Source organism: Mustela nivalis (assembly GCF_964662115.1).
Source record: "Mustela nivalis genome assembly, chromosome: 5".
NCBI classification, from domain to species: domain Eukaryota; kingdom Metazoa; phylum Chordata; class Mammalia; order Carnivora; family Mustelidae; genus Mustela; species Mustela nivalis.
In genome coordinates this window covers 145,033,811-145,177,989 of record NC_139024.1, presented here as the reverse complement: position 1 = coordinate 145,177,989, position 144,179 = coordinate 145,033,811, and the positions used below count along the sequence as shown (strand labels likewise).

Sequence of the window (144,179 nt, the reverse complement as noted above, 5' to 3'; positions counted from 1 at the left end):
TTTCGTATAAATTAAATCTTGAAAAAAAAACAAAAAACAAAAAACAAAATGAGAAAACATGGCCGCTCTCCACAATTTCTCGTACAAAGTTCCACAGCCCAAAGCATCTGTCTTGATGTTCTTCAACCGATCCTGAGTGAATGGCTTCAACAGGCAAGAGAACCGAGTCCAGTAGGTCATGGGACTCGTAGGATGAGCTGGAGCTCTTATCCTTGGGTTTCAACTAACAAAAGAAAGATACAGAACAACACAAGCTACCTGAAGAACGTCTGGAAAATAATGGCAGGTGTAAATAAAAGAAATTAAATCTGCATTACTCTATGATCTGGCAATAACTACTGTGAACATCTTGCCTTAATTCACTGGTGCTCTTTCTCTTTTTCTTTTTTTTAAATTTTTTTCCAATTTTTTTTAATTGACATATAATGTATGATTTGTTTCAGGGGTACAGGTCCGTGAATCATCAGTCTTACGCAATTTCCTGCTCTTTTTCGGACTCCCCCTTGCTGCCCCCCAGTTGAAATTGGACTGAATACATAAATTTATTTCTTGTTTATTTTCCTTTAACATTATAAGAAGATTAGTCTCTCTATTACCAGAGAAACCCCGTGGGCACGCCATTTTCCTCATTAGTCGTTTTGCCTTCGTCCTCCTGTGACAGATTCATTCATCACGGGTTAAATGCTTTTTGTTTCAAAGTTTCATTAGGTTCTGATTAAGTAAAGTGAGGCTCTGAGGTTGCTCAGTTTCACGCGAGTTTGTTTTTAAAATCTTGAGAATAAGATGGCTGGGAGAGGGCCATCTACAGACACACACACACACAGAGAAGGTTCAGAGGGTGGGAAGCTGACGTTGATAGGGAAGAAGCCTCCCCCCAGACTGGAGAAAGTTCCAGAATGCCGGTCTGGTAAATGCAGAGCCGAAGAGACAGCGGAGGGATTATTGAGAAAATCAAATGTTCTGCTGATCGAAAGGCCAGATGATACTTCTGTTCAGTACAACCAAGTCCAAGAATCTCTAGTTAGAGGCAAGCACGGTGGGTAGGCGGGTAGTCCTCTGCGGAGCTAAAGAAACCCAGGGAAGTTCAAGGATTTCTGAAATTCAGGGTTAACACAAACACGGGTTCCCTGCAAGCCGGGGCATGGGGAGTAGCCGAGTTAGATGAGCTTTTGCTAATGGTGTACATGGCTATGAAGTTTCACTAGACTTTCCTATTTCTTGAAATCTGATTGAATCACAGGCAGAAGTTGTTGTGGGTTGAATTGCGTTAGCCCTAAACTCAGATTGACGTCCTAGCTCCCGGAACTCAGAACGGGACTGTATTTGGAAACAGGGTTGTTGCCGATGTAAATAGTTAAGATGAGTTTACACTGGCCTAGGGTGGGTCCTGACCACTACAACCGGGGTCTTTCTGCAAAGCAGAGATTTGGACACAGAGACAGAGGCACAGGGGAGCAACACGTGCAGAGAACATGCTAGAAGCTGGGAGGGAGCCAGGAATGCATGCCTCCCTGGCACCCAGAGGAGCATGGCCCTGCTGACTCCTTGACGGCAGATCCCCGGCCTCCAGAACTGTTGTGGGAGCCCGTCCGTTTGTGGCGGTCAGGGCAGCCCTGGGAATACAGAAGACAGAAGGATCCTCCAAGTGACGTCACCCCCCTTCCTAGCTAATGAGGCTCTTCCTGCCGGTACGGATAGACGCTCACTGCCGCCAGCCTCCCCAGGACACTCGGAGGGACGCGGAGGCCACTGTTCTTTCGTGGTGCAGCACATCCACTGACTGAATAGTTGCAGTTACGTCCTTGTTGGGGGTGGGGGGACATGCTTCCGCAAGACTCGCTGACTCTAAGTTTTGCCATTTCCATTTTTGAAGTTCTCTTTAACACTCGCTGCAAGGGTGATGCGTAGAAAAATACGTCCAAATCTCCAGCCTAGCCTCTAACCCAGGCCCCTCATTCGCCCAGAGGCCCCAAAGTATCAAGTGCTTCGATGAAGGCCCTGGCCTCCCGGATGCAAACCAAAAAGGCAAGAGCATCCTTCGAGTTCTCCGCTGTGCTCTCCACTGTGGCTCACAGAGCCTGCTGCCCCACGCGGAGCCCACAGAAAGCAAATCCGCGGTACTGGGCTGGCCGACTGAGTCAGGAGAAGCACAATGCATGAGCCAGAGCTCAGCGTGTCCCTTTCTGGCTAGAGATCAGGGAAGGAAACAGAGCTGTGAGTCACAGAGGACGGCGGGCAATGCGAAAACCCGACTGGTGTAGGCAAGGGGACATGCGAACCATCCTTGATGCGTTCCCTGACATTCTCTGTTTCCACCCAGCCACACTTCCGGAAGGACTGAGAGCTAGCCTCCTGCCATCTCCCCTTCAGGCTGTTCAACAGAAGCATTTGTGGAGTACACAGCAGCCACCCTAGGAGAAGCACCTGGAACCGTAGGGCTGATGAACTCTCCAGAGCTAAGAGTCGGTTCCTGGGAGGCTGCCTGACTCACGATCCCAGATCAAGGCATTAGGAAGGAGTGGCAAGCAGATTGCACGTCCAGAACGCCTGGCTCGGGAAGCCAGTGAGAAACCCTGACCCTACTCTGTGATATGGCCTCTGGCCCACACCTGGTAAGGAGATCAGGCCATCTCCTAGTGGGAAGCAGAGGCTGTATTTTCACCCGTCGGACATATCGAGGATGTTCCAAGCCCCTCCCCCCCCGGGTGCGCCAAGACCCCTTGTCTCACACACTCACATTCAGCAAACGTTCACCAGCTGGTGCTCACTCTGGGCAAGCCCCATGCTAGAGCTGCAGAAGCTACAAAAAGAAGGACCAGGTCCCCGAAGGACCTTGGGGAGGAAGCAAGACAATCACTCCGTCTTCCCTTGCTGACGTCAGTTCGCCAGGCTTTTCTATTTCTTTTCCGTCTGGGACTCCGAGAGACCCATGGCCGTACTCCCGCACGAGTGTTTGTCTGCTGCGGGACACAGGGCAAAATCCTAGCACGGGATTCGCCCAACTTGACACGCTGATTTGGAAAGTCATACGAAAAGCAAAGGACCAGCACTGGCTGAGACACCTGGAAAGGTGACGGCCAAGGTTACGGGTCTTTCACTGCAAGATGTCAGGTTAATACGAGGTGGTCACTGGTCAAGCAGAAGCACACGGCGGTGTGAGAGCGCGGGAGCTCGGGACAGTCGTGGCATTACCAACCATTCGGAAATCACAGGCTCTTTGAAAAACGGGGTTGAGAAAATTGATTGGTCCAAGGAAAAAAACTAATTTTATCCTCCAAGTACTGCGGTTGTCTTCTCCTTCTGGGCCCAGGAAAAGGGTGCACTTTGCTGCCTCCTCTGAAGTTAGACGTGGACACATTCACCCCCCGGCTGCGGGGATCCCAGAGGCCCTGTCTAGATAAGCCCCCATCAGCCTGGGTCCCTGAGAAGCTGTGATGAGCAGAGACTAAGCCCGTGGACAACAGTGTAAATGAGACATAAATTTGGGATTAAACTTCTGGAATTTGAGGTGGTTTCTTTAGCATCACCTAGCTTCTCCTAAGACAAAAATAAACCCAAAATTAAACTCCCAGTGATTAGGGGCACGTGGGTGGCTCAGTAGGTTAAGCATCTGACTCTTGATGTCAGCTCAGGTCATGACCTCAGCCCCGAGTTGCGGTCCACGCCCAGCGGGAACTCTGCTGGAGATTCTCTCTCTCTCTCTCTCTCCTTCTGTCCCCCCACCTCTCACATAAATAGACAAATCTCTGGGGAAACACACACACACACACACACAACTTCCTAGTGATTAAAAACCTGGATGTGGAAATTTAAAAATTTTTAGAAGATACAGGCAAAGCTCTATATGACCACAGAGTACAGGAGGACTCTGTTAAAAGTTTTTAAAATTATAAACTATAAAGGAAAAGATCAATGTATTTGACTGCATCCAATTTAAAATCTTCTGCTCACCAACAAACACCACGCACTGAACAGATGAGACGTAGACTGGAGAGGATCCTTGCCATGTGTATACTGCTGAAAGACGAGTGTGGAATATCCACAAAAACACCCTGAAGATCAATAAAGAAAAGACAAACAAGCCAACAGAAAAAAAATGGGCAAAAACATGAAAAGACAAGAAACACGGGAAAACTGCTGCCATCATTTCGTCACTGACGAAATGCACTGTGATATACTTTAAACCATCTCACACAGTCGGTTTACCAAAAAATTAAAATCTTGCTAATGCCTGGGACTGTCAAGGATGTCAGGAAAAGCTGCGCTGATAGCAGTTTGGACAAATCTAGTGAAGCCGGGGACGTGCACAGGTTTCAACCCAAGAATAATCGTTCTGCTCAGTGCATTTCCTAGGCACCCCTGCACTCTGGCACAAGGAGACGTGTAGTCAGGAAAATGCTTTGCAAGCTTGTTTTGAATGGCAAGCCGTTAGAAACGATTCGAACACCCACCACCAGCCGAGTAGATGCGTCATGCGGGATACGGGTTGGTGGGGGAATAGACACAGCCATTTGCAGCCTCGTGGGTAAATCTCAAAAACACAACTTTTTTTTTTTTTTTAAAGATTTTATTTATTTATTTGGCAGACAGAGATCTCAAGTAGGCAGAGAGGGAGGCAGAGGGAGTAGGGGAAGCAGGTTCCCTGCTGAGCAGAGAGCCCGATGCGGGGCTCCATCCCAGGACCCTGAGATCATGACCTGAGCTGAAGGCAGAGGCTTAACCCACTGAGCCACCCCGGCGCCCCCAAAACACAATTTTAAACAACAAAAGCAGTGAGGCTGCAGTGTGTGTGCCGTTGATATGAAGTGTGAAAATATGTACACTTTAGTAGGTATATAGGCAACCAGCACCCGGCAAGGCTAGGGAAGCCTGCATAGGAATGAGAAACGTCATCAGAGCGGGTAATAGGGTTGGGAACATAGGTTTTTGATGCCTATATATTCATTTAACTATTAAGAAAAATTTAAAGTAATACAGTGCAAATTTGGATTGGGTTGAGATCAGATCGAGGTAGAAGGGGTCCCAGATGATCATCAGGCTATTCTCTAGTTTTCCCCTGACGGAACCCTCCTTTTTTTTTTCATTACTTCCAAAGACCTCCTATGAGCAAAGGACAAAGTGAACCTCAGAGCACTGGTTTACTCTCCACCCCATATTCATGTTAATAAACTTAAAATCAGTAAACCCTAATTCTAACATTTCTTTTTTTTTTTTTAATTTTTTTTCCTCCTTAATTTATTTAATTGACAGAGAAAGACACAGTGAGAGAGGGAACACAAGCAGGGGGAGTGGGAGAGGGAGAAGCAGGCCTCCCGACAAGCAGGTAGCCCAATGTGGGACTCTATCCCAGGACCTTGGGATCATGGCCTGAGCCCAAGGCAGATGCTTAACAACTGAGCCACCCAGGCGCCCCTCTAACATTTCTGTACCCCTCTTGAATAACCCAGTCTCTTAAGAGAGACGTTCTCAAATGTGGTTACACATGGGAAGTTCTTCTGGGGTGCCTGGGTCCCAAACCCAGAGGTTCTAATCACGGGCCTACCTTGGGGATATTGCTGATTTGGGTCCAGACCACACCCAATAAAACGAATTTCACAATAAAGTGAATTAAATGTATTTTTTGGTTTCCCAGTGCATATGAAAGCTGTTTACCCTCTATCGTCAGCTACTAAGTATGCAACAGCATTGTGCTAGAAAATGCTGACCATCACCTCAGCTTCCAGCGAGTTGCCGTCTTCCTGCTGGTGGAGGGTCTTGCGTCCGTGCTGCTGGCCACCGACTGGCCAGGGTGATGCCGAAGGTGGGGTGGCTGTGGAAGTTCTTAAAATAACACAGTGATGAAGTTGGCTTCATCGATTGACTCTGACTTTCATGATTTCCCTGTAGCTTGTGATGCTGTTTGGTAGCATTTTACCCACAGTAGAACGTCTTTCCGAATTGAGGCCAGTCTTCTCCAACCCTGCTGCTGCCCGATCCACTAAATTTATGTCATATTCTAAATCACTCACTGTCATTCAACAATCTTCACGGCATCATCACCCAGAGAAGCTTCCATCTCAAGAAACCACTTTCTTTCCTCATCCATAACGAGCCTCTCCTCATGAGGTTTGATCACGAGACGCAGCAGCTCAGTCCCATCTTCAGGCTCCACGTCTAACGCTGGTTCTCTAGCTCTTTCCACCACTTCTGTGGTGACGTCCACCACTGACATCCTGAACCCCTCCAAGTCATCCTTCCGGGTGGGAATCAGCTTCTTCCAAACTCCTGTTCATGTTGATATTTTGACCTCTTCTCATAAGTCACAAATGCTTTTACTGGCATCCAGAATGGTGAAAGCTTTCCAGAAGGTTTTCAGTTGACTTTTCCCAGATCCATCAGAGGAATCACTGTCTATGCAGCGATAGCCTTAAGAAATGAATTTTTTGAATAATAAGACTTGAAAGTTGAAATGACTCTTGATCCACGGGCAGCAGAATAGATGTTGTGTGAGGAGGCATGAAAACAGCATTCATCTCCGTGTTCATCTCCATCAATGCTCTTGGGTGACCAGGTGCATTGCCAATGAGCCATCGCATCTTAGAAGGAATCTTTTTCCCCAAGCAGAAGGTCTCTACAATGGGCTTAAAGTAGTCAACCATGTCGCAAACAAATGTGCTGTCATCCAGGCTTTGCTGTTCCATTTATAGAGCACAAGCAGAGTAGATCTAGCATCATTCTTCAGGGCCCTAGGATTTCCAGAATGGTGAATGAGCACTGGCTTCAACATCAAGTCAACTGCTGCATTGGCCCCTAACAAGACAGTCAGCCTGTGCTTTGAAGGCAGGCATTGGCTTCTCCTCTCCAGCTACAAAAGTCCTGGGGGGCATCTTCTTCCACAACAAAGCTGCTTCATCTGCATGAAAACCTGTGCTTGGTGCAGCCACCTGCATTAGTTCTCAGCTCAATCTTCTGGAGAACTTGCTGCAGCTTCTCCCTCCGCACCTGCTGCTTCACCTGGCACTTGGTGTTACAGAGATGGTTTCTTCCTTGAACCAACCTCTGCAGGCTTCAGACTTTTCTTCGGCAGCCTCCTCACCTCTCTCAGCCTCCACAGACCTAAAGAGAGTCAGGGCCTGGCTCCGGATTAGACTTTGGCTTAAGGAATCCTGCGGCTGGTTATCTTCTGAGCAGATCGCTCCCATTTTCCCCGTATGAACAGCAGGGCTGTTGTGCCTTCTTACCATGGGTGTGTTCACGAGAGTAGCACTTCTAATTTCCTTCAAGAACCTCTCCTCTGCATTCACAACTTGGCTCCCTGCTTGACACAAGAGGCCCAACTTTCTGCCCGTCCTGGCTTTTGACATGACTTCCTCAATGCCTGAGCTTACTCATTTCTAGCTTTTGACTTAAAGTAAGAAACATGGAACATTTCCTTTCACTTGATCACTTAGATGTCATTGTATGGTTATTAATTGGCCTCATTTCACTATTGTTGTAGAGGCCTGAGGAGGGGGAGAGAGACAGGAAACAGTCAAGAGGAGCGGTCAGAACACGCACAACATTTATTAAGCTCGCCATCTTACATGGATACACTTCGTGGTGTCCCAAAACACTTAAAATAGTAACATCAAAGCTTACTCATCACCGATCATCATAACAGATATAATCATTTGAAATCCTGCAAGAATTACTTCATTGTGACACGGAGACATGAAGTGAGCAAGTGTTGTTGGGAAAATGGTGCCAATAAACTTGCTGGATGCAGGGCGGCCACAAAGGTTGAATTTGTAAAAGACACCATATCTGAAAACCATGATAAAGTGAAGCAAAAGAGAGGGGCTTCTGGGTGGCTCAGTGGGTTAAGCCTCTATCTTCGGCTGGGGTCATGATCTCAGGGTCCTGGATCGAGCCCCTCGTCGGGCTCTGCTCAGCGGGGAGCTTGCTTCCCCCTCTCTGCCTACTTGTGATCTCTGTCTGTCAAATAAATAAATAAGAATCTAAAGTGAAACAAAAGAGAATGAGGTATGTTTGTGAACTGACCTGGGATGTGGCCTGGCTGTTAAGAGCATTTAAGGCTTCTAGGTGATTCTAAGACAACAACTGCTGTAGGAGAAATGGTGAGAAGAACTCAGGTGCTAGAGCCTGTAGGGTTGTCCAGAACAACATGGATAATAATGCTTCTTTGAGGGGTGGGGGTGTTAGAAGAATCAAAAAAGAACAATGTGTATAAATTACCCAGCACCCAATGTATAGCAGTAACAAGTAGTTTTTCTCCTTAAGGCCGACAAAATTCAGATGCATTTGTGGAAGTGAAAATGAGTTCCTGTCCTGGATGATCTTACAAGAAATGAACAGCAAGCAGATTGCTCAGATCCTGGGAGTGGGCTGAGCGTCTTAACACCATCCTCCGCCCCGTGCCCCAGTCTTCCCTCTCTCCTCCTCCTCCATCCCACTGACTACACTATGAAAACGCCTATAATCCTGCTGCTCTCCCGGCCTATCTTACCCAAGCGTGCTCAGAATTTTGAAAAGCCACAACTGCATGTTTATACCCAAAATACAGCCCTTCAGCCAACAACTTGGTCCGCTGGACTCTCCACATTTCTTCTTAACTGGTATCATTATCTCAAGGTGTCAAGTAACCCGATGGAAGAGATGAGTGGAAAACGCTTTTTTCTTTCTTCTTCTTCTTTTTTTTTTTTTTTAAGTCTTTTACAATAGAGGGGAAAGATGCCATATTACAAAGCTTCAATCTTTTTTAAACTACCTTGCGCATGGATGAGACTGCTCTTGACTTCAAAAGATGGGACTCTATTTTCAAGATCTCTTGTTACTCGTTCTGCATATCATGTATTACAAAAACAATATTATATATTCACCATGTTCAAAACAACTTATTTTCTGAAATCCCTTCTTTTATGTATGTGAGGAGAGAGAAATGAGGAGTCTAGATATCCAAGTGATAAGGAACTATACGCATGCAGGCTCCCAGGTGGTTTTGCTGACCAGACCACATTCTGTGCTTAAGCAAATGTTTAGTGTGTCTACCAGATACTAGATGTGTTGGAGATAAAGCAGGGCATAAGACATAACCTCCATTCACAAGACACTTGTAAGACATTTTTGAAGAATAAAAAAAGGTCTAAAAAGATCATTCATGGGGCATTCCATGGTGTAGTCCATTGAGCACCCAACTCTTGGTTTCCACTCAAATCATGATCTCAGTATCCTCAGATTGAGCCCTGCATCAGGCTCTGCACTCAGCCTGGAGTCTGCTTAAAATTCTCTCTCCCTTGCTCTCTTCCCCTCCTGACTGTGCTCTCTCTCTCTCTCTCTCTCTTTCCCTCTCTCAAATAAATACCTAAGTCTTCAAAAGAGAGAGAGAGAGAGAACTCATATTACAAGATGTTTAACAATTTAAAGTTAACCACATGGAGAGATGATACTGGTGAGAACTCTGTGGAAAGAGAGATCAAGCTGCGTGGTGTAGTGAGGAGATCATTGGGGCAGCAGGGAACAGTGCTTGAGCAGGACATTAAAGGATGGATGGTTTGGCAGCCTGGAGGTTTGGCTGCAACCTCGTTCATCTCTTCCTCATTGCTTCTAGATCCCTGATTATGTTTGGACAGCAATATGCCCATTCTGGAAAATGATGAGTTTGTCAAAGATGAGTTGAAGATGAGTTGTCGAAAATCAGTGGGTTAAGCATCTGTCTTCGGCTGGGGTCATGGTAATCCTGGGTTATGGTAATCCTGCTGTCTTTGCTGTTGATGGATCGAGGGATGAGTTTAGGGTTCAGTTTTGCTCCAATTCTGGGAAATATTATCTTGCTGTCTGACCCACTCCCTTTTCTTGCTTCCTTGCATGCCTGTCCTATGAAGATATGATTCTGAAAAAGCTGAATCAGCCCTTTAGTGAACATTATGGGCTGGAGGGAGGTTGCATCACCAAAACAATGAAGGTAGTAGAATACAACATGAACAAGTCTGGATCACCGGTGATGTCGTAAAGCCCTCCAGTCAACCATGGACTGCCCACCTCCAGATTTTCTGTTATGTGAAATAACTATGCCTTTATTATTTAAAATACTTTAGTTGGCTGTTCCATTACCATTATAGGTGGCTCAGGAATTCCAAGGAGAACAGAAAGAGCTATTAGCATAGTTGGGAGATGATGAACAGACAGATTTGACCAGGTAAACTGGAGACTTTGATAAAAGCAATAAACACTGAAATCTTGTGAGACAAAAAATGAGAACCAGACAGACCTGAGGTCCAATCCCGGCTTCATCATTCATGATCTCTATATGTGACCATATAGCAATTTCTCCCACTTCTCTGCCTCTAGAGTTCACATGGGTAAAATGGACATACTTGTTTATACCTTGCAGTGAGTGTTATTGTGCTAACCCTATAAATAGCAGGTATCTATAAATTATAACATTATTATTATTAGAAGAAAAAATTGAAAAGTCAGGTAGAAGCCAAAATATGGAAGGCTTTGATGGCCAGGCTAAAGAAAGCCCTTCACTGATAATGGGAAATCCTTGAAGGTTTGCATTTTACAGCTTTTATACATAAATATATACTAGCCATATTCATTAATTAATTATTGATCCACAGTTCCTAACATACAATACAAAATGGCCAGCTTTCAACAAAACTGCCGAAATTCACATCCAGAGGAGTAGATATTCGAATGACTCTGTATCTATTAAAGAAACTGAACCAATAATGATTAACCTTCAAAAAAACAGAAGGTACCAGGCTTATCTGGTTTTCTGGTTATTCTACCAAAATATCCACAATTCTGTCCAGAAAATAGAAGCAGAAGGCATACTTCTTCACTCATTCTACGAGAACAGCACTGCTCTAATGCCAAAACCAGATAAAAGGCATTATGAGAAATAAAAACTACAGACCAATATCTCTCATGAACATAGATGCAAAAATCCTCAACAAAACATTAATAAATCAAATCCAATGAGGTACAAAAATTATATACTACAACCAAGTGGGATTTATTGCAAGTATATAAGTTTGGGTCAACAACCTTGAAAAATCAATCAACATAATCCACCACATCAATAAGCTAAAGAAGAAAAAACACATCATATCAACCGATTCTGAAAATGCATTTGACAAGATCCAATACCCACTCATGATAAAACATCAGCAAAGTAGGAAAGGGCAGAATTACCTCAAGGTGATGGAGAGCATCTACAAAACTCTACAGAGCATCATACCTAATGATGAAAGACTGCATGCCTTCTCCCAGAAATGGAAAACCATAAATATGGTCAACTCATCTTCGACAAAGGAGCAAAGGCAATTCAATATAGAAAGACTTTAGCTAATGGGTCTGGAATAAATAGATGTTCATCCACAAAAAAAGGAAAAAAAAAAACTACCCAGAGACCTTAAACCTTTCACAAAAATTAACTTAAATTGGACCATAGGTTTCAAAGTAGACCACTCAACCATAACATTTCTTGAAGAAAACACAGAAGAAAAATCTAGGTGATCTTGGATTTGGTGATGAACTTTTTAGATACAACAACAAAACCACAATCCATGAAAGAAACCATTGATAAGTTGAGCTTTATTAAAATTAAAAACTTATGCTCTGAAAAAGACACTGTTAAGAAAATAAAGAGACAAACCGCAATCTGGGAGAAAATATTTGCAAAACACATGTCTGATGAAGGGCGTGTATCCAAAATATACAGAGTAGTTCAAAGCCTGTTGTTCAAGAGTCAACTGTGATATATTGTATTAGGAGTATCTGAAACGGCCTCTCAGAAGGTGGCGGCAGCGGGAAAGATGGTGACATAAGACACTTAGGAAACACGATAAGAATAAAGCAAAAGGGGGCGCCTGGGTGGCTCAGTGAGTTAAGCCTCTGCCTTCGGCTCAGTTCATAATCGCAGGGTCCTGGGATCGAGTTCCGCATCGGGCTCTCTGCTCAGCAGGGAGCCTGCTTCCTCCTCTCTCTCTCTGCCTGCCTCTCTGCCTGCTTGTGCTCTCTGTCTGTCAAATAAATAAATAAAATCTTAAAAAAGAAAGAAAGAAAGAAAGAAAGAATAAAGCAAAAGGAACTGCAAAATCAAGGCATGTGGTTAATTGATAAAGTTGCATCCCACGGGGAAATGGACGAACAGTTCTGATCCTGATCGACATGTGCACTAGAACTGAACAGTGAAGCTCATGGACAGTGAGTGGATGGTGGGGCCGGTTTTCTAACCCCTGGAATGCGATTTTGTTGTTAAGCGAAGGGAGGAGGCTAGAATGACCTGTGTGGTGATGGACTGGGGTTGGAGACAATAGTACGAATTCACGTTTAAATTAATGTACTGAGGGGCGCCTGCATGGCTCAGTGGGTTGAGCCGCTGCCTTTGGCTCAGGTCATGATCTCAGGGTCCTGGGATCGAGTCCTGCATCGGGCTCCCTGCTCGGCAGGGAACCTGCTTCCTCCTCTCTCTCTCTCTGCCTGCCTCTGCCTACTTGTAATCTCTCTCTGTCAAATAAATAAATAAATAAATCTTTAAAATTAATTAATTAATTAATGTGCTGAAATATTTATAGATTTGTGTACATACAAAAGGAGCCTAGAAGGGGGCCTACATGCTAACAACACCCCAGTCACGATGGCATGGTTAGTGCCTATAGCTTGGTTTCTAGTATCAGTCTCCAGCTCAAAGGAACCAAGTTCTCTGGAGAATGGTTGATGTTAGGACTGCGAGAGAAAATATACAAGGGGAGCCTGGACCACCCTGTAGTGTCAGGAAGTAAAGAAGTGCTCACAAGCCAAACCAACCAAATCCACAACGAAGGCGGTATATCACAGGGAATAGGAGACAACTAAAGGAATTCCAAAGACCCAAAATGGAGCGATCTGAGACACTAAATAAAGCAGCCTTGGATTAGAACCTGAGTTATAAAATACATATCCAAGAGTCTATACTGAAAAAAATAAATGAAGAAGAGATAATTCTCCCACAGAGAAAAACCTCAAATAGTTGATGCCAATACTCCACCCTCAAGGCGGGAGAGCAGAACTCCTGCTCCCTGTGGGTGCGCGCCCCAGACTAGCTTCCTTCCAAACGGGACAGTATGGAAAGAAGGGAAACGAGCAACTCTCCAGCTGAGAAATCCGACACAGAAATCTCGGCCATGCAATGAAGGTCAGTTTCAGCCATGAGAAGTCACATTGACAGTACGTACCACAACACGATACAGTGAAAATGGCACTTTCTCTCCGTGGTCTTCTACCCAAATGCCCATACCCCCAAGTCTAATCCTGAGGAAAACGTCAGAGAAATCCCAGGTGGAGGACATTGTACGAAATAGCTAAAACTCTTAAAACTCTCAAGGTCTCCTGAACACTAGAAATGGTCCTCAAACAATGCGGGGGTTAAGAACACCAATCCCCTGCACCAACAAAAACCTGCATATAGCTTTTGACTCCCCCAAAATGTAACAACTAATACTAGAAGGCCTACCAATAATATAAACAGCCAGTTAACACATATGTTGAAGATTTTACTTATTTATTTGAGAGACAGAGAGAGAGCATGAGCTGGGGGAGGGGCAGAGGCAGAGGGAGAGAGAGTCTCTCGAGCCGACTCCCCACTGTGCGCAGAGTGTGATGGGAGACCCAATCTCACAGCCCTGAGATCATGAACTCAGCCAAAATCAAGAGTCAGATGCTTAACTGACTGAGCCACCCGGCATCCCAACACATAATTTGTATGTTATATGTGCTATATACTGTATTCTTTTTTTTTTTTTTAAGATTTTACTTATTTATTTGATTGACAGAGATCACAAGTAGGCTGAGAGTCAGGCAGAGAGAGAGGAGGAAGCTGGCTCCCTGCTGAGCAGAGAGCCCGATGCGGGGCTCGATCCCAGGACCCTGGGATCATGACCTAAGCTGAAGGCAGAGGCTTTAACCCACTGAGCCACCCAGCCGCCTCTCTCTATATATACTGTATTCTTACAATAGAGGAAGGTGAATAGAAAATGTTGCTAAGAAAACCATAAGGAGAAGGGATGCTTGGCTGGCTCAGGCAGTAGAGCATGTGACTCTTGATCTCAGGGTCAGGAACCCAAGCTCCCCGTGGGGCACGGAGCCTACCTAAAAAAAAAAAAAAAGAAGAAGAAAAGAAAAGAAAGAAAACCACATGTAAGGGAAAATACATTTAGAGTACTGTACCATATTTATTAAAAAAAAAAACCCGCACATAAGCAGACCCGCACAATTCAAGCCTGAATGATTTGTTCAAGGATCAACTGTACTCATCAGTCTCCCTCCAGTTGTCAAGGTCATCAAAAACAAAGAAATTCCGAGAAACTGCCACAGCCAGCACGCACCTATGGAGACAGGACGATTGAGTGCACTAACTTAGATGGGCTCCCAGAAGAGGAAAATGACCTTAGAGTAAAACTAAAGAATATTACCAAACTAAAGAATTAGGGCAAAAGTAAATACAGCATGAATTGTAGTTAATAATAATATCACAATACTGGCTCATTAACTGTAACAAGTATGCCAAACTGACATTAGATATTAAGAGGGGAAACTGAGCACAGGGGATATGGGAATTCTCTCAAGTATCACGTACATCTTTCTATAAATTTAAAGCTCTCCTAAAATTTAAAAAAAAAAAAAAGTTGATTTAAGAAATATCTCCTTGGGGGATGCCAGTGGTTAAACGTCTGCCTTCTGCTCAGGTCATGATCTCAGGGTCCTGGGATGGAGCCCCGCATCGGGCTCCCTGCTCCGCCGGGACTCTGTCTCTCCCCCCACTCTGCCCCTCACCTCCTACCCATGCTCGCTGTCTCACACTCTCCTCTCTCTCAAATAAAATCTTAAAAAAGAAAGGAAGGGAGGGAGGGAGGGAGGGAGGGAGGCAGGCAGGAAGGAAGGAATATTTACTTAATGCACTTTGGAAACATGGCAACACACATCGCTCAGAGTCTCCACCCCAAATCAACAAAAAGCTATAATCTAAGAACCGCAGGTCAGCCGGTCATAGAAAAATAAGGTTAGGAGTTGTAGAGAGTACAGCTGAGTTTGGGCAGAGAAAAATTTCATTTTTCACATTAGCAGTGCGTAGTCGTTAGCTGCTAGCAGGGGATAATCGGGTTTCTGCAACGGCTGGCTGAGAAAACACATTGAAGACGTAGGTCCCGAGCGTGGCACCAGGTCGGGCCTCCATAAATCCCACACAGGCTTGTCATCATGGGTCTTCCAGAAAGGCATGCTACAGGAGGCAGCACCAGCACTCAGAGTCTGTAGAGACCTTAATTCACAAGCACAGGGTAACTTAAGGAGTGCAGGAAGCTGGGCACCTGGGTGGCTCAGTGGGTTAAAGCCACTGCCTTCGGCTCAGGTCATGATCTCAGGGTCCTGGGATCGAGTCCCACATTGGGCTCTCTGCTTAGCAGGGAGCCTGCTTCTCTCTCTCTCTCTCTCTCTCTCTCTGCCTGCCTCTCCATCTACTTGTGATCTCTCTCTGTTAAATAAATAAAATCTTTAAAAAAAAAAAAAAAGGAGTGCAGGAAGCAACTTTATGGCTCAACAGTGTACATCACTTCGCTTTTACTACTGGGTAACATAGAGTGTGTTGTAATTCCACAACCCGATGGGAAGCGACACCCGGCTGGTGTCAGAGTCAATATCAGATACTTTTAGAGACAACAGACTCCAGCCTCCCATTTACCTGCATAATTGAAAACAAATGATGCCTGACAAATGCTTAATTAATTTCTGAATTTTATATGAGAACAATGTCAGCATCGTGCAAAGTAGGTGTTTGATGAATAACTTGGCCCCGGTGAACCTTGGAAAAGAAAAATACTGGCTTTGACGATCCGAGATTTTCAGATTATGAGGTCATTTATCATGGCAAGTGTTATGTCTCATTTCTGCTAGAGAGTTATTTTATACCCTTAGGGCCACAGCATGTTTATTAGACTGAAGTTAAAAAAGAAAATGATTTCTGCTCATAGCGATTCAAATTTTATTAAAAATAATTTCTAGACCAGCAATCATTTTTCCTTCTCTCCATTAAATGTAAGAAAGAGGAAGCTTTCAAAAAAAGCCCAGCCAAGCTGTCCCACACATTTTCCATGTTCTAATGCAGTGATAATAACACCCACTGATAAAGAATCTTTCCCTTTGTAAAATGGCTAGTGAGGACGTGCGTGTCTCTTGTGATGGTGAACCCCAAGTGAACCCACCCAGGCACCAGGTGGAATCAGTCGGCATGTGTGTTTGAAATGTTTTAACCCTCCTTGTGTTGTGTATACACCTCGACCACATTCTAAGAGAAAGTTCTAAAATTTCTTTTTTTTTTTTAAAGATTTTATTTATTTATTTGATAGACAGAGATCACAAGTAGGCAGAGAGGCAGGCAGAGAGAGAGGAGGAAGCAGGCTCCCCGCTGAGCAGAGAGCCCGATGTGGGGCTTGATCCCAGGACCCTGGGATCATGACCCGAGCTGAAGGCAGAGGCTTTAACCCACTGAGCCACCCAGGCACCCCAGTTCTAAAATTTCTAGAACCCATAAGAGCTCCTTTGGAATCACCTCAGCTAACAAATAGAGGCAGCAAACATTTACCAAAACCTTCTGCTTAAGCCTGCAGCAGGACCAAGTGGCAGAAGAAGCAAGGAGAAGAAAACATGTCAGAAGAAGCAAGTTTGGGACGCCTGGGTGGCCCAGTCGATTAAGCGTCTGCCTTTGGCTCAGGTCATGATCTCAGGGTCCTGGGGCCGGGCCCCGCATCGGGCTTCCCGCTCCATGGGAGCCTGCTTCTCCCTGTGCTCGCCTCCCTGTCCGTGCACTCTATCTCTCTCTGTCAAAGAAATAAATAAAATCTTCAAAAGAAGAAGAAGAAGACGCAAGTTCATTCATTTAACAGAAGCTTGGAAAGGCTTGAGAATTAGAGGCACCAGCTACCTCTGGCGGTGGGGGTACAGACTAGTTGAACATTGGCACAGAAGAAATTAGCCTCCTGGATCCTCTTGTCTCTTCCTCTAGCCCACGGAAGGCCAGAGGCTCGCTTTCTCGAGGGGTCTCAACCTGAGAGCAGAGGTAGGGAGTCCTACTGAACACAGAGGGATGAACTAAGTGACAAAGTCTATATGAAAAAGGCATCTGACATCCTCCTCGCCTAGCTTAGCTTCCAAATCACTGGCAGCCAGGATCGGCCTCTGTGGAGAAACTCATTAACGTAAAAGACCCACGGTGAGTTAGAACTGAACATTGGCCACAAAACAGAAGGACCTTCCCCAGAGGCCTGTCAGTGACAAGCCGCAGCCATGCATACTATTTCCAACCTGCTCATGGAGCTCCTCACTAAACTGAAAAGACAGACAAGGGTCAGATAGTTGAAGGGTGGCTCTCCAGGAAAGAGAGAGTCTAGAATAAACTGACGAAATTAACATGAAAGAAACAAAACAATGCAGGGGAGCAAAGGAACGCATAAAAACTCTAGAATTAAGATTCTCACTAAAGATCCTGTGTCCTTGAAGTCCATAAAGAGAAGAGAATGTTATTAAATATTTTATATATTAAATAGATATATTTTTAAAATTCAGAGAACAAGAAAGCACTCTAAGAAATTTAAAACGATGGCAGATATTATAAAATTAAAGAGAAAAGTTAATAGGTAAAATTGAGGATGATTCTCAGGAAGCAGATAAAAAATGAAAGAGATAAGAAATGGAGAGAAAGAATGAGCAAATCAGAAGATCTGCCAAGAAGATTCTACAGGAATTCTAGAAACCAGAAGAGAAAAATGAAGGGGAGGGTATTTCATTAAAAATAATCCAAGGGGCGCCTGGGTGGCTCAGTGGGTTAAGCCGCTGCCTTCGGCTCAGGTCATGATCTCAGGGTCCTGGGCTCGAGTCCCACATCGGGCTCTCTGCTCAGCAGGGAGCCTGCTTCCTCCTCTCTCTCTCCTGCCTCTCTGCCTACTTGTGATCTCTCTCTGTCAAATAAATAAATAAAATCTTTAAAAAAAAAATAATCCAAGAGCAGGAAGCTTAGGTGGCTCAGTCGGTAAAGCATCTGCCTTCAGCTCAGGTCATAATCCCAGGGTCCTGGGATCGAGTCCTGCATTGGGCTCCCTGTTCAGTGGGAAGTCTGCTTCTCCTTCTGCCTGCCACTCCCCCTGCTTGTTCTCTCTGTCTCTGGCAAGTTAAAAAAAAAAAAAAAAAAAAAAAAAACCTTTAAAATTATAAATAAAAAAATAAATAATTCAAGAGCATTTCTAGAACCAAAGAAATGAATTTCCATGTGGAAAGGGCCTACAGAACACCCAGCACAATGATCAGTTAACATATAGTGCAGTATTGGTTTCAGGAGTAGAATTCAGTGATTCATTTACATACAACACCAGGGCTCTCTGGACAAGAGCCTGCCTTAATGCCCATTCTCTTAACTATACAGTCTCTTGTGATTTGCTCCCCTCTCTGTTTTTATCTTGTTTTATTTTGAAGGAGAATGATTCCTAAACAAGTTGTGAATCAAGCCTACGGCTAGAATACAGATATTTTCAAACGCACAAGTTCTTAAGAGTTTTACCTCTTCTGCCTCTTTTTTTCCCCTCCTTCGAGCTGCTGGAAAATGTGCTCTCCCCACCTCAAAATAAATAAAGCAAGAAAAAGATGGGATGGCATGCGATTCAGAAACACAATTCCCAGGATAAAAGGAAGTCCCTGTAGGCCTGCTGGGCAGAAAACAACTAATCCAGATTTCAAGGGGACAATGAAAGGCTCCAGGAGGCCAACTGGCAGATTAGCTACCATGTTTGGTGGTAAGGTCTTTGCTGAGTCAGACACTCTGGGGATGATTCCGTTGTAAGGACAGAAACATGGAAGCAAATTCTTAAATGAGGCAATTAACTCTAGGGAAAATTAAAATAAGAACGAACATGGCTTGAAAGACCCGCGGATCCCCTTACCCAAGAATCCAACACTGCCACTGGATGCAAACAGCAAGAGGTTTATTGTCACGCAGGTACTGGCGGGTGGTCGGTAGCTCCGGCTAACCGAACACACCAACCGGAGTGAAGCGGGGTCTTTTATAGGAAGGTACAAACAAGTTTTGGGTCGGGCGTAACTGATTGGTGGACAGTTTGAACTTTTGAAAAAGGCATACTTGGGTTTTGCTGATTGGCTCTGAGGACCCGCCCGCGCGAAGAGAGAGGCGGGAAGGGGGAACAGGCTGATTGGTTCTGAGGGCCCACGTATGGGAGGAGAGAGGCGGGAAGGGGGAACAAGAAGGGGGAAGGTAGGAATGCCATCATGGCGTCTCTATTATTTCTATAAGCCAAGCAGTTACAGAAGGGCAAGAGAGCAATTAATCACACAATTAATAACCTAATCTACGCCTAAAAGCCAGCGGTTCACAGAAAAGCAAACAAGCGGTTAGTTATCCTATCTATCTTCTAGGGGAGGGGGCTTTCTGGGGGGGGGGTCTTTCAGGCTGTGGTTGACAGGGGCGGGGGTGGGGGCGGGGACAAAGAGTTGGTGATCAATGGGCATAAAGTTCCATTTCCCCAATCTTGGGAGTTGAGGTCCAGAGCTTGCAGCTAACAATTAGGAGTAGATCTCATGGCGGAGAAGGTAGTGACAGATATGTTCACTACGTGGAGTGCGGAGATGGTTTCACATGTATACATAATCTCCAAACTCATCCAATTGCATTTATTAAATATGTCCAGGGTTGCTTTTTTTGTTTTGTTTTTTACATATCAGTTATAGTTCAAAAAAAGCTGTTAAAAAAAGAAAATGTATTCACAATACACTAGAACCTCAGCTAAGAACAATACTACAAGGGCATTCACAATCTAACCACGGAATACTTATTTTACCAAAACTTGCGATCGAACTACATTGAGAAGTAAAGAGTGGGAGCATGTCTGCCTCTGTGTGTGTGTGTGTGTGTGTGTGTGTGGTGGAGGGCAGATAATAAACGAAATCCTCACTTTCCAGAAGAGAAAACAATGAGTAAAATTGAAAAAAAAAAAAAAAAAAAACAACAAGGACTTAAAAAGTACAGTTTTCAGGAATATGGAAGTAAAGAGTTAAAAAGATCCTCGAGCAGAAACTGTTTGCCCTTGGAGGATCAGGAAGGGATGGGTCAGGGGCATCTGGTTGTCATTATATGACCTTAAAACATTTAGTTTTTGATGACATGAACATGTTTAACTGCTAAAAATAGAAGTTACTTTTTAAAAAAGAGTTATCGGTCCCTTTGAGAAAAGAGTTTCATTACAGTCACAGTGGTAAAAGCCAAATGTGGGCAATTTGATGTGAGCAAGAGGATAGTGGGCATCGGGGCCATGGGGGATGGGGAGGGGGAAGAGAACCGGGATGGGGAGAAGGAAGAGAATGGGGCAGGGAGGGGCGGGGAAGAGAACCAGGATGGAAAGGAGGAGAGGACCAGGGTGGGGAGGGGGAAGAGAACCGATCGTGGGAGTTGAGGTCCAGGTGCTGAAGGACCAGGGCATCAGAGGAGCGTGTCCCTGGATGTGAGAATGATTCCAGATCCTGAGGACATCAGACTACGGAGTATCCCTGTGTACCAGGTCTTCAAGACTATTGCAACTACCCAGGGAAGGGTGTAGATGCATATTTACAAAGACTCTTCAGTCAGAGTCCTCTGCTCAGCTCAGCCCCACCTGGGATTTCCTCTTGGTCTTTGTGATGGGGTTTTGGAATAGAGGCCACGGAGGTTGAGTGGGGTGGAGTCTAGAGCCCACAGCCAAGAAGGAATTCCTAAGCTGTCTTTGGGGGCAAAATGGTGGTTTATTAAAACACGGGGACAGGACCTGAGGGCAGAAAGAGCTGCCCCTGGGTTGTGAGGGGTGGTTGATTATGTACTATGGGGTTGGGGGAGGTAAAAAAAAAAAAAAGGGAACAGAAGGATTTTTATATGTTAAAGAAGATCCACAGGGTACCAGAGACCTTGTTATTATCAAGTGAAGGTTGCTTTTCCCCCCAGCAAGGCAATAACAACAGTAAGATAGTTGGGAACTTCCCGGGGAACATTACACTCTGCTCGCTTCAAGTATCTGTCAATGGGCTGCAGGATATAAGGACATGTAATTGTATCTACACTTCCTTCTGGAAGCTAGGTTATTGATAGACGAGGGAGACACATGTCTTGCAGGATTGTGATCTCTGTAATTTAACTATTTATTTTTCATTTCCTCCGTTCTGGAGCAGCCAGGAGTGCCTGAGGAATGTCCCATAGATCCCATCTGGGGGAGAGGGGTCGTGCGGTGTCACCTTCTGCTTTGTCCTCAGCTTGCCTTCTGTTCCCTCATCATTGGTAGAATCCGATTTGAACAAGAAAAATCACCTACCCTTGGTGTCTGAACAGCCTTAATATCTTATCCCTCTGGCCAACTTTCAGCAAGAATTATTTTGAGTGGGTCTAACAAGAATCCCTCTATCCCTCATGTCTCCTCTTCGTAACTTTCTATCCACTGACCCCCATCTTGCTTCTTGGATGGAAATCCCCACTTGTCCCTGCGGAACCACAGCTGAGTCCAGTGTCTCTCCCCCGACTGCAAGACCCCATCCCATGGGTCCTTCAGCCACCCCAGTGCCCCACCCCAACTTTGTCATCCTTGAACAACTGTCACTGAATAAATTTTTCCTTAACAGAAAAAGTATTTTTTCTTTAAGAATGTGGAAAGAAAATATCAGTGTCAGAGTCTGCAGATCCTGATGATTTATTATACATGTACTGACCTCTTACCTTCATACCCTCTTCCTTTTCCTAATGACCACGGCTGTCTGCTGGTGTGGGACAAGCTCTCAGTTTCTGTTGCGTGGGTAAGCCAGCAGTACTCACACCACTGCTTCGATCTTTCTTCTCCAGAGCAAAGAAGGATGTTGAATAATTCCAGTGATCGCCTCCTATCTTCATTACCAATTTTTGCAGCTAGACGTAACTTCTAAGAATAAAATGATCTCCATTCCACGCGTATTTTGCTGCCCATAACTTGATAATGCATATGGAAAAAATAAGTTGACCGACACTGACTATTGGGAAGTGTAGGGTAAAAAGCAAGCTCGGACTTCAAACACCTTGCTGGGAACATGGCCCCCGACATTTGTCATGTGACTCCTCCAATCACTTCTCAGGGTGTAGGTCTTACAGTCTATAAAATAATGTGGTTGGGCTGTGATCTCTAAACTCTTTCCCATCCTAACATTCAATTGATGAGGGAGAAGAAGGCAAGTTGAGGACAAAGCAGAAGCTGACACCCTGAGACCTTCCACAGCCCCTACTCCTAGGTGGGACAGGTGGGACAATCTTCCAGGATAATACCTTGCTAGAGGGGGGAAAGCAACCTTAACCTGACAATGCAAGGCCTCAAGACCTCCCGTATCTTGTAGGTCCTCTTTAGCCTATGAAAGTTCTTTTGAAACCTTCATTTTCCTTACCTTCCCTAATGCCATAGTCAGCCACCCCTCACAACCTCTGGGGCAGCAGCTCTTTCTGCCCCCAGGTCCTGTCTCCATGCTTTAATAAACCACCATTTTGCACCAAAGATGTCTCAAGAATTCTTTCTTCGTTGTCAGCTCCAGGCTCCACCCCACTGAACCTCACTTATATCCTAAAACTTCATCACAATCATCAAAAATTGAAATCTGGGGGCACCCAGATTTTTAACCCACTTTTTTTTAACCCACTTTTTTTTTTTTTAAAGATTTTATTTATTTATTTGACAGACAGAGATCACAAGTAGGCAGAGAAGCAGGCAGAGAGAGAGGAGGAAGCAGGCTCCCTGCTGAGCAGAGAGCCCGATGTGGGACTCGAGCCCAGGACCCTGAGATCATGACCTGAGCCGAAGGCAGCGGCTTAACCCACTGAGCCACCCAGGCGCCCTAACCCACTTTTTTTTTAACCCATTTTTTTAACTCATTCAGTGGGTTAAAGCCTCTGCCTTCAGCTCAGGTCATGATGCCAGGGTCCTGGGATCGAGCCCCACATCAGGCTCTCTGATCAGTGGGAAGCCTGCTTCCCCTTCTCTCCCTGCCTGCATCTGCCTACTTGTGATCTCTCTCTCTGTCAAATAAATAAATGAATCTAAAATAAAAAATTGAAATCTGGTACATGTTTTACAAATTTTGGAACATAGGGTTCCATTCTTTGAGCATTAACTGTGGAAGTCGCATAAGCTCAAAAAATAGCCCGTAGTTCATTATTCTGCTGGGGCCCTCTTTCTGCATATATTTTGATATTTCTCCAGGTGCAATGTAAAGACTGATGCCTACCTAGGGCATACAGCCAGAGTTTCAACCTGTCATTCCATACAACTCTGATAAGCATATAAATTGCTGAATTCAGAAGCAAGCCGTATTATCAACATTTTACTGTCCCTGCTCCTAGAAGCCTGTTCCTCTCCTCCTTTGCATTTTGGCATCCTACTTGGACCCGCTGCCAAATTATGACTTTCTTCTTGACTGTCTTTTTAATTCACACACTGCTTCCGTGATTGACATCTGCGGTCAGATTCCACATGGCTGTTTTATCAATTCTCTAGAGAAAATTTCCTACGATGTGCCCCCACAGAACACTAATTCCATGAAATATTAATCGATGTTTGAGAAAAAGTTTGATGGTTTCTTAAGTTTGAGAAAACACTGGATTAAACCACTAAGCAGGCTTCTTTAACCGACTGTCTTTCCAGCGCTTTCCTGGGCTGATGCCAAGTGAGCATCTTTAAGAGGAAGATCGGGTACACACAGCTAATGAAACACAACACAGCCATGAAGCCCTCTCTTCTCCAGCCATCTACTCGGACGTGTTCCATGTCGTGTATTTTGCAATTAGCTGCTTTCATAGGATTCTCTTTCCGAACACCGTGATTGTCTTTATGTTTTTTCACTGAAGCATGACATGCCTTGGCTCTATCAAAGAGTCAGGGAAAATTTGTATTCTATGCATAACAAGTAGTGAAGGATATGGGCTCAATAATGAATCTAAGTGTTTGATCCAATTATCTGACAAAGCTCCCCCTTGGAATACAAAGCTATTAGGTAAGGAAGAGGACTAAGTAATTGGCAGTGTAGCCTTCCTCCTTGGCTCCAAGAACAGAAGTTAGTATTCTTGGCCTTCTGGTGCCATTTCACTCTACCCTCCACTCCAACAGCAAGAAAGTCCACAGAATTATGGTACATTTTGCTCCCTTTCCACTGGTGGTTAGAGTTTGCCACATTATAGCCTGGAAATAGTTCTCTAATTTTAAAAACTCTAACCAAAGATAAAACTTATAATAACAACAAATTTAACAACAGAAATACGTCGTGCTAGCTGGAACATCTTGAAAAAAATCACACCAAATGGAAGCAGTGTCAACATTCAGTCCATCATATATCTCAGGATAATCTCTGATGCTTAGTAATGGTGAACACTGTAAAGGAGGAAACAATTACCTCCAAGACAAGCAGCTGAATCCATTATTCTACGAGAAGTCAGAAATGTAGTTGGGTAGAGGTCACAAAAATATTTTGAAATAGTTCTTAAATGGATAATTACTGACAGGCAAAAGACTAAGACGCTTCTCCTTCACAAATCTGTTTCATACAATGTGAAGACTTGAGAGGGGTGTGTGTGTGTGTGTCTACATGCAGGAGGTGTGAAGGAGGATGACAGTGAGAAACACTAGGCTCTTTCAGAGGTGGCATTAAAGAAATTAAAGAAAATAGAGAAGGAAGAGTGCCGGAGGTTTTGGCTCAGGACATAACAAAAACAGATATTCACTGGTTGACTAGAGATATTATTTAGCATTAAGAATAACACTTCATAGCTTAAGTGTCATTTTAATCTAATTAAAATTCCATGTTAGGAGGGAAGTTTTCTTGTCTATGGATGTGGAACAATAAAAATCTTCATTTACTCTAAACTATCGAGAAGGAATTCGAGATGAAGCCAGCTCTCGGAATCACCTTACTGTAGTCCAGTATACATTTATTAATGTGTAATTCATGATGGGCTCAACCAAATTGGAATTGTATTGGCAAGAATTAAGGGGAGATGTTAAGTTTAGAATCATGCAGCACACATTTTACTTAAGAATAGCACTTATTAGAAGCTTTACAAATATATCTAAAGACTACAGATTTTATTATGTGAGCTGACATAATAAAAGACAGAAGCTCTGTGTGTATTCCACTGGCCACTCAAGGGACAGAAACATCTGAATATGGGAGGATGCCTGTAGAAAAGTTCCAAAATACTATCAGGGCTAGGAAAATATACTGAACTTTATGGAAGTAATTCTTTGCCTGGAAAGGATTTTATAAGGGAGAAAATGGTCAGACAATAAACAAGAGGTATTCTGGCCAAACAGAATGACTTCGAAGATAAACTGAGGAGCACTCTCATTCTTAGAAAAACAAGAAGATTGAGCTATCTGAAGTTGAGCTGTCAAGACGATCTGACGAAGACTGAGGCAAGACTTTCCTTAAGACTATGGAGTCTTAAGGAAAATGGTAAGTAGTCCCAACATGATTGAAAGATAACCAGAGAGTTGGTTAAGTAACTTAAGCCAGAGAGCCACAATGTGTTCCAGATGAGTAGTTAAATAACCAGGTGGTATTTTGAAGGTTTGAGGCTAGTCGAGCACATTATTTACAAGTTTTACAAGATGTTATTTCACAGAAGTTTCAGGTTTCTTCCTTCTCTGAGATTACAGAAAGTATCTCAGGAGATAAAAGATTGTTAGCCACTTCAGCTTATTCCTTCAATAAATGAATGACTCTAATGATGCATTCCAACCTTAAGATTCACTGAGGCTTTAGACAGGTATAGGCTCCTACGAGTCTACCTACTCCCCAACATGCCTGCCAACAGGCAACTGGATCACCCCCTCTTGGAATCCTCCAGTGACAGAGAAGTTAGCTCTCATGGATAACACATTCCAAATCTTTGGGAAATGAAATAACCAATCCAAGCAAGGATCATCACTGGATGCTAAGACCATCAGATTGAAATTGTCAAGGAAGATGATATTTGCATGATGCCAAAGTATCCCCCCACAGATGACTAGGGAAATGAGAGTCCTTGATGTTACCCCCCCTTAAACTGACTGATCAGACAGCACTTCGGATGGATGCCTCCTGATGTGATGCAACACCAAGTACACAGCACCCTCTAAGAAAAGTTCTTGCCCCAAATCTGAATGCAATCAAAATTTTCTACCTAACTTCCAGTTTACAGGAAATACAAGTGATAGAAGAAGAATCTCTGACCATCTCCTCACCACCACGAGGAAACAGACATCCAGAATGTGGGCTATTGTACAAGATAATGGACCTCCTTTCTTCAAGCTGTCAATGTCATGGGGAAAACAAAGTGGGGTGACTGACTGTGCCCCGTCACAGGGAACACAAAGTGGAGTGACTGTTCCGACATAAAAGAGAATAAAATACATAATAACCAAGTGCAACATGTGAATCTTGATTAGCGCCTGGCTTGTGTTTTTTGCTTGGAGCTATAAAAGATATTTTGGGACTAGAAAAATTTAATGAGACTGCATATTAAGCAATTAGAGAAGTATTTTTGTCTTAGATGCAATAATGATATTTTAGTCAAATTAGAGAAAGTTTCTTATTTTTTGGGGGGGAAAGAAAAAACAAATATGGCAAAAGGTTAAGTGACTGACTCTCAGAGGTGAGTGTACCAGTGATAATCACATGATTCTCCGAACTTTTTCTTCATGAGAAAAGCTTAACAAGCCTTTTTTCAATAAAATAATCTTCATCTGCTTCCATCTGTGTTCGTCTAGTCATGCTAATTCCACCTCCTAGCTCTTGGCCCCTGTGAGCACACAGTCCTCCAGTGGCTGCTGCTCTCTTTCTCAGGGCTCGGGCTGCACCAATGCAGTCCCTTTGTCGGCTCCTCTACCGCGAAATTAGAACTTCACAGAGCTCAACCTTGACCCTCCACTCTGTCCCGCTCGTCATTTCTCTACTTCCTTCACTTCCGGTTTGATATTGACACACCAAAGATGCTCAGACACAGGTGTCTTGGTCAGACCACTGATCTGAGGTAAATGGGTCTGAACACTTGCAAAAACAAAAAACAAAAACTTTCTTACCTAAAGCACTGAACTTCATGGGAAAACCAAGATCTGAAATGACCTAAGTCTCAGCATGTTCTTCTCTCTTATCAAATTCTCACCATCTCGGTTTAAAAGGAAAATGTTAATATGGTGCAAATCCAATAAGCTGCTGGCTGATTAAAAACGCTTGTCGTGTGATTGTTCCAGGTAAGTGAATGTTTTCATTAAATCAAGCTTTGACCACTCTTAAGAATACATTACCTTATAGCCCCACTTGGCATACAAAATGGGCAGGGCATAATTTAACTTCTATTTTTTTTTTTAATTCCTAAATTTAAAGCCCCTTCTTGTCAGAAACCATAAATATCTGTTACTGAGCATTCCTGAGATTTGGATTATACCACAAATTTACATGACATAAGCAACTGAGTTGCACCTGTATTGCCTCTAGGACTCACTTGGAATTTATACAAACTTCGACATCCAGCTATCCACATACATTTTTTTTTTTCAAAAATCTTTTACACAAAAGTAAACCTGTAAGGGTAGACACAATACTAAGCCTCTAGCTCCCCACAGAAGAGTAAAAATTCATAAATCATTAAGAGGCCTAGAAGTAAACATCTAATGGGCAGAATGTGGAAAATACACAAGACTCAAGAGCCAGTGGTGAAACTTCTTCAGAGAGCTTACCTATAACCAAGCCTCCCATTGGTTTTAAAGAAAGTTCTGGAATAATATGTGGTGTTTCTGTGGTGTTTCTAAAGAATTAAGGCAGGTATTTGCTTTTTGCTAACAAGAGTTTAAAAAGAAAAACCATAAAAGATACAGAAACACAGAAAACTGTAGTTCTCCCTCATTCCACGCAGGCTAACTCTTTTTCACACCTTCTATGCTCCAGGAGTCACAGAGATGGTCCTTACACTGTGCTACCAGTCTCTCTAGCAGTATAGGATTCCCTTGGCATCTGCATCTACCTGGATGACATATGAGAACATTTCTTGGAAGTCAGGGTGTCTGTTTACAACCTAACACAGGCTCATCATTTGTGGGTCTCTCAGCAGGTAGGCAGGACTCATCCAAGTTACGACTGACTAGTGCAGGTAATGCCTTTCCTTAACCACATTCCTTGCTCATTTATGCAAAGGTTTCAGAAGTGAATGAAAACCATTTCTCTTGGTTAACATGTGGTACCAATTCACTAATTATCATAAACATGTAACCATTACATACTGTCAACAATGTCTACTTTGCCTAACAATGGTTATATTTAAAGATCAGGTAATCACAAAAATTTGCCCAGTTCACAGAAGGCTAGTGATTGCCCAACTAAAAGGGACACTGTTTTGCTGAGTGGCTAGTCAGATTCTGGAACATAAATCAAACAAATTAAAACCAAAAAATTTACTTATAATGATAAAGACAATGGTTTAGTTTTGTCTTCTCAAATTCCCTCCCCTGTTTTGTTTTTGGTTGCTTGGTTTTTGTTTTGCTTTGTTTTTCAAAAACAAACTGGTGGGACCAGTTAGATCAACTTTGTCGGAAAGTTCTGGAATCTTCATGTGTATGACAGAGGCACTAGCTTCATCAGTGTTTCTGAAAGCTCCAGGTCACAATTACCCAATGTTAACAGAAATCCGTAGTAATAACTGAATCTCAATCACGAGTCAGGGAAGTCAAACTTCTAGTGTCGAAATAATAATTTAATGGACAAACAAAATATTATCACAGTGAATAAAATATTGAAGCATTGTCCTGTTTTCATTCAACAGCATAAAGAATTTTCTGTTGGCTTACATTTAAAATTCTTTAAAACCAAATTAATTTACTGACAACTAAAAAAAAAAGGCTAGCACAATATACAAAGAGAGACAAATTTAGCACTGCAGACATTATACGAAGAAGCAAAATACACAGTACCCACATCCAGAGCTTTCTAGAAATCTCATCATAACTCATTTATTTGATGTACATGTCAGACAAAATGAACATTTTTTTTAAAAAACCTTATAAATATATAAATCCAAACCATGAAACACCTCCTAAACATTGTATTTACTCTAAGTACAAATGGATTTTTGGAAACTGCATTCACAATGCTTTCTAATCTAGATTTTATTAAATTATAAATGTATTCAGCTATAACTCGAGGATTAAATTCATTGGGCCACACTTCAGGTATTTTCCATCATACTCACCCTTAGGGGTACGTATTCTCATAGACAGGAGTTATCTGATTAAAATCAAACTACTATTCTAAAAGTAAGGGTCAATTCTTCCTGAAAAGAGAGATCAGACTGGTCCACTACAACAGTGTCACACAACAAATGTTTCCCAAAAACAGGGGGAAGTCGTCTTAGGAAAGCCCTTTTCTAAGAGTTATAAATATTTTAATGTTAATCCTCAGTAATGGGTTTTAGGAACTGAACCCCCTCCCTTTTTTTTTTGGCCCAGTTTCTGTGGACATTCTATTCCCTCAAACCTAAAATCTGCTCAAGAGTTTCTTCTCATAAATATATACATTCAACTTCCCCGACATCACAAAAAGGAGTTCATTAACTCAAGTCACACAGCTTGTGTTTTTATTTGAAATGAATTATGTAAGAACGTGAATCCATGCTAAAATGGGCTTTAAGAGGAAGAGCAACAGGTCAAGGGACGCCCTGCCGCCTCCGTCTGACTGCCCCGAGGGTCCTCTCAAGCAGCAAGTCGGCTCTGTGTGTTCTTTCCCTGTCACTTTGGCCAAATGCAACCCCATGGTGCACAGAAGCCCAAACCGTTATGTTCTGGTACAATTCAGCCCAGTACAGCAAGAAGACTGGCATTCTCAGCACTTCAACCCGGGAGCTCAGGAATTGTTTCTGGGTTTCCACTGCCACAACTTACCCCCAGACTGTTATAGGATTAAGTTAAACAAGTCCCTAGCAGAATCTGAAATACAACGGGGGGAAAATCCTCATGCTTCGAACAACTAACTGAAGTAGAACATCACCCAGGGTAAGGGGTGGGGTTGCCGAACAAGGCGGTGAACAAAACTCAGCGACACCGTTCGAGGGCAGGACCCACATGAAGACGCCCGTGAACTGTAACTGCTCTGTGAGAATTTCAGAGAGGAGGGAGGAAAGAAGACAACAAATATGGACGAAAGGTCTTAAAGACAGGCGGCCATATTCAGTCATGAGTCTGCTTTAAAGACAAATTCTGCAATATGTTTAATTCTCTTTAGAAATCTGGCAAAATGGGTATTTTGCCAAGGGCATGAGGCCGAGTTTCCTTTTGGCGAAGAACCATGTACAGAAGGAAGGAGCGCGTCACTGGGACACGGACAGCGCGCTGACTGGCAAGAGAGCTCCTGGAGAGGATTCTGGGGGGAGCCAACAACAGGGTGCGGGAGGGGGGTGTGGGAGGGGTGTGGGAGGGGGTGCGTGGAGGAGGGTGCAGGAGGGGATACGAGGGGGTATGGGAGAGGGGTGCGGGAGGAGTGTGGGAGGGGCAGGTCACACTTCTCAAGTAGATGTGTCTTGGAAAGCTCTCCTCTTGTGTCCACCCACCATCACAGATTATTAAGGATTAGAGGAACGGGTTCATCCCTAACCTTTTGCAAAGACCCCTCCTACAGCCTAACCCCTCCCTGCTAGTGCCTTCTAGCAGGGGTGAGTGAACTCCTGCCCTTTCTGTGGGCAGGCTCACAAGAAGTGCTCTGTGAAGGCTTAGCTTATACATGCTTGCATCTTTGCTAACACCTAAGAAGAAATGAGCACTTTCTATGTCCAGCATATAGGAAAACCAACGGAGTCAGCTTTTTGATGGAAAAGAGACCACAAACATTGGGCCAATGGCTTTGTTAATGTCATGGACACTAATCACTGAGAATATAAAATAAATAAATGATAAATTACCTAGCTTCAAAGATGGCAATGTGTGTCAAATTTCTTAGTCTGCATATTAATTAAGAAGAAGGTGCCATACAGTCTAGAAATTCGTGACAAACACACTGGCAAAAACCATACACCATGAGAATGACAAGGCTTGAAGGGACGAGGCTGACAAAGACAACCCCAAGAGTGACTTTCTTAGACACCAGTAGGTAGATCCCTAAGGGCAAGGAGCTGAAGTAGAGCAAGCCCAGCAGCCACACCAACACCCGGACAGATGTCTGAAAGAGCAGGGACGTACAGTTCCACACCGTCCAGTTGTGCGACACGGTGGTGACAGAGTCGAAACTCGCAGGCCTATAAAATTCTACCACGGGAGTGGAGCTCAGAGACGGGGAGCTCTCTCTCTGCACCTCCATGATGGTTATGACCAGGCAGTTGGAGGAAGTGTGAGAGGGACTGACCAGGGACGCCAGCCTCTTGGGGGTCAGCAGCAGCTCGGTGGGGTTTTCGGGCAGGCACTTCTTGCCTTTGCCTCCACAAGTCAAGTTTACCAGGATGTTGTTGTCATCGGGCAGGCTACTGACTTCATCATCTGGCAGGCAGGTCTCAAACCTGCAGAAAGGACAGACGATGACGCCTTGCGGCGAGTCCCCAAAGTCGATGATCTTGTAGAGGCATTTGGCACAAACCCTGTGACAACACCCCAGCACTTTGGGTTTCCTCTGCTTCAGATTGTACCGATTATAACAGATCTTACACTCGAGCTCGTCAGAGACCTGAGCCTCTGCCGCCTCGTCTGGCGGCTGACTGGCCATCTTGAATGGTGTCTACCACCTCCCGCCAGAGGCAACTCGCGGAAGAACGACGTCGATGAAGGCGTCCTTCGGAATATCACATCATCCAAATCAGGCACCGATGCCAAAAGGCTGGACAGGTAGTAACAGAAACCAGCAATCTTCCAGGCATTTTCAGCTTCTACATTCACTCTGTCTCAAATACATATTTAAAAAGGTCACATGAAGGGTCTGCAAAGGAAAAAAGAGATTCTAATATAGTCAACAGTTCACTGAAATGTGCTTCATGGTATTTTCTGAGCTCCAAGTGGTTAGAAGCAATAGGTTTAAAGGTGAGAGCCCCAGGACAGGAAAGTGCTGTCTACATGCTTAGCTTTCTCAATCCACAAATAGGACAGTAAAGAAGGAATTAAGACTCCTACTGGTGTAAACGCATTTAGAGCACCACCAGCATGACTAGATACAGAGTCTATCTGAGACTGGTAACAAATTCTGACCTCTTCGACAATAAAACGAGTCATCATCTATCAGAAACAGATACACCTGCAGTCAGATTCCATTCAATACAGACTGGTTAATTCAGATTATCAACAGTATAAACACCAGTTATCTAAATGCCCTCAGTAGTATCTTGGAGTACACAAAAGGAAAATCTGAAGGATAAATTCACGTAAGGAAGAATGAAGCAAAGGACACCTGACAGCCAAGACTAGCTCCCAGCCAAGAGAAGTAAACACAGCCACCATGGCCCGTGTGAGGCTCACTCCCAGTTCCCCTGCTCCAGCTCCTGTCAACTCCCTCTCCGTAGTGAACAGGAAGCATAACAGAGTCAACAGCACTCACTGCTGGCCCTCAGGTGCTGTCACTGGCTTTGGCCCAGACTGGGGGGTGATTCCACGGGCCCGGTCAGTCCCCAGTAATCAGTGCGAACGAACAGGGCAGCAGAAGGCGGCTATCACCACACCGTCTGCATTTGCCCTTGAAGTATGTGACTTTTTGGGTAACAGATTTGTCTTAAGTTGTGTTTTGCTTTGGAAAACATCAAATTGGATTTGAATCTCTGAGCACATCCCCAAGCATGGCAGCACTGAGAAGTAGAGCAGGTAGAACTGAGAGGAAGAGCGGGTAGAGAGGTAGAACCCCACAGGGATCGACTTTGCTGTGGGTTGTTCTACATAATGGGGCAGAGGCGGTGGGCAGCTCAACTTGAAATATATGAAATTATGAATAGTTGGCTTGTGAATATATATTGCCTTCCTTTTTGTGACTTCAGCTAATTTTTTAATTGACATCATATTATACAAAAATGCATAATGGGTACCAGTTGCAAGACATTCCTGCTGGGAAAAGGAAGTTAATCAATAAATAGAATCTCTAGTGACAACCAAAACATATAGACAGGGTTTTTTAAAATACAGTTTACTGGGACTCCTGGGGGGCTCAGCCAGTTGGGCATCTGCCTTCAGCTGAGATCATGAGTCCAGTACCCTGGGATCAAGCCCCGAATTGGGCTCTCTGCTTAGCAGGGAGCCTGCTTCTCCCTCTACCTATCACCCTGTCTACTTGTGCTCTCCCTCTCTGTGTCAAATAAATAAAATCTTAAAAAAAAAACAAAACAAAACACCAGAGTTCATTATATATGAATGCAGGTATTTCAGAACTGTTATCATAAGCCAATTTCTATATATCCACTCTTAGACACACACAAAAAGGATACACAGACACAGACATCAACTCTTCTGTGCCTTTTCCTTTCATGGGCCCTGAATGTTTTCTTCATTCCTGATCCTGTTCATGAAACATGTGCCCATACGGTCACAAAATGTGACTGTGTCTTGCCCACAATCTTACAAAGCTGGCTTCTTATTCTCCTGTGACATGAACATCTATCTCCAGGAGTGGAGTCACAGACCAAGAAGATGCTCTATCGCTGTAACCATTCCCAGTCCTCGCCGCTTTCACAGAAGGGGCCCAGGGGCTGGGCAGGTTACTGCAGATCCGCGTCCTGGACAGCTCCCACTCATCAGGCCTCCTGGTCGCTAAGCGCAGACCAGAGACCTATCCAAACGGAATGTTCTGTTCTTTTCTCTCTCTACCCACCCACTCAGCCTTAATGCCTTCTCAAATCCAGGCGTACTGAAACTGATGGCAAGGGTAGAAATCACAAAACCGATCGCCTCTACTATCATCAATAGGATTGGTGTACATGAAGGTGTGTGAAAAAGGAAAAAGACAGTATATGAACATATACATAGAGACATCCGGAAAAGAGACAGTAAAATACTGAGTGAGGATAAATAAGCAAAATTATATAAGACCCATAGAAAGCTAGAATATGCATCTAGAAACACCAACAAAAGGCTTATGCGTAGGGGCTCCCTGGGGGCTCAGTCGGTTAAACATTCAACTTTTGATTTCAGCTCCAGTCATGATCTTGGGGTTGTGGGATTGAGCCCTGAGTTGGGCTCCATGATCAGCGGGGCGTCTGCTCAAGATTCTTTCCATCTGCCCCTCCCCCCACACGTGCACACTTGTACATACTCTCTCTCCAATAAATACATACATCTTGAAAAAAAAAAAAAAAAGACACTACTTTAATTCTAAGACTAACTCCAGGAAACCCACTCTACCAGCTTGAAATACTTCAAGCCCTGCCCGTGAGAGAGGCACTTCTGGGCGGGCAGGACTGGCTTACTGCCTTGAGCTCTGGTGCGTCCCTAGAAATGCAGCCAACACAAGTATTTCTTCTGGAAAGGCACAAGACAGCATGGTGATCATTCCTCTCAGGAAGGCAGGGTACCAACTGCAAGGGTTCTTAGAGAATAAACACTTCATCTGTCTCATTGGGACTCTTAAGATTCCTCAAAGAATTCAATTAATAACCTAAAATCTGTAACTTCACAGGGTCGCCAGAGTCAGTTATCAAAAAGCTGTGCATTCCCACTCTGCCTTCACTCCTGTGGACAACATCTGTGATGCAGAATCAATGAAGCAAGACCCAAAGGAGACATGCTCCGTGATTCCACTTCTGGAAAGCTGAAAAGGCAGGCAAAACTGAACCATGCAAGATGTGAATTTAGGTGGTGAAACTAAGGGGAAAAGCCAGAAGTAAGTAACAGAAAAGTCGGGATCACTTCCCACATTGAGGGGGTGGGGCAAGCAGTGCAGGGAGGGCACCCGCTGACTGAAAATGCTCTGCTGCCTGACACAGGTGGTACTCAGGAGTGTTGGGTTTGGATACACCATGGGGCAATATGTTTTTCTGTGTTATCTACCACATTAAGACATTTTTAAAGTGTTATCTATAACTGTACTCAGAAAACTATAAAGCATTCATAAAAGAAATTGAGGAAGATACAATGAAATGGAAAAATGTTCCATGCTCATGGATTGGAAAAACAAATATTGTGAAAATGTCTATCCTACCTAAAGCAATCTACATATTTAATGCAATCCCTATCAAAATACCATCAACTTTTTTCAAAGAAATGAAACAAATAATCCTAAAATTTATATGGAACCAGAAAAGACACCGAGTAGCCAGAGGAATGTTGAAAAAGAAAACCAAAGTTGGCGGCATCACAATTCCAGACTTCAAGATCTATTACAAAGCTGTCATTATGAAGACAGTAAGGTACTGGCACAAAAACAGACACACAGATCAATGGAACAGAATAGAGAGTCCAGAAATGAACCCTCAACTCTATGATCAACTAATCTTCGACAAAGCAGGAAAGAATGTCCAGTGGAAAAAAGACAGTCTCTTCAACAAATGCTGCTGGGAAAATTGGATAGACACATTCAGAAGAATGAAACTGGACCATTTCCTTACATCACACACAAAAAATGGATGAAAGATCTCAATGTGAGACAGGAATCCATCAAAATCCTTGAGGAGAACACAGGCAGCAATCTCTTTGACCTCAGTCACAGCAACTTCTTCCTAGAGAAACATCGTCAAAGGCAAGGGAAGCAAGGGCAACAATGAACTATTGGGACTTTATCAAGATCAAAAGCTTTTGCACAGCAAAGGAAACAGTCAACAAAACCAAAAGACAACTGACAGAATGGGAGATGGTATTTTCAAATGACATAGCAGATTAAGGGCTAGTATCCAAAAATCTAGAAAGAACTTAACAAACTCAACACCCAAAGAACAAATAATCCAATCAAGAAATGGGCAGAAGACATGAACAGACATTTCTATAAAGACAACATCCAAATGGCCAACAGATACACAAAAAAGTGCTCAACATCAGTGGGCATCATGGAAATACAAATCAAAACCACAGTGAGATACCACCTCACACCAGTCAGAATGGCTAAAATTAACAAGTCAGGAAACAACAGGTGTCAGCAAGGATGTGGAGAAAGGGGAACCCTCCTACACTGTTGGTGGGAATGCAAGCTGGTGCACCGCTCTGGAAAACAGCATGGAGGTTCCTCAAAAAGTTGAAAATAGAGCTACCCTACAACCCAGCAATCACATTAGTGGGTATTTATCCTAAAGATTCAAATATAGTGATCCAAAGGGACATGTGCACCCGAATGTTTATAGCAGCAATGTCCACAATAGCCAAACTATGGAAAGAACGTAGATGTCCATCAATCGATGAATGGATAAAGATAATGAGATACGTACACACACATGCATGCGCACGCGCGCGCGCGCACACACACACACACACACACACTGGAATACTATGCAGCCATCAAAACCCTAAAATCTTGCCATTTGCAATGACATGGATCGAACTAGAGGATATTATGCTGAGTGAAATAAGTCAGTCAGAGAAAGACAATTATCATATGATCTCTCTGATGTGAGGAATCTTAAGAGGCAGGGCTGGGGGTAGGGAGGGAAAATATGAAACAAGATGGGATCAGGGAGACAAAGCACAAGAGACTCTTAATTTCAGGAAACAAACTGAGGGTTGCTGGGGGGTGGGTTGGGAGGGACAGGGTGGCTGGGTTATGGACACTGGGGAGGGTATGTGCAATGGTGAGTGCTGTGAATTGGGTGAGACTGATGATTCACAGAACGGTACCCCCAAAGCATATAATACACTCTATGTTAATTTAAGAAAATCTTTTTAAAAAGTATTATCTGTTACAGTAAAAAAAAATAAAGAAATAATAAATAAAACCAGATGAATGAATGAAGGGAAGGGAAGGAGAGGGGAGGGTGATGAGGGGAGAGAAGAGGAGAGGACGGGAGGGAGGAAATGGAAAAAACATCTCTGGTTAAATATTTTAGGTATTTTTTATAGCCCGAATTTCTGGATCAACTTACCATCTTTTCCTCTCTGGTCTGTAATTCCATTAATTTTTTTTTTTTTTAACAAAATAGAACTGTCACTTACTAATCACCTAAATATCCAGGCACTACTATAAGTCAGTATTAAAACGGGTGGAGTCTCTAGGGTGAGTGCATCTAGCGTACACAATCCTCGACGACAGTGGCGGCTACAAGTGCGTCTCAGCAGGCACAGGGGAAGGAAGCTAACACACTAAAATCACCTCAAAAATAAATACGTGCGATTACCCATGTGTTAACTAAGGTTACTGGGGTAAACATTTTACAGTATACCCGGGGATCACATCCATTGTACACCTTAACTTACACAATGGTGTAAGTCAACTGCATTTCAATAAGGCTGGGGATTTTTAAAAAAGTTTTTTGTTTTCTGGAAAAATACATGTTCAAATCCATGAAGCTGATACTCCTTCCTAATCACTTAACACATATTTTGTGAAACATCTGGGGTAAGATAATACACGTCAATACTTACCCATTATAAGTGTTGGGGTTACTGGACAAATGTTTACTCTCCCTACCCTACATACATGGTACCTACTGCTTGATTCAAATACACTTCCTCTACTATGTAATTCCTTTGATATTAAAGACGCAAACTTGGCTTATACTTGAAACAAAGCCCTCCAGCGGGCACCTGTGGTTTCTGTCTACCCAGGATCTTTTTTCTCTCCTTTACACAGAACCCCTCCCCTTTCTGCCGTAGTGGATTGGATATGACATAATTATAGCCAACCATTCCTCTCTGGGGAAGTGTTCCCCACTCACTTGGTGTGATTATGTTTGCACCGTCCACCACGCACAGTACCCTCTTCTCTCAAGGTGGGACTCTGTGACCCAGACCTCATCACAGTACTCCATCCTCCCCGGCTCACAGGGATTAGTCAGGGTGGGCAGGCGACTCAGCCCAGAGTCAGTGCTCTTCCCTAGGACTTTGTTATGTGAAGCCACGGGAAGAAGGAACATGCCAGGGAAGGGAGGGAGCACAGACCAGAAGAAGATGTTTCAAGGAACTGTCGGGCTGTCAAGAGGAAGAAAAAGAGAGAATCAATTCAAAAATAAAATGAGAGATACAGGAAAAGTAGAAAGCAGAGATACAGACAGACAGACAGCTGATGACTGCTGCCCTGGACCTGTGAGAAGGCTCCTAGCAGCCAATAAATTTCCTTTTTCGCTTCTGCTAAGTTTTTGGTTGGATTTCTGCTACTTACTTATAATCCAAGGAGCCCTGGACAGTTACCATACTGTATCTGATTTGAGAATTAATGTTTTTAGATTGAGGTTCTTCCTTAGTGGTACACAAACTAGAAATTATAAAATTGAATAAATGTACTTCTAAAATTTCATTTGTGCGTGGATGTACATATTCAGACTTCATAAACATGCAAATGTCCTCATAAATATCATTATTTATTAGTAGCGTGTGTGTGTGTGTGTGTGTGCACGTGCATTTGTCCTTTTTTTATTTGGTTAATGTCTCTTCCTCACTCCCCCCACCCATACCAGCCTCAATGTCACCCTCTTCCTCCAGTAACACACAGTAACTACCTGGTATGTTTCTTCCAGATATATTCCCATGTATACATAAGTATCCATGTACATGTAATTATACAGACACACAGAAGCACAAGTTTTTCATTGTCTTCTGACTACTAAGTAATACCCAGTATTCTGCAACATGCCTTCCCCACATAATAATGGCTCACGGAAAGCTCTCAATTCAACTAATAAGAGCCTTAAATTTCTTTTTTAATGAACGCATATCCCACCATTTGGATATGACGTAATTATAGCCAACCATTCCTCTCCTGGCAAACATCCATTTATCCTCATTTCTCCCCAACACAAACATTACGGAGGAGCACAACCTTGTGACACTCTTACGTATGGGTGTTTTTATTTAAGAGACAAGGAGTGGAATTCCTGAGTCAAACAGATATTACCACTGACCCATGTGGCTAGACGGCTCTCCAACAGGAGTATAACACAGACTTTGACCAGTAGTATAGGACTCTTGACCTCCAACAGCAATGGATGTTAGCGGACCATAAATTTTTGCCCATCTGAGCGATGACAGACCATGATATGGGTTGGAGTTCCTTCTCTTGTATCAGCCTTCTGAGCTTGCTCCTCTCTGAACTACACCTTCCTATTTTTTGGCTTATTTTTCTATTGGATTTCTGGGCTTTTCTGGTCAACTTGTAAACGTTCTTTGTCACAAGACATATTAAACTATCCTCCGTATTGCAAAAACTTCCTCAAATTTTACCATTTATTGGTCTTGCTTAATATCTTTTGAAATGCAGAATATCTTACTCTTTGGACAGAGAGGATATGTTTATCCTCTCTCTTGTAGCTTCTAGGTCTCCAAACTTAATACTGCTCCTAATATTATACATGCGGTTATTTTCTTGCGAAGTTTGTCTTGCTTTTTGACTTGTTTTCAGCTTTATATACAGTATAAGATACAATCCTAATTTTATTTTCTTCCAAATTTGGACATTTATCTTTGGCAAGGAAATAACCCATTTCTTCTGGTTTCTCAAGTTCGTTGCCATAGCGTTGAATACAGTTATCTCTGCCATCCATTTTGATTTGTTCCTGCCTCTCTGATTACATGTTTATTCTTGTTTCTGGTTTCATAAATTTTTGACTCTTTATCTTCTAATCAAAAAGGAAATCTTTGTATCTATTTTGTATTTTCAAGGAACTATCATCTATACTTGTCATTTACATTATTTTTTGATTTATTAACTTTGGCTTTTATCTTTACTATTCCCTCATTCTAATTTATGTTAGTTTTGTCATTCTTTTTTCTCACTTCATAATAAGGGTACACTTTTATTCTTGAATAATGAAAACATCTAAAAGCTGTAAAATGTCCACTAGCTACACCTTTCACTGTATTCCATGGCATTGGCAATAAATTGTGTTCCTTTGATTGATTTCTAGATATCTTGTAAATTGACTTCTGTTTTCTCCTTTGATACTAGGGTTGTAAAGAATGTTTTTAAGTTTCCAAATGTAAAGGTTCTTTTTACTACCTCCTGTTATTTATTTCTAATATTACTGGATTATGATCAGAGAATAAGATCTATAAAAATCCCTTTTCCTTTGAATTTGCTAAGGTCTTCTTTGTGGTCAAGCATATGATCAAGTTTTATAAGTGATCCAGAAAACGAATTTTTTTTTTTTAATCAACAATCACAATAAAATTTAATGGACTAAACTCACCAAAGATTCCCAGATGTGAAGGGGGAAAAGATCTAATTATATGTTCTTCATAAAAGACACACCCAAAATATGATAAAATGCTGCAAAGTTTGATAAGTTTGATATAAGAGGCTGGAAAAGGATATACCAAGAAAATACTAATACAAAAAAAAAGCTAGCGTGATTTTCTTACTATTAGATTGAGCTGACTTTAGTCCATGAACTTGGTCTGCAAACAGCCTGAGCTACAGTAACAAATGAGACTCCTAACCCACCTGTTGTATCATATGACAATCCAGAGGCAAAAGATCAGTTAGATCTGGGAAAGTAGAGGCAATGGACTAGAAGGTCATTAAGAGACTCATAGTCCTTCAAACCTCGATGGTCCACCACCACCTGCAATACTGCTCTTTTTTTTTTAATTAACATATAATGTATTATTAGTCCCAGGGGAACAGGTCTGTGAATTGCCAGGTTTACACACTTCACAGCACTCACCATAGCACATACTCTCCCCGATGTCCATAACCCCACCACCCTCTCCCAATGCCCCTTCCCCCAACAACCCTCAGTTTCTTTTGTGAGATTAAGAGTCTCTTATGGTTTTTCTCCCTCCCGATCCCATCTGTTTCATTTATTCTTCTCCTACCCCCAAACCCCCAACGTTGCCTCTCAACTTCCTCAATCAGGGAGATCATACGATAATTGTCTTTCTCTGATTGACTTATTTTGCTCAGCGTAACACCCTCTCGTTTCCTCCATGTTGTCCAAATGGCAAGATTACGTTTCTTTTGATGGCTGCATAGTACTCATATATATATATATATATATATATAAAACCTCTTCTTTACACAAAATGAATATTCTGTATTGAAGGAATGTAAAGTGTCACATAGCCACTGAATCCATTTTTATTTATTGTTTCTCCATCTTAGAGTTCTATACAAAGTTAATACAGGTTGAGAAAAGCAAGAGATGTTTCTTAAAGTGTCTTACCATAACTATTTGCATTTCTAATATTCTCACTTTATAGATTTTGTGGCTATGTTATTCCATAAACACACGTCTATTTACCTCCCTCATACACTGTGACTTTTTAAAAGTATTATGTAATGTCTTATCCTATTTATGGCTTTAACTTAAATACTACCTGTCTAACTCTTATATTGCTAGTTCTTCTGACTCTTTATCTTTCCCTGGGACCTTTGTCCATCCTTTTATGTTGGCCTTCTATCACTTTTTTTGTGTGTTTTTTATAAACACCAGATAACTGCATTTTGCTTATTAACTCAGTCTAACAGTATCGAATGTTTTATGGGGAAAATTCAGCTCATTTTCATTAATATCAAGACTGCTACATTTGAACCTATTCTTTCCTTCCCACTTGAGTTAACTGATTAATTTAGAAAAATTTCCTCTGCTATTATCTCCCTTCACCTTGTGATGTTTATGATGAAGTTCTGGTTTGGGTGCTTTTTGATTGATACTCTTTCTTGAGTATTTTGGTTAGAAAATGGGCAAAGCCTTCTCTGATTCTAACAGAGAAGCAAATTTCTTTTACCCTGACAGGGACACGGCAGCTTGGGTGTGTCTGTGGCTTTTAGGCGGCTGATTTTTGTCTCCATGGTCCACAGAAGTTACGCTGCCATCTCTAGTACCCTGTGTCATCCGTGAGAAATCTGGGGCTTGTCTGACACTTTTTTTTTAAAAGATTTTATTTATTTGACAGAGAGAGATCACAAGTAGGCAGAGAGGCAGAGAGAGAGGGGGGGGGAAGCAGCTCCCCACCGAGCAGAGAGCCCAACACAGGGCTTGATCTGAGGACCCCGAGATCATGACCTGAGCCGAAGGCAAAGGCTTAACCCACTAAGCCATGCAGGCGCCCCAGGAGATTCTTTCGATAGAAACTACACGCTCTCTTCTGCAGCACACCTCCTAATTACCAGAAACTATGATAATAAAAATTATAGAAGTTTATATGTAGAAATAGTACAAGAACTGTACTTTAACCAAGAATTTTTAACCCAGACAAAAATTGCCTGACCTGCAGGGTTAGGCAGCTTCAGAGTATGTAAGAAAGTAAATCTTCTAGGTAGGAGTGATGGCCGTGATAAATGAGGAAAATAATTTCTTTGGACAGAGATTGGTTTTGAATTAGGTCAGAAAGGGGAAGTTGGGCATGCCATGTTGGTCATCTATTATTGTAAAGCAAACCCGCTTCAAAACATAGTGGCTTAATATAACAGCCATTTTACTTGCTCATGATTCTGTGGATCAAAACATTCTGCTGGGTTCAGTAGGGATGATTCCGTGGCTGATCTGTCTTGGGGTCAATCATTCCAATGGCTATACTCCCTCGTAGTTCTACAGAAGCTGACTGCTCGAGGATGGTCTCATTCACATGACTGATGTTGGTGCTGGTGCCGGCTTTTGTCTGGGCTTTTCATCTCATCATCCCAGGGTTCCAAGAGGGCAGGAGCAGAGGCCACAAGACACCCCGAGGCCAGGGTTCAGAATTCTCACGAAGTCACTCAACTTCATTTTGTTAGTCAAAGCAAGTCACAAGGCCAGCCTAGATTTTAGTGCAAGGGAAGCAGATACCTCCACCTGTTGATGGGATGAGGGAAAAGTCACGTTGCAAAGGGCTGTGGAGAATTATTATAACCCTATTTGTGTACAGTCTACTACACATGATGGCGGAAGGGCAAAGGATAGTTAGGTACATGGTCCGCTGATAAATTTAATATTGAAATGGAAGTGCTATGTCATAAAAGCTGGGAAGAAGACCCAAAATAGCCTAAGACCCAAACAGCAAAGACCACAAACAATCTCAAGTTTAAAAAATATATATATGTATATTTGAAATAGAAAAATATGTACAATTCTTATCTAGTGGCTTTTTTACATAACTGGTGTAGTGCTAATACAACTCTGAAATAAAAAGTAGAACTGGGGAGGTATTATTTAGGCAAGATAGCCACGGAAGAAGTAAAAGGACTGTGATACTCTCGGGTATCAAGTTTATGTGTTCTTGGGATAAGACAGTTTGCTATGGAAGAAAGAAAATGACAGAATAGGGGCGCCTGGGTGGCTCAGTAGGTTAAAGCCTCTACCTTCGGCTCAGGTCATGATCCCAAGGTCCTAGGATCGAGCCCCGCATCAGGCTCTCTGCTCCGCAGGGAGCCTGCTTCCTCCTCTCTCTGCCTGCCTCTCTGCCTACTTGTGATCTCTCTCTCTGTCAAATAAATAAAATCTTAAAAAAAAAAATAAAAAATTAAAATTAAAATTAAAAAAAAAGAAAATGACAGAATATGCAGAAGGGAGAAGTTTTTTAAAAACTGAATTTCAAAAATAGTGATGAACTTAGAGATAAATATCAGTTTGATGGTATCTTTACATAGTAGTCACTGAACATGAGGACTGACTGCCGTGTTTCCCCCAGTTAAGCTTTTATCACAAATTCCCACATTTCCCAACTGGGTAAGTATTTGAAAAAGAAATCCAGGAATTACAGTTGGTCGAGGAATCTGGGGAGATAACAAGGTAAAATGGCTCACTATCCTGCCATTCTCAGTTCTACTCTGCCTCTCCTGACCCAGACCACTCCGGAGCAAGGTGAACACCCAGGGCAGGTGAAGCCGTGAGCCGTGTGAAAGGGAACACGTCGGGGCTTTCTTCCTGGACTGGGCTGGGCTGGCAATAAAGACGGGCATCTGATGAGTCCTGGGGGAGGATCAGAATGCCTGGGAGATGATAAAGAACTTGATCTACAGAGGTGGAGGGACACCTGGAAGGAAGACTGAAAATCTCTCTCACTCCATTGTATGCATGTGACTGTGTGTGTGTGTGTGTGTGTCCCAGAAGAGACCAAGGAGAAAGTGAACACTTAGACCGAGGCCTCCTGTCTGGGAGGCTGGGAGAGTGTGAGGAAGACTCTGGGGCATGAGGTCCTCCCGCCTGGTGCCTTGGCAGGGCCCTGGTGCCTGTCTTCTGTCATAGCGCTACAGGAGTTGCTGCACAGAGATGGAGACCACTGTGCTCCCACAGCTTACAGAAGTGCAGCCACATGGGTCCTCTGGCGATCAGACCTGAGCCCCAGCAATAGGACAAAGAGAAGTAATGGCGCCAGTAATGGCACCACAGCCAACAAGAGGACAGTCCATGACGACAGGTAGAACACACGGTTAATGCGATAGGGCAGCAGCTGGAGACCGAGGACAACCAGACCAGGAGCAGTAAGGGCACAGAAGGAGATTTCAGCGCAGCACAGAAACACTGCCTAGAGCTGAAATGCGTGATTTCTCAATCCGATGTTCCAGTACATGAATTAAAGGAGGTGATGATCTTTCCTGAGACTTGATTAGTAGCCTGGTCAGTCAAGAGAAAGAATCTGAAAGCACAGAACAAAAATACAAAAGGATGGAAATCACAAGAGAAAAGGATCTAGGAAACAAAATAAGTGAGTCACAGGAAAGCCTGAAGGAGGAAAAGGAACAGATGGAGGAAAGGCGATAATTAAACAAATATAAGAAACAAATTTTCTGAGCTTAAAAATCAGGACTTGAGTCTATAAATTCAAGTGGTTGATCAGATTCCAGCCAAGATTTATGAAAAAAGACATCTCTGTAGATACTGGAAAGTGCTTGTACTCTTATGAAGAAAAAGCAAAATCTTAGAAGCTTCCAAGCAGAGAGAACAACTTACCTACCAATAAGAAGTATCGGAGCAGGGCGCCTGGGTGGCTCAGTGGGTTCGAGCCTCTGCCTCGGGTCATGATCCCACGGTCCTGGGATCGAGCCCCGTATTCAAAAATTTTAGAAATATGCATAACCTTCCTAACAGTGAAGGGCAGTTATAATTCCCATTTAATAGATGTGTAAAGGCCCAAAGAAGGTGAGCGTTTTCTCCAAGATTCCATAAGTCAGGACAAAGGAAGCTCAAAAGACAAGCCGTTACCGTGATCCTATTTTCTGCCTATCCAGGGCTCTATGCCACGTATCACTCTGTTGTCTGTACAAGTCAATTTTCTGTGTCTCAGGGTGAGTTTAGTTTCTTCAAAGTCTTTCCCGCACAGGTTTCATTTCGCCTGAATCATGCTCCCAGAGTCCATGGAGCATTTTAGTTTGGCACCAATAGGACAGGTTTTATTTTCTCCCCTGTACTGAAACGGCAACAACTGCCAAGTTTCAACTCCCACTTCCTGTGTCCTCCTCCCATCCTGGAAAATAGACATTATTAACATGGCTTTCTACATGATGAGGCAAGATATTTTAAAGGGCTAACAAAAAACAAACAAACATACAAACAAACAAAAAGATACAGACTAAGGTATCATCGTTTCCATGATCTATGGTTTCTGTTTTTAGAGTTGGTGCTAACAGTTTGCTTCTGCCTTTAATTTCTTCTTTTGGAAAAGGAGCCTCACTCTTTGAACATGGTCATTTCATGAGCATTGTTTTTTATGACAGCCTAAATTCTTTGAGGGATAATTCTATCCCCCAACATATAGGAAAGATTTGGGCACTAGAATACCATTCTTCTTTGTGAATGATCAAGGGAGAACATTGGTTTTGGTATTTATTTACTTTAGAGAGAGAAAGAGAGAGACCAAGAGACCAAGCAGATTCCCCAAAGAGTGCAGAGCCTGACACAGGTCTCAATCCCAGGACCCTGAGATCATGACCTGAGCCAAAATCAGGAGTTGGACTCACGGACTGGACTAACACTGGTTTTTAAGCTCAGCTATTGACGAATGACACACCCCTGCTGTCGCTCTAATGCCAAATCTCTCATTCACAAAAACAGATCTTAGTGTCTGTGGTACTTGAATCTTAAATTAAGCTAAAACCATACATGTGGCGTCTACCCTCAAGAAAGATCAGTTTAGGGGCGCCTGGGTGACTCAGTCAGTTAAGCATCTGCCTTCAGCTCAGGTGGGGAGTCTGCTTCTCCCTCTCCTGTTCCCCCTGCTTGTGCTCTTTCCCTCTCTCTCAAATAAAAAAAAAATCTTTAAAAAAAAAAAAGTTTAATTTTTTCATCTAGAGATTTGCAACTTGGCTTCCAGTTAAAGTCTGAAAAGCTCTCATTACCATTAATAAATAGGAATCATCAGTATGTTGTTCTCAGCCCCAGTTATAATTCTCCCTTGGGAAACATCAGCAATATTTGAACTTGCTTATTACGGCATAATAGTCTCAGAGTTCAGGTTTTTGCCATTATGCCTTTTCATGAAAAACAATCTTTCTTGTTCTAATAAGAGGCTATAACTTAGAAAACCCTAAGAGAACAGGCTCGACAGACGGCAAGCACTCATTCTTAAAGGATCACCAGCTGACTCTAAATGAATTGAACTGGCAACACCAATAGCCCTTAATGGTTGTTTAGCGGCAGACCCAGAATTCCAGAAACTTCCCTCAAAGATTAAAACTCTTATTTTACCCCTCCTCCAAGACCAAGCAATTTAATTTGATACAGAATCATAATCTATTAGAATACAGCCAAATTAATGGTATACAATTCCAGACTATTAATTTTGGATGAGAACCCACCTTGAACACAGTACAAAAAGGAGGTACACAGATTTTCGGTCTCTAGATAGAGCACAATGCAAGGAAAGCATAATCTTTTGAAATTGTGCAATTCATAATATCCTCCACTACCTAATGAATTGATAAAGAAATTCTTTTTTTTTTTTTAATTTATTCTGTCTACATGAAGCATTGTACCTTCCTCTTTACTTGGAAGGGGCAAAGATATGATTTAAGAAGATCAAGCGTTTTTAGGAATACAGGCTGCAAATCACATTATTAAAAGTGACTGAATCCTTCCCCATTAAACAGATCTCTTTGCTATTAATGACTTCCTCCAAAATTTCCATCGCCCAAGCCTCAATAAAGCTCTCTAACCATATCAAGAAAGAATAAAATGTCTAAAGAAACTAATATAGGTCCTTTGTACTATTTCTACAATTTCAAACTTAAATGGAAATAACTTAATCATAGTGACATCAATTCCAGCAAATGAAACTAATATTACACACACACACACACACACACATGCACTCTCTCTCTCTCTTACGCAAATGTCCCCTCTTCTTCCAAACCAATGTAACTACCTTTCTTTAGGTATCTACTTGTCAAAAAAATAATACAGTTATACTCCTGAAACCATTTTAAGTATCAAAGACTTTCGATATGTTTTTATCAGTGTATTAGTACTTGATAGAAAAGCTGTACCAACTGCTGTGGAAACTCACTCAAAGGAGTGACAGTTGGATGTAATTTTTGACAGACTCGTGATCCAGCTCTCTTTTGTCACTATCTCTTTCATTTAATCATTCAACAAGAATTCGCCTAGTGTCTATTTTGTGTCAGGCTAGATGCCAGAGGTTGGGGATGCGAAGACAAGTAAGATGAGATTTCTGAAAGCAGAAGCTGATTATAAAGGTAAATGAATCCTTCTCTGCCCTCACCTGGTTTCACCTCTCAAGAGTTGTCTACCCAAAGACCACCCCTTTCCTCCTGGAACCCTCTCTTCTCATTGCTTCTGGGATGCAGCACTCACTGTCCCAGCTCCCTTCCTGACCTCTCTTTCTCAATGTTCTCTGCCAGTTCCTCTTCCACCAAATCTGGAAATGCTGGAGCATCCTAGCACTTGGCCTTGAGCCACTGTTCCTCTCTGTTTGCAATCTTTCCCTTGGCTTGTCTCATCTACTCCAACACCTTTAAATACCATCTGACAACTCCCCCAGTTTTACATCCGCAGCTCATACCTTTCTTCTGAGTTCCGGACCGCCTGCTGAAAAGCACCACGTGTATGCTTATAAATATTTCAATTTGGGGCACTTGGCGAGCGTAGTCAGTTAAGCATCAGACAATTGATTTCAGGCCAGGTCTCCTGATCTCAGGGTCATTAGGTCGAGCCCCACGTGGGGCTCCACATTCAGCATGGAGTCTGCTGGACTTTCTCTCTCTTCCTCTGCCCACCCCCCACTTTCGCACTCTTTCTCTCCCTCTAAAATAAACAAATATATCTTTAAAAAATATATTTCAAATGTAACCTAAGTCTAAGACCAGTCTTAGTTTTCATCTCTAACGCCCACCCAATACAGTTTTCCCATCATAACAAGTGGCACCACCATTCTCTCAGTTTTTTAGCCAAAAATAACTCCAACTAGGATTCATCTTTGATTCTATGCTGTGTCTCATCCTCACATCCAGTCCATTAGCAAGTCAGTTCTGCTTCCGATGTGTGCCTCTGAGCTCCCACCTCCATCCGACCTGGTCCACTACAAAACTGCCTCCTAACTAATCTTCCCACTTCGGAGCTCTAAACCACTACAAATGGTTTTCCTTGCAATAGTCAAAATTGAGCTTCTAAAAATATAAATTAGATTGGGCACCAGGGTGGCTCAGTTGGTTAGGCGGCTGCCTTAGGCTCAGGTCATGATCCCAGGGTCCTGGGATCAAGCTCCACACTGGGCTCCTTGTTCTATAACGAGCCTGCTTCTCCTCTCCCTCTGCCTGCTGCTCAGCCTGTTTGTATTCTGTCAAATAAATAAATATAATCTTTAAAAAAATCAATATAAATTAGATTAGATATATTTCCTATTCAATAGGTTTCCACTAAATATAGATTAAAATCCAAAGTCAATAGAACAAGGCACTACTACAGTGTGGCCCCTGCCTTCTGTCCAGTCCCACCTTGAACCACTGTCCCCGCTGCTTTCCTGTCACACAGGCCTTGGTTAAGTACCTTGTAGAGTCCAAGCTCTTTTCTGCTTGGGGCTATGTCCTTGATGTGAATTGACCTTGCTGAGCTCATTCTCTCTTACAGATCTCGACTTCAGTATCAAGTCTTCAAGGAGCTCCTCCCTCATTACATCATTTTTTAAATTCCTTACCTTTTATTTTCTATTGTACGCCTTTTTCTTTCTTCAACAACCTTCCACAAGCCCAATTTAACTAATGAGTTTGTTTGTCTGCCCTCCATCTCCCGTACTGGACTGTAATTTCTAAGAATATGAGAGCCTTTGATCCATTGTTTACCACCACAGCACCAAGCAGCTATGGGAAGCCAGCGCAGAGTAACTACTTGCCAAATAAATAAATATACTGAAAGATCTCCAAGATGCCTCCACCTTCCATCCATCTGTGATTGTGCGCCACACCCTGGGAGGGTGTGCCAAAGTCAGCACTGTTCTTGACATTCTTGAACGCTATACATTTTTAATCTAGATTTCTAAATTATAAATCTAATACCCCATCACGTCCATAAATAAATATTGAATCTGATCAGCTGAACTTCCCAAAAAATCTTTAACTATAAAAGATGTATGTCAAAATAGACATAAATCACAGCATCTGGGAAACTTTTAATATATGTCAAGCGAATGAATGAATTCCTTTATTTTCATCACTGAAAACTCACAATTATCATACATATTTGTGCACTGTCGCCTGCAGGTGCGGCTCGAAGATATGCACTAATACAATTTACAGAATGCAATTCCTTTAGGATTGTTTCTCTGTAAATGTCCAGACATCAACCTGAGAAGGCATATGTTGTCTTTAAGACTTTATAATCTTGGGGCGCCTGGGTGGCTCAGTGGGTTAAAACCTCTGCCTTCAGCTCAGGTCATGATCTCAGGGTCCTGGAATGAGCCCCACATTGGGCTCTCTGCTCAGCAGGGAGCCTGTTTCCCTCTCTCTGCCTGCCTCTCTGCTTGCTTGTGATCTCTCTGTCAAATAAATAAATAAGATCTTTAAAAAAAAAAGGCTTTATAATCTTCTCTAAATGTATCCTTATATACTTAGCAAAACAGTCATCACTACTGTATCTAAATACAGCTTTCTCAAAATTATTATAGACACACAAAAAAAGCTAGAAAGATGTTATTTCTACTTTACACTACTCTAAAATAAAAAGTGACAAAATATTTTTCCTTTCCATCTTTCCCCAAAGTGTTTTGCTCACTTCCATCATTCTAAAGAACATATCATCTCTTCCCCAGCATTAATAAAGATTTTTAAAATACCTCCTGAAAGGTATATATATTTATAGTATAGAAAAGGTATATATATTTACAGTCACCAAAGTCCAACTGTGCTCTGACTCAGCAAAATGAGAACAATCCAGTTAATGAAATGCTTCAATTAACAATGGGCAAAAAGGTTTATAAGGGGGGAAAATCACTCTCTAAATCCTACCACATTTACTTTATGTCTTAATTCAAGACTGGCATGGAGAAACAGAACTGTAGTTAGATTTTACTGCATATATTCAACCTGAATGGCATTTCTCAATAGGCCTTTCAGACTCAATCTTAATGAACATGTCACTCCACTACACAGCTACATAACGCATTACTGATTGACGTACACTTGACGGTGAAGATTAGGATACAGTGAAAAGCTGCAATGTTTTTTTTGATGAGACAAAAGTGATAGTTATACAGGAAGCACATTGATAGGGAAGACAGCTTTATATTTATTACATATTAAGGTTAAGCGACTGTGTTGTGCCACAGCCAAGGAAGTCTGAGTAACTTAGAGAGAAATGCTGAGAATTTGGAACAAGATCTAGGACATCGTTAACAGATTAGGAAAAGAAAAGAGAGAAAAAGAATCATGAAGAAGGGGCACCTGGGTGGCTCGGTGGGTTAAAGCCTCTGCCTTCGGCTCAGGTCATGATCTCAGGGTCCTGGGATTGAGCCCCGCATCGGGCTCTCTGCTCAGCAAGGAGCCTGCTTCCCTCTCTCTCTCTGCCTGCCTCTCTGCCTACTTGTGATCTCTCTCTGTGTCAAATAAATAAATAAAATCTTTAAAAAAAAAAAAAAGAATCATAAAGAAGATGAGAGGGGGAAAATGGTCATCTGTAAATCCAAGGAAAGAAAGGGTGAAGGGAAGTGTCCAAGCAGCAAGGCTGCCAGTGGGACAAACGCTGAGAGGAAACCACACATAACATAAACATCGAAGAAGACAGACAACGATGGGTGTGGGGTGAAAGTCTGGCCAGGGTAGAGAGGAAACACAGGCGAGGAATGTGAAGAGTAGAGTAATGGAGAAAAGAAGCAGGGAAGAACTTCTCATAGCTAACTGAGCTAAGTGAAATATGGATGATAAGTCAAGGGAGAGTTTCTCGGTATATGCCAAAACTTGCGCTCTTCAGATATGTCCGTTTTTTGGTTTTTGTTTTGTTTTGTTTTTAAAGATTTTATTTATTTATTTGACAGACAGAGATCACAAGTAGGTAGAAAGGCAGGCAGAGAGAGAGGAGGAAGCAGGCTCCCCGCTGAGCAGAGAGCCTGATGTGGGGCTCAATCCCAGAACCCTGGGACCATGACCCGAGCCGAAGGCAGAGGCTTTAACCCCCTGAGCCACCCAGGCGCCCCCAGATATGTCCGTTTTTTCCCCACTTGGCACTAATGAGAAAAGATATGGTATTAAATGAAATTTCACATTATAGGATAATGAAGTAATGTTGCATTCTGAACTTTTAAATGGCGATCTGGCCCCACAACCGTGACCTCATCCTGCTAAAGACAAGTATATTAACCTAGATCAAAATATGTCAAACTGCAAGAAAGAATCCAATTTCTGAGTTTAAAAAAACATTCAACATTTTCCTTACCTAATAAAACTGAAAACTGTAGCACCCTAGACTTGCCACTGCCTTGTGGAACAATAAGCACCAGTGAGGCAGGTCCCTCCCGCTGCCCTCTGCAGCCCGCTGGCACACACAGAGAAGACCCATGCCCAGTGCCTTCCTGAAGCGAGCATGCCCCACCGACTACACTCCCCTGCTCTGTCTACTTGTAGGTGCTTGCTCTCCCAAATAAATAAAATCTTAAAAAAAAAAAAAAATAGGACCACCCTACAATCCAGCAATTGTACTCCTAGGTACTTACCCAAAGAATACAAAAATATTGATTCTAAGGGATACATACATCCCAATGTTTACAGAAGCATTATCAACTAGACACAAACTATGGAGAGAGACCAAATGTCCAACAACTGATGAATGAATAAGTAAGATGTGTGTGTGTATTGTTGGAGGCTACAGCATGGTTGGAGTCGTGGATCAAACCAGGCCCTGACTTGTCTCTCCTTTAAAGCCCGGACACCTTGATAAGGGGTCAAGGACAGGAAAGTTGAGTGCACTGAGAAAGCGTCTGTGCTACGTGTCGTGCACTCACCTACGTGACTTCCCACACGCTCTCCCTACAGAAGGGAACAATGTGGTCAGGGTCATGAGTTCTTAGTTGGTCCTTGTTGTTCTGTACCTCCCATAACCCACTCCCTGGTTGCCTGTCTTGCATCAATAGTAGCTAATGGCATTAGCCATGACTACCTGGCATCACGAGATTTGCTTGTAGTTAATGTAAACTTGTTATAGGAACTTGCAGTCATCTGACTAGATACTGATGTATTACTCCTCCTATTGTGGTCTGCCTTATAAATGATTATAAGATGTGGAATAAAATCGGCACTGTTGGGACATCCTCCTCCGTGCTCCTCCTGCCCCCATCTCTTTGTCCCTTAATTTCTTTTCACCATCCTCTAACCCTCACGTTCCTGGTCAATTTGTTGTGCTGGCTGTGACAATACATACACACACACACACACACACACACAGAGAGAAATATTACTCAGCCATCAAAAAGAATGAAATCTTTCCATTTGCATTGATGTGGATGGAACTACAGTATATTTTGCTAAGTGAAATAAGCCAGTCAGAGAAAGACAAATTCCATAGGATCTCACTCATATGTGGAACCTAAGAAGGAAAACATAAGCCAGGAGACCCCATCTTTGCGCAGCCCTTTGGCCTTGCTCAGTTACGATCATGGCCCCACAGGCTGTGTGTGCTTGATATTGTAAGAGCTGCTGCCTGAGGGTCTGGCTTCCAGTCAGCCTGAAACTAGGTGTCAAACAAGATTCTGCCCCTTGATCCCTGGCAGGTCTTGGCACATCCACCTCAATGAGACCAACCAGGCCATTTAGACAGTCATAAAGGTTTAAAAGACAACACGGAGCTAGGGGGGTTGGAACAAGAAAGATCATCACCAGCAGAAGTCCACTCCTTCCAGACTGGGAGAGGAAGCTGTTACACCTAATACAGAGAAACTAACACAAGAGAGTCGAGCACCATGAAGATACAGAGAAACACGTTCCAAACTAAAGAATAAGACAAAACCTTAGAAAAAGACCTTAATGATACAGAGATAAGAAATCTACCTGATAGGGGCGCCTGGGTGGCTCAGTGGGTTAAGCCTCTGCCTTCGGCTCAGGTTATGATCTCAGGGTTCTGGGATCGAGCCCCACATTGGGCTCTCTGCTCAGCAGGGAGCCTGCTTCCCCCCGCCCTCTGCCTGCCTCTCTGCCTCCTTGTGATCTCTCTCTCTGTCGAATAAGTAAATCTTTAAAAAAGAAAAAAGAAAAAAAAAAAAGAAATCTACCTGATAATTCAAAATGGTAGTCATAAAGATGCTCGCTGAACTGGGAGAAGAATAAATGAACACAATGAGAACTTCAACAAAAAAGACAGAAAACCTAAGAAAGTACCAAACAGAGGTCACAGAGCTGAAGAATATAGTAACTGAACTGAAAAATATACTAGAGGATTCAGCAGAAGGCTGGATGAAGCAGAAAGATGGATGAGGGCGGTAGAGGATAAAGCAATGGATCTCAGCCAGATAGAACAACAAAAAGAAAAAGAATTTTTAAAAATGAAGATAACTTAAGGGATCTCTGCAATGACACCAACTGGAACAAGAGTCACATATTGGGGTCCCAGAAAAAGAAAAGAAAAAGAGGCAGAAAACTTATTTCTCACTGGAAAAGGCAAATATGTAGTAAAGATAGTATCTTAATCATGTATAAAGTTACGATACAGGTTAAAATACAAAAGTAGTATAATTAACTAAAACTACAATAATCAGTAAAGGGGTCCATAAAGTGAAAAGATGTAAAAAATGACATTAAAAGCATAAAACATAGTGAGGGGAGTAAAATGTAGAGTTTGGGGAGTGTTTAAATTTCAGCTGCACTCAAAGCAAACTGTTATATTCCTAGGAAGTTATAAGTGAACTCTACTGTAAACCACAAAGCAAAAACTTATAGTAAATACACGAAAGAAAAAATGGGAGGGGCGCCTGGGTGGCTCAGTGGGTTAAGCCACTGCCTTCGGCTCGGGTCATGATCTCAGGGTCCTGGGATCGAGTCCCGCATGGGGCTCTCTGCTCAGCAGGGAGCCTGCTTCCCTCTCTCTCTCTCTGCCTGCCTCTCTGTCTACTTGTGATTTCTCTCTGTCAATAAATAAATAAAGTCTTTAAAAAAAAAAAAAGTTGGAAATACATTAAAAAAAAAAAATGAGAAAGAAATTGAAATGTAATAGTAAAGGAAGTCCTCAAACCAAAAGGGAAGAGAGAAGAAAGGAACAGAGAGGTGCTAGAGAAACAGCCAGAAAACAATAAACAAACTGGCAATAAGTATATACATGTCAATAATTATTTTAAATGAAAATGGACTAAATTCTCCAATCAAAAAACATGGAATGGCTCGGGGCGCCTGGGTGGCTCAGTGGGTTAAGCCTCTGCTTTCTGCTCGGGTCATGATCTCAGGGTCCTAGAATCGAGCCCCATATCGGGCTCTCTGCTCGGCAGGGAACCTGCTTCCCCGACCCCGCCCCACCCCCCTTCCCCTCCCCCCCCCCACCTGCTTCTCTGCCTACTTGTGATCTCTTTCTGTCAAATAAATAAATAAAAACTCTTAAAAAAAAATGGAATGGCTAAATGAATAATAAAACTAGATCCATCTATATTCTGCCTACAAGAGACTCACTTCAGAAGTAAGGACACACAAAGACTGAAAGTGAAGAAAATACCCCACACAAATGGAAATGAAATGAGCTCTAGTATAGGTACACTCATATCAGACAAAATGAACTTTAAAACAAAGACTGTAACAAAAGACAAAGAAGGACACTACATACTGTTAAAGGGCTCAATCCAGCAAGAAGAGATAACATTTGTAAATATGTATGCACCCAACACAGAAGCACGTAATATATAAAATATATAAAGAAATATTAAAAGGTAACATGGTAGTATGAGGAAATTTTAATACCTCATCAATGGGTAGATCATCCAGACATACAATCAATAAGGAAACTATGGCTTTGAATGACATATTAGACCAGATGGACTTAACAGATATATACAGAACATTCCTCCAGGGGCACCTGGGTGGCTCAGTGGGTGGAGCCTCTGCCTTTGGCTTAGGTCATGATCTCGGGCTCCTGGGATCGAGCCCCGAGGCGGGCTCTCTGCTCAGTGAGAAGCCTGCTTCTCACATCTCTCTGACTGCCTCTCTGCCTACTTGTGATCTCTCAAATAAATAAACAAAATCTTAAAAAAAAAAAAAAAGAAGAAGAAGAAGAAGAAGAAGAAGAAGAAGAAGAAGAAGAAGAAGAAGATTCCTCCAAAAGCAAAAGAATGCACATTTTTCTCAAGTGCACATGGAACATTCTCCAGGATAGATCACATGTTAGACCACAATACAAGTCTCAGTAAATTCAAGAATTTTGAAATCAGATCAAGCATCTTTTCTCATCACAATGATTTGAACCTAGAAATCAATTAAAAGAAGAAAACTGGAAAAACTACAAATATGTGGACATTAAACAGCATTTTATAGAACAATGACTAGGTCATAGAAGAAATCAAAGGAGAAATTAAAAAATACCTAGAGACAAATGAAAAAGAAATACAACATACCAAAATTGATGAGATACTTCAAAAGTGGTTCTCAGCGGGAAGTTCATAGCAATACAAGCCTGCCTCCAGAGACAACAAAAATCTCAATAAAAAATTTACCTATACCTAAAAAATTACTTAAAAAATAAGAAAGATAATGCTCAAAGTTAGTAAGAAGGGGGAAATAAAGAAAGAAAGATCAAAACAAATAGAGACTAAAAAAAAAAAAATAGAAAAGATCACTGAAGCTAAGAACTGGTTCTCTGAAAAGACTAACAAAATTAACTAACCTTTAGCTACAGTCACCAAAAAAAAAAGAGAATTCAAATAAATAAAATGAGAAATGAAACAGATGTTACAACTCATACCACAGAAATATGAAGGATTATAAGAGAACTGTGAACAAAAAATTACATGCCATCCAATTGAACAGCCTGGGAAGATATAGATAAATTCCTAGAAATTTACAATCTTCTAAGACTAATTCATGAAGAAATAGAAAATCTAAATAGACCAATTACTAGTAAGGAGATGGAATGAGTAATCAAAAAACCTCAAAAACTAAAGTCTAAGGTCAGATGGCTTCAATAATGAATTCTACTGAATATTCAAAGAGTTCATACCTATTCTTCTCAAAATCTTCCAAAAAACTGATGAGGAGGGAAAGCTTCCAAGCTCATTTTATGAGGTCAGCATACCAAAACCAGACAAGGGCACTCACTCAACACACACACACATACATACTTACACACACCAAAAAATTACAGGCCAATATCCCTAACGAACACATATGCAAAAATTTTCAACAAAATACTAGCAAACTGAATACAACAATACTTTAATAGGATCATATGCCATAATCAAGTGGGATTTACTCCAGCAATGCAAGGATGGTTCAACACCGGCAAATCAATGTGATATGCCACATTAACAAAAAATTAAACATCATATAATCATCTCAGTAGATACAGAAAAAACACTTGACAAAATTCAACACTGATTTACAATAAAAATACTCAACAGAGTGGGTATAGAAGGAACATGCCTAAGGCCATATATGATAAAACCAAAGCTAGTGTCACAATACTGAAAAGTTTAAAGACTTTCCTCTAAGATTATGAACAAAACAAGGTTACCCACTATCCCCACTGTTATTCACCATGGTGTTCAAAGTCCTAGCCACAACAATTAGGCAAGAAAAAGAAATAAAAGGCATACAAATTGTAAAGGAAGAAGTAAAACTGTCACTATCTGTAGTGATGACATGGCACTATGGATAGGAAACTCTATAGACTCCATCAAAAATACTGTCAGAATAGGGTGCCTGGGTGGTTCAGTTGGTTAAGCAACTGCCTTCAGCTCAGGTCATGATCCTAGAGTCTTGGGATTGAGTCCAGCATGGGGCTCCCTGCTCAGTGGGTAGCATGCTTCTCCCTTCCCTCCCTGCTCCTGCTGTCTCTCTCTCACTCTCTCTCCAATAAATAAATAAATAAATTTTTAAAAAACTATTAGAATAAATGAATTCAGTAAGGTTGCTGTACACAAAATTAATATGCAAATATGCATTGCATGTCTACACAAATAATGAACTATCAGAAAAAAAAAAAATCCAGAAAACAATCCCAATTACAAACACATCAAAAAGAATAGACAGCCCATAAATAAACCTCTGCTTACATGGACAATTAATTTATGACAAAGAAGGCAAGACTAATATGTAAAGGACAGTGTCTTCAACAAATGATGTTAGGAAAACCAGACCACTACATGCAACAGAATGAAACTGGGCCACTTTGTTATACATACATACAAAAATCAACTCAAAATAGATTAAAGACAGGAATGTAAGACCTGAAACTGTAAAATTCTTAGAATAAAACCTAAGCAGCAGGCTCCTTGACATTGGTCTTATGATGTTTTCTTGAAGATCTGACTCCAAAGGCAAGAAAAAGGCAAGCAAACCTAAATGAGACTACATCAAACTAAAAAAATTCTGCACGGTGAAGGAAACCATCCAACAAAATGAAAGGCAACCTACTGAATGAAAGAAGATAATTGCTAAGAGGTTAATATCCAAAATATATTTAAAAAATTCGTATGACCTAATAACAAAAACAAAACATAAAAGCCCAAAGAATCCAATTTCAATAGGTAGAAGATCTGAATAGACAGTTTTACAAAGAAGACATCCAGATGGGTAACAGACACACGAAAAGATGCTCAATATCACCAGTCATCAGGGAGATGCAAATCAAAACCACAACGAGAGATCACCTCATACCTGTCAGAATGGCCAGTACCATCAAGACAAGAAATTCCAAGTGCTGGCAAGGATGTGGAGAGAATGGAATCCTTGTGCACTGTTGGTGGAGATGTAAACTGGTGCAGCCATTACGGAAAACAGTATGGAAGGTCTTCAAAAAATTTAAAAGAGAGCTACCATACGACCCAGCAATTCCACTGCAGGATATCTAGCTGAAAGAAAATGAAAACACTAACTCAAAAAGATACATGCACTCCTATGTTCACGGTAACACTATTTACAATAGCCAAGATATGGAAACAATCTATATGCCTATCCATGGATGAATGAATAAAGATGTTATACACACACACACACACACACACACACAATGGAATACTACTCAGCCATTAAAAAAAAAAAGAAATATTACCATCTGTGACAACAGGGATGGACCTTGAGGGAATCTGCTAAGTGAAAAACAGGAGACAAATCCCACATGATTTGGCTTATATTGGAATCTAAAAAATAAACCAAATCCCAGACTCAGAGAGATAGGTGGCTGTCGGGGGGAAGATGTTAAGGATAGGGTGAAATGGGTGAAGGGGGGTAAGAAGTACAAACTTCCAGTTATGGAATAAATAAGTCACGGGGATGTAATGGGCAGAACAGGGAATGTAGTCAATGACACTGTATTAACTTGTAAAGTGACAGACAATCACAAGACTCGTAGTGACAATTTTTGCAATGGACACAAATGTCAAATCACTTCATTGTACACCTGAAACTAATATAACATTTTATGTTAATTATGCTGCAATTAAAAAAAAAAAATCCTACAACAGAGACATTCCACCACGGAGCTAACAGTGCTTCCAAAGTGCCGCATGACGGCAGTGTGACTGCCAACTGACACCCACGATAGGGTTCTCCTGGGTGTCTACAGGGCCTAAGTCCAGGAAGCCTGAAATATCAAATACCTTTAATATCCATAATTTCATGATGATACTTAAGCCAGATACTTCCAGATCACCTCTGGAAGATGCTGAGAAACCAACTCCTTATTGTGAAAATAGATAACGAACAAAGGGAAAGACTCGAGCATTTATCCTGCCTTTCCTTTACAAACAGTTGCTTAAAGTAATCAATAATAGATGAAGTGAAATTCTTCTTTACAGAAGCACTTCAATTAATAAACAAAGAATGATAGAATTATTCTACTATTTTGCAAGCCCTAATGAAATAATTGGTATAGGTCAGGAGTTGGCAAATAATGGCTAGCGGGCCAAATCTAAGATAGTAAATAAAGTTTTGCAGGAACATGGCCATGTCCATCATTTTCATTTGCCTAAAGCTACTGGCCCACTGTAATGACGAAGACCACATGGTCTACAAGCCTGGAAACAGTCACTATCTAGCCCTTTACAGAAAAAGTCTGCTAATGCCTGATCTTAGCAGTAATTATCAGGGGTTGCTAAAACCATTAGGAAGATGCAGATGAAAACATATATAATGGAGGGATCAGTGACAACATCTGTGCTCTCTGGTCAAACTTCACGTCACAAAACTGGAGGACGAGGTATCATATGCCCATGAGACCATGCATTAGAAAGGACCTACCCCACCTCTGAATTCTTCTTGCCAAAAATTTAAAAATCTGATTGAAGCTCTGGTTCTCATTACCAGTTTATAGGAAATATAATGAACAGAAAAACAAATTACACTGTGGGGATACAATTAGTAAAAATTCACACAGTGGGAAATCCTACAGGCAAAGGATCTAGCTTCCTCAATAAATAAATTACAAGGAAGAGTAAAAGGTAAACCTACAGATTAAGAAATCCTGAGAGATTTGAATCACAACTATATGGTCAATTAATCTTTGACAACGCAAGAAAGGATATCCAAAGGAAAAAAAAAAAAGACAGTCTCTTCAACAAATGGTGTTGGGAAAACCAGACAGCAACACACAAAAGAATGAAACTGGACCACTTTCTTACAACCATACACAAAAATAGATTCAAAATGGATTAAAGACCCTAAACGTGAGACATGAAACCATAGAAATCCTAGAAAGAAACAGAGGCAGTAAACTCTTTGACATCTACCATAGCAAGTTCTTTCTAGATACGTGTACCGAGGCAAGGGAAACAAAAGCAAAAATAAACTACTGGGACTTCATCAAAATAAAAACCTGCTGCACAGTGAAGGAAACAATCAACAAAACTAAAAGTCAACCTTTGGAATGGGAGAAGGTATTTGCAAGTGACATACCTGATAAAGTGTTAGTATCCAAAACATACAAAGATCTTAATAAAAACCCCAAGGAACAAATAATTCAATTAAAAAATGAGAAGTCAGGTATGGACATTTTTCCAAAGAAGACATACAGGTAGCTAACAAATACATGAAAAGATGTTCCACATCACTCAGCATCAGGGAAATACAAATCAAAAACACAATGAAATATCACCTCACACCTGTCAGAACGGCGAAAATCAACAATGCAAGAAACAACAGGGGTTGGAGAGGATGCAGAGAAAGGGGAACCCTCTTACACTGTCGGTAGGAGTGCAAGCTGGTGCAGTCACTCTGGAAAACAGTGTATGGAGGCTCCTCAAAAAGTTAAAAATACAGCTAGTCTATGATCCAGTAATTGCATTGCTAGGAATTTACCCAAAGAATACAAAAATACTAATTCAAAGGGATACATGTCTCCTGATGTTTCCAGCAGCTCATCTGCAATAGCCAAACTATGGAAACAGCCCGTGTCCATCGCCTGAAGAATGGACAAAGAAGAGGTGATATCTACATATAATGGAATATTACTCAGCCATAAAAAAGAATGAAATCTCGCCATTTGCAACAACATGGGTGGAGCTAGACAGTATCATGCTAAGTGAAAGACAAATACCATAGGATTTCACTCATAGGTGGAATTAAAAACAAAAAACACCCAAAGGGAAAAAAGAGAGACGCAAACCAAGAAACGGACTCTTAGCTATAGAGAACAAACTGATGGTCACCGGGGGCGGGGAGGGGGGGCGGGTGAGTGGGTTAAACAGGTGACAGAGATGAAGGAGGGCACTTGTGATTCACATCAGGTGCTCTGTGAAAGTGCTGAATCACTACATTGTAAAACTAAAACTGATATCACGCTACATGTTAACTGGAATTTAAATAAAAACTTCAAAGAGGAGCACCTGGGTAGCTCAGTCAGGTAAGCACCTGCCTTTGGCTCCAGGACACGATGCCGGGGTCCCGGGATCGAATCCTTCATCAGGCTCCCTGCTCAGTGGGGAGTCTGCTTCTCCCTCTGGCTCTGGTCCTCCCTGCAGCTTGTTCTCTCTTTCTCACTGTCTCTCCCTCCCTCCTTTTCCAATAAATAAAATCTTTTAAGAAAAGAAAAGAAAGAAAGAAAGAAAAAAAGAAACTTAAAAGAAAAAAGAGTCCTAAGACATTTATCAACTAAATCATGTACAGTCCTTATTTGGATTCTGAATCTACCATACTGACTGAACAAAAAATTCGCAAGACAACAGAAAATCTGAATATTAATCCAATATTTGACAGCAGCAAGAACAACCACACTGCTTCTTGGTGTGTGAACGTTGCTGTGATTAGACTTTTCAAAAAGGCAAGGCTCTTTACTGTTTTAAAGACATATACTGATGTATTCACAGATGAAATAACATGACATCTGGGCTTTCTCTAAAACAATCCACTGGGGAGGTGGCAGATAAATGAAGCAACATTGGCCATATGTTGATTGTTGTTAAGGCTGAGTAATTAGTAAAAAGGGATTCATTCTGCCATTTTTTCCTACTTTTGAATATGTTTAAACTTCTGCATAATAAAGAGATAAATTAATACAATTAACAAAGCTTTGTCTTTACTTCCAACACATATGTTCATGGATGTTTTGTTTCTCCCCTGTCCAGGCACCATGTAGATCTGTCCAGACCAAATATTTATTAAATACTCACTATATCATGGCCCCTGTGCCCGGTGCTGGCAAAGGTCTTGCCTTCAAGAGATCCATGATGCAGAGGTAGAACTCAGTAAGAAACGCAGCTGTTATACTACGGAAGATAAAGTCTGCAAGAGAAGGACCCAAAGTATGCTGAGGGACCAAGGCCAAGGAGGAGCTACCTATTTCCAGGTTTCTCATTCCTACCCCTCACTACTATCTAGTAATAGTCAGTCTATCCTGATTTTCTAGGAATAGGCTCTCTTTCTCTGAGTGGCCCTGACTTACCCCATCCTATAACCCAGAGGTTTTGAATCCTTATTCCATGACTCAATGAAAGCAAAAGACTAGATTCTATTTCTACCTCGTTCCCCAGAGGACCTTTAACATCCATGCGGACGAACTCTCACAACCCCAAGCTCCTATCTCTGCTCACCGCTGTCCTAGCCCGGTCATGCGCACTGGTCACTAAAAACCACACACGCATGCGCACACCCCATGCAGTGCGAAACCCTCCTTCCACATCTTCTCTAATAACTCACCTGTGCACCATGTGACTGAATGGTAACAACAGTTCCCCAAGGTTTCTGCATCCAGGGATCCACTGGTATCACCAGCACAAAGGGGACATCAAAAGGAAGAGGAAAAAGTGGGACTACATCTGACTGAGGAGTTTCCACACAGGAAACAAGAGTGAAAGACAACCTACAGAATGGAAGACAATGTTGGCCAACCATGTATCTGATAAGGAGTTAGTCCTACGACTCAACAGCAAAAAACTAATAACCCGACTGAGAAATAAGCTAAGGATCTGAACAGGCACATTCCCAAGGAAGGCATACGAACAGCTGTGAACAGTATGTGAAAAAATGTTCGATGTTACTAGTCAAGGAGAAGCAAATCAAAACTGCAATGAGCTATCACTTCACACCTGACAGGTTAGCTAGAATCAAGAATCAGAAAACACTGGGGCGCCTGGGTGGCTCAGTGGGTTAAGCCGCTGCCTTCGGCTCGGGTCATGGTCTCAGGGTCCTGGGATCGAGTCCCACATCTGGCTCTCTGCTCAGCGGGGAGCCTGCTTCCCTCTCTCTCTCTGCCTGCCTCTCCATCTACTTCTGATCTCTCTCTGTCAAATAAATAAATAAAATCTTAAAAAAAAAAAAAAAGAATCAGAAAACATCAAGTGTTGACAAGGACGTGAAGAAATTAGAATCCTTGCACACTGCTGGAAGGAATGCAAAATGGCGAAGCCGCTGTGGAAAACGTGATGGAGGCTACTCAGAAGATTAAAAATCGAACTATGTGGGTGGCCCAGCGGGTTAAGCATCTGACTCTGGTTTTGGCCCAGGTCATGATCTTGAGGTTGTGAGATCGAGCCCCCCATGGGGCTCCACGCTCACCGCAGGGTTGGCTTGAGATTCCCTTTCTCCCTCTCCCTCTGCCCCTCCTGCTCATGTGCTCCCATGTGCTTTCTCTTTCTAAAATAAATAAACCTAAAAAAAACCCAAAAAACAAAAACCAGAACTACTGTATTATCCAGCAATCCCACTTCCAGGAATTCATCCAGAATTGAAATCAAGATCTTGAAGAGACATTAGCACCCTATGATCACTGCAGTGCTATTCACGGTAGCCCAGATATGGAAACAACCTAAATGTGTTTCAACACATGAATGGATAAAGAAGTGGCGGGGGCGGGGGGATACTATTCAGCCACCAAAAAAAGGAAACTTCTACCATTTTCAACAACATGGACGAACCTTCAGGACATTGTATGAGGTGAAATAAACCACATTATAGTAAGTGAAATAAACCAATCACAGAAAGGCAAATTCTGCCTCATTCCACCTACATAAAGTCTCTAACAGTCAAACTCACAGAATCAGGGTAGAAGAGGAGGGAGAAGGAAATGAGGAATTCCCAATGAACAGGCACATGCTAGATAAGCAAGTAAGTTCTCGAGATCTGAACAACACTGAACCTAGAGTCAACAATATGGCGCTGCATACTGAAAGATTTGTAAAGAGCACAGAACTCGTCGTAAGTGTTTTTACTACAATTTTTCTAAAGGGTTATTCTAGCACAAAAAAAAAAAAAAAGCAGAAGAAAATTGTCAAGATGAAATTCAGGCATAGCAATGAGAGAAGGAAAACAATAAGGGGGAAAAAAATAAAAATTAAAAAAAAACCAAGGTACTGTTTAATATCCCAAACAGCATAAATTAATGTTTTGACGGAAGTAAGAGAAGTGATATTATTTCACTCTTTGAAATTTATAAAACACTGTAATAGACACACTTGGGCAAAGGCTTGGTTTTTACCATCTGTGTATTTTGTTATCATGGTCCTACTGCTGTTACTTTATTTTTGTCGAAACTGTAGTGGGGAGCACTCAAAAGAGGCGTAGCAGATTCTGACACAGAGAGCTAAGTCACCTGATGGAGCTGCGGGGACACTGCTGAGCCACTGTCCCCTCCACCTGCAGGTCATTTTGCCTCCTGAGGTGATGCTCTGGGAGAATGCAGGGGCAACAGTGTGGCAGTTTGACCTTGGATAAAATTCTGTGATAATGGCATCTTAGGGTAAATCCCCAACTTGGGCCACAGTAATTTTTGATTAAGCCCATCCCAGCTTTCTCTAATGAGCAAACTCTGGGATCTTGAGGACATCACTTGGAGAAATCACTTAACCTTTTCTGGGTCATGACGTTTTCATGGAATCAAGTCTCTGGGCCAGATGGCTATAGAGACCCTCCTTCCTATACCAGCACTACTGGCACTGTGATGAGGAGCAACTTTTCCATAAGTATCGGCGTGTCAGCGGTGATTCCAATGACCACGGAGAGCATTATGTACCCCCAAAGCAAGCACTAATAACCCTCTTACTTTCTCACTCAGTTTCTCAAGCCTTGCTAACTTTTCTTCTTAGGATCTGGTACACAGTGAACAGTCTATCAGTGCTGTTATTGATGTAAGTCATTCCTAAGAAAAGCAAACTGCTGTACAATGTTAAAACACATGTTGATAAGCATGTATTACAATGTACTGGCACCCTGAAGTCTAATGAGTCCGAACACCCACTCCAGCAGTCACTAACTAGATGACCTTGATCGTGCTACTTAAAATGTGTGAGCCTCTGTCTCATGAGTTAATGTGGAGATAGTATTGACCTCATAGGGTTATTAGAAGGATTAAGTAAAAATAACAGATGTTATGTGCCTTTTAGTTCCTTCTCCCCTGGCTAGTAGTGCACATTAAATTCTAGGTATCCCTGATCTCTACCTCATTTTTGGTTTCATCTTGCATTTCCATTCATAAAACACCCTTGTCGCCCTGTGTTGACAAAGACTCTGTCTTTGACCAAGCTCTGTTCAGGGCCCTCTGAGCCCTCTCCTCAATCAGGCCTCAACCTTGGTCTATGAAAACTGCAACCTGCAGCACAAATGATCCCCCACCCCCCGCCAGCCCTAAGAGACTTAATCGCTAGCATAGTTTCTATAGCCCGAGGCTGTGTTCCTAGAATGAGGACCTGGTGTCCCTAAACCACCTGCCTAAAGAAGCTCACTGCCACCAGAAGAATCTACTGTTTGCTCTGGCCAAAGCCTGAGGATAGGCCACTGACCTCCCTTTTCTGAGAGCGCTTACTTTAAAAAGCTCACAACTGTAAATCCCTATACTGCCCCCTTTGAGATGTTAATCTTCTGCCACTGAGAAATGCTCCTTAAGGACCTAGATGCCACCTCTTTGAATTGCAAACATCCAGGGACAGAGCTGTCCCCCAGGTTCTGTGGGAGGGGAACAGCCTACCTGAGATGGGCACCTTGCTTCAATTTGCAAAACTGCAAACTGTCCTAAAGAGACGTTTGTTCCTCCTCCAGATGAGTGCCAGGGAACAAATCCAGATGGCCTAACCTTACAGACCAACCCCTCTTAAAGACTTTTTGGTACCTTTCCTTTTGCGCACACCAGGATAGAAAAGGCCTCTCCCCTTTTGTACACCAAAGTCTCTCTCCCCTACTGCAGTAGGACTAAAATCTGTCCCTGCCATTTTTAACAGGTGCCTGGTACAAAGTTCTTCTTGAACATGATTTACTTAGCCAGTGCTTGTGGAAGACCTCCCAAGTGCCCAGTGTCGTCGGTCTAACAACGAGCACGATGCTGTCCCCTCCCCCCGGGGCTCACAGTCTAAACTGGCAGAGACAGAAGTGTAAACAAGATACAGCAGCTTCAAGCAGTGAGAGAAGTGAGGGCAGCGCACCTTCTCCTGCCATCTCCGTGTTCATTGATCTCATAGTGTAACTTGGTGTTTGTACAGCCTTCTATTTCTGTGTCTCCATCAAAGAACTATGGACTTGTTTTTTGGAGAATTAGAATTAATTGTAAGGATTTCAGAAAAAGAGAATGGGAGGTGCCTGGGTGGCTCAGTGGGTTAAGCCACTGCCTTCCGCTCAGGTCATGATCCCAGGGTCCTGGGACCGAATCCCACATCTGGCTCCCTGCTCAGTGGGGAGCCTGCTTCTCCCTCTTCCTCTGTCTGCCATTCTCCCTGCTTGTGCTCTCTCTCTGTCAAAAAAATAAAATCTTTAAAAAAAAAAAAGTCATGGGGCGCCTGTGTGGCTCAGTTGGTTGAGCAACTGCCTTCGCCTCAGGTCATGATCCTGGAGTCCCGGGATCGAGTCCCACATTGGGCTCCCAGCTCCTTGGGGAGTCTGCTTCTCCCTCTGACCTTCTCCTTTCTCGTGCTCTCTCTCACTCATTCTCCCTCAAATAAATAAATAAAATCTTTAAATAAAAAAAAAAGTCATTATCAAATTTCTGTAAAATTGCTTTATATATTTTAGTAACTTTCCTATAAGAAATAATGAAGAATTGGTTCAAGAGAAATTATTCAAAAGACCAATATTATAATAACACTGCAAGTCAGTTTATCCTTTTATGCAAAAATTTAGTCTCTTAGCTATTAATCAATATTGAAGAGAAGTTCCCTAGTTCAAATTTTACAAGAATTTTTAACTTTTCTGCCTACTCCTCATATCTTGAAGAGACACTCTGATAATTCTAAGGAAAGACCCTAATCTAGAGAAAAAAATTTCAATGATCAGATCTCTTTGTCAACTTAGGTCAAATAAAGAAATGATGCTAAAGAATGCTTTTGAAGATCCACTGCCACAGAGGAAGTTGTAGCAGACCAATCCCCCGTGAAGAAAAGCTGAATAAAATTTACAAAAGCAAAAAGCTTTCCAAGTTTTCTGACAGCAACCGAAGCAACTAGGTTTTGACAAAGTGAGACCCTGGACAGAAGAGAAATGCACTGAGTTGAGCCTGAGCTTCTCTGCCACTTGCGATCATCAAGGCATTCGCCAATTTCTTTGCACACTCAGGGGCCAGGAGGCCAGGAAGAAAGCTGCACCTCAAAAATTCTGGCTTCCTCAGCTCAGAAAGAGAAATCCAGGTTTACCAAAGCAGGTGGGACTGGAGGAGCCAAGATCCCCCCAAAAAAGGGAAGAGCAAAGAACCAAGACAAACATTCTAACATGTCCCTTCAAGTCTCCAAAACTGTGTAACACGAGAAGCCGGAACACCACACACAAAGAGGCACACGTGAAGTTAAAACACTAAGCAGAGTTTCTGGTAGATTTGTAGGGTCCAGGAAAAGGAAAGTGGAGCTCAGGGTCGACCAAGAGGAAGGCCGCAGTAAACACCTCAGGTTTGCAGTTGGAATCTCTAAAAGTCTACACCCTCGGAATGAAGGGAAGCCAAGAGTAAAATATCCCTCAAAGGGAATAAAACTCTGAATGAGATTTTTTTCAATTCCTGGCTAAATAAAAACAGGCTACTCCTACTCTGCCTTCCAAAAGAAAAAGAACACCATCCAGGGTTTCCACCATGCTTTCAAATACACTATCTGATGTTCTATCCCAAATTATCACACGTGTTAGAGGTCAAGATCAAATGCCTAAAACCCCAGATGGGAGGCAACAAGAGAGCAATGTGACCCACTGGTGATTCAAATCCTGAAGTTCTCAGGGACGTGAAAAGAACTATGATGAGTATGTCCAAGAAAACCGATGACACACAAAGAATTTCACCAGAGAACTGTAATCTGTTTTAAATGGGAGAAAGAAAGTAAGAATCAAATAAAGACTAAATCTCAGAGACACAAAACTAGAACAGACTCACTTGGGCATAATTTAAAAATCAACAGACAAAACAATCGACTAAAAAGTAGTTAATAAAAAAGGAAGTCAAGGAGGAAGAGAGATACGAAATAGGAGATATATAGAACACCAACAGCAGAATGGCAGACACGAAACCATATTAATAACAACATTAAATATAAATGGACTAAACATTTCACTCAAAAAGTAGAGACTGTCTGACTAAATGGAAAAGCATAACTGAATTAGATGCTATCTACAAGAGACACACCTAACATACAAATAGACTGGAAATCAAAGTAGAGAAAGAGTATGCCTGGGTGGTTCAGTCAGTTTGCCTGGGTGGTTCAGTCAGTTCCGTATCTGCCTCTGCCTCAGGTCAGAATCCCAGGGTCCAGGGATCTAGTCCCTGCATCAGGCTAATTGCTCAGAAGGGAGCCTGCTTCTCCCTCTGCCTGCTGCTCCCTGCTACTTGTGCTCTCTTTCTCTTTCCCTGACAAAATAAACAAATAAAATCTTTAAAAAAAAAAAAAAAAAGAAAGAAAGAAAAGTAGAGAAAGATATCATGTTAACAACAAACGTAAGTGAAATGAAATGGCTATAATATCAAGTAAGAGAGACTTAACGCAAGAAATACTAATAGAGTCAAAGAGAGACATTTCATAATAATAAACTTAATATATCAGGAAGATATAATAATTATAAACATACATGTAACTAATAATAAAACTCCTAAACTTAGAACGCACAACCTGAGAGTCATGAGAGGAAAAATAGGCAATTCGACAATAACTACTGGAGATTTCAAAAACATACTGTCACTAATTGATAGAATATCAAGACCTAAAATCAGCAATGATAGCCAAAACATAAATAAAACTATCAACTAACTTAACCTAATTGATATTAGTAGAAAATTCTATTCAGTGACTACAGAATACACATCCTTTTCAAACACACATGGAACATTCTCCAGAATGAAACACAGGCTGCACCACAAAACAAACCTCAAGAAATTAAAAATTAAAATCAAGAATGGATATGGCCTGATCACAATGGAACTGTATTTGAGATCCACAACAAAAATAAATAAGGGAAAATCCCAAATATTTGCAAAGTAAACAACTATACCTGGATCAAAGAAATCAAAAGAGAACTACAAAAATATTTTGAGCTAAATGAAAATGAAAGCACAACATATCAAACAGGATGGAACATACTAAAATCAAAGCTTTGACTTACGGTTAAAAATGTCTATATCAGAGTGAATGAAAGGTCTTTTTTTTTTAAGATTTTATTTATTTATTTGTCAGAGGAAGAGAGGGAACACAAGCAGGGGGAGCAGCAGGCCAAGGAGAAGCAGGCCTCCCTCTAAGCAGGGAGCCCAATGTGGAACTCGAACCTAGGACCCCGCAATCAGGACTTGAGCCAAAGGCAGATGCTTAACCTACTGAGCCACCCAGGCACTCCAGAAGAAAGGTCTTAATAACCTAAGCTTCTACCTCAAGAAACTAGATAAAAATAAACCACCCAGGGGCGCCTGGGTGGCTCAGTGGGTTGAGTCTCTGCCTTCGGCTCGGGTCATGATCTCAGGGTCCTGGGAGGGAGCCCCACGTTGGGCTCTCTGCTCAGCAGGGAGCCTCCTCCCCCACCCCCACCCTCTGCCTGTAGCATGGTCTACTTGTGATCTCTGTGTGTGTCAAATAAAAAAATAAAATAAAAATCTTTAAAAAAAAATGAAAATTAAAAAAATAACCACCCAAAGCAAATGAAAAGGAGGTAGTAACAAAGATTAGAAAGAAAATCAATGAACCAGAAAGTAGAAATTAATAGTAAAAACCACTGAAGCTAAGTGTTGGTTTGTTTTTTGTGGTGGTTGTTGTTGTTTTTAAAGATTTTATTTATTTGACAGGGAGAGACACACAGCAAGAGAGGGAACACAGGCTGGGGGAGTGGGAGAGAGAGACGCAGGCCTCCCACCGAGCAGGGAGATGGATGTGAGGCTCAATCCCAGGACCCCGGGATCATGACCTGAGCTGAAGGCAGACATCTAATGACAGAGCCACCCAGGTGCCCCCTAAATGTTGGTTTGTAAAGAAGACATAAATGTAATTGAAAAGCCAACTAAGTTAAACTTACTTAAAACAGAAGACATAAATTATCAAATTATCAAAATAAATAGAAGAAATCACTCCTGACCCTATATATATTAAAAGGCTTATAAGGAATATTACAAAAAACTACATGTTCATAGACTAATACAAGGGGAAAAAATTGAATTGGTAAATAAAATCCTCCCAAAAAGAATAGCTCCAGCCCAGCTCGTGAAGCTCCAGCTTCACGAGTGAACTCTACGAAAAATTTAAAAATGCAACAAAGTCCACTCCTCACAAGCTCATTCAGAAAATAAAGGGGAGAACACTTTCCAACTCATCCTTTAAGGCCAGTACTGTTCCAAGGCCACATAAGGTTATCACAAGAAAACTACAGTGCAGGGCACCTGAGTAGGTCAGTCAGTTAAGCAGCTACCTTTGGCTCAGGCCACAATTCGGGAGTCCTGGGATCAAGCCCCACATCAGACTTCCTGCTCAGTACAGAGCCTGCTTCTCCCTCTGCCTGCTGCTCCCCCTGCTTCTGCTCTCTCACTGTCATTCCATCTCAAATAAATAAATAAAATCCTTTAAAAAAAGAAAAGAAAGAAAGAAAGAAAGAAAGAAAGAAAGAAAGAAAGGAAGGAAGGAAGGAAGGAAGGAAGGAAGGAAGGAAGGAAGAAAGAAAGAAAGAAAGAAAGAAAGAAAGAAAGAAAGAAAGAAAGAAAGAAATCTATAGCACAATACACCTTAGTAACATAGACACAAAAATCTACTTACAAGGTACTAGCAGGCTGAATTCAACAATACAGAAAAAGGCAGCTAAGATAAGTGAAATTTAACCCTGAAAGCAAAGTTCATTTAAAATTCAAAAAACAATTAGTGTAGTAAGTTATATTTGTAAACACAATATTAATAAGAGGTAAATTAATAAATATCCACAAAGGGGGAAAAAACACATGATCATCTCAATACATGCAGAAAAATATTTAACAACATCAAACACTCATTTATAATTGTTTAAACTCTCTAAGCATAGAAAGGATTTTTCTTAACCTAACAAAAGGGCATCTATTAAAAAAAAAAAAAAAACCTACAGTTAATACCTTACATAGTACTGTAAGACTGAATCATTTCATCCCTAAGTTCAAGAACAAAGTAAGGATGTTTGCTTTTGCCACTAAATAAGATGAGGTTGTCCCCTTTTGCTACAATATTATAGTAGAAATTCTGGGTGCTATAATAAGAAGAAAGAAAGTAGAGAAGCAAGAAGGAAAGAGAAATAAAAAAAGGAGGAAAGAGGGGCGCCTAGGTGGCTCAGTGGGTTAAAGCCTCTGCCTTCAGCTCAGGTCATGATCCCAGGGTCCTGGGATCGAGCCCCGCATCAGGCTGTCCGCTCCGCGGAGAGCCTGCTTCCTCCTCTCTCTCTTTCTACGGGCCTCTCTGCCTACTTGTGCCTACTTCTGCCTACTTGTGATCTCTGTCTGTCAAATAAATAAATAAAATCTTTAAAAAAAAAAAAAAAAGGAGGAAAGAAAAGCATTCCTATTTGAAGGGAAAAAAACAGAACTTTTTTATTTGTAGATTATATGGTCCTATATGTAGAATATAATATGGAATCCATGAACAATTCCTGGAACTAATAAGTGAATTTGGCAAGATTGCAATACACAAGAACAAACACAAGAATCAATTATATTTCTTCTTATCAGCTATAAACCAGCTAATATGCTACACACTAGCAACAAACAACTTAAAAATGAAATTAAAAAAACAACTTCATTCATAATAGCATCAAAAGGAATAAACTACTTAGGAATAATTTTAACAAAAAGAGTGCAAGACATACACACTGAAAACTACACATTAGTAAAGGACACTGAAGAACTAAGTAAATGGAGACATTCCATGTTCATGAATTGAAAGACTTCTTGTTAAGATGGAAATTCTCCCCAAACTGAGCTATAGATTCAAAACAATCTCTAACAAAATCCCAGTAGGTGGGGGAAGGGTGTTTTTTGTTTTAGAAATTTGCAAACTTAAAATGTGTACAGGAATGCATAGGGCTTCAAAAAAGTTGGAAGATGACTTATACTATTTGATTTCAAAATTTGATATAAGCCCACAGTGTGATACAGATTAAGGACAGATAAAAGACAGATGACATATAGCACAGAATTAAAAGTTCAGAAATAAATCCTTAGATTTACTATCAGTAGACCTTTGACAAGATGCTAATTCAATGAGGAAATTATAGTCTTTTTAGCCAACGGTGCTGGTAAAAGATTAGACATCTATATGCAAAAAAATAAACACCTTTACCTCACACCAAATGCAAAAAACTAATTCAAAATAGATCATAAACCTTAACTGTAATAAAACTATAATCCTCTGGAAAAAAATATAGAAAATCACTGTATCTCACAAAATCTAGAAAAGCTCAGATTGGGGAAAAAGTCAGTAGGTACAACAAGAGCATGTCATAGAGGACATTATTAAACGGGGTGCCATCAAAATTAAAATCTTTTTGCACTTCAAAAGAAATCACCATTAAGAAAATGACAATGCTAGTCACAGATCTGGGGAAAATATTTGCAAATTATATATCTGATTAAAAGCCTGTATCTAGAATATATAAAGTATTCTTACAAATCAATAGAAGACAACCCAATTTTTAAAATTGGCAAGAGAACTGAACAGGCATTTCACCAAACAAAACTTACAATAATAATAAGCCCAAAAAAGGTGCTCAACATCATTAATCATTAGGAAAATGCAAGTTAAATCACAAATTAAACTCAACACATCCATTATAATGACTATAATCAATAACTACCGACAATGATATGAAGAAAATGACTATCAAACACTGTGGGAATTAAAATGTTATGGCCACTTGGATAACAGTTCATTAGTTTCCTAAACAGTTAAACATACATACACCATATAATCCAGAAATTCCACTCTACTTCTCTTACCCAAGAGAAATGAAAGCACAGGTTTACACAGAGACTTACACAAATTGTCATGGCAGCATTATTCAGAGTAGCCAATAACTGGAGACAACCCAAATTTGCATAAATAAACAGACCAAAGTATATCCATACAGAATAAATCTACTCACCAATAAAAAGGAATAAAATACCAATCAATGCATGTTTAAAAATGGACAATACTTATAAGTTTCAAAAACATTATGCTAAATGAAAGAAGCCAGATACAAAGACTATATTTGTATAATTCAATTTATATTAAATGCATAGAAAAGGCAAATTTATAGAAACAGTGGTTGCGGAGCGCCTGGGTGGCTCAGTGGGTTAAGCCACTGCCTTCGGCTCAGGTCATGATCTCAGGGTCCTGGGATCGAGTCCCGCATCGGGTTCTCTGCACAGTGGGGAGCCTGTTTCCCTCTCTCTCTGCCTGCCTCTCTGCCTACTTGTGATCTCTCTCTGTCAAATAAATAAATAAAATTTTAAAAAAAGAAACAGTGGTTGCCACATAGCAAAGGAAACATTCAACAAAACTAAAAGGCAGCCTATGGAATGGGAGAAGATATTTGCAATGACATATCTGATAAAGGGTTAGTATCCAGTATCGACAAAACACTTCCCAAACCCAACACCAAAAAACAAGTAACCAGGTTAAGAAACGGGCAGAAGGGTTGCTGGGGGGAGGGGGTTTGGGAGAAGGGGGTGGGATTATGGACATTGGGGAGGGTATGTGCTTTGGTGAGTGCTGTGAAGTGTGTAAACCTGGTGATTCACAGACCTGTACCCCTGGGGATAAAAATATATGTTTATAAAAAATAAAAAGGTAAAAAAAAAAAAAAAAAAAAAGTTAAAAACACAACTACCCTACAATCCAGCAACTGCACTACTAGGATACCAACATACAGATTCAAAGGGGAACCTGCACACCAATGTTTATAGCAGCATTATCAACTAGAGCCAAACTATGGAAGGAGACCTAATGTCCACCAACTGATGAATGGATAAAGAAGATGTGATGTATGTGTGTGATGGAATATTACTCAGCCATCAAAAAAGGAATGAAACCTGGCCACGCAATGATGTGCATGGAGCTAGACTGTATCATGCTGAGTGAAATAAGTCAGTCAGATAAAGACTAAATACCACATGATCTCACTCATGTATGGCATTTAAGAAAGAAAACAGAGGAACATATGGGGGGGGGGGGAGAGGGAAACAAACCAAGAGACTCTTAACTATAGAGAACAAACTGAGTGTTGATGGAAGGATGCGGGTAAGGAGAGGCTAGATGGGTAATGGGGATTAAGGTGGGCACTTATTCTGATGAGCACCAGGTGTTGTATGTAAGTGATGAATCACCAAATTCTACTCCAGAAACCAATACTGCACTGCATGTTAACTACCTAAAATTTAAATTTAAATAAAAATAAAAGAAAACCCTATTAAGTAAATTTAATTAAAAGCATGTACAAAATTCCATCATTGTTTTTGAACTAAATGTAAAATTAAATATTAAAAAAGAAAAACAGGGGCGCCTGGGTGGCTCAGTGGGTTAAGCCGCTGCCTTCGGCTCAGGTCATGATCCCAGGGTCCTGGGATCGAGCCCCGCATCGGGCTCTCTGCTCGGCCGGGAGCCTGCTTCTTTCTCTCTCTCTCTGCCTGCCTCTCTGCCTGCTTCTGATCTCTCTCTGTCAAATAAAAAAAAAAAAAAATCTTAAAAAAGAAAAACAGTGGTTGCTTGGAGTTGGAGCGGGGAATAGAGATTGCAAATGGGCTCAAGAGAATTTTGGGGGTGGAAAAAAATATTCTAAAACTCAATCTGGTAATGGTTGCAGAACTCTATAAATTTAACTTATATCACTAAATTGTACATTTACAAAGAGTGAATTTTATGGCACATAAATTATACCTCAGTAAAGCTATAACAATAAAAACTCAATAGATATTTTTTAAGAGCAGATTAAGCATTAAGAAGAACCCATTAGTGTATTAGAAAATAGATCAATAGAAAATTTCCAAATTATGGGGCACCTATATGGCTTAGTCATTAAGCATCTGCCTTTGGCTCAGGTCATGATCCCAGGGTCCTGGGATCGAGCCCCACATTGGGCTCCCTGCTCAGCGGGAAGCCTGCTTTCTTCCTCTCACACTCCCCCTGCTTGTGTTCCCTCTCTCAGTGTGTCTCACTCTGTCAAATAATTTAAAAAAATGAAATAAAATAAAAGTAAAGAAAAAGAAAGAAAGAAAATTTCCAAATTAAAGCAAAGAGGGAAAAATCGACAATGGAAAATACAGAAAATAGTTTGATTCAAATCAGACATAGTGAGGAGATCTACTATACATAAAACTGCACTTTCAGAAAAGAGGAGAGAGACTGGACCAGAAGAAGTAGTATCTAATGCAGCAATTGTCAAAAATATTCTAAAACTGATATAAGAGGCTCTATGATCTTGAGGCAGAATAACTAGTAAGAAAAACATGCCTAAGCACATTATAATAGAACTCTTGAATATCAAGAAAATAGAAAACAAAATTTACAACAGAGGGAAAAAAGCACATCATTTTCAAAGGACATCAAGGAGAATGACAGCTGATATCTTATAAAAAATTAGTAGAAGACAGAGGGTGATGAAACTATATCTTTAAAGCACTGAGAGGGAGAAAGACAACCTAGAATTCAACATGCAACAAAAATACATTTCCAGAATTAAGACAGAATTTTAGAAGTTTCAAACAAAAATACAAAGAAATTCTAAAGAAAGGTCTTCCAGCAGAAGAAAAATAATCCCAGAGGGAAACAGACTTATTTGCATGGAGGAATAAAAAGAAACAGTAAACACAAATAGATCCTAACTGCCCAAAATATCAATAACAGGGGCTTTTACTGAGTTAAAAAAGTATGGTGAGGGAAGTAGTTAAGTGCTAAGAGAGAGTAAATTCCTAAGTGAGGATGGATGATTGTACAGATAAACCATTAAGACTAAGAAGCCAATGTAGCAAAATCCTTGGAATCCAAGTCAATATACCAAAATCTATTGTATTTTATATACAAAGGCAACACAAAATTAGGAGGTGAAACTTTAAAGATGTCATTTGCAACAACAAGAAGAATCAACTTCATGAAAGATGTGCAAGAATGCTACAGAGAGAACTTGAAACATTACTTTGAGGAATTAAAGACAACCTAATTAGAGAGAGAGCTACACTGTGTTCATTGATTAGAAGACTCAATATTGTTAAGCAACTCTCCCAAACTGATCTGCAAATTCAATGCAATTCCAGTCAAAATCCCAGCCAGTGTCTTTGTGAAAACTGATAAGGTGATTCTAGAATTCATATGTAACTGCTAAACACCAAGAAAAGACCAAAAGGAAATCAAGAAGAAAATAAATAAATAAATAAATAAATAAAAGACTACAGTTATTTAAAGTATTTTGTTAGACAAAGAGCCCAATAGGACAGAATACAGAGAGTCTAGAAACAGATTCACAAACACAATAACTTGATTTAGGATAAGTGTGCCACTGTAACTCAGTGGGGAAAGGATGATCTTTATAATAAGTAATGCTGGGACAACAAGATAATTACATAGATCAAAATCCTCTTGACCCCCACCTCACACCACACACAAAATACAATTCCAAGAGGGTTATAAATCTAAATGTGAAAGGTAACACAGTAAGACTTCTTGAAAGGCCAGGTGAATATCTTCATGACCTTAAGCCAAGCAAAAATTTCTTGGGACAAAAAAGCATAAACCTAAAGGAAAGATTTATAAATTGGAATTCATTCAAATTAAAATTTTCTGGGGCTCCTGGGTGGCTCAGTGGGTTAAAGCCTCTGCCTTCAGCTCGGGTCATGATTCTGGGGTTCTGGGATCGATCCCCGCATCGGGCTCTCTGCTCAGCGGGGAGCCTGCTTCCCTCTCTCTCTCTCTGCCTGCCTCTCTGCCTACTTGTGATCTCTGTCTGTCAAATAAATAAATAAAATCTTAAAAAAAAAATGATGCTGGGGTCCCTGGGTGACTCAGTAGGTTAAAGCATCCAATTCCTGATATCGCCTCAAGTCTCAATCTCAGGGTCATGAGTTCAAACCTCACACTGGGCTTCCAGCATGAAGCCTACTTATTTACTAAATAAATAAACAAACAAAAAATGATGCTTCCTTTTATCTTTACAGGATATATATAACATAAAACAGGTAAGAGAATGCTGTGATTATGAGAAGTCTACACTCATCCCCAGAGAGATTTTTCTAGAACTCAAATCTGATCATTTACTTCCCTGCTGAAAAGAGTTTAAGGTCTTCCTAATCTGGCCTTGCCGGGACCATCCTTCATTGTCAGTTGCAGCAAAGTGTTCACTTTTGGTCATGAGGGCCCAGCACAGAGCCTTATACATGGTGGATATTCAATATGTATTTACTGAAAAAATGTAGTAAAGTCAGCAGAATCTTTAATGCATTTTCCAAAGAAATTCTTCTTTTCTACAACACAAGAGTTTTACATGGGCTATCTAAATTTTCTCCTCTTTTAAGCTGACTTTGGCAGAAAAATCTATCATTTATAGACCAATCGACCATGACCTAGAGGTTAATAATCAAACCATTTAAATTTACTGTAGAGCAACGAATAATTGGATTTCCGTCCAGATATAAATTAGAGCTCTAAAATGCTTTAAGCTCTTCCTAATTATGTGTCCCACTGTCTGAGTAAAATTGTTTAAAGCTTTCAAACTCTGCCATCATTGTCTATAAAGACAGGAGCAGAGAAAACACTTAATCTGTTATGTTGCTAGCTCCATACCAACACTGCATAAATTCGTATCCTGGTTCATTTCCAAAGCCCTATTACAGTAAGTGATGTTGGTCTTAAATCAATCACAGTCCTGTGTCTGATTTTTTCTAATTAAATGTTTTAAAATATCTTTGGTGGACACTCAGTGTAAGATACTCAGAGTGACTTTTATACACATAAATTACCACAATGAAGAGATCCTAACAACCTCAGTGGTTTCAGTGATATCACATGGTTATAACTCATGTGTTATCATTTTTTTTAAAGACTTTATTTATTTATTTGACAGAGATCACAAGTAGGCAGAGAGGCAGGCAGAGAGAGAGAGGAGGAAGCAGGCTCCCTGCTGAGAAGAGAGCCCGATGTGGGGCTCGAACCCAGGACCCTGGGATCATGACCTGAGCCAAAAGCAGAGGCTTTAACCCACTGAGCCACCCAGGCGCCCCTCACATGTCATCATTTTTGACTACCAAATGTTCTCACAGATTCCTTGTGAAAATACCTTCCACTCACTTGTCGCAGTTTCACTATCAGAGTAAGAGTCAAGAGCTGACAACACTAACCTGAATATCTGAAAAAAGACCTTGATATTATGACCTCACGAATTTTTTTCCGTAACAATTTCCTTGGCCATGGTGTGTACCTCAATCTTCCATGCGTAATATCGGAAAAACACTGAATCATTCTGTCAACATAAATGGACTACATCTTATTCATTTCTCATAATCCTTACCTAGTTACTCAAGTACTAGGTCACTGAGTGCCCATATGCTACCAGGCTCTGGCTAAACACTGGAAATACAACTCCCAAAAAAAAAAAAAAATTGTCTCTTTCCTCATGAAGCTTACAGTCTAATGAGGGCAACATCAACCAAATAAGCACAAAAAATAAATGTAAAATTACAATTGTAATAAGTACACCACATCTCACCTGGACTCCTAATCATTCTGCCTGCTACCAGTCTTGCTCATCCATGATCCAACCTCTATGTGCACAAATATTTCTAAATGTAAACCAAATTTTTCCCATTTCCCTAACTACTACCTCGGAAAAAGTCCTACAATTATTTCCCAGAGCACATAGAATAAAACCCAGTCCTTGCCACGAATTACAAAACCTTGAGCAATCTCGCCACTCCATTCCTCTCTGACATCATATCATACCATTCTCCTGCCTTCTCTCTACCTCAGGGCCTTTGCACTTGTTCCTTCTGTCTGAAATTGCTCTGCTCCTGATAAAGGCTCCCTTTGTCACTCAGATCACAGCTTAAATGTTATCTTGCCTCCTAATCTAAGGAAGCATTCACTCACTTGCCTTAGGCGAGCTCAGGCCTCGATCCTGGGGTCCTGGGATCAAGCCCCACATCCGGTTCCTGTTCAGTAGGGAGTCTGCTTCTCCCTCTCCCTCTGCCCCTTCCCCTGCCTGTGCACTCACTCTCTCTCTCTCTCAAATAAATAAATAAAATCTTTTTAAAAAAATCACTAAAAAATTATTTCACAATAATCAAATGAAATAAAGTATAAAAAATGTATTCAATTAGTAACAGTTCTATTTTCTTAAAGGTTTTATTTATTTATTTGAGAGAGAGCAAGAAGGAGCGCAAGCAGGCAGAGCTGCAGGCAGAGGGAAAGGGAGCAGCAGTCTTCCGGCTGAGCAGGGAGCCTGATGTAGGGGCTCGATCCCAGGACCCTGGGATCATGAACTGAGCTGAAGGTAGACACTTAACTGACTGAGCCACCCACGGGCCCCAATTAGTAATAATTTTAGAAAAGAAGCTACTATAACATATTTAACCTAAATCCTACAATTTAATCATATCCATTCTTATTTTTCTATCCTTTCAATAGATTGTTCCATCTTTAAAAAAAAAAAAAACCTGCTACATGAAAAATGTTTTATAATGCACATCAACTGATGAAAATTTATTTTTAGATTTAGTTTAATAAGAAATTCTTATTCTATTCATTAAAATATTAGTGATTCTATTCATTAAAATATTAGTGACACTATAGTATGTCTGACATCTTAATATGTTGCACGAGTAAATCATTATTTTTGTTTCTTTTTTTTAAGATTTTACTTTTCTTATTTACCAAAGAGAGAGAGAGAGAGAGAGAGAGAGAGAGAGCGCTCAATCAGGGAGAGCAGCAGGCAGAGGTAAAAGCAGGTTCCCTAGTGAGCAGGGATGCGGGGCTCAATCCCAGGACCCTGAGATCACGACCTGAGCCAAAGGCAGAGACTTAACCCACTGAGCCACCCAGGCACCCCTGGGCTGCCTTTATTAAGTGTTTTTTATCTGTCATCTGTGTACTGCACCTGCATCCATCCATCCATCACGTGTCCTTACAACAACCCTGCAAGGTGATGGCACCACAGCCCCTTGCAGTTCAGGTCTCCTAGCTCCTGGGCTCTCGCTGGTACATGTGCCATCTATTTTACGTGGGTAAAGGTACTGTGCAAATGGATACATTTGCTAATGGCTAAGCGCAGGGTTGACAGTTTCAGAACTACGCAAACCAGAGTCTGAACAGAAAGAGTTGTTTACTGTGCTCCTTAAATTTAATTTCATACCATCACCATCTGTCTGTTGGAAGAACTTCCTACCTTATCCCAACAAATGTATCTGTTCCCCACATTCTCCGAATTAGTCAATCTCAGCCCTGACTTTGGAGGTAGAGTTAAATCTCGTTATTTTTCGACCCAGAAACCTGTACCACTTGCAAGACACAAAGGGCAAAGCCAGTGTTCCAGCCCCGATCTGACTACCAGGAAGCCCGAGTTCTTGGCGTTCCTGCGGGGAAGGTACTGTGCAGGTGCACGTCAGACCAAGCACCCGAGATTTCATTTCCATCTTTGGGCTCCTGAGAGCTGACTTAATGATCTTCACTACGTCTATTTGCCTTCTCAGAAGCATGGATACAAGCTCAAAAAGAAAACCTTCATAAGTGACAAAGATGCATCAGATACAACAAATGGCAGAACATCTTAAGTCCCAGGGAATGGGGAACTATTCTGTAGTTTCTACAGTCCTGCCCATTTGTCACTGATTGAGACAATGAAAACCTTTGCTAAAGCACAACTTGGCAATGCCACCCCCCCCCCCCCAAAAAAAAAGACTGACTTGATTTTGTACCCTCCAGCTCTTGGGAAGCCCTGTCTTTTAAAATGCTTATTATTACCATTAGTATTTGAATATCTATAAGCAAACTGCTAATTCAAGCTTATGGAGCAGTGAACTTACCATTTACCTTTTATTTCTTAGACCTAAAATTGTACATAAGAATTTCTAATTCAGGGGTGCCTGGGTGCCTCAGTCGTCAAGTGTCTGCCTTCGGCTGGGGTCATGATCCCAAAGTCCTGGGATCAAGCCCCATATGGGGCTGCTAGCTCAGTGGAAAGCCTGCCTCTCCCTCTCCCACCACCCCCCCCCACCCTCCTATATTTTCTCTCTTGCTGTCTCTGTCAAATAAATAAACAAAATCCTTAAAAGAAAAGAAATTCCAATTCATATTAACATTAGCAAGGTTCAAAAATTATCTCCAAATGGTTTATATTCATTTTTACAAAGCCTTTGAAAAAAGAAGGGAACTATACAGTACATTTTTTTAAGCCTTCAACAAAACAATGAAAATATAAAGGTATTATTAAAAAGCTCTCCACCAATTTGAGAAAGTCTCTGCCATGGAAATATTCTTGTCTTAACGATTATAGAGGTCTCAAGTTTCACCAAATCAATAATTTCGATCGGTTTATTAGAATAGGGGATGGTATTTTCTGTGCTTTTCTCTGGGATCACTTACTAAGTTAGAGAGACAATCATTTGACCACATCAAGCAGGCAGAGGCTTAACTATGGAAATCTAAAACTCCCCTATAATATTCCAGAGTTTTGCTAAAATTGGTACCTTCTGCTGGAAACAGGCAACGATCATACAAAATTATCTTATTCATTCAAGAAGTGTTTATTGAGCACTTACTATGTTCCAGACATCATTCTAGAGGCTAAGAAGACAGTAGCAAAAAATTAAAAATCTTCAAAAATTAAAAAAAAAAAAGAAGAGCAAGGGTCTTTATGGAATTTTACACAATGGAAGAGTAAGACAGATATATAATTTTTGTTAATTTACATGACATGCCAGGTGGTAACAGAGCTGTGGGAAAGAACAGAGAATGGAGAGAGCAGAGAGAGCCTGGACTGGAGATAAACGTTACAATTTTGCACAGTGTGCTTAGGGAGGGCCACTCTGGTAACATCAGAGCACAGGCCTGAAACAAACAGGGAATAAGGCACACAACTCCTTGGAGAAAGAGCAGTCTCAGCAAAGCAAACAGTGCTAAGGTCTGGCAACCAGAGCAGGTTCGGTGAGTTCAAAGATCAAGGCTTCTAACTTCATCCAGACCTCCAGCATCCTAGGACAAGGACCTCTCCCCCGTGTGGCTCTGACCCCCGAGGCATCCATCCTTGGGTATACGATGTGTACGGAGTGATTTTTCATTTCATAAAATAAAATAAATTCAGGGGATAGAAGATAACTCCATTTAATTTTGGTTTTAATTCTAAAAACAGATGGAGAGAAAGAACTCACCCCACCTGGTGTCTGCAAGGCACGCACAAGCAAGGGTGTAATGTTCTTGGTTTTCCCCTGAGGACCCCCCTCTTCCTCTAATGGACCACACCCACCGTCCGGAACCTGCCCAGCCTGCTGCAGTCCTCAGTGGCCTCTCTTCCCAAAGCATCCTCCAGGGAAAAGCATCTTCGAGGCACTAGGAAACGGTCTTTGACCATAATCAGCAAATTAATTTTGGTCAACTTCAAATTGTGATTTATTCACATGAATCATGTTTTTAAATTCACCAACTCTACTGATAGACTACCAGGCACCAAGTCAGTGCACAATAAATGGGAGCTACTATAATATTCATTCAAAGAACCTATAGAACTCTGCTTCAGTCCTTGCTTTTATGGACACCTGTCCCTTACTCTTACTTTTCATGTTGTTTAAATAAGAAAAGACCACTGAGGGGTGCCTAGGTGGTTCAGTGGGGTAAGCAGCTGCCTTCAGCTCAGGTCATGATCCCAGGGTCCTGGGACTGATCCTCCCTCCCAACCCCTTTTTTGGGCTCCTTGCTCCGCAGGGAGTCTCCTGTCCCTCTCCCTCTGCTCCTGGACTCACTTTTGCCCACAGGCGCGCGCTCTCTTTCTCAAATAAATAAATAAAATCTTAAAAAAAAAAAAAAAAACCACTGAAGTTAAAATGCTTAATCAGTATTAATCACTTTAAATGGAGTGGGGAGGGGCAAATTATTATAAGAACTCAAATTATTATAAGAACAAACGTAAATGATATTTTAAGATCCATTTTTTGCTCATTGACCAGAATCAAAAGTTTATTCATAATTGCTAAAATAAAATTAAATTAGCTATTATTTTTTAAGTTTTATTTCAATTCCAGTTGTTAATGTATAGTATAATGTTAGTTTCCGGCGTACAATGTAGTGATTCCACACTTACATATAACACCCTGTACTTCTACAACAAGCTAGCTACTATCTTTTTATGCTTTTTATATATAATCTTTGAGACATGAATATCAGAAATCCAAGTAAGTTAAAACAGAACTGTGATGTGATTTCTAATGTTGTGTTTCAAATAAAATCTCAAATTAATTTTATAGTGCCCTAATGATACATAAAACTTGAGTCAGTTTCCTAAGCCCCTAACATTGATTTTTTAAGCCCTCACTACTGACTTTGCAACTAGAGTAAAATGTAGTGATTTTATATCACATAAAAAAACTTTTAAAGTATTCAATTAAGAAAAGCATACTTGTACCTACCTTATCTTTTCTTTTTTTTTTTAAAGATTTTATTTATTTATTTGACACAGAGAGATCACAAGTAGGCAGAGAAGCAGGCAGAGAGAGAGGAGGAAGCAGGCTCCCTGCTGAGCAGAGCCCGATGTGGGACTCGATCCCAGGACCCTGAGATCATGACCTGAGCCGAAGGCAGCGGCTTAACCCACTGAGCCACCCAGGCGCCCTACCTTATCTTTTCAAATGAGTAAGACATGGTTCTTGATCTTTTTTTTTTTTTTTTAAGATTTTATTTATTTGACAGACAGAGACCACAAGTAGGCAGAGAGGCAGGCAGAGAGAGAGGAGGAAGCAGGCTCCCTGCTGAGCAGAGCCCGATGCGGGACTCGATCCCAGGACCCTGAGATCATGACCTGAGCCGAAGGCAGCTGCTTAACCAACTGAGCCACCCAGGCGTCCCTAAGATATTATTTTTAAGTAATTTCTCCACCCAGCATGGGGCTGGAACTCACAACCCCAAGATCAAGAGTCATGTGCTCTACCTACTGAGCCAGCCCAGTCGGCTGGCTCTACTGTAGATTCTTTATATAGAAAAAAAACTCTGGAACATGTCACAATATGCTACGAAGAAATCCTTCTTGTTTTAAGATTTTAGGCTTCGTTTCTCATCATTAAAATGAGAAAAAAATGTCCAAGTGCCATAACAATGAGCATCATTATTTCTATACTATTATACAAACATATACACACACATATCAGTGACCTGATTAAAAAAGTTCCCTGCATTCCTTCACATAAACATAAACACACACACACACACACACACGGATTCTGGTAGGTTTTGTGTACCTTTAGCTTAATACAACAAAAATGATCACATCAGTTTTCTCTGTCTTAAACTGGAGATCACAAAAGTACTACCCTCCTCGGGTTCTTGTGAGCATTAAATAAGCCAGTAGTTGTGCAGTGCAAAGGAAAGGGCCTGGCTCATAGGAAGCTCTCGTGAGGGTTTTGATTGATTGACAGAAAAAAGACGCAACCGCAGTCACACTAAACAAGGTCTGCGGAAGCCATATGTAACGAGAGGAAATGCCAATAAGACCACACGGAAACCTTTTAGTGTAGATTTACAATTCAAGACTTTGAGTAAGCATCTGTTCTTCAACATAATTATGTCTGACATGTCACAGAGTGATAAAATTGTGGAAAATGCCATGTCTCCGTTGGCCGACTATGGTTATCAGAAAGGGAAGAAGGTTCATAATGGACTGATCCTTAGAAACACAATTTCTCATGTAAACACATCAAATATGTTAGGCAAACACATAGTTAATCTGTGGTTTATACTATTCAAAGTGCACTTAGTCACAGTTCAAAGGAGTCACTTTTAGGTCAGTGGGGAGAAAAGGTGGGGCTAAGAGACCAGGACTGGCATCTCTAATGCAGGAGGGGCCAACCTCGGAAAACCAAGGAAAGAGCCCTCGCGTAATCTCTTCAGGAGTTTGGACCACAGAGTGATAAAGAGATGATTAATGCCATCAGAGTCTTTTTTTTTTTTTTTTTTTCCCCTCCTGTCCCCTGGAGCATCAAACCCCTGCAGACTTTCAGGATGTATTAAACTCCCTAATATCTGTTAAGTCACTGAAAACCTCCACTTCTTAGTCCTTTGGTTTTCACTTCAGCTGATTATAAGGTAAAGAAGCAGGGATCTAATGGAAGACACTTAGGGAAATACACAATTCCTCACCCTCCAGAACCCCCAATTTTCCTATTCATCATACATCTACGCAAATGTCCAAAATGTGAGACTGTAACATGTTTTGCATTTTTTTCTTAATGCACACTACTATAAACTAAGTTTCCAGTATTCTTCTGGTTGAATAACAAACTAACCAAATGTTATTTTCTTAACACTCTGGGGATATAAAATTATTTCAGAAGATTAAGGAATTAACTTTTCCCCATAAGAAAAAAGATGGTTGAAAACTAGGCCCAAGGAGAGTATTTGGATTTTGTTCATCACGATTTAGAGATAAAATACAAGAAATAATCACAATAGTTGGAAACAAGTAATTCCTCACCCCTAGAGCTCAGATAACTTTGATCAAGCAATACAAAATATACAGAAGGAAACACCAGATAAACATTCGTTGACTGACGATTAATACTGCACTATATAATTGCTACCAAAAACTGACAGGTAAGGAAATCAATCACTGACCTTGAACTGTACTTAAAAACACTCCCATCAAGTGCCAGACAGTATAAATATATATAGCGCCCCCCCCCCAAGTATTTGTGCTCTACCAAATGGTTAAGACATCTTACTTCATGTTAATTGGGAGCACAAAAAATAAAACATATGCCCGGCAAACATTCCTCAATCTCCATCATTCACTATTAATAATCCATGTCACAAAACAGCCCTTCCCGTCACCACTGCCATGTGCCTCCCATGCCTTGTCTCAGCGCTATCATTATGATCAATACCGCCCTGCACAACAGGTTGGTTAACCTTATATTTATAGCATTTTTCCTCCAGGTCTCAGGGGCATATTCCTCTCCCCAACTACAAATCCATGCCTAAGGGCTTTAGTAATGAAGAAATCATTAAAAAAAAAAAAACTATCATCCTTCACAAATAGACTTTTATAAAGGCCACAGCACATGATACTCGATGCCAAGGTACCAACCAGTCAGCATGTTAGCACAGGGCAACTAGAAACTGCCAGAGAACGCTGACCCAGAAACAGCCAATAAAGTCTTCGGTGGCCTTCTGCTGCCCCTGCCAGCTTGCTCACGCGGTTACAGAACAACAGACTTTCAACGACACGGGTATAATGTGACTCCTAACTTGACCGAGAATGTTTCTGGGCTCATTTTCCATCTGTGGACAGGCTTGATAAGTGAAGTTGCAGGATGCTTCCGGTAGAATAATGGCTGTGATTACAATTATCAGACCATATTTTATAACTTATCCCAAAGACGAGGACCAGCTTCACTTCATAAAATTAAGAGTCTTGAGCCTAGGAATTCTGGAGAAGAGTCCTGCTACTGTGAAAAGGCCAGGGAGACAACTAGTTTTCACACCTGAAGATGGCTGTGCTATTCCCAATTTCCACCAGGTGGCTAATCTAAATCAAGGCCATAAAGCACACTTTTCCTTTGCGTGTCCTAGGGAGCTACTGAGGAGATGACAAGTACTTTTTTTCTTTCATTTTGGGGTATGCACATGCCCCAGAATTCTAGCAACATATATAAACATGCCAAATTATTGTTCCTTAATGCACTGCTGAAAGCTCCATTTCATGCTTCAGAACTTTCATAATAAACTACAAAGCGGTGCCTGAAGTCCCTTAACTGTTTAACCCTGATGTTTACTGACTTTATTTTTTGGGAAGAGAGACAGCTTTAAAAATGCCAAACTCTTAAAAAAAATAAATGACTGAATGAATGAATGAATAAAAATGCCAAACTCTATTGAATCTTGTGCCTTGAGTAGCAAAGGTGACACATGAGTCCTTATTGTGCTGAATTAACCTTGGATACCTCCCTCCTTCGGAATACAAACTAAGGACCACAATGTAAATGTTGAGGCTGGAACCCAGAGCGAGGGTTCCATCCGGCTGCAAAGAGGATCCAGAGTCCTTGCACCTGAATGTTGGATTTGCTGACAAATACGTGAACAAAGCTGTATTCTTGGTACCTCCGAGCACAAAATCATTATTTTTACTACAAGACATGAAACTACATTCTGCGCCTATATAACATGCCTAGGCTTCAATACTCTGATTGCCTTCATGCTTGAATGAGAAAATACTTATTTTCTCTCCTGGTTACCTTCTCAAAAGAGATCTACTTCATTTTAATTAATGTACCATTTCATTATCGCCATCAAAGACTATTTAGCGGAGCATCTGTGACTCACTCTACAGGTAAAATCAGTTTAAAAACAAATCCCATTGTGAAATAATCTGGAAACTGTTGTTGCAACTTCATTTTTTAGTTTTCAATACAAAATGGCATTATTTAAAATTGCCAGCAAATACAAACTGACTTAGAAATCTGGTAATCAGCAGGCTAACAGGTGTTGAAATCCCAAAAGAAAGAAGAGGAATATTAGATAATCACTTTATGCCTGACACCTCAAGTAGCTTTAATAGCCATAATTCTAATCAACTTAACTGCAATTCTAAATGATCCGTGCCACTGGTTTCTTTTCACGAACTACCTTTAGGCAAAAACCTTCTTTCTCGCATTCCGTAGAACATTCTCTGACTGGCCTATTCCAACTTATGTATTATTTTATTCAATTGGGAATACAATTTAATTAGTTGAATCATTTTTCAGTTACCAACCCACATCTCTCGCCAATTAAAACAAATAGTACTAATACATTATTTCCTTCTGGACTGATGAGCTCTGTGTCTGAAAATGAATACTGCTGTCTACCACATTATCACACATGTTATCTAAAGAGGTACAAAATAGTCTTTGCAATGGTATTCATTCTTTGTGTCTGCAACAAACTAAGTATCATGAATGATGGCAAGGCTTGGGGCCGTTCAGACGGAGGCACCAAGAACTTGAGCAATTCCCCAGCCAGCACCCAAACGCCCTTGGCAACAGCATCTTAACCCTCTCCCTGCCCTCAAAACACAGGTGCAAACACCGCCCAGCTACGTGCCTCCTGAGGTGCTCAAGACAGCCGCTTCCTTACACGGAAAAACGCAAAGCATTTTGCAGCTCCTTAAAGCATGAACACAATACCTTCCAGAAACAATAGCAGTGACACCGGGGCCAAGCACCTAACCCCCAAAGCACTGGTCCTCCTGTTAACTCTGGTGTTGCTGGATGGGAAGCCCGGGCTACCCTTCCCATCCCGTTACAGGTGTAACTACACCTTCCAAAGAGAAAGGTGACTGTGTTCAAAATGCACACGAACTTCAGAAGCACCAGAACGCTTGGGTCCCAGGCACCTAAGTACGGGCTCACTTTCCGGAGACTAAAAAACGTCTCGCTTCCTCCCCCTGCGAGCCTCCCCATCCCGTCCTCCAAGAGGATCATCTAGGACACAGGCGAGTCCAAAGGGAAATCCCGCCCCCCCGCCCCAAAGCCAGCCGAACGCGCCAAACCAAACCAAAGGAGAGCCGCGCGGTGGGCGCCGCCGGCCCCCCGCGCACCGCCGCTCGGGGCAGCCCCGCGCAGGGCAGCCCGTCGAAGCCCCCGCCGAGCGCCCGCCTGCCGAGGCTCTGCCCGCCCCGCCGGCCGCAGCGCGCCCGTTCCCCGGCGGCGCCGTCCCCGGGCGGCGGGCGGCCGGGCCGGAGGCGCCGGAGGGGCAGAGGCCCCCGCGTGGCAGCGGCGTCGGGGGCCCAGCCGGCCGGAGCCCGGCGGGGACGCGCCCCTCGGGGACCCGGGAGCGACCCGGCCCGGCGGGCGGCCCCCCACCCCCGAGCGCCCCTCCCGAGCCCTCCCCGGCCGCGGGCGCCCTCCCCTTACCTGGCCCGCGGCGGCGGTGGTGGCGGGCGCGGGGCCGGGAGCCGCTCCGGCAGCGGCGGCAGCAGCGGCGGCGGCGGCGGGGCCGGGGAGGGGAGGGAGGCGCCGGCGGAGGAGGAGCTCGCGCGAGGAGCGGGCGGGCCGCTTTGTTTCCACTGCGCCGCGCCGCCGACCCTGCGTCACCATGGCAACCGCCGGGGGCCCGGGGCGCAGTGGGGGAACACACCCCCCCGGCACCCAGGGTCCGGGCCGCGCGGGGCCGCCGCCGCGACCCCCGCCCTCCTGCTCGGCAGTCTGGCTCCGAGGGGACAAGGGACCCCCCCAGCCAGGAGCCGCCGCCACCACAAGCACACCCCTCTCCGGGTCTCCCGCACCGAACGATGGGTCCCGCCCCTGCGAGAGGGGAAGGGGACAGACGCGAGCCAGCCCGGGGCCCGTCTTATTCCCACCCGGGCCGGCACCCCCCACCCCTTGATTTCCCGCCCTGGACACGCCAAGGCCCCGCCCACCGCACCTCTCGGCTGTGGAGCTGTACCCCCAAAATGGAAATTCCCTGAAGAGGGAAGAGCGAGCAGGGCAAACTGATAAAGTGTTGAGCAACTGGTACTCGGCGCTCCTGTTGCCACTGCCGCAGCGCGCGCGGAGCTGCCAAGGGAAACCGTGCCTCCTCCTCCTCCTCCTGCTCCTCCTCCTCCTCCTCCTGCTCCTCCCCTTTCACCAGCATCGCCCCACCTGGGTCTGCTCTCGGCTCCATCCACACCGCGCCTCGGTCCTGTGGCGGGCTCCGGGAGGAGAGATGGGGGCGAGGGGAGGGTAGTGGGCTTCGGTTTTTCGCTATAAACAACAGGATGCACTTGTAACCTCCCAAGCTGAAACTCAACTTTCAGGCTGCCCTGTGGATCGCAGCGGCTGCGGCTGCTCGGTTCCAGGCTGTGCGGGCTCATCCCGTGCCAGCGACCTGCCGCGCACTACGGACCGTGGCAGGGCCCTCCCCAGAAGAGAGTGGCGAGGCTGACCTTGGCACCTGCGTCCCTTCTTAAGGAAATTCTTGGAGAGGGAGGAAAAGTACTAGCAGACCCACGGTAGTGCTTCCTCTAAAGGACAGAGCTAGAGGACAGCTACCCTGGGGTGAGTGAGTCATCACCCCATACTATGTTTTCTTGAAAGATCAGTTCCTGAATCCCAAACCCGTGGTGAGCATGGCATTTAGGTCCCAGGGAGCATGGCATTTATTTTCTGGCATTTGTGAATCACCAAAGGAATGTCAATAACTTAAATTTTTAAAAAAAAATCCAGGGTACCTGATGTTCTCTGGGTTTGCTACCTATCTGAAAAGCTATAAAGCAGAACAATGTTATTACCAATTGAAGCCATACGCATTAATCGATGAAAATATAAGATCCGTTTTATGGTGGAGAATAAAAACAGCTTGTTCTTCTGGAAGGCTGGCCAGTTTCCTGTAACAGGAACATTCATCCAGATGAAGTCAAGGCAAAAGGTCTTTCCGTCAGGCTGTTAAGCAGTTTGGCAGTATTTGTCAAAATTTAAGATGAGCAGGGGTACCTGGGTGGCTCAGTGGGTTAGCACTCGGCTCTTGGTTTCTGCTCAGGTCTTGATCTCAGGGTGGTGATCTCAGGGTGGTGAGATCAAACCCCAAGATGGACTCTACACACAAGATACAGTCTGTTTGTCCCTCTCCCCCAACCGCCCCTCCCCATGCACACACACTCTTTCTCTAAGTAAGTAAATAAATAAGTAAAATCCTTTAAAAAAAAATATTTTTAAGATATACATGCCTTTCACCCTGCTATCTCAGTTCTTAGAAATCTGTCAGGCATAAATGTACAAGTGTGCAATTACAGATGAGCAAGCATGCACCTTGCAGAAGTCTGTGGTAGCAGAAATTCGAAACAACTTGTATATCCATCAATAGCCTATGTACTGGGGCGCCTGGATGGCTCAGTGGGTTAAAGCCTCTGCCTTCGGCTCAGGTCATGGTCCCAGGGTCCTGGAATCGAGCCCCACATCAGGCTCTCTGCTCCAAGGGGAGACTGCTTTCTCCTCTCTCTCTTTGCCTGCCTCTCTGCCTACTTGTGATCTCTGCCTGTCAAATAAATAAATAAAATCTTAAAAAAAAAAAAGCCTATGTACTATGTAGCCATTACAGATTATATATATATATATATATATATATATATATATATATATATATATATGATACACAGGAAGTTACTGATTTCTTATACTAAAAAGAGAGGGGCTCCAGAACAACATGTGTGGGGTTATCCATTCCTGTGCAAGAGAATTTTTAGATAGATAGATAGCAGACAGACACACACATAGACGTAGTCATATAGATAAAGATCTGGGAGAAACCTAATTTTTAACAGTGGTTATCTCTGAAACTAGGGTAAAAACTGAAGGAATCATCACTTTTACTACATACAGCTCAGAATCATTGAATGTGTTAGTTGCTGTTTTTCGATGAGCACATATCAGCAATTTTTCAATAAATAATTTTAAAAAGGTCCTTACTAAATGTTTGTTGACAGATACATTACTGCCTGGCTCAGAACAGAATACAGAGCAGTGTAGACCTCCTAAATTGGCCAGCCCTGCCCTCAGATGCTACAAGCTTGGAAAAGTCCATAGTGGCCCACACTTAGCAAATTCCTTAGTGACCTAGTTCTGTCTTATTCTGTGACATTCCTTGAAGACATTCACTTTTCTCAAGGAGATTTAGTTTCATCTGAAGGTCTGCTCCGTTCTAACTTTTAGACAAAATGACAAAATTGTAAGGAAACTACTCTTCGAGAATGTGTCACCGTACCGGCCAGGGGACATCATTTGAACAGGTTATGTGGCAGCCATTAATCCAATTCAGTTATGTCGGAAACAGAGCTACTGACACTGAGAAATTTTTGTGTGGATGCGTGAATAGCCTTTCTGGTTCTCATCATTTTTGAAATATGTAAAGTGCTAAACTGACTTTGCTAAAAAGATTTTGCAGAGGCGCACAAATTCAGTGGCCACTGCAAGCCACACGAGGCTGCTGAGCACTTGAATTGGGGTTGGTCCAAACTGATATGCTCAGTAAGTATAAAATACACACCCGATTTCACGACTTGAATCCCACATCAGGCCCCTTGCTCAGTGGGGAGCCTGCTTCTCCCTCTGCCTGTGCTCACTCTCTCTGACAAATAAATAAATAAAATCTTTTTAAAAAATAAAATATCATCAAGAAACCCAAAGTTAGCTCTTCTCCTTAATTTTTAGCTAAAACAAAATATAGGGGCACCTGGGTGGCTCAGTGGGTTAAAGTCTCTGCTTTCGGCTCAGGTCATGATCCCAGCGTCCTGGGATCGAGCCCCACATTGGGCTCTCTGCTCCAGGGGGACACTGCTTCCCTTCCTCTCTCTCTCACTGTCTCTCTCTCTCCCTCTCTCTCTCTGCCTGCCCTCTCTGTCTACTTGTGATCTCTGCCAAATAAATAAATAAATCTTAAAAAAAAAAAAAGAGCTGATATTCATTCCACAGTGGGTACAAGGTCATGCAAGTGTTTAGAAGCAGAATTACTAGACTCTTAAGCACACACTAGGAAATATCTTTAAGTTATTTGAAAGCTTGAGCTCAAATATACTTTATTCCATTAAGCCATGAGTTCTGGAATAGGCAGAGAAAAAAAAAAAGTGCAAACTGCAATGTGTCCTCATTACAACTGCATTAAGCAGCTCCTCCTCCTGGACCCTGCCTTCTGGGTCTCTTTGGATAGTGTTTAATGAGGGGATAGGAATGCATTCAAAACACAGGGGGAAAAAATACCTCTATTGCCTATGTCTTAAAATTAGTCTTCCTCCTGGATAGTTTTAAAATTTGATTGGTTCCAGCCATTCAGAAAGCTTGAAAAAGAAAAACAAACATCCTGCCGAGTGTATAGAAGCTAAAAATCCAGAACTCACAAATTCCTCTCCTCCGATAACCCCACCAGGACACCAGACAGATCTGCCCTAAAAGGCAAATATTGACGGTCCTATCCATGCAAGGAGAGAAAAATGCACTTCTTTACACACTGTTCCTGAGCAGTATGAGCATCCCGGGGGCCTTGAACTGAAAACCAACCTGTGGCCATACAGGACCGTTTAGGTGATGTTTATTTCAAAGACTCCAAGAGACGCCCAATTTACATTCTCAATTCCTTCATCATCGTGATTCTCTTCAAGAAAGAAAAGATCCAGCCAAATCACAGGGCATTTCACCTAAGTTGAAATGAGGTCCCTGGACAAGTGTTGGTTGACAAAAGACTACAGACTCCCCTAATGGCTTTTGCAAGGAAAGAAAAGAAAAAGACCTCCAGCTTTCTTATCAGCCCAGTTCCAGTTCCGTAACTGCTTGGGAACGGAAGGAGACTAACTTCTCCCCGCAATCCGTTCCACAAAGATAAGATGAATTTTGAAATTACATTGCTACTTAACCAGATCTGGTGAAAAATATTGTCAGTCTTTGGTAGTGGAAATATATTGAACCACTGGGCTCAATTTCAGTATGAGAGAAGTTGCTGCTAATTAGCAGAATTAACCTCTAAGAATCCTGAAGAACACAGCCAAAAGTAGGCGGGAAGGAGAAGCACTGCCTTAGACACATTTATTATCTCCTTGTGTTTCTTATGCAGCCAATTCAAAAATATATACATATTATTTGCCAATGGGGAAAATGGCAGGTAAACAGAGAATAGAGACAAATACATCACAGTTCTTTGCCAAGAGCTCCCTATGAAGAGATTCAACATAATATGTCCGCCAAAAGTATAATTTGATATTGATCAAATCACATTAAAGTAAACTTTTGCTGTGCTTTAATCTGGTTTAAATAAATTTTGTTTGAAATAAATTAACTTTTGGCTTTGTTCAAAAATGTCATATTCAAGGAGTTGACGTCAAGGTGCTGCCTCCTTTGTTTGCGTCATGAAGTTGAGGCTCACATCTCTTTTCAGGGGTCCCCGGCATCAGACGTCCCTCACACTCACAGCTCATCTCATTTCAGTGGCAAAAATGTGTCAACATATCAACCAGATCCGATATTATCTGTCTGAAATTCATAGTTCATTTACTTATTGATCCCTGACACAGCTGCAAATTAGCTCTTAGTAGAATGGAAATGATTTGTTTCTAGTTTCCTCGTCTATAAAATGAGGGTATTGAAGCTTGCCCTTATGCCCGGTAATGGATTTCATAAGTTTGAATTAGATAGCTTAGTAAAGCTCATTGATCAAAGGTTCTATGTGACTCCAATGCCATAATACGATTGCAGGGAGTGCCTAGAAGAGGTATCAAAGGGAAGTTATGTGCTGTGCACATCATTCCAATAATAAAATTGTTTTTAAGGCCCTCTTGGTGACTAGATGTTTTGCGCATTATACATGAAGAATTCAACCCCATCAAAGGCAAGCCAAGGGTGTTATGACCAGACAGGCTCTTCGTGGCTGAGGTACGCAACATTGTCAAAGGAAGGATGCCTGGTGCCATTTCCACCCACGCCTCACCATCACTCTGAGAGCCACGCCTTGCTTTGCTAGATAGGCAGCAATCACGGAAAACAACCAGATGCAGGCTTGACTGTAGCCAGATGTGGCAGCTTACACAGTACTAGAGAGATCTGGAACAAGCTCTGCTCAGTGCAGTGGGGAGGACCCTAAACAAAGGGCAGGTTAGAATGGCCAGATCAAATACAGATGTGCAGTATTTGGGACATATGGATTCTAAATGGTGTATTCTTGGTTTGTTGAAATTCAAATTTAATTAAACATCCTCTGTTTTTATTTGTTAAATCCGACAACTGTAGGCAGAGCCCAGGGAGGATTTCAACAGGGGCAGAAGGAGCTCCTGGGAAGAATCTATTCTAGTAGGCAGAACAAGGGCCCTACTCTACACAACCATGGTCATGGCTGATCATGGCAATGAGCTAAGTGGTTGGCCAAGAAAATGGGGACAGACGTGGGGAGGATGGGGAGAGGAAGAGCACAGTTATTAGAACTGGGCACAAGATCAAGACCATACTCAGAGGAAGCTGGCTCTGAGTCCCAAATCACTGGGCTAGAGGAGTGGTTCTCAGAGCTCCTGCCTCAAGACCATTCACAAAACCAAACCCTCCAATCCGGCATATTTTCCTTCAGATTTCCCAGAAATATCCGATTGCCCAACGGGGAGATAAGTCCGAAAAACCTACCCCAAATCCTCGAACATGCACCACCACCATGAATGAGCAAATAGCAATCAGCAATTTTTGGAAGATGACTGTAGGTGAGGGAGCACGGATTTGCCACGGGCAAGATTTGCCATGAGAAAGGTGAACGCGGGGAGGCCCATGATGCACTAGGGCAGAAGATGAGGCAAGAGACGATTACGGGCTGAAGTGGACAGGGGGTGGCCACGGAGATGGAGCAGAGGAGAAGTCTCACAAGAAGGAAGAACAGAGAAGTGGTTTCCTCTAGGGCATGAGGAAGAGGACAGCGCCAAGAATGCATCTTGGGTGTCTGGCCTACCATGAAGGATTCTGTGTTGAAGGAGAAGACCCCAGCCAATTCAATGATCTCTTCTGGCATTTAAGAAAAAAGGATAGAAGCAGAAACAAGAGTTCTGTGATCCCCAAGAGGCCTACAGGGTATCTCACGAGCTCTCTTTCTGTTCTTTGAACCCATCGAGCACATTCCCATGGGAGTCCCCTGCCCTGCTTTTCCCCTGACTTGGAATGCTCTTCCCCCAGGTCTACTTCCCTTGTGTCTTACATCTGCTCACTCAACGAGAACTTTCCCAACGACCTAATTTGAAACAGCACCCAGTTCCTCATGATCACATGGCCATCTTTTATTGTTTTCCAAACACCATCTTCTGACATTGTCACTGGTTAATGTATCTACTGGCCATCACCCCACGCTCCGCTGACTCCCCAGCTTCTAGAATAGTACCTGGCATGGTGGGAACCCAATAAACACCAGGTGGACAGTCTCTCAGCAGATGGCTCCCCAGTTTCAGGTTCTAGTTCACAGGGAGCCAGCCATAGTTTGTTTCCTAGCAGGTTTTTACAGTCATCTTTTCTTTTCCTCCAGCTTCTTCAACCGGCTTCTGCTCCTCACCAACCAAAGAGCTGTACCAGGATACGCATAGAAATCTCAGTCTGCCAAGGAGATTAGAGGAAGGCCAGGGAATGAGCCAAATATGTCAACCTCTATTAAGGAGAAAAGCCACAGATTTTTAAAAGATTAGAGCAGATATGTCAAGAGAAGAATAACCCACTAAGATATGAACTTCCTACCTGTTGATGAACATGAGTCAATTTGAAGATCGCATTCTTTGAGAGCCCTAGACATAGAGAAGGGGCAGCCTCACCGAGAGAAGGAGGACTGCAGAGGGCAGAGAAGGGGCGAGAGTCCGTGGCAACGGAGCGGGTAAGCATTCTGTGGCAATCCAGAGATCGTGCCACCCAGGAGGTAATTTTCCCACTGGCTCTGGAAGCAACAAAGGAAAGGGAGGTCATTCCAGGTAGAGGGAACAACGGATGCAGCAGCATATCAAGTTCTGAGACCTTGATTCAGTGTGGCCAGAATTCAGGGTGTTTATGGGCTCACAGCAGGAAACGATATTAGGACAGTAGCAAAGAGCAGATTGTATGGAACTGCATAAGGAAAAGTCATTTTATTTAGTAAAATTAAAACCCAGAGTGGTAAATCTATAGCTCTGGAAAAATCCTTTCCCAGTGAATAGGACCTCCTGGATTTTCCTGCCCCACACAATGTTAACTCTTAAGATGAACAGTCCCAGGGGACCCTTGTCTTTCCAGCTGAGGACCTGGGACTTCACCCCCTCAGTGCCCCCCACGCACACACACACCCTTCCTTAAATGCTCTCTGACACCCTCTATAAGACCGCCTTCAAAGAACCTCCGCAAGTATTACAGCTGGCCGTGATTAATAATGAAGTGTATAGGAAGTTCGGAGGCCTGCTGGTCCCAGGCCAGGTTCCCATGGATGGATATCCACTGTCGCCAAGACCAGCGCCATTGTTAGCCTCACCAATGACAGCTTGCCCGGGAAAGGCAGGGAGCCAGGAATCTTGCGAGGCTGCCTGTTGTGTAGGCTGATGGAGACTGCGGCATCACAGGGGGCTTCAGTGAACTCATCTAATGGGAAACGCATTCATTAGAACAGTTTGACTTCAATAAAAACAAAACCTGCAGGCTAGGAGGGTACTCCGTTCTTTCAGAAACTCACTTTCTAGAGGGAAGGCCGGGTGAACTTTTTTCTCTGCCCTTTGTACTGGCCATTTGCCACATTCTATCAACTCAGTCTTCAAAATATTTGAATTTCGAGTCCTCCTCACTTTCATTTCCATAAGCCTAGTAAGGTTTTTGGTTTTTTTTTTTAAGATTTTATTTATTTATTTGACAGACAGAGATCACAAATAGGCAGAGAGGCAGGCAGAGAGAGAGGAGGAAGCAGGCTCCCCGCTGAGCAGAGAGCCCGATGTGGGACTCCATCCCAGGACCCTGGGATCATGACCTGAGCCAAAGGCAGAGGCTTTAACCCACTGAGCCACCGAGGTTCCCCTAGTAAGGTTTTTACTATACTGTATCTGAAGCATCACGAGAGCTTCTTAACTGGTCATGTGACCTCAGTCTCCCCTACCTTTAGTCATTCCCCCATTGTTGCTGGCTTGACCCTCCTAACGTATTGCCATGATCTACTCCTGAACACTCTGTAACTCCCCACGGCCTATAGAATGACAGCTTTTCTCCATTCCTTTGTTCTCCATAAGCTGGCACTAACTTATTTTTCCCATGGCAATGCCTACTACATTGTCTTCATGCCACAGCTAAACTGAAATACAGTGTCTCTCTGGAGTGATGGGTTTATGCAGCTTGGAGTGCCCTTTTCTCTGACTCTTCCCAGGTTCAAATATTACTCATGCTTCCAAGCTCACTTTAAATGTTTTTTAAGATTTTATTTATTATTTATTTGACAGATAGAGATCACAAGTAGGCAGAGAGGCAGGCAGAGAGAGGGAGAAGCAGACTCCCCATGGAGCAGAGAGCCCAATGTAGGGCTCGATCCCAGGACCCTGGGATCATGACCTGAGCCGAAGGCAGAGGCTTTAACCCACTGAACCACCCAGGTGCCCCTTCAAAGCTCACTTGAAAAGCTCCCCAACTCCATGAAGCAATCCTCCATCCATTAAAAAAAAAAAAAAAAAAAAGATGTATTTTTTTTATTTGAGAGAGAAAGAAAGAGAGCAAGAGGGAGAACACAGGAGTGAGGAGAGGCTGAGAGAGAGAGTCTTCAAGCAGACTCACAACTGAGCACAGAGCCCTGACATGGGGCTCCATCCCAAGACCCTGAGATCATGACCTGAGCCAAAACCAAGACTTGGATGCTTCACTGACTGAGCCATCCAGACATCCCAATCTCCCATCCTCTTGGTGGGATAGAATCTCGCCCACCTGGTACTTCCCATAGCACATGACCTTGTATCTCTCTTGTAGAACTTGCCACCTTGCATTTTGTGCTAGAGTGGTATTTGCACGTCAGGAATAAAAAGTCCCAATCCACAAAGTTGCACGTCTTACCTTTGAATCCCACATATCCCCTCGCATGGCATCTTTCCTCTGACATGGTGTCCTGCCCTCCAATGGGAGCTATTCGTTGAATTAATTAGTTAAGTACTTCACCCAGGGTAGAACTCCCCGTCCAGCTATAACCTGCATGGGGGTCATCGCTCCGGATTTCTGCTTACCCTTCAAAAGGCCATACACATGAAAGCTTTCTTTTGTCATCCTGCTCTGTATGGGAGGTGGTGCTTGGTTGTTCAGGGTTTTGGGCGAAGGCAAACGGAAGAGGTGCCAATTTGTAAAATGGAGCCTGGAAATTAACTCATCCTGTTTCTCTAACAGCACTCTTACTGGCAAAAAAAAAAAAAAGCAGAGCTTCAGAGTTGCAATCTGGGCTTCCTTTCCTGGGTCCCTAATTACTCATGTGGGCTTCTTTTGTTGGAGGTTTTTTTCCTTTCTTGGACTTTTGCCCTGTTTAACAGCCCCGAACGCTCTAGTGCTCGGAACACATTTGTTCCATCAGCTTTTACTCCAAAAGGATTTTATGGGATCAATTTGTTTAAGCAAACTTTTAATTTGGTTTTGTTTTCTCTTCAGGGACTTTATTTGTAAAACTGGGATGTGTGTGCACAAAATCAGATGATTAAAGTGATTGAAATGCCAGGGAGCAGAAAGATAGCTCAGCCTCGGGGGACAACGGAACAAACTAATGGAATATACCCCAGATGGTTGTCTTGACTGTTTTCACAATTGTGGCAGCGGAACGTAAAATTATTCAAGTACCTGTGTCTTTGTCCGTTTGGGCTGCTCTAACAAAAACACCTTATCCTGGATGGCTCCGACACCAAATATTCCTTCCTCATAGTTCTAGAGGCTGGGGAGTCCAAGATGGAGGCTCTGGAAAATGTGTTTTGGTGAAGGACCTATTTCCTGGTGCATAGACCGGGGTCTTTTTGCTACAACCTCAGATGGCAGAAGGGGAAGGGATCTCTGCGGGGTCTCTTTTATAAGAGCACTAATCTCATTCATGAAGGTTCCACTGTCATGCCCTCAGCGCCTCCCAAAATCTTTGCCTCTTAATACCACCATACTGGGGATTAGGTTTTAAAATATGAATTTTAGGGGTGCCTGGGTGGCTCAGTGGGTTGAGTCTCTGCCTTCAGCTCGGGTCATGATCCCAGGGTCCTGGGATGGAGCCCCACATCGGGCTCTCTGCTCAGCAGGGAGCCTGCTTCCTCCTCTCTCTCTGCCTGCCTTTCTACCTACTTGTGATCTCTCTCTGTGTCAAATAAATAAAATCTGAAATAAATAAATAAAAATAAAAATAATTTTTAAAAATAAATAAATAAGAATTTTAGGGGGACCCATTCAGACCACAGCACCTTGGATCAGGTAGGTTGCTTTCCACTGCAAAGAAGGAAATGACTAAAAGGAGCCCAAATAACAGGTGTTTATTTCATAAAACAAGACATCTAGAGGAAGACAATTCTGCAAGAAGACAAGCCTCCTACTACCAACCAAGGGTGAGCTCTTGCCATCTTTCTGCTCTGCTTTTCAGTAAGCAGGCAGTGGGCCCTCATAGTCACAAAATGGCTGCCACGGCTATCAACATCACATCCTCACTCAACTACCTCCACACAGGAAGAAGTGGGATGGGACAAAAGGCCTTCCTTGTTACACTACTCTCTTTGATCCCGGGAAAACATCTTTCCCAGAATTCCTCAGCAACTTAAGTCTTTGCAGACTGAATTGGGTCACGTGCTCATCCCCCTGGCCAATCCCAGCTGAAAGGAAATTCTAAAGCCATGATTGGTGTAGGCCAATGACGTCATGTCCCAGAGGGGAGCACAATGCCAGGTGAGAAAAGCAAGGGAGTCGCTGGGCAAGGAAGCTGCTGCACCCGCCGAGGGCTGAGTCCTGCTCCCTGTCTGGTTCAATACTCATAAGGTACTGTATAGGCAGGAAATCGGTAGTGATAGGAGTGAATGGAGGACTTCCCATAAAGATTAACCCAGACCTAATCAATTGATGGTCATAACTGATATTGCTAATATGTCCATCATCATCATCATCACCAGAAAGAGGATGAAGAACAGCTGAATCTATACAAGCAAAACAAGCCTACCTGATTCATTTAAGCTGTGGCTTGTTTTACTGTCTCGGCTATTTTCAGGCACTGTTACTGAAAACATTTCTGTTTACTTCAATTAAGCTGAAAGGCTATCTATCACTATTCATTTCTTCTCACGTGGATTGCTAAATAAACGGTGGCTTATCCATAACGACTGGGCCGAGGGGCTTATCCTGCTCTGTGGGAAAATTCCTCTATTACCGGGAGCGTTCACTCAAACAGAGTCACCCAACCTTTGCCACTTCCTGCCCGCCCGTGGACAGGTGTCATTTATCTTTCATCACTGCGTCCACAGGACGCTTCTTTGTATCCTCGCTTGTCCTTGCTGTTCATTCTTCCTTCAGATTTACTTTATGTACCTTTTCAGGGATGTTGCTCTTCGCCTGGCATTTGGCATTCCCACGGTCACTGCCGTGTTCTTTCCAACACGTTGCAATCTCCCATGGCCCGCACATCTCTACCTCCCCCTGAGGGAAAGAAGAAACGTTCCAGATCCAATGTGAGACTACAAACAGCAGAGGGCTTTTTTTTTTTTTTAAGATTTTATTTATTTATTTGACAGAGAGAGAGATCACAAGTAGGCAGAGAGGCAGGCAGAGAGAGAGAGAGAGGGAAGCAGGCTCTCTGCTCAGCAGAAATGCTAAGGCAGATGCGGGGCTCCATCCCAGGACCCTGAGATCATGACCTGAGCCAAAGGCAGTGGCTTAATCCACTGAGCCACCCAGGCGCCCCACCAGAGGGCTTTTTGAAGCCGGGCTCCGTTCAAGAGGCCTTGGTGGGAATAAGCGGAGCAATTGAGCCATTTAAGAAGGAATGACTGAAAGGACAGAAGCAAGAGGAAGATAGTTGAAGCTCAAATAAAACGCAGAAGACCGTGGGCCAGACTGGTTGCCAGCACGGTAGAGATAGGGGAGCACAGCAGCTGTCCAAGGTCTGTTCTAGAAGGCTGACTTAGCTAAACAAGGGGATGCTTGCCTGCAAGATAGCTCTGAGGAGGAACACTGATGGGAAGTTTGATCGTCTGCTAATACAGAGGTCTTTTTTTTTTTTTAAGATTTTATTTATTTATTTGACAGAGATCATAAGTAGGCAGAGAGGCAGGCAGAGAGAATGAGGAGGAAGCAGGCTCCCCGCTGAGCAGAGAGCCCGATGCAGGGCTCCACCCCAGGACCCTGGGACCATGACCTGAGCCAAAGGCAGAGGCTTTAACCCACTGAGCCACCCAGGTGCCCTCGAGGGCTTTCTTTGATACGATATGATGTTAAGTCACTTTACTAGAATGTCAGAGTTGGTTTCTAGTGTCTCATACCTGCCACAGCCCACCGACCGACCGCCCCGCTAGCTCGAACAGCCAAGCAGAAATGGAATATGGAATACCTATCGTTTCTCATATAAGAATCACTCTAACTTCAGGCGAGATCTTTCTGCAGATTTAGTCCCCTTGAAATCTTCTTGTAATACATAATGAAAAAATGAAACAGGCACTATTTCGTGGGCACGCTTGCATATTATTTCACTTTACGTCTCACAGATCCCCAAATCCCCGACCAATTTCACTGCCCACGCCTTCATTTTCTTCTTTGTAACACTCCTCCACCACCGTCTGGGTTTTCTGACCTACCTCTCCTTCCAGATTCAAAAATAATACAATTAAGGGAAAGAACTGTGTTCCTGGGTACTGCAGTGGCAGGGATTCTGCCCCAGTTAACCCTTTTGCACCTGGATGACAGGATGGAACGGTGAGTCCCAGACAGGGAGCGGTAGACAGAGCTTCGGTGTCAATGCCACGGTAAGTGTGCCCCTTTTTGCCCATATATAAAGTGAGGAAAGGATCCACGAGGTGATCACACACAAAGATTTCCTCTCTCAAGGGCAGAATTCCTAGGACTCAGAGCACAGATCTGGGACCCTCTTAGTTCTACCCAAGAGGGTCTAATGCGGCCTCTCACAAGCTAGGCGACCTTGGCTGAGATCCTTCATCCCCTTTGTCTACAGTGTGGTCCCCCAACCTGTAAAATAAGGAAGATTAAAGTATTCACGAGATGGTTGTGAAGATTATGAGAATTAACATATGCAAAGTGCTTACCAAAAAGTACCTAGTAAATAAGTTCTACATAATTTGATGTGGCAGACTATGGATTCTTTTTTTTTTTTTAAGATTTTTTTTATTTAGGGACACCTGGGTGGCTCAGTGAGTTGGGCGGCTGCCTTCAGCTCCGATCATGATCCTGGGGTGCTGGGATCGAGCCCTCCTCGGGCTCCCTGCTCAGAGGGAAACATGCTTCTACCTCTCCCACTGCCCCTCCCCGTCCACACCCTACCCCTGCTTATGCTCTCACTCATGCTTTCTCTCTCTGTGTCGAATAAATAAATAAATCTTTTAAGAAAGATTTTATTTATTTATTCATAAAAAGATTTTATTTATTCATTTGAGAGATTGAGCATGAGCGAGAGCACAAGCAGGGTGAGGGGCAGAGGGAGAAGGAGAGGCAGGTGCCCCGCTGAGCGGGGCACCCCAGAGTGGGGCTCAAACCCAGGATCCTGAGATCATGACTTGAGCCAAAGGCTGACGTCTACCCGACTGAGCCACAGCAAGAGAGAAACACAAGCAGGGATAGAGGAAAAGGGAGCAGTAGGCTTCCCGCCAAGCAGGGAGCCCAACATGGGACTCAATCCCAGGGCCCCAGGATCATGACCTGAACAGAAGGCAGACGCTTAACAACTGAGCCACCCAGGTAGCCCCTCTGCATTAGGGCTGTTATGCACAAGGCTGCTATAAACATCCATGTACAAGTTGTTTTGTGAACAAACATAGTCATTGCCCTTGAGTATAAATCTAAGAGTAGAGATGCTAGAATCTATGGTGATTCTAGGTATAATTATTCAAGAAACCACCAGACTGTTTTCCAAAACAGCTGCACATATTTCCTTGCAATGGATAGTAGGGCATTTCTCCACATCTTCACCAATATTTGTGGTTTTCTGACATTTTGATTCCAGCCGTCCTCGTGGGGGTGAAGTGGTATCTCATTGTAGCTTTGATTTGTGTCCTCCTGATAACTAACGATGTCAGACATCTTTGTGTGGGTGTAGTGGCCATTCATAAGCTGTGGGCTCTTATAAAGTACCTCATGTCAACCCTTCAGGAGAACTTATACCACCGGAGATACTCTGAGAGCAGCTCTAGATCCTAGGTTCCCATGAGAGTTTGAGAAGGTCGGCTTCATACAACTTGGCCCTTGCAAGGTGAACATGACCACGTTCTTAATGTTAAACCAGTGAAGGAAAACAAGAAAAATAGGATAGTACATCTTAAGTTAACCGGGCTCCTGCTTAGCTGCCCAGGCCTCTTTCCTTGCTATGAAAACTCTTTTATTCCAATCTCTTCCCAAGGCCCCAATTTCCATAATTCTAAACGCTACTACCTTGACGTCTTTTTCCTGTGTGTAAGCCCTCCCATTATAAAGTCTTCAAGGGCTTAGAACGTTTATATCTTTCATTATGCACACAGAAGTAATCTATACATACTAAGAAGGTCAAAGTCTTGCTGCTTCTTAAGAAGGAGCCATCCTTAAACTAGCCAGAGCAGCTTAAAACAGATTTGTAAACTTGAACAAGTTCATTCACTTCTATTTCTTCACTGGCCAAATAAGATTCATAATCTCTAATTTATGGAGCATTTATGAGTATTAAATGAGATGTATGTAAAAATTTTGTGCTAGACAAATAATAAGCTCAAAATAAAAGAAAAAACATGTATAGCCCTATCAATCAGTTTATGCTTATTTAAATTGTCTAAAAAATACCTGCAGGTTGACCCTCCAACCTCGTGGGGGCGCTGGTGTACATCAGGACTTGGGGGCCACTCCAAAATAACAATTTGCTGGAAGGCTGGGAAATAAGAAAGAGACTCCAGACCCATAGAGTCCAAATGAGTAAGACTGAGCTTCCAGAACTTTCATTTCAGCACACTTGAGTTGAAGGAGTTGAGTGGAATGAGTTGAGTGATTGAGACTGCAGAAGGCACCAGAGCCACCCAGGGAAGCCCCAGGCCACACACCCCCCCCCCCCCCTGCCCGGCCTTGACTGTTCCTTCAGTGTTGCTGGGATTCTTCTCTCAAATCTCATACGAAGAATCAAAACAGAACAAAGTCAGGCGCCTGGGTGGCTCAGTTGGTAAAGCGTCTGCCTTCGGCTCAGGTCATGATCCCAGGGTCCTGGGATTGAGCCCAGCATCGGGTTTCCTCTCCCACTCCCCCTGCTTCTCTTCTGTCTCTCACTGTGTCTCTGTCAAATAAATACATAAAATCTTTAAAAAAAAAAAAAAAAAAAAAAAAAAAGGTCTCCAGATCTGAAGAGAGGAACCGCATCGCAGACAACTAAATAAAGCATCCTCCAGACACGTGACCTGCTGTCTTCCGCATTCCTCCCTTTATCGTGGTTTTATCCGCCCTGGGCCTGCCGGGGCCTGGCTGGGCCGGGAGGGTTAGCAGAGTGAGCGCTTGCTGCCATCTATGGGTAGTCCGTTAAAAGTGACCAAAAGGAAAATGAAAATTTCTCCTGTCCGTTCGTTCTCGTTTAAACATAATTCTATGGAGAGTACCAAAGAAGGTCTTTTTGCTTATGCACTGATTTTCCTAAGTGCAGAAATATAAGGAAAAAAAAGATTTGGGATTTCTAGCAACCCTACAACAAATATCTTCAAATCTGCCTGAGAACAGTGATGCACAGAATATGCTACTGGCTTGAAAAACGAATTGATTCTGATTTGTCTGACCCACCAGAACCTTTAACTGGGAGCAAGTTAAAAAACAGAGACCAAGTTAGGTTAAGGGATTTTTTTAATAACAAAAACTGACTTTCTTTGTTCTAACTAAAAATAAGCCCGTCAAAACCTATTATAACAAAGGTCTATTTGTCACTGTTACCATGGAACTAGGAACTTTGCAATTATTTTAAAATAGTAGTTTCTCTCCACAGCTAGAAACTTACGCATACAGAGACAGGAGAATGGGTTTTAATGAGAAAAACTCAATTGTGTCCTGAAATATTTATACCAGCTTTGCAATTAAGTATAAAACATTTACCAGTTCTGCCTCCAAATACATCCTTGAAAAAGATAGAAACTGTTCTCTCTGATTCACTGAAAAGCAGAAACAAAGAAACTCTTTTGACTCACCTGGTCTGCTAATGTTTAGGCAAATTTAAAAGTCCAAGGTAGGGATGCCTGGGTGGCTCGGTCAGCCAAGTGTCCGCCTTCAGCTCAGGTCTTGATCCCAGGGTCCTTGGATCAAGCCCCGCATCGGGCTCCTTGAGTCTGAGGTAGGTAAATAGAACAGCAAAATAGGAAATGACAACTTCATTTGGTGAGATTGAGGCAGACGTACAGTGCCCTCAATTGTTAAAGCATTCATCATATTTCTGGTTATATTCCTATCTCCTAACTAGATTTAAGATCTTTGAAAGCAGGAACAGTATTTTATTTGTCCTTGTATTTTCCAAAGCTGTTCCTAGTGCCTGAAGTGTAAACAATAAGTATTTGTGAATATGTATAGTCAACAAAAATTTACTTTCTAGATACTTGTTCCAAGTACTATCACAGGTAAAATGAAAGAAGGATGAATGGATTTTAGTGTGTGTGAAAAACTGTGTGTTAGGGGCACCTGGGTGGCTCAGTGGGTTAAGCCTCTGCCTTCGGCTCAGGTCATAATCTCAGGGTCCTGGGATCAAGCCCCACGGCTCTCTGCTCAGCGAGGAGCCTGCTTCCCCTTCTCTCTCTGCCTGCCTCTCTGCCTACTTGTGATCTCTGTCTGTAATAAAAAAAACAAAAACAAAAACAAAACAAAACAAAAAAACTGGGTGTTAACTTTAGCAATGCAGGCATGATACACGACAGGAGAAATAGCATCTTGTTGAATGAATTAAGTTCAGACAAGGTCATTTGATTTGACTAGTAAGCGCCCCATGGTATAGCCTGGGTTACTAACATGTAATATATAAAAGCTAAATCTTGGTGGGATACATTGACCACATTCGAGTAGAGCAGGTGATGACTTACCAGCGGAAGAAGGTAACATCACCTTTGGGGGGAAAAAATCAATTCTCATCTATTTTGTTTACAGCTATTTCTCTAGCACTTGGAACAGTTCTCAGCACACAGGGCTCAGTGAGTATCTGTGAATAAACATTATTATCATACCCTCCTACTGGAGGCATTATGTGGCATACTTGTGAAAATGAGGCCTTCAGAGAGAAGGAATGATCCTCCCAAGGTCATTTAACAAGAAACTATTGCAATTCTAACTGGTATCCAAATGCTTGACTTTGGAGACCCCAAGGTCTGTCATTAGACCGGACTGTGTTATCCACTAAGATCTGATTCCAGTCTTACTGACTGTAGCAAAGAAATACACACAAAGAAGCAAATAGAGTAAACCCACAGCCTCTTCACCTGCCTTACTTACTGTCCACCTTCTGTTTGAGACGATCCGAAGGGTTCCATGATAATCACTGAATTACATAACCATCCAAATGAGATTGTTCTCCCATCTGTTAAGGGCCATCAGAGCCCCCGTGCAATGAATTTCAATTTAAGGAGCTTTATGTCCCATCTGGAGCAAGAGGATTCATTCCGATATAAGAGAAAAAAGATCATTGTGATTTTAACCTGGTTTTAATGGAAATGACTCAATCCCAACTTTAAAATTTAAATGATGTTTAAATATTGCATGTCTCAGCACACTGAGAGAGAATGATTTTGCCAACAATTATTTTCAAAGTCACATTTTCACAGCAGTAAATGCTCATTAAAAATAAACCGTATTTCCAAGAGCTCTCATTGTAGCATTGTTTGTAAGAGGAGAAAACTTGAAACTAACCCAAATGTCTATCAAAGGAGATGACACAAAGAAATTGTGCTGTGTTCATACCGTGCAGCTCTTAAAAAGAATGAAGCAAACCTGGGTGCGTCAGTGACAAGATATTTAACATCTACAAATACAAGGAAAAAAAAGCAAGATGCAAAACACTGTGCATGTTTCTAATGCTGGCAGTAGTAACAGCAGTAAATGTCAGTATGTGCATATCAAAAAATCTGGAAGTGTTCACAAAATATAGACAGTAATTACTCTAGGAAATAATTTCATTTTCAACCTTATTCAAAATCATCACCTAGTGCTTCTCTAATTGAAAAAGGTATCTACCTTATTTTAAATATGAGTAGGTGTAATAAATACATTTCACGTTAATAACCTGAAAGTTTCAAATGAAAGTTAACACATCAACAGAGTACACTCCTTTTCTACAGTTACTGTGTGCTATAAACATTGCATTGTTGGGATACCTGGGTGGCTCAGTCAGTTGGTTAAGTGTCTGCCTTAAGCTCAGGTCATGATTCCAGGGTCCTGGGATTGAGTCCCACATCAGGATCCTTGCTCAGGGGGAAGCCTGCTTCTCTGTCTGCCTGCCACTCCCCTTGCTTGTGCTCTCTTTCTCTCTCTGTGTGTCACACACACAAACACACACAAATAAAATCTTTAAAAAAAAAAAAAAAAAAACACATTGGGGGCTCCTGGGTGGCTCAGTGGGTTAAAGCCTCTGCCTTCAGCTCAGGTCATGATCTCACGGTCCTGGGATGGAGCCCCGCATTGGGCTCTCTGCTCAATGGGGAGCCTGCTTTCCCCTCTCTCTCTCTGCCTGCCTCTCTGCCTACTTGTGATCTCTGTCTGTTAAATAAATACATTTTTAAAAATATTTTTAAAAATACTTAAAAAAAAAACAAGTTCTAATCCTTCAGCTACCCTTAACCTTCCCAGCACTCTGGAGCGACCCACTGACCTCTCCACTGAATCACTGTAAAATTAGACAATTTCATTAAGTAAAATGAGAAACCAAATAATTTATGGCAAATGAAATACCCACGAAAGGAGTATTTCTTTTTTCTAATGGTTAAGCTTAGCATCACAAATGAGCGCCCAGGGGTCCACAGGCCAGCTTCCGAAGCATTGAATTCATCACAATTCAGACACTCAATGACTTAATTCCTCCATTTTTCAACTTTTTCACTTGGGAAACAACTGTGTTGAACTAGAATCTCAATTTTAGTCTTAGAATTTTCCTAAAATGAAGAGATTGGAAATTAACTACCCTGTGCTGGGGACGGATTAGTTACTTATTCGACATACAGAGACACGAACATCTAAAGGGGCAGAGAAAGCTGACAAAAGTGGAGACCGAGCGAGGTAGAGTTCAGTCCAGTGTTGGAATCCTTCTCTCTAAGCTCTCGTAGGGCAGAGAAGTGAGGCTTCCGCGGGATGAACGATCTATCCAAAGTACTGCCAGTTAGAGCCAGGCCAACCCAGGTCTCCTGACGCCCGTCATCTGTCTACTTTACATTTTCCTCTTTCTATATTTTTACAAGTTCATTATCATCAATTACCAGTATTTCGCCTCTCTTGCTTTATTTTATTTTCCCCTTCCACTTCCTCTCTTCACCAATTTGCCTTCTGGGAGTGTTTGTAGGCCCGATATTGCGGTTCACCAATTTGTTCTCCAACGACATACTTTCGACTCTGTATCCTATCTCTTGAGTTTGACATTGCAACCGTATTTTTCATCTATAATCAGTAGATCCTCTTCACACTGTCTTGTCCCTGCATCATGTCACAGACATTCTCTTATCTCTTTGATACTCTGTATCGAGCTATTTGGAATTCTTGATCTATCTGATTATTTCCAATTCCTAGAGTAATGTGAAAGTCAGGATAGGATAGGAGGTGCTGCCGCAACAACTATTCTGGATAGTTCAATGCTAACCCAAAGCTTTATTTCTCACCCACAGGCAACTACCCTCTCTCACCATGATCCTGTCCCCCATACACTTTTAATTCTCTGTCCGGGCGTTGTTCTCAGGAAAATGTCCCGAGTGTACTCACCAACTGCTTGGGGTCTGGAAGGAAAGAACAATGAAGGAATGCTCAGTGGTGGACCAGTAGGCTGGCTCCTCTGTCTCCCGGACACTATCCCTACCCTATGTCTGCAATACAGGACAGATGCTGCCGTTTATCCACAAAGAGGCAGGCTATGATTTTTCCCAAGGCCATGAGGTGGGGCGTGATCCATGGGGGAGGGGAGCTCAAATTGTTCCAAACTCTTGAGCACAAACCTCTTCTGCTCCAAACCCATTTCTTTCCCAACAGCTCTCACAACCCGCTTTTCACTCCCTAGGGGTTTCCTGCTCTTTGCTTCTCAGATTCACATGCTGCTTTAATTTTTCTGGGAGGATGCAGGGAACTGTCCTAGGTCCCTGACTTATCAGGCTCCAGAGTCCAAGGTATTTTACTGCAACATTTCTAATGCCTCCTTGGAAATTGATAAGATCTCTAAGATAGTGAGTTTTTCCAGAGAACACTAGATTTCTTCCCCCGCCGCCTCCCCCCCACCACCACCACCAATTTTGCAATAAGGATACAGAGTACTGGCACAAAGCAACAGTTAAAAATGTGTTGACTTGCCTTGAACACCCAATACTCTTTCATGTGAAGAAGGAGCCATTTCTCCCAAAACGTGCAGCCCCAAGTAGTGTACACCAAAGTGTATTTTACCATTCTTGCAAGAAGCTTAAACTCAGCACCCTCTCTTTTCTCCAGCTATTTTTCCTATTTGGACAGCTTAGAAGAATGGGACAGGAGGTCAGACATGACAGTCATGAGGTGAGCTGATTTCCTCCTTTGCACCCTGCCTGGAAGTTGACTTTTATGAAATAGACACCAGGAAGCAACCAAATGAGATACTGCTGTCAGCAATTTCCCCTGGCTGCTCTCTCCAGCCAGCGGCCTGCCCGGCACCCTCTTCTGAGTCCCCAGGTCTGACCGTTCTCTTCCTTTTCCTCAACCTCAGGAGGAACCACCACCCAAATGCAGATTTTTGTGAAAATCCTTATGGGGAAGACCGGGATGGTCTTTTGAGGCCGAACCCTCGGATACAATAGAAAATGAAAAGGCCAAGATCCAGGATAAGGAAGGAACTCCTCCCGGTCAGCAGAGACCGATCTTTGCTGCAAGCGACTGGAAGATGGATGTAGTTCGTCTGACTCATTCAGAAGGAGCCCACTCTTCATCGTGTGTTGAGACTTCGAGCTGGGGCTGAGAAAAGAAGTCCTATACCACTCCCAAGAAGAACAGGTGTAAGAGAAAGGTTAAACTGGCCATCCTGAGATCCTAAAGATGGATGAGCAAGATCAGTCAGTTGCCTTCATCAGGAGTGTCCTTAAGTTGATTGTGATGCTATAGTGTTTATGGCCAGCCACTTTGACAGATGTTATTGTGGCAAATGTCATCTGACCTATTGCTTCAAGAAGCCAGAAGATGAATAATTGTATATGGGTTAATAATAAAAGACATGAACTGAGAGGACAAAGAGTCTCTTGCTAATAAAAGCATACATATTGGTTACAGAAAATGGAAGGAAGGAAAAAGGAAAAAAAAACTATAATAAAGAATGTTATGTCATTTATAATCCCACCACCCAGGTGAAACCATTATTAATGTTGTCTCATATTTCCTGTAGGATTTTTTAGGATGGGTATTGGTGTTGCGTATGCATGCACATAGGTGTGTATTAAGTAAAATTGGGATTTACTGTAAGCTGTTAACTATTTTTCTTGTTATTGTTATGTTGTAAACATTTTCTCCTGCAATTAACTATTCCTTAAAAACAGGACTCTTTTACTATTTATTTATTTATTTATTAAAGATTTTATTTATTTATTTGACAGAGAGATATCACAAGTAGGCAGAGAGGCAGGCAGAGAGAGAGAGAGGAGGAAGCAGGCTCCCTGCTGAGCAGAGAACCCGATGCGGGGCTTGATCCCAGGACCCTGAGATCATGACCTGAGCCGAAGGCAGCGGCTTAACCCACTGAGCCACCCAGGAGCCCTTATTAATGATTTATTAATGATTGTGAAGTATTTCACCGTAAAATTGAATTGCATTGCATTTAACCTTTCCCTATTGTTGAAATTTGATCCATATCCAATTCTTGAATATTCTAAATGAAGCTCCAATTGCATATTGTTAAGGTAATTACAATAATGACAAGAGTGAGAGGTAAATGGAGAGAGATAACAGTGGGGTCCAGCCTGCCTCCCACCATTTGGCACGAGGAGAAGATAGGAGTGCCCTTCTCTGGAAAGAAGTAAACCAAGAGCCATTTCTTATGGTGATTCACTAAAGCAAAAGAACCCAAAGATCAAGAAACCTGGGTGTTCAGACAGTGGCAGGAGCTAAACAGGGGTGCAGACAATCAAGCTGCAGCCAAATCTCCAATATCAGAGAATTGTTCAGTGGAGAGTTCCCCCAGCTCTCAAACACAAACCTTTTTTTAAAAAATTCATGTAGCCCAATAAAACCATGCTGTCACTCAGCTGACCTCAAAGGCCAGTCCATGGGAGTCAAAAAAACAGAGAGCAGGGGTGCCTGGGTGGCTCAGTGGGTTAAAGCCTCTGCCTTTGGCTCAGGTCATGATCCTAGAGTCCAGGGATTGAGCCCCACATCAGGCTCTCTGCTCAGTGGGGAGCCTGCTTCCCCCCTCTCTCTGTCTGCCGCTCTGCCTACTTGTGATCTCTGTCTGTCAAATAAATAATAAATAAAATCTTTAAAAAAAAAAGGATAGAGCACAGTTTCTGTTGGAATCTTTATGACTTTCTACATATAAGATCATGTCATCTTCAAACAGAGGCGATTTTACTTCTTCTTTCCTGATTTGGATGACTTGTTTTTCTTTTTCTTGCCTGATGGCCTTGGCTAGGATTTCAAAGATTATGTTGAAGAAGAGTGATGAGTGTTTTGGTTTTCATCTTTTTTTTTTCTTTTAAGATTTTATCCATTTATTTGAGAGAGTGAGAGAGAGAGAGAGACAGAGTGAGAGAGAGCATGAGAGGGGAGGTCAGAAGGAGAAGCAGACTCCCTTTGGAGCTAGGAGCCCAATGCAGGACTCGATCCCAGGATTCCAAGATCATGACCTGCGCCAAAGGCAGTTGCCTAAACAACTGAGTCACCCAGGTGCCCTTTTTTTTTTTTTTTAAGATTTTATCCATTTATTTGAGAGAGAGAGAGACAGAATGTGAGAGAGAATGAGAGGGGAGAATTGTTTTTCGTCTTAGAGCAAGAGTTCTCCACTTCTCCCCATGAAGCATAATGTTAACTGTGACCTTGTCATATATGTTGAGATGTATTTCTGCTATACCCAGTCTGTTGAGGTTTTTTATTCATGAAAGAATACTGAATTTCATCAAGGCTTTTTCTATAGCTACTGAGATAATTGTATGTGTCATATCGTTGTTCTCTTAATTTAATGAATCTTATTTATTTATTTGCCTGGGTTAAGCCATCGTTGAATAGTGGGGATGAGTCCTTCTTGATAATCATGCGTGATCATTTCCATGTGCTACTTTTTCGTTTCCTAGTTGGATTTTGTTGAGAATAGTCTTGAGGGATACGGGCTCTAGTTTTCTTTTCTTATAGTGTCCTTCTCTCGCTCTGTTATCCGTGTAATGCTGGTCCCATAAAATGAGTTTGAGAGTATCCTCCCCCTTCAATATTTTAGAGGAGTTTGAGAAGAATTGGTATTAATATTCTTTAAATGTTTGGTAGAATTCACCAGTGAAACCAGCTGGTCCTGTGTTCTTTTTCCCCGAGAGGAGGACAACTCTACTATTGACATGCGAGGTGATTTTATGATTCAGAGTACTTTAGTTCTAGCAGTTCCCAAGTTTTCACAATTTTTACTTCCACAAATACAGTTTGGCTGAAGTCATATTTAGCACAGTTTGTCAATCCAAAACTGAATTCATAATTTAAATGTCTACAGGGCTATACAAGTTCCTGGCGCAGTGCATATAGGACCAGCTGTGCCCAGCTAACACTTCATCACAGAATAGCTAACAGCCCTCCATAAAACCAAATAATCACCTGGAAGGAAAGCAGGAGGGCAGGTGCTAGACGCTAGAGGCTTCCATGACTACCCAAACAAACACGGGATCCATCACCCCCCTGGGAACATGGTAAGAATTTTAACGTTTCAAAACTCACTGATTGCTACATTCTTCCAGGAATACTTCTCAGAAAAATTCTCAAAGGGAAGCATAAAAATGTAGGTTTTAAATTCATGAAACTTGCTTCCTACATACTCTGAGCTATTCTGTTGTGAAAGAGTTGCCAAGTAACCTGGGATTATAAAATCTGAGACCTAAAAACATACCAACAGAACCATATACGTGCCATGGTAAGTATTTGTATTTTCATTGGATGAATAGGTCCATAAAGAGGCAATAAAATAGATAGTGTGTTGGAAAGGGGGCTCAAAAGCTACCCTGGCTTCCACATGTGGTTAGCAATGTTATCACTCCAAAATGAACCTAAAGAAATAGGGCATGGGTTTATCAAAAAGGTCACCGTGGTTGAAGCTTCATCGGATACTCTTTGTTCCGAAGTTTTTCAGTGACTAAGGATTACACAATATTATTCTTCAAACTGGTAATATTTCTTTACAGTGCTGCTTATCAGAGGAGAAGTCCTGCCATCACACTTAGTTTGAGCAATGCTGAAGCAGAGTCGTGAATTTGCAGTATATGCAGACCGAATAAATAGGTCTGTGTCCTATAACTTGAGGGTCTGAGAAAGGCTCTCTGGAAACAGACTCTAGCATGGAAGAGCATGAAGTGGGTTCATTGGCAAATCCTCTCAGGAGGTATACTTGGGGAAAAGCATGGGGAAGACAGGACTTGAACAGGAGGAAAAGCCATTTTGCAATGCATTTGTGACAGAGGCCTTGACCCACCCTTCAAGGAGTTTGCATGACCCTTCAGATGCTCCAGATTGAGGTAAGAGAATGTAAACTGTGACTAAACTGTGCCCCTTCCAAGTCATATGTTGAAGTCCTAAGCCCCTGTACCTTAGACTGTGACTGTAATTGGAGCTAGAGAGAGGAAACACTATTAAACAAGGTCATATGAGTGGATCCTAATCCAGTAGGACTTGTATTCTTATCAAAAGAGGAAGAGATACCGGAAATGCACAAACACAGAAGCAAGACCACGTGAGGACACCGTGAGAAGGCAGACAGTCACCTGAAAGCCAAGAAGAGATAGTGCACAAGAACCCAACCTTCCTAACACTTTGATTGTGGACTTTGAACTTCCAGAACTAGAGCAAATAAAATTCTGTTGTTTAAGACACCTGGTCTGCCGTATTTTGTTATGGCAACCAGAGCTAACTAATACGGCCAGGGCTCTTTCCAACAAACAGTATCTCATTCTGCCTGAAATTCGACCACCACAATTCTTTTATATCACCAGCAACATATTTCATTCATTCACTGAAAATAGTAATAATAATAATACTATTGGGGCCCCTGGGTGGCTCAGTCAGTTAAGAGTCTGCCTTCAGATCATGTCATGATCCCAGGGTCCTAGAATTGAGTCCCTGAGGCAGGCTCCCTGCTCAACTGGAGTCTGCTTCTCCCTCTCCTTTTGTCCCTCCCCCAACTTGTGCACTCTCTCTCAAATAAATAAATAAAATATTTTTTAAAAATAATACTATTATTCACCTTGTTTCTGTCAGGCACGACGCTATGCACTAACAATATAAGGATTCTCATGCTAGACACAGTCCCTGCCCTCTTGAAGGGTCTAGACAAAAGGTAATTATAATAATTTAATAAGGTAAGTACAATGATGTAGGATGAGCATGATCTCAGAAGTGGAGATGTGGGGCGATTAATTAGACTTGGGTGGTTGAGAGGACTTACTGGATGAGTAGGAGACTTTAGGCTGAGTGGGGGATGGAAAAACCCAGGAATAAAGGCCAGGAAGTGAGAAGTAATGGTGTATCCTACAACAGAAGGGTGGAGGGGACACATTGGTAAGGGGGCGGGGGTGGGGGGACTGTTGAGAGTGACTGAGCCATCCAAGGAGTTTTGACCTTATACAAAGAACGAAGGGGAGGGGTTTGCAAGATCTAAAACGAAGGGATGAGACAGAAGTGGTTTTGCAGAGAAAATTGCTCAGGCTGTAGAATGGATTCAATCGAAGATGGGCTGCAGATGAAACATGGATTAGGGAATGGTGCGATGAAGCGAGACCAATCCCAGGGCACTTGCGGGAAATCAGGAGAGAAAGCATGGTAGCCTCTTAGAGGGAAACGGCTGTGAGGACATAGCAAGCTTTCCCAATTGGAGCCAGAGCTGAATAGACATCAAAAAGGCTTTGTGATTGACAGACAGCCAGCGGTGAAGTCAAAGGAAGAGTCGTTTGGGAAAGCAGGTGGACGGTGGCGCCCTCCCCAAGAACAAGGGGGACAGCACAGAGCGGCTGGATTCCGAGCAAGATGAGGATGCCCTGATGAGACAAGTTAGAGTTAGCGTACCTCCAGGCTAAGGGAAGAAATATGGCCATGGTTTTGGCACCATTTAATTGGAGATAAATGTTACCGTTTTGGAGAAGATTCAAAGAGCAATTAAGCAGAGAAAAGAACTAGCAAATTATAAAACCAGTTAAGTATTTTCTCCAAAAGCTGAACAGACTCTGCTCCATGATGATAGGGAGAAAAAAAAAAAAAAAGGTCGCCAAGAAGAAACGCTGTAAAGGAGAAAAATGTCTCAGTCACCAAGTATAAGCCTCTTGTTTTAATCAACTCGTTTGAAGTCACCAAAGAGGGAAATATTTATGTCACTCATGAAAATACAATCTGTAAAATGGAAATAGAACTATTGTGTTAAGGAGACTACTTCATTATTCTGCAGAATAGATGTGTTTTGGGAAAGGTATGATTATATCACACTCCAAAACAGAGGAAGAGACCAGTAGTGAGGGCACAGAACATCTTTCTGAAGAGGCAAAAACTGGGGCGCCCGAGTGGCTCAGTCAGTCTCCGGCTCAGGTCATGATCTCAGGGTCCCAGGATCAAGCCCTACATCAGGCTCTCTGCTCAGCGGGAAGCCTGCTTCTTCCTCTCCCACTCCCCCTGCCTGTAATCTCTCTCTCTCTCACTCACACGTGCGCTTGCTCATTCATTCTCTCAAATAAATAAAATCTTTGGGGGGAAAAAGAGAGAGAGAGAGACAAAAACTGAAGGGAACAACAAAAGGAAGAGGAGGAGGATAGGCACCCCTAAGTTAAGGGAACCTAACTGCCTATGATCAGCAGGCAAACCCTTCAAAGTAGTGTCCTGTGACACATGGCAGCAAGGGCTATGGGGTGGAGGGTGCAAAGCAGAGACAGTCTCCACAGTGACCTGACCCCCAGGGGCCGGGAAGGAAGACAGAGGAGAGACATTGTGAGGTATCCCAAAGTCTCCCCTCGCCACACCCACACGCACACATACACACACATACACAAACTCGTCCACGCACCCCACAGGTGCACACAGAGCCTTCCTGTGCACACACACCCACTCTCACACACACCTTTCATGCTGACACATATACATGCTCACACATACACACTCCTACACACACGCTCATATGTACACACGTGTACTCTCACATACCCGCGTAGCCAGAAGGAGGAATTTCAAGGGGTTGCTGGCCGGAAGAAGTGGCTGGACTGCTCGGGGCCTCGTAATCATCGTTTGTCACTGTTCCCATAACCACTGCAAATATTCAAGTGGGAAGCCAACGAAACACCTGTTACTATATAAACTATAGCAAGGGACTATATAATAAGCAAGGGAGGGAAAAAATTAGTAACCCAGTCAGAATCCATCTTCTCAATTTTATTTTTATTTTATTTTATTTATTTATTTCTGAGAAAGAGAGGGAGCACGCCCGAGCTGGAGAGGGAGAGGATCTCGAGCAGACTCCGGCTCACTGTGGAGCCTGATGCGGGGCTCGATCTCACGACCCTGAGATCATGACCTGACCTGAAACCAAGAGTTAGATGCTTAACCGACTGGGCCACCCAAGTGCCCCTGCTTCGTCTCATTTTTAATCTCCAACTAGCAAAGGTCTTGAAGCTTTGTCTATAAAGCTGTGTCTCCCATGACAAGCCAAACCACAGACTCTGCCTCTCTGCCTGCAGAGACTTGCCAGTCCAGGGGGGGGAGAGGGTGTTCACAGGTGGCAGTGTGGGGAGCAGTGAGCCAGGACCAAACTTGCCCTGGGAATCAGACACAGTCTGCCCACCAGGAAGCTGATCCTGTAATAACTTTGGAAAACAGGAAATGTTTTTAAGACAATGTATTTTTATTTCATCACTACACATTCTTCTTTGAAGTTAAAAATCCTGTTTATGGGGCGCCTGGGTGGCTCAGTGGGTTAAAGCCTCTGCCTTTGGCTCAGGTCATGATCCCAGGGTCCTGGAATCAAGCCCCGCATCGGGCTCTCTGCTCAGCAGGGAGCCTGCTTCCTCCTCTCTCTCTGTCTGCCTCTCTGCCTACTTGTGATCTCTGTCTGTTAAATAAATAAAATCTTAAAAAAATAATCCTGTTTATGATGTAAATAACACAGTCAGCCCCAGAAATATTCATCGAGGGACTCTATTATTATTATAATATTATACATATATAATATTATAATATTACGTAATATTATAATATTATAATCAGAATAATATTACGTAACATTATAATATTATAGTATTATTGTCTGTGGTTCTCTGCCATAATGGAATATAAATTCCATTGCAGGGGGAGGGAGACAAAAATCCAATGGCTATGAAAAATACACAATCTGTCTGATGGTGGTAAGTCTATGATAAAAACCAAGAAGACTACAGATAAGCCTCTCCCCTCTTCCTTCTTGGGTGGTTTTCCATCCTCTAGAGGTACATCTTCTAGAAATTCCTTCAATGAGGATCTGTTGGCGACAAACTCTCAGTGTTTATCAGAATTCTCTGTACCTCAGCCTTCTCTCTGAAGACCAGTTCGGCAGGATATTCAGTTCCACGTTGGTAAGTATTTTCCTTCCATCCTGTATATTGTTTCCTTCTCTTGCAGCTTCTGTTTTGCTCTCGGGACCTCCCCTACCAGTCTAAATTGGTTCCCTGATATGTAATCCATGTTTCCTCTCTGGCTGCTTTAAGAATTTTGCATTGTCTTTAGCGTTTTGTAATTTTTATTACAATATGTCTAATGGCAGATTTCCTTGCAGTTACCATTCCCAGAAATTTGTCTTCTCTTTTTTTTAAATTATGTATTTATTTTTAAGAGCAAGAAAGAGAGTGGGGGGAGGGGCAGAGAGAAAGGGAGAGGGCATCTCAAGAAGACTCAGCGATGAGCAGTGAGTCGACGGGGAGAGGGATCTCATGACCCCAAAATCATGACCTAAGCCGTGTTTGAGAGTCAAGCGCCCAACCGAGCCACACAGGTGCCCAAAACTGGTCTTTTCAATGAACCACTTTCCATCTTTGTTAATATATTCCTTTATTGTTTCTTCATTTTGTTTCATTATTTTTCTCTTCTGAATTTTCCCTTCTTAAATTCTCAGATTTTCTTTTTTTTTTTTTAAGATGTTTATTTATTTAAGAGAGAGAGAGAGAACAAGAGTGAGCGAGCACAAGCAGGGGGAGCAGCGAAGCGAGAGAGAAAAGCAGGCTCCCCGCTGAGCAAGGAGACAGACTCAGGGCTCCATCTCAGGACCCTGGAATTATAACCCCGAATCAAAGGCAGATGCCTGACTGACTGAGCCACCCAGGCACCCCGAGTCTTTCTTTTTGAGACTAAAAATTTCTCATAAGATATCTCTTACGTTACAGGTTTTCGGTTTAGTGTACATTGTTATGATCATTCCATTTTAAATATTTTTTAAACTTCCATTGAGCTTCCTTCCTTAACCCACGAGGTACTTAGAAATGTGTTCTCTAGCTTTCTAAGTGTATGGGGCTTTTCATTTTTCTAGTTAATTTCTCATTGAATATCCCTGTTCTCACAAAATGTGGTCTTTGAAATTTGTCAAGGTAGCCTTCATGATCCATTTATGATCAATGTCTGTACGTGTGTTCTTCTTAAAAAAAAACATGTATTCTCCAATTTGTCGATCCAAGAGTTTATAACGTGTTATAATATGGTTAGGAGCATTTTTTTAACTCTTTCGTGTCCTTATTGTTTATCTCTTTTGGTCTTGGAGAAATGAAAAGTGCCTGTTAACTTACCTCACTATGAAGGTGGGTGTGTCATTTCCCCTAATGGTTGTTTTTTTTTTTTTTTTTTTCTTTGTGTGTTTAAGGAAATTAGGTGCAGTGTTGTTTTCTTTCTGGTAAATTCAACGTGGTATCATGATGAAGATTCATGGCTAGTCATTCTTTCTGCCCCAAGTCTAGTTTTTCTGCTGTTCAAGCGGCTACCGTAGCTTTCCCTGTGTTAGCCCGGGAATCCAGCGGTTCCAGGACTCTCGGGATCCAGGGTTCTCAGCCTTCTGAACAAAGGAGGAGCGTTTTATGCTTCTCAGGAACTGATAAGGACTCTGCTCAGAGGAGCTCGGTCCTCTTGCCCCGTGGGCCTCAGCAGCTTGCTGCCCCGCGATGCACCTGCGCCTGTCCTCACCCGGTCCCCGTCCCTTGTCCCCCGCTGCGGGCCGCCGCCGGCGTGGTCCTGGGCGCCGCGCGTGGCCTTCGCGTGCCCACCGGCAGGTGTCTGCCCACCGCAAAGGGTGGGACCCTCAGGGCGGCGCGGGAATTCCGCCGGGGTGGCCTCTCCTCCGGGACAGTCCTCCACCTGCCGGGCCCTTGATACGCCTCTGCCAGCCTCCAGGTCCCTCCCCACCCCCGGGGCCGTGTTACCTCTCCAGGCAGCGGGGCGCACAGCCTCCCTCGGGGATTCTCCTGGGGCCCGAGGGGGGCGATCAGGAACCCTTGTCGGGGTCGGACGGGGCACACGCGTGACCGGTCCCCTCTGCACAGGAAGGGCAGGGGGAGGGAATGTGGCCGCCTCGCTGACTCTGATCTTCAAAAGACATCTCTCCCCCACCTTCTCTCTCTCTCTCTCTCTCTCTCTCTCACACACACACACACACACACACACACACACACACACACACACACGAGAAAAGAAGACCAACCGGTTTTCCCTCTTTTTCTGGACTTCGTTCCATCACGGCGAATTCACTCAGTATCTCACTCTGGCCTCCTAGCCAAGTACCACAGACCCGGGGACATAAACAACAAAAATGTATGTCCCCGCAGGTCTGGAGACCAGAAGTCCCAGATCCAGGTGTCTGCAGGGTTGGTCTCTCTCCTTGGCCGGCAGGTGGCTGCCTTCTCCGTGTGCCCTCTCCAGGGCTGTCCTCTGAGCACAAATGCCCCTTAGGCTATTGCCACAGTAAGCACCTCTCATGGGTCTGGGGCTCATATTTAAGGCCCCTCATTCACATAGTGGCGTAAAGCTCCTTCTCAGCTGCTTCAGATGGGTTCCATGAACCCTTTTCCGGGGGCTGAGCACTGATAAAACAAAATGTGGGAGTTTGGGGAGGAGGGGAAACAGCCCTTTCTCTTACAACAGAAATAACTCCACTTGTGCCAAGAGAATGCGCCACAAGTATAGACACGAGACTAAAAAGTCCCTGGCATCATCCTCGCCAGAGGTAAAGGGGAAAAAAATGAAAGCAGAAGCTGAGGTGTTGGAGCTGGCTGGGCCCCAAGGCCTCACCTTGGATTTCACCAGCTCACCGCACAGGTTTCTTTGACTACCTAAGGCTCCCTGACAAGCATTAATGAGAGTTAGAGACGGATTTGTTCCAGAAAGCATTTTACCAAAGTAAAAACTCATAACGACCTTAACTGACCACAGAGCCATTTCTCCAGGGTATTTTTTTTTTTAAGATTTTATTTATTTATTTGACAGATACAGATCACAAGTAGGCAGAGAGAGAGAGAGAGAGGAGGAAGCAGGTTCCCCGCTGAGCAGAGAGTTCAATGCAGGACTCCATTCCAGGACCCTGGAATCATGACCGAGCTGAAGGCAGAAGCCTCAACCCACTGAGCCACCCAGGCACCCCTCTCCAGGGTATTTCTTCACTACTTTTTGCCTCTGGCTGAACTTCTGGAGCAAAGCAAAAGTATGAGCTTCTCATCACGCCTATCATAAACCTTAGCTGAATAAGGTTTGTTTTTCCTTTATCCTAATCGAGTCTCTTAAAGCACAATAAATGGGCATGATGCCAATTCAATTCTGCCTGGCAAAGCATTTTCTAGCTCTATCTATATTGTGCTCTATTTCTTTAACCACTGCCAAGAGCCACAGGGATGTTGACTATTTTGTTCACTGATGAATCATTACAGTCTAGAACACTTTCTGACTGATCAGTAACTAGTTGTTGAAAGAATGAACAAACGGATGAATGGATAAATGGCATAGTTTCCTAATAACATAGAGAATAATTAAAAATTGCTCTAAACCAATAAAAGGGGACAGGTAACTAGGGAAATATATCATGATTAGTAAGATACAATTTTTGGAGGAAAATCTCTGAGGAACTCATTAAATTCATTCTAAAGTTGTACAAAAACTCATTGGCTATAAGAATGGGATAATAAGGGGTACCTGGGTGGCTCAGATGGTTGAGTGTCTACCTTCAGCTCAAGTCAGGATTTCCAGGTCCTCGGATCGAGTCCCACATTGGGCTCCTTGCTCAGAGGGAAGTTTGCTTCTCCCTCTCCCTCTGCCTCTCCCCCTGCTTATAGACTCTCTGTTTCTCTCTCTCTCTCTCTCTCTCTCCCGCAAATGAATAAATTAAAAAAGCTTTTTAATGAAGAAAAAAAAAAAGAATGGTATAATAAAATACACAACAATGAAAAATAATGAATTAGAACAATATATATTGGCCTGAAGATCTGTTCATGATATAAAGCTAAGTGAAAAAATCAAACTACTCAAGTAACAAGACTAGTATCACACCGTTTTTTCAAAGTTTCTATTACTGCGGTTTATAAATACATGGTTTTTGACCATAGAGAACATACCTTCAAAAGGGCAGGATTAAAGTTGGAAACCTCAAACCTGAGTTATAAACCCATATATTGCCTATCTCACTGAAATAAGCATTTAATGTTGCCATAAATTTTTTTAACCAATAAGACTTTAAAAGTTTAATGTGAAAAAGCATTTATTGAACACAAAGCTTTTCCTGGAATATAATGTGGATACCAAGCAGCTTTTGGATTTATGTATGACATATTATTATAATGCAAAATTAAGTATTAAATACTTGAGCCAGTTAGGAAAATAATTAAATCAATTAAAGAACGTCTATATTTTCCTTGCATTGCTTATACAACTCAAGATATTTCCAAATAGTTCAACTAAGTTAGTGTGAAAATACATCCAAATTGCAAAAGACCCATTTATCTGAAGAAGAAAATAAATGGATGTCAAGGAACCATTTCGTGATTTTGTTGCTATGGTAGATGGTTTGACTTGCTGGACTGACATTAATTTCCTATACTGTTGACTTCAGCAATCTGGAGCGTTCGATATATCACAGGCAGGACTATGGTTCTGAATAAATGGAGTTTATTCAGCCTCAGAAGCAGCACACACTAGTTGGTCTAGAATCTCAATTTATTTACTAATAATCAATAAGTGAGTATCAGAAGTATCTCATTATTTCGACATTTTCAAAATGCACACTGTTTTTTACCTACTTTGTGAATTTTTGAGGCAAGCCTCAAATTCTGAGCAATTCTGAGATTTGTCTCTATACTTAAAAAGTTAAGGGGCACCTGGGTAGCTCAGTCATTTAAACATCTAACTTTGGCTCAGGTCATGACCTCCGGGTCCCAGATGGAGCCCAACATTGGGCTCCCCACTCAGTGGGGCGTCTACTGGTCCCTCTGCATCTCCCCGACTGTACTCGATCTCTCTTTTTCAAACAGATAAATAAATCTTCTTTAGAAACTAAATGCCGAACAAATCGGTGGTCGCATTCCATCTGTAATTGCTTTAAAGTCATTGTAAAAAAATCTCTGAATTAACAGAAGATAATGAAATTTCTTTGGTTGTTTGGATTAATAATGATACTCAAAAGTTTTATTATTCACAATACTAATGGAAAAATCTTACTGAGCAATATAATAATGCAATAGCAATGATTTTATCTCAAAAATTGTAACTGAGGGATGCTTGGGTGGCTCAATTGGTTAAGCATCTGCCTTCGGCCCAGGTCATGATCCCAGGGTCCTAGGATGGAGCCCCGCATCGGGCTCCCGCCTCATCAGGGAGCCTACTTCTTCCTCTGCCTGCCATTCCTCCAGCTTGTGTTCTCTCTCTCCCTCTAACAAATAAATAAATAAGATATATTTTTTAAAAACTTGTACCTGATGCTTAACAGCCTTTATGCTACCTAGAGACATCATATAATCAAGTTTTTAAAATAAGAAATCGCTTTTAAAATAACTATTAAGGAAGCAACATCTACTGCCCTGAAATGGAGCATAAAATGTCAATTTTTAAATAAACAAAGTATGAATCATCCTTTGACAAGCTAGCAGTGCAGAAATGTATATTAAATTTAATACTATCCATAATTCCCTAAACCATATTCACGATAGTGCAGATGACATAGACATCACTTACTCCAGAAAAATGGATGGAAAGTCCAACGTGAGGAATTTAGAGCTACACGAAAAATCTTGTGACTTAATGTTATGACCAATATAATTACAGCTTCATGGGGTGCCTGAGTGGCTCAGTGGGTTAAAGCCTCTGCCCTCGGGTCAGGTCATGATCTCGGGGTCCTGGCTCAGTGGGGAGTCTGCATCCCTCTCTCTCTCTGCCTGCCTCTCTGCCAACTTGTGATCTCCGACTGTCAAATAGGTGAATAAAATCTTTAAAAAAAAAATTAAAGTTACAGCTTCATGTAAAATTAATCAGAAGCAGTATTTTCAGGGGGTGCGTGGCTGGTTCAGTCAGGAGAGCATATGACTCTTGATCTCGGGGTCATGAGTTCGAGCCCCACATTGGGTGTGGAAATTACTTAAATAAAAAAACTTTTTAAAAAGCAATATTTTTTAGAAGAATATAAAATAGTATGCATTTAGATTCTCCCAATTGCTTCCGTTTTAGAAAAGCTATCAAAAATCACCTGTAACTAGGGCAAACAGAATGTTTTAGAACAGTGGTTCTCAAAGTGTGGCCCCGACACAACGGCTGGTAGCACCACCTGGGAACTTATTAAAACAAGCCCTCACCTACCCCATCCCTCAACCTGCTGAATCAGAAGGGAGTAGGGTCTGACAGCTTGTTTCTTAACAAGCCCTCTAGTGATTCGGATGCATGCTACAACTGGGCAACCAACGGGCCTAAATCAAGACAATCCAAAAGTTTTTTTTTTATTATTTTTTAAAAAGATTTTATTTATTTATTTGAAACAGACACAGTGAGAGAGGGAACACAAGCAGGGGGAGTGGGAGAGGGAGAAGCAGCCCTTCCCACTGAGCAGAGAGCCCAATGTGGGGCTCGATCCCAGGACCCTGGGACCACGACCTTGAGCAGAAGGCAGAAGCTTAACCCACTGAGCCACCCAGGCGCCCCCCAAAAAGTATTTTTAAAAAACCATCCATAGGACAAGAAGCAAAAACAGTTAGCTCATCTCAGCATAGAAACCCAATGGTTGAAAAAAAACGGAAACTAAGTTATTGTCATTTTTCCCAACATCAAATAATATCGAAAACCACTGTTATATTAAAAGAATGTTGTCTTTATTTTGTCGATTTTAGACCTAAAGTTTCAAAGTTTGTTCGTGTGATGGTCTATTTCATCAAATAGTGCTATCTGTCTCTTAGTAAAGTGATGTACAAATTCGTCAACCTAAGCTCGCTACAAGGATTTTAGAAGGGATGTACAAGGGACTGTAGAAGAACATCACTTTTTTGAATTGGGAATTACTTCAAATGGGGCCCCAATTTGCTAATCATGCCACTGGCCAAGCTCTTCATTGGTCCATTTCCTTCAAATCAATGGTCACAACCTTTACACCCCAAGCAGAGGGATACCTTTTTAATGTTTAATTATTACAGTTACCTAATGACCTTGCACAGCTGGGATTCCTTCATACTCTAAAATTTCTCATTTTTTCAAGTTAGAAACCCCTTGGTTTGGGCCAGAATGACACTTCAATCAAGTAGTGGTCTCTAAAGTTGGAAGAAAATATTAGAACTTGAACACTAGAACTTGAAATCGTAAAGAAGAACTAAAACCTTACTAACGGGGGCGCCTGGGTGGCTCAGGGGGTTAAAGCCTCTGCCTTCGGCTCAGGTCATGATATCAGGGTCCTGGGATCGAGCCCCGCATGGGGCTCTCTGCTCAGCAGGGAGCCTGCTTCCCTTCCTCTCTCTGCCTACTTGTGATCTCTGTCTGTCAAATAAATACATAAAATCTTTTAAAAAAATAAAAATAAAAAAATAAAACCTTACTAATGTTTAGTATATGGCTTGACTCTGCCCAAACTTGGTCCACAGGCAATACATCATACATCATACGTGGTAGGTGAGGGACACAGAGGAAAAGTCGGAATTCTACCATGAGGAGGACTTAGAGTAACACCTCACCCTCTCACGTCCAGAGAATGGCTATGAATTACAGTTTACCAAATCTGGGTAAGTCAATTTAAGAACTATCTGGGTGGCTCAGTCAGTTAAGCATCCAACTCTTGTTTTCAGCTCAGGTGGTGATCTCGGGGTCATGGGATTGAGCCCTGACTGGGGCTCGGTGCTCACAAGAAGTCTGCTTGAGCTTCTCTCTCCCTCTCCCTCTGCCCTTCCCCCCACTCATGCTCGTGCTCATTCTTTCTCTCTTTCTCTCGAAAATAAACAAAATATTCTTTTTAAATCTTTTTTAAAAAAGAATTATCTTACATAATGTTAAATAAATTAATCTTTACTAAATACACAAGTGTCTTAAGATATATCCTTTGTTATGGATTGAATTTGTTGTCCCCAAATGTGGAAGTCCTAATCCTTCATAAATCAGAATGTGACCTTACTTAGAGATAGGGTCTGTGCAAAGGTCATCAAGTTAAGCAAGGTTATTGGGGTGTGGGCCATAATCCAACATGACTGGCATTTTTATTAGAAGGAGAACTTTGGACACAAATACAGAGGGCAGACCATGTGAAGAAGGAGAAGGGAGAAAACAATCACCTACCAGCCAAGGAGAAAGACATAGAATGATTCTCCCTCACAGCCTTCAGAAGGAATCAACGCTACTGACATCTTGATCTCAGCTCTAGCCTCTAGACAGCGAGACATTATTTAAGCCACTCAGCCTGTGATATTTTGTTAGAGAAGCTTCAGCAAACTGAAGCCAAACTCCCATGCATGAATAAACTTCAGATGAAAGATGTTATTTATCACTAATACTAGACCAAGGGCATAACAAGAAAATGTATGAGTTGTTGCTCTCCTCATACAAGTTCTTTATTGGTCATCATTCAAAGTAAAAATAATAACCATCTAATCAGATCTGGCCAAGAAAAAATTGATCCTCTCCCCAAAAAATCAGAATTACCAAAACCAAACCAAAACAAAAAAGATTTAAATGTGGGTTTTGAATGAGGCGCCTGGGTGGCTCAGTGGGTTAAAGCCTCTGCCTTCGGCTTGGGTCGTGATCCCAGGGTCCTGGGATCAAGCCCCACATCTGGCTCTCTGTTCAGTGGGAAGCCTGCTTCCCTTCCTCTCTCTCTGCCTGCCTCTCTGCCTACATGTGATCTGTGTGTTTCAAATAAATAAATAAAATCTTTTAAAAAAATAAAAATAAAATGGGGATGTTGAAAATCCTGATGATTCTGAGTACTTGAACCTCCAAAAGTTCTGAGTCTCCTTCTCCAGGAGAAGCAACCATTCTCATCTGCCTAATGAAGCTGACCCTACCTTGTCTGAAAGCCTAGTAATAGCCTCTTTTGAGAACGCTTTCTGGCAGCTGCCCTCCTGTCCCACTCCCCATCACACCCCCAAGCCTCCACAGAGTCAGAGCCCACTCTGCCCCTTGGGAGCCAATTAGAAAGACAGTTCCAAGGAAAGAGTCAGCTTCACACCAAAAGGAACACCTGGTTTGTGGCGGGTCTGAACCCTCAGGGAGTGGGTGTGGATATGGATTCTGAAGAGGCTTGTCTCCAGAGGGAAGAGCTCAAAGAGAGAGAGCCGAAACCATCTCTATGGTGACCGTCCTTCCCTGAGATTCCTGGGAATCTGCCAGTCCCTGCATCGAGCAGAGAGTCTCAGGGCCTGCCTCTTGGCCTGACTAAAACCTGAGCCCAGAAGCAGACTTGACCAAACGAAGCTGAGATGCCAGACATTCCCTCACATCAGGTAGAAGAAGGAACCTGAGGACTCAGGGAGGTAGGAACAGGCAGCAGATTTCCGCTCGCCCACCCCTGCTGGTGGCCCTCGGGGCACCCAGAGGATGAGAAGTTCTAGAACTCTGAGATTTAGAAGAGAGCAAGCGCCCACATCTGTGGAAAGCATGGTGGAGGCTTTCTTCTCTGCGACGCGCGCAGGGAAACAGAGAAGTGTCTGGATGTGGATTCCAGTTCCGAAACTCTCCAGCCTGGCACCACACACTGAACTGCTCCACATCTCAATTCACTCCTCTTTCCATGGGGACAGTGAGACCCTCTGACAGGGTGCACTGAAAGCTACTCTCATTTGTTTTAATCAGATACGATAAGACATGCAGACACAGAAATTACTGTAACGAAGAAAGAAGTTTATACTCGCAGAGCCCTGGAAACAGGACGCATGCCACACAGGGTCACATGGGGAAGCACCAGGGACAGTCAGGTGACAAAAGAGGAGTGAGAGGGGAGAGCATAGCTTAGGGCCCTTACTGAGGTTTTCACAGGATATACATGCGGAGTAAGTTTGGGACTGGGTCATTTGAAGCAGGCTCTGAGTTTTAGGGGTGGTGCCCAGTTGTGCCACAGCTAGCCCTGGGGTGTCTTAGGGCAGCAGAATATTGGCTTGGTGTTTGAGAATTCGATAGAGAAGATGATCAGAGCCTAGGACTGCTTGGATTATATATCAAAGGCAGGGGACTTCTTTGCTAGCCCTAGGAAGTGGTTAGCCCTGGGAGGGGCCGTCTCTCCAGGTTCAAGGCCACACATCCCAGAACATCAAGGATATGGAAAAAAAAAAAAAAAAAAAGAACAAAGAGTCAAGACGCAGGGTTGAAATGATGCAATGTGTGTAAGAATAAAGAATACATTTTCTTACAGGCAGTTAGAGACCAAAGCCTGAGCGCGGAGAGAGAAGGTCCTGTGTTTCTCTCTGGTCTCTGATCCTTGAACCACATGGATTACTCTTTTCAGAGAATGTGACCTCCCAGCACGCCCTTCTCAGCTCTTTCTAGGTGCTCTGAGGGGGGGACCTGGGGGACATGGGATGTTTTTCCTCTACAGCATCTGCTTCACACCTGCCACAGCCGAAAGGCAGGAGGAGAACTCCGCAGGGCACACGTGGGGTGTACACGCGGGTGACCTTCCTGCTCTCTGAGAGACCGAGCACACAGACAAGGACCAGACTAGTGATGAAGTTAGATCTCTGACCCACAACCAGCCGCCACCTGCCCAGGACACCACCCCCTTCTCTACAGTCCCCAGCCCAGGGAGGTCAGCCTGCTCCAAGGCAGAGAGCTGCAGGAAGTCAGCCGGTGATCTGGAGTGACAACCCTGGAAGCCTGACCATCAGCCCCTAATGGCCAGGACTTGATTAATAACAGACAGCTTCCCTAATTTTTGTCCCTGCTTCCAACTCAGGACCCAGCAGAGGAAACCAAGTATGCATCCCTTTCTGATCCCATAGGAAGCCCCACTTGTGGTTAAGCTGCCTCCACCTTCCGAGTGCCCACAATTTCCAATGAGGCCATATCTGGCGCATGTCCTTTTTCCTACTCTCAGCCTTTCTCATGGCTCTGCCTGCCTCTGAGTCTGTACAGTTACAAGTCACGGTGGCTGACTCTCTTGGTATGGAAAGATCACTCACCTTCAATTTTTTCATGTGGCTATTCTTTATTTCCATACCTCTGATCCCCAGACATATTTAGGACTTCTGTCTCCACCCAAGCCTCCCCACTGGCAGACACGGCTGAGAGGACCCGGAGCAGATTCCGAGCTAATCCAACTCCGACCCTTCTACCAGTCCTTGGATGTTTTCAGCCCCCTGAGGAAGGGGGTGGAAAAAGATGGCGCACCAAGCATTCCTCCACGTGTGCTGTTGATAGTACGAACACCATACTCTGAAAACTTAAAAGACAGGATCTTCAGAAACTCAAGATGCTTTCCCCCACTGTCCCTGAGGCAAGACTGAAAGGTCTTTCGGGAAACTCATAAGCAGAAACTTGACTCTTATCTTTTCTGTGTGTCGCTACTGTAACACCCCTGAGGAAGACAATTTAGAATGAACAGAAAACCTAAGTGATCTATCCATCAAGTACAATGTTTGCACCTTCTGCGTGTCCTAACGTGAACCAACAAACTTTGGAAAACATGGTGAGACAAGGGAAAACATGAAAGTGCTAGCTGGATAATTGATGACAGCAAAGAATTCACGCTAATGTAATAATGTATGACAAGAGTGTTATGTGTGGGGTGTTTTCTTGTGGTTTTTTTTTTTTTTTTTTTTTTTTTTTTTTAAGAATTCTTTTCTCAGGGCACCTGGGTGGCTCAGTGGGTGAAGCCTCTGCCTTTGGCTCACGTCATGATCTCAGGGTTCTGGGATCGAGTCCCGCATCGGGCTCTCTGCTCAGCGGGGAGCCTGCTTCCCCCTCCCCTACTGCCTGCCTCTCTGCCTGCTTGTGATCTCTCTCCTTCTCTGTCAAATAAATAAATAAAATCTTAAAAAAAAAAAAAAGAAGAAGAAGAAGAAGAAGAAGAATTCTTTTCTTTTAGAGAATAGTGAAGTAGTTATGGGTAAAATAAGACATCTGGAATTTGCTTCAAACTGTCCAATGCTGAGGAAGATGGAAAAGATGTCGGGGCTGGATGAAATGAGATGTGTTGATAATTAGGTTGAACCATGCCTAAATGGGGGATTGTTACCCTGTTTTACCTGTTTGGGGATCCATTTGAACATTTTTATAATTAAAAAAATAGATTTCAAGTTAGGCTGCTCATGCCTTTTTATTTTCTGTTATTTTATGCTTTGACCTTTTAGGGTTTGCAGACTCAGAGAGACCACGCCTCCCAGGATTAGCCAATTCCTAGAGATAGTAAAGGACTCACAAGAGAGAGTGCCTTTCCAGTGTAAACCAGCCAACTCAGAGCTCACCTCCCCTGACCTTTTCCATCAGGCTCGCTCACTCAGGACCAACCTCCCCCAGCGCTAGTCACCTTGGGCCGGGTGTTGGACAACTCCGGACAACCCTACACCCAAAGCCCACGAAATTATCCCAGCAAGCCAACCCTATGCCTGCTTACCTTGCCTTCCTATTCCTCCCCCACAGAAACCACAGTAAATGCTCTTGCCTTCCCCTCACTCTCTCTGTCTCCTGACAACCCTCACGCTTCTCCACGGCATGCCTTCTTTTCGTAGAAGCTGCAAATACAACAAATCATCTTTTCAGTGGCAGGTAGCTCCTCATCTGTTGGTCACACCAATCTTGAATAATAATAAAACCTACATTTTAAAACAGAAGTCTGTTTTGAAACTCAAAAGCATAGGTTTACTTTTATTTCTCTCTATATTGCTACTGTTAACAACTCTTCCCTACGGGACTGAATTTGGACAATCCTTCACCCTGAGCTGGGTGAAGCAAGTTGGAGAGGAAAAAAACCTATCAGCAATGATCTCACGCTCACAATAATAATGATACTTATCTTGTCTTAATTGCAGAGTAAGTACCCAGTAGGCATTGCTGATTTACCAATTTTGTTGCTTAACCAGGTTTACTTAAGTCAACTTTTCATAAAAGTATTTATATTTACATAAAAGCAAATATGCTTTTATTTCCTTCCTTCCCTCCACCACTGACCAAGTGCCCCTAAGTATTTTTAAGAACTTGAAATCCATTTTGATCAACTTACTGCTATAGGATTCGTGGGATTCTTATACTCTCTGTAAACGGCTCCGCTGATTTCTCAGAAGATAAAATATTTAGACTATGCTTTTGTGAATATATACTTACTGGATTTGTATCATGTCATTTCTTCCAAAGGAGAAATATTCAAATAAAGAATATTTAAGTTCAAAATAGCCAAATGGATTCACACAAGATTATGGGTTTTGGTAATTTTTTTTCAGCTCCAAAGCTGGCTGAAGGAAACCATCTAGACATGTTCATTTAGAAATAAGAACTTGTATGCTGGAATAAAGGCCTATGTTTACAGATTAAAATATGTATATTTATGCATAATTATGTAAAGTTACAGAGACAAAATATAAAAGTTGTACCGCTGTGATTAAGAGATCTTGCCAATTGCCTAGAAGTGAAAAAAGAAAAAATTTAAGCATCTTCTTTACATAAAACTTAAGGGGTATATTAGTTTTCTAGGATGATTACAACAAGTACTACTTACAAGTTTGCTTAAAACCACAGAAATCAATTCTCTCACAGGTACAGAGGCTAGAAGTCCAAGACCAAGGTGCTGGCAAGGTTGGTGGCTCCTAAAGGTCTAGAGGAAGCATCTGTTCCATGCCTCTCTCCTAGCTTCTGGTGGTCGCCAGCAACCCTTAGTGTCCTTGGCTTGTGGATGTATCACTGCTATCTCCTATGGTCTTCATGTGGCCTTCCCTTGCTACATGTGTCTTTATTAACATCATCTTTTCTCTGTCTCTCTGTGTCTCGGCGTACTGTTCTTCGTAAAGACCCTGGCCACTGAATTAGGGCCCATCTTATTGTCTTAACCAATTTTATCTGTAATTTCCAAAGAAGCTCACTTCTGGGAAGACATGAATTTAGGGGAGACACTCACTATTTAACCCAGTACCAGGGGGGAAATATAGATGAGTAAAAATACCTAGAATCACATTTCATAACATAGGAATATGGGCTAGGTCTATCCCTGGGATACAATATAAGATGTATTCATCCTAAAGTATTTTCCCATAATTTGGGTTGCTTATCTGTATGATCTAAAATGAAGTAAAATTTGGTCTCGGGGCGCCTGGGTGGCTCAGTGGGTTAAGCCGCTGCCTTCGGCTCAGGTCATGATCTCAGGGTCCTGGGATCGAGTCCCGCATCGGGCTCTCTGCTCAGCAGGGAGCCTGCTTCCTTCTCTGTCTCTCTCTCTCTGCCTGCCTCTCAGTGTACTTGTGATTTCTCTCTGTCAAATAAATAAATAAAATCTTTAAAAAAAAAAAAAATTTGGTCTCAAATCCATAGCATCCACTTTTCCGGTTAACCTACTAAGTCGGCTCCTCCCACCAGTTTTTCAGAAAAAGGAATTAATCATTTATGTGATAGGCACTATACCTCCATGCTAAAGTCAGAATGATAAATAGGACATGGTCCCTACCCCATGAGTTTGCATTCTAATGGAAAGATGGATGTTAAATTGTTCTATATATGGCAGATGTAACAACCCTGTTGATGAGTTGTTCTTACTGTACATCTGAGAGATCCCCAAGACCACCGCTACATTCAGTCATTAGTTCAAAAGGAAAACTCCGAGGACCCAACACATAGTCATAGTCACGGCTGATTTATTACATCAAGAAGAATACCAAGCACAATCAGCAAAGGAAAAAGGCATAGAGAGCGAAGTCTGGTTGAAACCAGGCACAAGCTTCCAAGTGTCCTCTCCCATTGGAATCACACAGATTCCCGAGCTATGAGCTGTGACCACAGATGGGAAATGTTGTCAGTAGAGACTCAGTGCCCAAGGTCTTTTTAGGGACTGACCACGTAGATAGACTCTGCTTGACTTGGACCAAAGAAAATTCCAGACTCCCAGAAAGATAGCAGGTGTTCAACATAAACCCTACTGTTTCTACAGTCAGGTTAAGCACAGTGAGCTACACTTGCCATTTAACAATGGGACCTCTCCTGAGACCCAAGTTCCCAGACACCACCCAAGTGTCAAGCTAGTAAGCAGGACTTCCCCAGGGTCCTGGGATGGAGCCCAGCATCAGGCTCTCTGCTCAGCAGGGAGCCTGCCCCTCCCTCTCTCTCTGCCTGCCTCTCTGCCTACTTGTGATCTCTGTCTGTCAAATAAATTAATAAAATCTTAAAAAAAAAAAAAGTAACTGGGAGTGGGGTTGGGGCATGCTCTGGCTAGCCTGCTGTGCTGGGTCTCTCCGGGGCCTTGCAAAGGAGGTGACCTGGTGCTTGTGTCTCAGACAGGTCATGGTGAGGTAGGTTGTAGTTGTGTGATGATTAATCATTTCCATAACATATAATTTTTTTTTAAAGATTTTATTTATTTATTTGACAGACAGAGATCACAAGTAGGCAGAGAGGCAGGCAGAGAGAGGGGGGAAGGGAAGCAGGCTCCTGGCTGAGCAGAGAGCCCGAAGTGGGGCTTGATCCCAGGACCCTGAGACCATGACCCAAGCCGAAGGCAAAGGCTTAACCCACTGAGCCACCCAGGCGCCCCCATAACATATAATTTTTTAAACAACACAGCAAAATGGCACCAATAGGATTATGAGAAATGGTGCCTGGAGCCTAAATATTAGATCCAAATGATGTGGTTTGCAATCCTTTAAGATTATTTTGCCCGAGTTTCTGGATGACTTGATTGGAGTTATAAGGGACTTCGTTAATTTCCTATTCGGGGCTTCCTGTGATTTAAAGGACAGGGCCCTGGTTAGGCAGATTGCATGACCATCAGCCTAGTGCCTGTCTGGTGAGAACACTGGGCACTAAGAAAGCCATGCTCATGAACTCTAGTCCATCTTGATGTCTCCTGACCTCTTTGCTAAGAATATGTATTTTGTGCTTACCACACTGTCTTTAACATTTATAAGATGTATCGTTGGGGCTCGTTTTCTCCAGGACCCAACTCTAGAGACGGTAACCCCTGAAAAGTCGGGATCTGGGGAGGCTCCCAGTTAAAAGGGGCTGATTCTGGAAGTGGTCAATAGGCATGAAATGAAACCGATCAGCACTTGGAGGCAGCAATGAGATTTTTCAGCCTGGCTTCCGTGAGTGATCAGAATTAAAAGAAATAGATTGCAGTATTGTTCACTAAAGAACCAAGTGTGCGTGTGTGTGTCTGTGTGTGTGTGTTCTTTTTCTGGCAATATAAACAAATTTCTCTTATACTTTGTGCCAGAACTATTTGTTTCCTTCTAGCATTCTGTTCTCCGTCTCTTTCTGATAGGACTAAACCTCACCCCCCGCAGGTGTTAGCAAGGTTAAGGCCACTCAAAATAAAGACTCTATTTCCCAGACTCTCAGTCCCCTGGGTTTGGCCATTTAACTCTGTTCTAGCCAATGGCATGTATGTGGAAGTAATGTGTTCAATTTCTAGGTCATGGCCCTCAAGGGACAAGACACCACCTCTCTTTCTGTTTCTGCCTGTTTAGAATGCCAGACCAGCTGTGGCTTATCTTGGCAGATAACAGCAATGCTCTAGGGTGAGTCAACCAGTTTGTCAACACCACACAGCCACCATATCCACCATATACTATTTCATCTTGTTTGTGGGTCTCTGTTTTAGATGCTGAACCTACATCCTAATAAGCCAGTATAGCTAGGGTACTCGTCTGCCTGGGATGCCGTGACAAAATGCCATTGATGGAGTAGCTTGAACAAAAGAAATCTATTTTTTCACCAGTCTGGAGCCAGATGTTCTAGACCTAGGTGTCCGCTGACTCAGTTCCTGGTTACATACACCCTTCTTCCTGGTTTGTGGAGAACCACTCTCTTTCTGTGTCTCCCCACAGCAGTAAGCCTTGGTGTCTCTTCCTCCTCTCACGTGGGCACTAATCCCATCAGGGGACTCTACCCTCCTGAGGTTATCTAAACCCAGTTACCTCCCCAAAGCTCCATTTCCTTACACCATCACACTGCGGGTTAGGGCTTCGGTCTAAGAATTAGGAGCGACTGGGTGGCTCAGTCATTAAGCGTCTGCCTTTGGCTCAGGTCATGATCCCAGAGTCCTGGGTTCGAGTCCCACATCCAGGATCCCAGCTCAGTGGGTAGCTTGATTCTCCCTTTGCCCCTTCTCCCCGCCTGTGCTCTCTCTTTCATTCTCTCTCTCTCAAATAAATAAATAAAATCTTAAAAAAAAAAAAAAATTAGGAGTACAGGGACACACCCCTAGTTAAGCAGGAAATGAATTGAATCAAGACTCCTAAGTAGGTTACAAAATTTGCGGTAGGATGGGCGCCAGGCTCGCAGGGTAGGGAGGTGGAACATTTGCTGAGCCCATACTACAGTGCTCTGGCTGCAAAGACCCCGCAGGTCACAACGTGGTGCTGTGCATGAGACAGCAAACCGCTAGCCCAGCTGCCCTAGCTAACAGCTCTGCCACCGCTTTTACCCGAACAAAGGTGTTTGCCTTCACAGGGCTCACTTCCCACAGTCTGCCCCGAACCCGTGTATCTGGTGGGCGGAGATCAGGTCACACATCTAACTGCAGGGGATGCTGTGAACATCCGGCTTCTCTACTGGAGAGGCAAGTGGGGCCACCACACGGCCAAGGAAGCTATTCACAGCACACTCTAAGGGCGCCATAGCCCTCCTGGTCAAGAGAGCAGCTCTCCGTGGAGTCAGATGGTGGGTGGACTCGTAGCTCTCTGCAAACGCTGCTCATACAAATGTCCCCCGAATCTCAGAGACCGCAAGGGAGTCGAGGTGGCATTTGCCACTCGTGCCCCCGCACAGATCAGTCATGTGCTCAGCAGGTCAGCCTTCCACGTGGTGGTCTGGGAAGCCTGGCTCCTTCCATCTGGGGGGGGGGGGGCTCCGCATTTGGGTGGGCAGAGCAAAAACCCACGGTCGTCCTCTCCCATTGAATTGAAGGAGGCACACACAGCTCATGCTCAAGGTGAGAGACTCTCCTTGAGAAATGAGTCAAAGCCCTCACAGAACTATCCGTTCCAGCCATTACTGACACCAGAGGGGAGGCTGAGAGGATGTAAGGCAGCGGACAGAAGGTACCAGACACACCTTCACATCATTGCTTGCCTTCAAAGGACATGAGTAAGCCTCACTCTCAATCCACAGATCTCTTGAGTTTTGTTGAATACCTAAATACACCTCACATTGGGGTATATATATAGGACAGAGAGCAAAAGTAACCTCAATGTGCTGGTCAGTCTTAAACCAATCATAAGCCTGCGTCCAACTCCCCTTAGGTCTAGGATGTGGCAAAGCCATGTAACTGAGTCACCTTGTCATTTCTTGCCCTCACTACAGTGAAGTCACTCCCCACAGTTCCCATGCTCTTCTGGAAATCACTCTTCTGCAAATCCCATTCGCTGTTTCTCCCCGATTCTTCCAGGAACCTTCTAATTGCTCTGCCTCTTATCTCATCCTCTTTCTCCATACAGCCATCCTTTTGATTGCCTGCCAGCTTCTTTAAACATTTGAATTTGGGGGCGCCTGGGTGGCTCAGTGGGTTAAAGCTTCTGCTTTCGGCTCAGGTCATGATTCCAGGGTCCTGGGATCAAGCCCCACATCGGGCTCTCTGCTCAGCAGGGAGCCTGCTTCCCCCTCTCTCTCTGCCTGCCTCTCTGCCTACTTGTGATCTCTGTCTGTCAAATAAATAAATAAATCTTAAAAAAAAAAATTTGAATTTGATCATGTTGTTCTCGGACTTCAAATCCTTCCATGGCGCCATATCAATTTCTTCATTTGGCAAACAAGGCTTTCTTGAGCCTGCCTCTGCCTATCTCTCTAGTACTGCTTCACTTTAGATCCCAACATAGATCCTACGGCCCAGTCCTAACCAGCTCTTCAGGATTCTTTGAATCATCTGTGTGGTCTCCTTACCTCCAGACCTTTGCACACATGTCCTCTACCTACAATATATTTCCAACGTCGTTCATGTTCTAGAATCTTTGTCATCTTTCAAAATACAGCACCAGAGTCACCTCCTCTGGGCAGCCCTTCTTGATTGCCCAGTCTGACCAAATAACCCCCCCCCATAATTCCCCCACAACATCACGTGCCTATCCTTATGGACAGAATATCATATTGTTGGACACGTATGTGTTCCTCTACCACTAAAGATGGTGACAGTGCCAATATTATTCAACTGTGTAGTCCCAGTAGCATTACAGCCGCTTGAGAGATGTCAGTGAAAAGGAACAGAGCCCCTTTTCTTCTTCCAGCAACTTGGCTGAAAGCAAAACCCTTATGCATGTACTATGTCCTGAGACTCTAGTTTCTATACCTTGGGGTATAGAAATGACCACCTCTGTTCTCCAAATTATTCCAGATCTTTGTGACAGATGACATAGGTTGTATCAACACCCATTCCCTACTTTTGCCTCGTTCTCATGCTCTATTCTTCCTACTGAGGCATAGGAAGTAAATACTTGACTTTTCAGCCTTTAAACCAGGTTTGGCCATGCGGGTCAACCCCAACCAAGGAGAAATGAGCAGTAAGCCCCGAGAAGGGCATCAATTTATGAAATAAAAGAGAAATTGTTACAATGGGAAAGTCTTTGGCCCCTTCTCTTTTCTCTTATTTTCCAGCCTGGGATGTGGTTGTGAGGCCTATTGATGCTGCAGCTATCTTGTGACATGAATCCAACAAGCCTGAGAATGAAAACCCTACACTGAGCTAGGCAGAGCAGGAGGACAAAAAGAGTCTGGGACTTTCATGACATTGCTGAGCACCGAGTCAGTCCCAAACTGACCATCTCCAGATTGTGTTCTTTAAGTTAGAGAGACCCCTAATTGTTTGAGCTGCTGTAGGCCAAGGTATCTGTTATTTGCAATCAAAAAGATTTCTAAAAGACACACTATACTATGGAAGTATACATTTCTTACCAACTCAGATTCCTTGGATTTATATATATAATGGCCAAAATAGGTACTATTTATTGAGCACATATTACACACCAAGAATGGTAGTAGGTTTTGACCATTTATTACCTCACTTTCATCCACTCCTAGGAGCTAGATGGTATCATTGCAACAGAATCCTCTTTAAGAATGGGATAATTCGGGGCGCCCTGGTGGCTCAGTGGGTTAAAGCCTCTGCCTTCAGCTCAGGTCATGATCCCAGGGTGCTGGGATCGAGCCCCGCATGGGGCTCTCTGCTCAGCAGGGAGCCTGCTTCCCACTCTCTCTCTGCCTGCCTCTCTGCCTACTTGTGATCTCTGTCTATCAAATAAATAAATAAAATCTTTAAAAAAAAGGGGGGGGGGTGCCTGGGTGTCTCAGTAGGTTAAGCCGCTGCCTTCGGCTCAGGTCATGATCTCAGGGTCCTGGGATCGAGTCCCACATCGGGCTCTCTGCTCAGCAAGGAGCCTACTTCCCTTCCTCTCTCTCTGCCTGCCTCTCCGTCTACTTGTGATTTCTCTCTGTCAAATAAATAAATAAAATCTTAAAAAAAAAAAAAAAGAATGGGATAATTCAGGGGTGCCTGGGTGGCTCAGTGGGTTGATGCATCTGCCTTCGGCTTGGGTCATGTTCCCAGGGTCCTGGGATGGAGCCCCACATCAGGCTCTCTGCTCAGCAGGGAGCCTGCTTCCCTTCCTCTCTCTCTGCCTGCCTATCTGCCTACTTGTGATCTCTGTCAAATAAATAAATAAAATCTTAAAAAAAAAAAAAAGAATGGGATAATTCAGTATGAGAGAGGGGAAGAAATTCACCTCTAGGCACTCAGTCAGTAACAGTCAGAGCAGGCACCCAGGGTCTTAACCCCCTTGCTATTCTGCAAATAACTCCAGTATCACATTTCACGGGGGGGGGGGGGGGGGTAGACAACATTCCAGGCTTACAGCTTTTCTGATACCTGAGAATCATCGATACAACAGAGCTTGGCTCATAATGTGCGTATGCCACCTGGCCACAAACAAAACTAGTGTAACCTAGGGAAATGGTGTCCTTGTAAAAAGCTCAAGGAAATTTGAGCAGTTTATCCTTTCAGAAACCAACAAAAGGAACCTCTTTGGCTTTGAAATGCAAGGGAACCTGGGCAGTCTGGATGGAAGATATTTTGACAGATTATTCTGCATGGTAAAGTCTCCAGAAATTTTGGAGTTGTCAGCTGGTGCGGAGGAGGGAATTGGACCCTGGAAAAAAGAAGGCAGAGAGGAAGGGACTACAGTGGGGGCAGAGAGAAGTTCCCTCTAGTGGAAGGGCAGGAAAACTTATAGGGAGAGCAAAGAGGAGCCCACAGTCTGACCTTGCTTTCTACTTACATTGTAATTATCCTCTGAAGCTTCGGGAACATCTGCTACTCCAATAGCCTTACTTTAGCACTGTTTTGGAGAAAGAGGGAAGGGGCATAGTTTCAGAAATCCACACATAGTGACCAAGAACAAAATGAACACTGTTCCCAGCAATACATATCGCTCTCTTATTAATAATCATAGATAGTGTACAAAATACAATGTACAGGTTTCTCCCGCCATCCAAAAGTACAGCGCTCCTATGAAGCCTTTCATAAGCCAGAATCGCATATAACAGTGAAGCAAATAGCACTAATTCACATGGAAAAGGTTTTGAGTCGTCCCAGATCCAAAAAATGACTTCTTGGGCTTTTCTGGGACTTTAGACACATCTTGTTAATGGATGCACAAAATAAACCCAGGTAAAGCCCAGATGCTCACAGACATAGCTGAAAGCTTTGGCAGCTTGATGCTAAGATGCTGGGCGTTATCTGGAGTCGGGAACTTGGTGGGGCCTCTCTGGCTACTTGGAATGCATGCTACCTCTTGAACAGTTTCCTGCAAAACAGACGCTGAATTGATGTAGCTTTTTTTTTTTTTTTTAACTTTTCCTGTAAAAGCAAAAATCCTCCTCAGATTTCTTACGGTCAGTGAATACAGGTATTTCTTACGGTCAGTGAACACAGGTACTAACGTAGGTCTTCCATAAATGCAAAAAGGTGTTAAAGCGTTTTTTAAAAATGGGGGGACAGGGGCACCTGGGTGGTTCAGTGGGTTAAGCCTCTGCCTTCAGCTCAGGTCATGATCTCAAGGTCTTGAGATCAAGCCCTGCATAGGGCTCTCTGTTCAGCAGGGAGCCTGCTTCCCCCTCTCTCTCTGCCTGCCTCTCTTCCTGCTTGTGATCTCTTTCTCTCTGCCAAATAAATAAATAAAATCTTTTAAAAAATAAAAATAAAAATAGGTGATACTTGTAATAATAAATACTATCATATTATTAATATAGTAATTATACATAATACTATAGGTCATGGTATATATAGTATTATATATAATATATATTATATTAGTAATAAATGTGGAACAGATTGAGATTATACAATACATGCAGTATTATTTGCTTGCTTTTTCACTTTCGAAGGAGTTGGATGCCCGAACCGAGTTCCTCTTTTTCTGCACCTTCAAAAAATCAATATGGTTTTCATCACACAGCAGACAGCATTATCAATTTTTTGGTGCCCCACGGTTAAATAAATTTTGTCTATTCCCAATCCTGGGTTATCTACAGCTCTTCTGTCACTGAAGAGTTGGGGGTTTTCTCCCCCCTCCAAAGGTGTTTTACTCTTTTTCCTTCCCACTCAGTGTTTTCAACCTGATTCATTTCTCACCTTTACCGTTGCCTCTCTGGTCTCCCTGAGTCCAACCTCCTCCATTTCAATCCACCCTGAGTGTTGATGCCAGACTAATCTCCCAGCTATTGGGGGAAGGCAGGTTAAACGGGGGGTGGAACTATGACCCTCTCTCTAACGGAAACACACTGCAGGGAAATCTGTCCTTCCAATGGAAATACAATTACTCCTTCATCACCGCCTCCTCCCCACCCAATCCATCATGGGGAAGCAAAGTCTGTTGATAGATCTGTTAATCAATAAAAAGATACTAGCCCAGTCTTCTAAGAAAGGCTACAGGCAATCTCAGCTGAGCTCTCCCGCGTCAGTGCCAGGACTTTAGCCTACAGAAGAGTAGAGCATGAGAACTAAACCCTCCAGGTATGGTTCAGAGGGTAAGATGAACAGGGTTCACGTAAAAATGAGAAAATAATTTTTGAGGAGAGATCACCTGCATCCGAGTAAATTAAAGTAAATTAAAGCCACTTACATAAAAACATGAAAATATGAAATATGAAAATATTTTTTTAAGGGCAAGAAAGAAACAAGATTAGAAAGAAGGATATAGAGGGCGCCTGGGTGGCTCAGCTGGTTAAGAAGCATCTTCTTCAGCTCAGGTCATGAGCCCAGGGTCCTGGGATTGAGTCCGCGTGGGGCTTCCTGCTCAGCCGGGAGCCTGCTTCTCCCTCTGCCTGCCCCTCCTCTCCGCTCATTCTCTCTCTCTCAAATAAATAAATTAAATCCTTAAAAAAAGGAAAAGAAAAGAAAAAGAAAGAAAGAAAGAAAGATATAGAACCTAGTGTCAAAGAAAATATAACTCAAAGAAGTAAGGATAGTGTTCTATAATGGTTTCTCAATAAAGCAACTCAATAAAAACAAAGAGTTTTATAAAATAAGAACTCAAAGACAAGATGAGCTAAATGCAATGATATGAAAAAAGACACTTTTCCTTTTCAACTAAATGAATTAAAGACAGAAAGAATACCATAACTAATAAAGTCAGTTTCTTATATATACCCTTACACAGAAGCAGAAGAGATGCTGACCCCTGATTTTAGAGGACAGATGATATCTCAAAGATCCAAGAAAACAACATCAATAAATGCATGCTGCTCAGGAGTGTAAGAAGGGTTGGAGCTGAAGTCTTTAGGAAAAATAAAGGACCAAATAACTTGTCTAGTACTTAGTGTCAGATATGATGCATCCCTGAGACTCTTGCCTAAAGCAATGTTGTTTGCCGGTAAAGTCAAGCATCCTTTCATCTTGCTCTCTGCATCCAATTTTTTGGTTCAGAAACACTAAAAAATTAGAGCATTATTCACAATTATGGCACGTGGTATCAGGGAACATTTTGTAGTATTAAACAAACCAGGGGCACCTGGGTGGCTCAGAGGGTTAAGCCTCTGCCTTTGGCTCAGGTCACGATCTCAGGAACCTGGGATCGAACCCCACGTCAGGTTCTCTGCTCAGCAGGGACCCTGCTTCCCCCCACCTCTCACTCTGAATGCCTCTCTGCCTCCGGATGATTTCTGTCAAATAAATAAATAAAATCTTAAAAAAATATATTACATCGTATTCTTAAATGTGTTCCTATGTAGATTCAAGACATGGAAACATGGTGTTATTTTTTTTTTTAAAGATCTTATTTATTTATTTGTCAAAGTAAGTGTGCACAAGCACGGAGAGGAAGAAGTATGCCCCCCGCTGAGCAAGGAGCCCAATGTGGGGCTCAATCCCAACACCCTGGGACCATGACCTGAGCCGAAGACAGACGCTTCATGACTGAGCCACCCAGACATCCCCATGGTGTTAATTCTTAACATTAGTAATCCTGTGGCTATTAAACACTAAAACTGAGAAAAGTTTATCAATATAAAAATATTTACTTTGGTCATGTTAAACATTTTTTAAAAGATTTTATTTATGTATTTGTCAGAGAGTGCACAAGCAGGGAGAGCTGCAGGCTGAGGGAGAAGCAGGCTACCCACTGAGCAAAGAGTCTGTTAGGGTCTGTTATCAAAGGAGTGAAACTGATACAAACCGAAGGTCAAGCAAAGCTTTATTTCGCCCCAGCATCAAGAATCGAACCAACCAGCTGGGGCCACCTCTTACAGAGAGCGACCCCTTCCAGCCTCACAGCTTTTATAGAGCAAAGGCTGTGTGGTTGGGCCTGGCCACACACAGGTGGCCAATGAGATTGTAACACAGAGAGAAAGTTGCACAGTCATGCTAGGTCACACACGGGTGGCCAATTGAATTACAATTCAC

The 144,179-nt window shown here is 42.7% G+C and overlaps 1 protein-coding gene across 8 annotated transcripts; it reads right to left on the bottom strand.

The window, feature by feature from the left end:
- Window positions 1–28,756: 28,756 nt before the first annotated feature.
- RNF182 (ring finger protein 182) lies at window positions 28,757–121,282 on the bottom strand. 8 transcript variants are annotated; one of them, XM_082730237.1, is made up of 9 exons: window positions 121,084–121,282; window positions 107,777–107,923; window positions 106,492–106,629; window positions 101,672–101,779; window positions 99,367–99,531; window positions 97,650–97,756; window positions 96,893–97,085; window positions 96,546–96,754; window positions 28,757–31,977 (listed from the first exon to the last, which is right to left on the bottom strand). In XM_082730237.1, exon 9 carries the CDS (start codon window positions 31,765–31,767, stop codon window positions 31,024–31,026), a length of 744 nt encoding a protein of 247 aa, XP_082586363.1. In that variant the 5' UTR covers window positions 31,768–31,977; window positions 96,546–96,754; window positions 96,893–97,085; window positions 97,650–97,756; window positions 99,367–99,531; window positions 101,672–101,779; window positions 106,492–106,629; window positions 107,777–107,923; window positions 121,084–121,282; the 3' UTR covers window positions 28,757–31,023. The 8 variants fall into 8 exon arrangements, 5 of the variants coding, with proteins under 5 accessions (XP_082586363.1, XP_082586366.1, XP_082586367.1 ...); XM_082730240.1 differs by lacking the exons at window positions 96,546–96,754; window positions 96,893–97,085; window positions 97,650–97,756; window positions 99,367–99,531; window positions 101,672–101,779; XR_014311614.1 differs by lacking the exons at window positions 28,757–31,977; window positions 96,546–96,754; window positions 96,893–97,085; ... (1 more) ...; window positions 99,367–99,531; window positions 101,672–101,779 and adding an exon at window positions 105,072–105,621.
- Window positions 121,283–144,179: the final 22,897 nt, after the last annotated feature.

Bases quoted from the DNA above. Each gene is read 5' to 3' on its own strand.
- RNF182 (XM_082730237.1), bottom strand. From the start codon at position 31,767: ATGGCCAGTCAGCCGCCAGACGAGGCGGCAGAGGCTCAGGTCTCTGAC.